Source organism: Lemur catta, chromosome 8 (genome assembly GCF_020740605.2).
Source record: "Lemur catta isolate mLemCat1 chromosome 8, mLemCat1.pri, whole genome shotgun sequence".
Lineage (NCBI taxonomy): Eukaryota > Metazoa > Chordata > Mammalia > Primates > Lemuridae > Lemur > Lemur catta.
The window spans coordinates 14122103-14266281 of NC_059135.1; the positions used below are offsets into that span (position 1 = coordinate 14122103).

Sequence of the window (144179 nt, forward strand, 5' to 3'; positions counted from 1 at the left end):
CGCCTGCGCGTTCAGGCAGCCGGCGGGCACCGCGGAGCGGAGGCGGCGGCGCGCACATGGCGGTGGATACTGCTGCCTGCAGCCGGGTGTCTGGAGCAGAGCCCAGAAGTCCCATCTCCTGGAAGCTGTGGTTGTTTTATTCACGGTGTTACTGCCAGGAAGTCATTTCATCTGTAACTGGACTCAGGGAGCTTAAAGAGCCTGTTCTCCCTTCTCTCAAAACTGACTTACTGTTGCCCCCACCTGGAAGATATTGAGAGCTAATTCGTGAAGAATGTAAACTGTAGATTTGTCCCTTTCCCTTCACCTTTTCGCTTAATTTTATTTAAAAAATAATTTATTTTCCAATATATAAATCTGGAATTTTTGTGCATTAAGATTTCCAGAAAAGTTGTTTGATAAGCAGTGACATTTCTCCCATACCTCCAGTCCAAATACATTTCAAAATTAAGAGCAGAAAATAAAGGCCTGTTGGTAATTGATTCAAGATTTTATACTGTGAAATAACTAATAACTTCCAATTATCTAGTAAAATATAATATAGTGCCCAAAGACGAAATCAACTGACAGGTCTTTTCTGCCTTTAACTACAAAGATATATATATATATATATATACACATATATATATATATCTCATGTACATTTATCAGAAAAATATTATTTTGAATTTAGCTGTTTGATATTGTTGGAATCACTGAAATGTTCACATATGGCCACATGAACTGAAAAAGGATACATATCTGATTTTGTAGCTAAAAAGATGAATTTTGAGCGTATGTTGCAAGTGGGTTAGATGCCTTTTTAAGAAAAAAAAACTGTTCCAAATGTATTTTATATGAAAACATTCTTTATTCCATCTTTTGAAATTTGGAATAAGACAAAGTTTTCATGCTTAAGAATGACAGAAGCTACTGAGGGTGTGCTGTTATTCCTTCTGTATTTATGCAAGCTGTCTGCATGATATCCTGACACTATTCTATTAACTGAACTTGAAAGGAACATTTGTATCTATCACATGAATGAAGTAATTTATTGGCCATTGACAAGTGGTGTGTCTACAATTTAGGAACTACAATATGATGTGTTTTATGTCTGCATTGTCTTAATAATAAAAACAAGAAGTATTTATAGAAAAAACTATTTTCATGACATTTATTTCATGGGGAAATTACTCCAACTTATGTGTGTGGCACTTCTCTTCCTTAGATACATGTCCCCATCCAAATCCAAATTTCACATTTGAATGGGACTGAAAGAGAAATAACTCACACTTGGGAATGTACATTGCTAAAATAGGCATTTTGTGGAATTATTTCTGTGGTTTAACAGGACTCCTGAAGGCCCACTGAAATCTGTTATATTCTGAAGGGAGAAGCAGCTTTACCTACTTACTACTACAACATCCACTAAAACTAAACTCTATCGTTGGACTTTGTTCTTGGTTTCTGCAATTTTTTTTAGTAATGTTCCTATTACTAAAAATCACTTTTCAGAGATTAGTTTTAGTATATTTGTACCCCTAAGGTCTTGTCTTACTTCCATATTCATTTTTGTCTTTTATTCACTCTTTCTTTACTGCCAATGCTGAGATTGTGTTTGCATTCACAACTGTTTAGTTGAACAAGTGCATCTACAGTTGTATTAATATATACATATGTATTATGCATATATCTCAAAAAATATATATCATATGATATATATGCATACTAGTAACAGCTTGGCTTTGTGGATATAACATGTGTACATGTGTACACACATGAGTTTATTTTACTCCCTTAAACTGGCACCTGAAAGTCTGTCTACAGTTACTTTGGGGACCAGCTTGCTTCTTACAGGTTTTGTTCACAAGAGTGCACCAAAGATGTAACCTAAATTATTCCTTGCAAATGAGAAATGCATCTTTGAATCACCTCAGTCACAACAAAAGCCACATTTTGCTTCTTTCATGAATTGTACATGTAAATTTCTTATAATAAAAATTTGAGTTAGAATACTTTCAAATCAGAGATACAATTCGTAGCTCAATTTCTCAACATGGAGAGATTTTTTTCTTGGCTGACCTTGCCTTATTGCTAATTTCTGATTTTGTTACCAGGAATTGAGTGGCAGGATATGGTAATGGAAAATATTTGTCTGGTTTCTATTGGTTTTCTGGCATTCAGATATCTCTTTCCTTTTCCCGTTCTGCAGATTTGATTTAATCATTTTTACTTTGTGTGAAAAGACCTGGCACACCAGCACCTTACACAAAGCAGGAGTTTAGAAAGTAATTGTTAGACCTAGCACACCAGCACTTTACACAAAGCAGGAGGTTAGAAAGTAATTGTTAGACCTAGCACACCAGCACTTTACACAAAGCAGGAGTTTAGAAAGTAATTGTTGAAATAATGAGTGAGTGGTCTGGAAGGCTCCCAATGAATGAAGTGTTTTTCTCCCTTCCCATGGCAACTCTCATCTTCTTGGAAGAGATTCAGTCCTGGACACAACTCCAGCTCGTGAGTGAGAACTATCAGTAGAGTCACTACAAAAAGCCAGACCTGCTTTGGTCTGCATACCTGCTCAGGAACTGGGGGTCCCCATGACACAGGTTCTGCTTAGAGTGTGGGGCTACACATTAGATTTATCATCATGTTTTCCATAGCATCAAAATTTCAGGTGAAAGAAACTCATGATACAGTTGATAGATTAAACTGAATGCAACATGATTTGGTGAACAACATCCACATCCAGAAAGCACATTGGGTTTGGAGTCTAAAGACCAGTATTTGCAGCCAGGAGGTGTAAATCTGAATATTAGTTCCCCCCCCCCCCCACACACTTAAAAAGTGTTGGTGTGAAGAATCTGTACACACAAGAGGGTATATTAGTGAAAATCCTGTGGAAACTAAACCCCTATGTGGACATATGGCCTTGCTTTCGTTCAGGTCGAAGGGTCTAATATTACCTCCCCAGAGAGGTCTGCTCTGACCACTCTGTCCCCAGTGGACATCTATTCCAATTTTACTTTCTTAAGTTTTACTTTCTATAGTAAGTGTTATTATGACTGTCTGCAGTGGTCTTATTTATTAGTTGCATGTTTCGTCAATCTCCTACAATCAGAATGTAAAGACTTGAACAGGAACTTTGTATTAAGTGGCTGATAAATATTCTGCCCAGTCTGGTGAAAAGATACTCTGGAATGAATGTTAGATGACTTGGTTTCCCAGACTAGCACTGACACTCAGTGACTCCTGAGATCCTGGGGGACTTAGATAAACAGTTTCTTTCAAAAATCCATTTTTGAAAGGTGAAAAAATATACCTATGGCAAACACTTTGAGTTTTGGGAAAAAAACAGCACAATAACCTTGGAACTCTCGCTGCATTATATTTAGTGACAGGAACCAAAGGACGTTTGGCATCCATTTCCAATCATTTCTGCATTATGACATTTTAAGATACATTTTAAAATGTCACTTTAAAATGACATTTTTATGACAATCTCTGCACCATCCTTCCAATGCTAGCAGCACCTGCATAATTGAGAAAAGCATACATTGCAGTGGAATTTCCCACAACTTTGAGAACAAGATCTATTAAATTTCTTATTATTTGTTACTCTCTCTTTTATTAACTATTCAATCTTTGCCATTTTAATAAATGATTCTTCATAGACTTGCTAATTTTACAATCTCAATAACTAAGTCCCCCAGTTATTATGTGATCTAATGCCTACCCTCTCTAATCATTTACTTCCCATTAGCTAATATTTGTATTTTATATTTCTGCTATTATACAACAATAATTAAATTCATGTTATGGGCAATGAACTGCATCGTTGCTAAATATGCATTTACATTTCTTCCTTTGAAATCATTTATTTTTATTGTATATGTTAGCATGTGAGTTTGTTTGAGAAATAGTATTTACTACAGTAAATAGTTCTCAAATGAGTGTTAGAAATGACTGCAGCCAGATCTTAGTTTGAAGTTATGTGAATGAAGAAATAGTAAGAGATTTTATCTATCCTTTGCTAGATCTTTTTTCATTGTCCATATAAGATAAGGTTTGTAATATAAACCATCAGCATTATTTCCTTAAGTCAGTTTTGATTTTAAGGCTTCTGTTCTCTTATACAGACTAAAATATACCAAAGAAAAGCAAGTTTGTTTCATGATAAATTCACAATCATTCCTGATTATAAAATCATTTGGGGAAGTAAGAATGTTCAATGTCCAATTTCCAAGAATATTCCTAGGAGCTGAGGAAGAATGTGCACATTTCCTTTAGAAAAAAAAAAGTTGTCTTTGCATGTAAATTGGATTATCTTTGGTTTAGAAATACCGCATCTCCATGGGGTTGAGTGGGGATGTTGAAGTAGGAAGAAAGAGGGTAGAGAAGATGGGGGAGGCAGTTCTCCTGGCTTCTAAAGTTACAAAACACACCACAAAATAAACAGAAGAGAAAGTGTTTCATCACTGCAAGAACACTTTTAATAATTTCTAGAACCATGGTAACATATGATGTGCTCAGTTATCTCATCGCAGAAAAATGAGTATTCTCCAACATATATAAAAAACACATTTGTAACTCTACTGTCTGTGCATTTAAAAATATTTTGTAGCCAAACTTGAGAAATAGAGAGCAAGTTGTAGCTGATGCATAGTTTTGGAGAAGGATTAACTTCCAGTGAGAATTAGGCAGTCATTGCTTGGGAAAGAATTCGAGGGCCAAGTTCTGCAAGGCAAGTGATTTGTCCCCAGAGGCCCATTTCTTATTAAATTCACACATAACAAATTTATTCCCTCATATGAGCCTTAGCAGAGGTTCTCAACTCTGGTTGCCTGTTAGAATTACCTGGAGAGCTTAAAAAAATACAGAAGTGCCAGTTCTGTCCCCACAGAAGTGTATGTAATTGGTCTGGGGCAGGGGAGAAGGATCCATATATTTTAAAGGTGCCCCAGGAGAGTCTACTATGCAGCTAGATTTGAGCTGTATCCCTAATCTCACTTTAATGAATTAAAGGCTGGGTAGCTTTTCTTAGAAACTGGGAGATCCTGGGAGCAATGCTTGGATTTTGAAAGTGGCCATAATTTGAATCGCCAAAGGAGGGTGTTTTAATCGTTGCTCTAGCCTCGGACTCTCTCTCTCTCTCTCTCTTTCTCTCTCTCTCTCTCTCTCTCTCTCTCTCTCTCTCTCTCTCTCTCTCTCTCTCTCTCTCACACACACACACACACACACACACACACTAGTTCCCTTTGCGTTCCCAGGAAAGTTAAGTAAATATTTGCATCCCCATTTGGCATGCTGTGATCTTTTCTAACGTGGAGGGTGACGGCTATTCCTCCCCCCATTACAAGGCTTTTCTGTGGACTTTCCCAGCCCTCCTATTTTGCAAAATAGGTGAGTGCTTTCCGAGTCCCGTGAGTCATCAAAATTCAGTGACAACGAGGGGATTTGAGGACGGATTATGTGGATAATCAGGAAAGTCTCGAGGTTAAATTAACAAAACACCACCAGTGACAGCTGTGGGTGTCATCGCCAGTGACAGCCGAAGGGAATCTGGGCTCATCTGCGGGTCGCGGACAGGTGCAGACTTGCAAGCAGATCTAACGCACAGAGTCGTGTTTAAATATACTTATTAGGAGAACTGTTAAAAGGAACCTTCTGAGGAGGATGCAGGTGTAAATGGATTTCTGCTGAGACCGAGCTCCCCGCGGTCGGTGGGAGGCGGGGATTACCTCCATTTCTCTCCGTTTGGGTGCGGAGGCCGGCGGTGGCTCCCAGGGGCGAGGGGGGAAGCGGGACGAAGGCGGATGCCCCTGCTTGCTCTGCGACCGCGGCCCAGGGACAGCCAGAGCGACTGGGACCCTGGGGGCGGGGCTCGGGATGGTGGCGGGCATGCCGAATTCTGGAGCTGGCGCGGTCTCCCTCACTCCTCATCCCATTGTGGCCTCCTGGGCTGGACAGAACCTAAGGCCGCCCCGATGACAGGCGCTGAACCCCACTCGGCTGGGCCAACCATGCTTTAGGTTGTCCCTTTTGCAGCCCTTCACCCCAATTCCCAGTCCCGTGGACTTGAGAGCCGGAAAGATAAGAAGGGGCTAAGGAAGAAGTTGAAGGCACAAGGACGTTGTCATGAGCCCACTTGTCGTGAGTGGGGGAAACCAGCTGTCGCAGTATCTTTTCAACCCAGTCACTCAACATCTCAGTTCGTTTTGTTTGATTTGTCTTTGGCCTTAGCTCTCCAAATTGGGTGCGGTCCCCTGATTTCAGGGTCTGAGTGCATGTTATTTATAACGGGATGGCGTATTTAACTGCCTAGATGCCAGCAGGCCGCCCCCAGAGCCAGTCCCGAAAGCTCCAAGTTCACATACATTCTTAAAAATAGGAGAGATGCCCCGATAGGTAGGTTGAGAAAAAGCGTCTTAGAGCGCCTTGGCTGCGGCTGCCTGCGCGCGGCGGGGAGTCTCATTAGTCCAGTATGCGGTTTCTCCTGCGTTTTTGGCCCCCAGCAGGGGTTCTGTAAAACCGGTTCCCCAAACAGTGTTCCCCATTTTCCCCCTCAGCTTCCACAAGCGCAGATTGTCCGACAGGTCAGCGTGATACGGACACCAAGAGGGGGGCCTGGGAACACCTTAGGAGTCTTCAGCTGTCCGTTTGTAAATTCCTCCCAGTTCCCCGGAAGGGGCCGCGCCTGCATCCTTACGCCCAAGGTCCCAAGACCAGTTCCTCCCAGTCTTGGCACCCACACAGTCCTCACCCTAGACCTTGCGCGGAGTCTCCGCAGTCTGAGACGTGGCGGTCAGGAAGAAGACGAGGTTCCCCGAGGGGACTGGCGCAGAAGACTTCACAACGCCCCAAAGACGACACGATCCAAATACAGAGCTGATCAGCTACAGCTGGAAGTCGAGATGGTTTGAATTCTTTCTGCAAATATTCATCTTCCACCGACGATGCGTCCCACCCGAGGTAGAGATGGATGATGCTGAAGTCTCAAGTTTTTTCTGGGTGGAAATATAGGCTAATAGATTCTCCCTGGAAGACAAAAAAGATTGTTTATCATAAGTGAAAATTTTAAAGTGGGATTATATCATTGGATGCATTTTAAAAGGGAAATGAGGTAGAGTAAATGTTCACATTCTTTTCGAATGAGAAAAACTAGATCGTTGTCTCCTGAAAAATTTCAACTTTTGTTGAAATTTATTTACTGTCGGAATAAAGCAAAAAATGAGAGTTGAAGTATTTAGATAGCTTTCAGATCTCACCCTTTCTGGGGCTGATCAAAGTGGTATGGTAGAAAACTAGGGCTTTCTAACAGAACAGTCCAGGCAAATGTGACCTTGTCCTGGATTGAAACCCTAGCAGAGCACCTTCCTAGCTGTCTGACCTCAGGCAAGTTAATTAACCTCTCTGTATCTCCTTTTACTAATTTTTACCTAGATAAAACCTAGTTGTTTTGAGCAGCAAGTAAGCGAATCTTTGTAATACACTGAGAACAATGCCCTTAGAGTACTAAGCATTCAATAAATATTACTACTACGACAACGACTATTATAATTCACCATTATCATTAAGTACAGTTGTCACCACATAAGGATTTCCCCAGTTCTCCCAAAATAACCTTATTCAACTTATTTTGGTGGGGAGCCCAAACAGCTGGACCAAGGAACAGCAACCCTCTGAGTTTTCATGCTGCCAATCCCAAAACACTGAACACATCCTCAGAAAATTCTCATGGAGAGTGTGGTGTGATTCCTGAGACAGAGACTGGGACAGATGAAAAGTGAGATAGCTTAGCAGCTTGTAGTGGTGAGCAGGGGATAGTAGCATTCCCTTTCCTGAGCCTCCCCACCCTGGGACTTCTATGAATTCTGTTTTAAAAGAGTTTGTTTCAAGTGTTCATTTGCTCACCACCACCCTTTCTCCTATAATTCTGCACTCCTGTAATGTTTGAGCTGGCAAAGTCCAATCTCTATTTGTTTTTTAAATAAAAAGATTTTAAAATCATGGTAGCAAACCAAATAGAATTATTCTCAAGTCACTACTAAGTAAGGGTGTATGTAGTATGTCTAGCACATAGTGGGAACATAACTTTTTTTTCCTTTCTAATGTCTTTTTCCTCACCTCAAACCCCTATAACCTGCTGCTCTCAAATATACAAGTATCTTCCCCATTCTGGAAGAGTGAAATGGGGTTCAGATCACTTCTCTGAGTGCAAATGTGTCCTTCAGATTGGAAATAGTCATAGGAACATTAGTTAAGAGTCATTTTATCAGAAATATCTTAGTAATAGTGTTATTTGATGCCTTTCTCACATACACACCCTTTTCATTTGAGGGCAATCCTTTCTTTTTCCAGGATTTTTCTTTTTTTCTGTCTCTAAAACTATCCATTCTGAGGATACTTTCCTGCTTTTTGAGCTTGGAAATCTTTGATTTCTCCATCCCAGGGTGACTGCCACTCTGCCCCTCAATGCCCCAGGGTCTGGCTCCTGCCCTCCTGGGTCACTCTCCCCCAGTAAAACCCTACTGTTTGCTCTTCTGAAGTTGAAGCTTCTTCACCAACTAGAAGTGTGGAGTGAACCCCCACCCCCACCCCACCAGGCTCAGTGGCTCATGCCTGTAATCCTAGCACTTTGGAATGCCAAGGTGGGTCCAGCTTGGAGTTCCAGACCAGCCTGAGCAAGAGTGAGACCCCAGCTCTACTAAAAATAGAAAAATTAGCTGGCAGTCATGTCCTGCACCTATAGTCCCAGCTTCTTGGGAGGTGGAGGCAGGAGGATTCCTTGAACCCAGGAGTTTGAGGTTGCAGTGAGCTAGAATGATGCCTCTACACTGTAACCAGGGTGACAGAGTGAGACTCTCTCTCACAAAAAAAAAAAAAAAGCACCCCCATGTGACCTAGTTCTGAAGGACCAGAGATTGTTGCTTATATTACAGCATTGGCTCTCGTGTCCCAGTTATGACAGGGCTGCCTGGAATTTCTGAGAACCTCTTTGGACTACTTTGGAGACACAAAAGAGAGCTCTGGAGATGCCATGGAAATTCCCTTTAAACGTTGGCCTTCTCACCTCTGCTATGTGTACATGCTTCCATTTTACTCCCCTGCTAAGCAGCTCCAAGGTATTGTGAAGTTTGCCTTATCAATAATTCTTTTGGTAAGAACTGCTTCCATTGGCTAGGGCAGCATTTCTGCATACTGCTCTGAGAAATTCATGGCCTCTTTTCAAGCTCCCATTGCATGGTCACATGCCCTTCAACCATTGCATTCCTTGGTCTTAAACTTCCAAGGCTTTCAAAGATGTGTTCAAAGACTTTGCATTAATAACCTGTGAAGCCTTGTGAAAATATTTCCTCCTGAATGGCCTTGCTGGTTTCTTTTCTATTTATCTCACAAAACCACCAGCCAGGAAACGATGACTGATCAGGGTCTTGGGTTCCTCTGGATTCTCTGGGAGGAGAGACTTTCACCACCAGCATCTTCTTATGTGGTGGCAGCTGCTCAGAACCACTCAAAAGGAACGCACACCTGCTCCCACAGTGTGAAGCAGGACACTTGTAGTTCTCTTAACATTTTTCCTGCCTTGGAGGGAGTTTCCTCTCGTTTCGGGAATGGGAGTGACAAGTCCAGTAGAGCGGGGAATCAGTACACCAAGAAGGTAAGTCTTAATTTTCTGACAAATAAAAATATAATTTTCAGCCAATGTGGGCTAGATATAGAGTCCTAAGCCCATCCTGCATTTTTAAAGCACAATCTCTGGAAGAAAGGAGACCTGGAGTCCCAAACCTCTGGCATGTCAACTGTGCCATCTATCTTACTCCTGGAGGCAGAGAGAAGGACAGAGGTTGAAGAAGCCTCATTCTGTTCTTCCTGGTTCAGTCCCCCTGTTCCCCCTCCCAAAGCCCATTGAAAATGTCTTGCCAAAGAAGATAGTGGGAAACATCTGGAGGGGGGGAGGAGGACCCCCAAGAGTTACCTCTTTGCCACAGAAGCACACCAGGACCTCAGGATGTCCGGTGCTCAATAGGAATTTACTGAAGTGTTGTGAAGGTATATGGTTTCTTCACTCTTTTCCCTCATCCTTGCCCTTCTTCAGCCAACTCTCCTTTCTACCCTTCCTTCTCTGCCAGAAGCTACCTCTGCAGAGATTGCCCAGACCTCCCTGATTGAAATGTCAACCCTACCCCAGCCTTCCATACCCGCCCACCCCCTACCTCCGTTCGCAGTCCTTCAAACTTTGCCTGATTCTTCTGAGCTGAGCCTCAACCTTGCAATCAATCTCCTAGCAGGTTGCGTTTATACACACACATGATTTTCTGGACCATCAGCTTTGCCAGGGAGAGGACTTTGGTGTGTTTCATTCATTTGTGTAGCTCCAGCACTTGAAACAGCATATAGTAGAAGCTCAGTAAGTATGTGTGGAATGAATGAAAGGCCAGGTGTGCCGGCGCTGTGATCGGGCTTGAGGGCTAACCACTCGGTGGGGGAAGAGGGTGATAGAATACAATGCCCAGGTGATCCACAAGGTTTGCTGCTGCCTCAGGTCCAGGTGTTGACCCTTGAGTAAAGGAGCCTAAGCCCTTAATGAGAACTTTCAGAGAAAGAACTTTCAATAAATGGGAGAATGCGGGACACCCGGAGTGTGCCCAGCTCCAGCAGGAAGGAAACAGTAGGAAGCAGAGAAGAGAGCGGTGCTCCAGCCTCTGCTAAAGCCAGGAGGATGGTGCTCCAGAGCCACTGCCGCACTCATCTCTCAGCTCCGCCAGTGCGGTCCAAGCAGTTCAGTGGGGTGAGTTTCTCCGCAGGCCAAACGGGTCCCCAAAACAGCGTGCCAGGGCTTGGCAGCTCCGGGTAGTGCGTTCAGGACAGAGGCTCAGAGTGTGACGGTACGACTTTTTGCCTCCCGGTGAGGCTCTGAAAGGCCCTCCAGCCAAGGGAGCCCAAGGTTGCAAGGACAGGCAGGCCAGTCCGTTAGGTCAGAGGTCCGCTGAGGGCCCAACCTCCGACGCCAAGGTTGAAAAGCCAGGACAGGCAACTAAGAGTGGACCCAGTGTACTTCGGGGTCCGGCCCTTGCTCTCTGAGAGCCCAGAGTCCACGAAGAGGGTTTGCGCAGCTCCCACCTAATCCAAGACAGGCCTCGGATATCATAATTGGGTTTGAGCACTGAATGGCCCTTTTCTTTATTCGGCAGAATCTCTTTAAGGGGTGCAAATGGAGGAATCTGGAGGTCCAGGCTCAAGGCGCAGAGAGGGCAGGACATGCTAGTAAGGTGTGGAACCGGTGGGGTGGGCATGGAGAGGAAGGTCAGGTCTAGAGACAGAACGCCCCCGGGTTGGGAGGGGTGGTCATACGGGTACCCCGCCCCAGGGCGTTCTCCCAAGAGAGCCCAAGGTCTCTGCCTTCTACGGACAAGAGTGCAGCGGGGCCTCGGGAAAAGAACCTGAATTTGCTCGCCCCTACCTCCAGCCAGCTTTCCCACTTGAGACCAAGACGTTGGAGCTTTCCCGGGTCTCTTTGCCAAGCACTGGAGGGCCCCCATAACCCCCAATACTCGCACCTGCGCAGTGCAGCTCGTGAGGAGTGAGTGGCCTGGACAGCCTCTAAGGTCTTCCCGCCCCACTCCTAGGGCCGTTTTTTCAGGGCGTCCTCGGGGCAAATGGAGCACTGGACAGGGTTTTCAATCTACCCCTGCCACATCGCCCCAGGAGTATAAGATCTTAGGATCGCTGCTTATCAGGGATTTGGGCCTCGCAGAATAGTGTGGGGTGTTTTTGTTTTGGGTCAGGCTCCTCGTCGGGCCGTCCGAGGGAAGAAGAGGACTGGGAACTGTGTGGGCCTGACCCGGCCCAGAGCGGGGAAGGGCGGAGGAAACGGGCCCGAGAGGTGTGTCCGCACCTGTCTGTGTGCGGGTTTCTGTGTAGGAGCGTTTGCGCAAAGAGAGGACGTACATGAGTACAGGACATTTTCCTGCCTGTTCGGGGCTCTGGGAGCCGTCGGGCTGGCGCGCAGCAAGCTCCAAGTTAGAGAAAGGGCCCCCCGACACGGCCGCGGGTGCAAGGAGGGCCCAGGAGGGTCAAAGTCACGGTGGACACGCCGGCACCTCCGCCTCGCGTCCAAACGCGCTCTGGGAAGGGGTTAGGCGCCCCCTGTACTTTCGCTTTGGGCTTGATTGATGCTAAGGGCGCTCCGAGGGCTGCGTAATTAATAAAGATTACACCCGTTTTATCGAAACATCCCTCTTAATTAGTGGAAAAGGGGGGGCGCGAAGGGTATTTTATTTACATCTGGAAAATTCTCTCGGCGGCGCAGGCTCTGCCTGAGAGTAATTGGCAACCCCCGGGCTGAGGCATTCTTGTTCCGGATCAAATATACCCCGTCCTGTCCCCCTAGTCCCGCAGTGTACCGGGCTCCACTCTCTGGGGCTCAGCCCCTGCCCCCAACTGCGTCTGCACCCGCCGCTCCTTGAGTGGGCCTCCCTCCGCTCAGCCGACACTCCCCCAGCTCCCGCTCGCCGCCGCTGCACGTCTTTGTCCTTTCCCTCCACCCCAACTAGAGGACACCCCAGGAGCCCAAATGACAGGGCTCAGCCAGGGCTTCCGTCCGAGCTCTCTGGGAAGGGGCCGCGAGAAGGAAAGAAGCGCTGATTCCTTGGCCAAGGGCGCTCCGGAAATGCTAGGAACCCGCCCCCTGAATGCTAACGTGTGTGCGAACGTGTATGGCTCTTTATGTCCCCGTGTGGTTCTTATGTATCTGTGTTTCTAAATATCTGGATGTGATGAGTTTTGCTAAATTTACTGCCTTTTCTCTGTCCTTACTGTCCACCTGCTACAGCCCAGGAAAAAAAGTGCCACCTCTCCCTGGAGCGTAGCCGCATTAAAACACACTTTCGCTTTAGCCGTAGACTCCTCCACTCTCTCGGGGGTGGTGGGGCGGGGGGCGGGTAGTGCTTCCCGCACAGCAGGGACTGGGGGCGGGGAAGTGGGGTAGACGGAGTGGCCGCGTGGAGGGGCCAAGAGCCGGGAAGTGGCTTCAAAGGTTTCGGTAACGACTCTTCGGCCTTTATTTATGCCCCTATTAATACAATATCCATCATGTAGATATCGATCTTTATCCTTTAAACTGATACGCCGAGAATCAATTAGCCACGCAGATTACGTTTCCTACATATCCAAATGTTAATCTTTCAGGCTCTGAGCTGGTGATATACATTTTTGCAGCCAGATAGTATTAGATTTCGTTTAGAAGAAGAAGAAAAAGAAGAAGAAGATTAGAAGAAGAAAGGTTCTCTGAAGCTCATTCCTCTTGGGGGTACTTGTCTTAGCTCTTGGCCGGGCTGGGTGTCTGGGGGTTGGGATGTCCCTCACGAGGCGTTCTGGGATGAAGTAACAAGACCGAAAGAATGACCTGTGCGCGGGGCCACCCGGGGGGACCCGGGGCAGTTTTCTGAAAGATGGCTCTGAGCGGGCTGCCGGTTAGCGAGGTGTCTGGACTTCTACCGGGTGCTCCCTCCGGTTAATCAGCGCGTTTCTCGGCCTCCTTTCGATCTGTTTCGGCGTCCGAGATAATCAGTTTTCGTCTTTTCTGAGTTTCTCCTCACGGTTCTCCCATCTCCAAACTTCTCAATCAAAATTATTCTCCTGCCCCTGGCCCCAAAGTCAACGACCAGTTTAAAGGTTCATCTCAAGAAAGAGAAACTTTATTTAAAAGAGGAAATGGAAATGGGTGTTTTCCTGCAGGACATGAGATGAAGAAAAAGTTTAAAATCTGGGAAGGAACTTAGTGCAAATCATGTCTAGAGATTCAAAATGTTGAGGCATCTGGTTTGGTTGTGGTAATGAGAGTTTCTTGCCTTCCTTCTTTCCTTTCTTCCTTCCTTCCTCCCTTTCTTTTTTCTCTATTTCCTTTTCTCTCTCTCTTTCTTTATCTTCCCCCCTCCTTCCCTCTCTTTCTTCTTCACCTCCTCTCTCCTCGCCTCCTTTGAAAGGGGGAGGGTGTCAGGAGAGGCTGTGTCCCAGAGCTGGCAGGTCCCTCTCCTGGTGTGTGAGCGGTGGGCTCTCAGTGGCCGCCATGGTGTGGATGGGGGTCTCCCGGAGACAGGTGCTGCGCAGCTTCCTGACTTTTCTACCTCCAGTCCTGGGACCGCACCGCCCAGGCCTCCGGCCAGATCGCCCCTGGAAACCCTGCCTCCTGCACCTTTCGCGTTTACTCGGCTTAGCTGGCTACACGGTCTCTGGCTCAAGATGAGCTTTTAAAACTCGAGTAGCGTGGGTGCTAAACTCACCCGCAGCCTGCCGCCTCCGGCCGGTGACCCCACTGTGGCGTGGGTCCAGACTCAGTGAGAGGACCCTAGGTTTGAACATTTGCCTCCCAGGTTTCTTTTTTGCTTGCTCCTTGCGCCCCCTCTTACCCCTCCCCCTAAAATCCATCTGGGGAAGATATTTCCTGTGGGGGATGAAGGGATCCGGAGTGAGAAGCGGTTCAGGCACTGGGGCAGAGTGGAGCTGGAGAGAGGCCTGTCCTGATTCAAAAGCAAGGCCTGTGAGCTCCCCACCCCCTTCTCCACCCTGCCCCCTGCCCGAAAGCAGGACCCACACCCTGGGCTGTTTGTGTCTAGACACCCTGAGGCAGGAGTTCCTGGAGTGGTCACTTGCCTATCTTTTTGCTCCAGGCGTCAAGGAAACCCAGACTCTACCGCTTGCCTGATTCACTTTCTGCAGCTCTGCTCCTGCCCCTACTTCACCCAACACCTCCTCGCCTCACCTCAGCACAGATCTGCCTTGGCCTCTTCTCCAAGGGCCAGGTTGCCCCCAACCACACCCTGGCTAAGTAAGGCCCCTCAACCCTTATCCTACCTCCACAAACAGAACAGGTTTCCTTCACACACACACACACACACACACACACACACACACAACAGCAAAGCAGTTACTGAATTTCTTTTCTAAACATCCATGGTAAACTTTTACCGAATTGGGTAGAACACTACTTGAAAATTAAGACAAAACGTATGTTAATTTTTTACAAGATGGTTTTTTTTCCCCTAGAGAGCTCTGGCATCTTGTCTTCCTTGTTTGCACAAAAATAATTTTCACAAACCCAAATGAATGTCTGTAGGGGACATAATGCCTTGAGATTCATTTTCTCCGTCCTTTATTGCCCTTCAAAATATATACATTTTTACATCTCTGTTCTTCTTCTCTCTTCTTTTTCCTGTCCTCTTTTCCTTCTTCCTTCCTTTCTTCCCACAAACCATATGTTCTTTATTGAGAACCCGCTTAAAGGTTCCGGGTGGCTCCCTCAGCTTGCAGGGCAAACCCACTTTGGCTGGCCTACACCGCATTTAAATGCGGCGCCCAGATTCTCGTGCAGTCCCTAAATCCGAACCCGTCCGGACTGATTTTCCGATGGGGAGAATAGCGGCGCCAATGCTTTTGACAAATAACTGCAGGGGGCCTAATGACGGTCGCAGAGGCAGAGGCTGCGATGGACCGAGGGTTGAACCCGCGCATTCACCAATCCGGTATCATCGCATCCAGCCCGGAAGCTCGTGATCAGGGACCTGGCGTTTTGATTTCCTACCGTGAGCATGGGGCAGCCTTTCTGTGTGATTGAGGGTTTCTCGGCTTTTTGCCGGACCTCTAACTGCTTCCTGAGAGTCACGCCTGAAGCCGGGCAGGCGGCCAGGAGCTGGCCCCCTGGACCAAGCCAGCCTGCCGGAGCCAGCCCTCCAGACGGGGCAAAAAAGTCCTGGGTGGCAGACGCCAATCGCCTCCTCCCTCTCAGGTCAGGGACATTATTTTGCAGAAATCATAATTTCCTCTTAAGACTTGTGGCCGGCTGGAAGTGAAGTCATCCTTCGGAGGCCCGAGAAGCCCAGGGGCCATGAAACTCTTGTGCTGGGCGGTGGAGTCCCCAAGTGCAGAGGCTGCGCGCTGATGGGAATTTTGCTGCCCAGGCAGAAGCCACCAAACTGAGACTGAGGTTGGGATGTACATCCACGCATCCAAACCAGGAGAGCCTTCCAGTGAACCGGCATGCTCTACCCAGGCTGCACGGCCAGCCTGCTGTTAATTTCACCTGCAGTGTGAAACTGGGATCAGAGGAGGCGAGGAGGCAACAGCAAGTTATTTTCCTTCTTTTTTTTTTATTTTTAGTAAAACAAATTATTTTATTATTGTCCTCAAGGCTACAGTTTCATTTTGCACGTGCACAAGTAGCGCGGGTGGACGCCAGGCTTGTGCACAAAAATTTCGAAGAGACTCCCCCCGACGCTTTCTGGTAATTTGTCAGCCTTGGGAATTGATGCTGCCTCCCAAACCTGGGTTCAGGGCTGTGCTGCAGGGCAAGGACCCTCGCCTTCCAAGGCCCACCGCTGTGTCGCTCCTTTCTCAATTAGCATCTGTACAGTGGCCAAATTCGGCACCGGGACTTCGTGGCCCACAGGCTCCGGACAGGGGAAGTGGCCTGGGAGGATGCTCCCAGCCAGCTGCGGGGATTGGGGCGGGGTGGCCGCGGCTTCCAGAGAGACTTCAGAAAGAAGTAAGGAAGAGGCCCAAGCCTTGGAGATGGAGAAAGACTGGCTGAAGTATTAAACTGGGGTGCGTTCTTGGAAACCAGTCTGGGAAACTGGGAATCACCCGGCATTCCTGCGACCTGTTGCTGCACAGTTCTGCAGAGTCCCGGCTCTGGGCGGCGTGTGGGCGCCATCGGCCGTGAGTCTCGGCCAATATCGATGTCCTGGCCCTCGTAGGTCGGACTTGGGGACACATACCACAAGGAATTTAGATTCCCTAGGTCTTTGTAAGTTGCCCAGCTGTCTGGAGCCCGAGGGTGCCCACCGCAAGCTCCCCTCAACCCTCCTCCCCGCCCCGGTCTCTGGGGACCTCTGGTTGCTGCCCGGGTGGAGAAGGGCCGAGCTAATCCTCTGTTCGCACTTAAACCTCAGAGCGCTCGGCAGGGGAGAGGCCCAGAAAGAGAGAAAGTGAGTCGCCTGCCGACTACGGCAGCCATGGGGTCCCCAACTCCCACACATCCTCATAGCCTCCATTTGTACATTTTTATAGCGAGTGAAGACTAGTTTATGGATGCGCCTGCTGGACCAGCCTCCATGGGCACTTGAGACCCAGTTCAACAGGCAATACCTCTGTTCGGTAGTCTAGCTGGCTCTCCAGCTTACGGGACCCGGGAGAACGACGTCTGCCGCAAGTGGGTCCCTTCGCGAATCTGCCGGCTCTCAGGAGAGAGAACACGCGGCAGGACAGCGACGGGTCAACGCCAGGAGGGCTTGGAGACCGAGTCCGCCTCTCAAAAGCAAATGAGACTAAGCCCTAGACGTTTTTTATGTGCCCACAAGGTTCTGAGGTTCCTGTTAGTTGAGAGTTAAGCCTACATTTGCTCTCTTAAAATACACTTCGGGTACCTCCCTGCCCCAACAATTACTACTGACCCTAGAAAGTGCTCCCTCGGCTCCGCTCAACCTTTTGGAAGAAGAAATCTTGAAAAAAGTCTAGCTTTCGAAACGCTTTCCCTGTGAAGTGGCTTGGGAAATAAGGACACAGACTTTGGTGCCCCCCTTTTCAAAACGAAATTGAGAAAATTTTCCCCTTGACAAATTGAATCATTTTATGTAAAACCAGGTTAAACAGGGCTTTATTCCAATTAGCTTCTCTGCTTTGTACCATGAATGCACATGCTGCCCCCTCCCATGGGTCCAGACATTTTCGAGAGCCTCCAGAGACCTGTCTAGGCTGCTCTGAGGGTCAACCAAACCTTTTGACAACAGGCGGCCTGAAAGCTTGTCTGTTTTCCCCACTTGCGAGTGGGTTTTTAAAGGGCCAACTCATGGACTGTTGAGTAGCTATAGCCCCCCTCCTCATCTTGCCTTCTGAGTTTGCCTTAATTAGGGGGTGGGGAAGTAGGATTGGAGGCCCGAGTCCAGGTCAAAACTGTCAAAGAAGGTGGGGGAAGGGGAGGTTGGGAGGGGGTGGAGAACTCCAGGCGCAGAAAAAAATTCAAAAATCGTAAAAGGAAAAGGGGGAACTTGAAGCCCAGAAGTCATTGTTTCCTTTATTTCAAAGGGAAAAACCTGCCCGATTCTCATCCTTTTGATTGATTAAGGCCCTGAATACCTCGCGGCCCCGGAGTGACAGTCCCTGAATAGACTCGAGCGAATAAAGCGCAGTGCGGAGCGCGGGGCTGGCACTCAGGGGTGTAAAGGAGGCGAGTTCGCTGGCACTTACCAAGTTATACATAAAAGGCTATGCACAATGGTACCTTCTCTAAGGACAGACAGTCTTTACAACACTCCTGGCGTCATATCCTGCTGGGGACACTTCAGCTCCTAGCCAAGACTTCGCTCCTTTTATTTTTCCAGCAGTTTAGTCTGAATGCCATAATAAATTCCTGAGAACAAACGCTGCAGCCAGGCAAAACTTTAACATATAGACGCATCTCTGTCGACGCATTGGGGATCTATATGTAGAGATTTAGAGCCCTGGCTTCCCAGAGGGGTTTTTAAATCAAGAAGAAGAGATGGTTTCTCTCCCCACCACCCTCCCCCTCTGCCCCAACCCCACTCTTCAACTAGCGAGTCCTGGGGCCTAGCGACGGCTTCCTATGCTTCACAGTACACCGGCTTGCAGACTCAGAAGACAAAAGAACGTTATCAGCACACCCTGGCCTCCTCCTGAGAGGAACCCCACAGGCGGGACCCTGTAACAAGCCTAGGCCAAGGGGCACTGACCAGAGGAAGGAAAGCCAAATATGTCTGGGGCTCCAGATGCCTTCTTATTGGAATTGTGCCCCCTCCAGTGGCAGTAAGCCAAGGGAAATGAGAGAGAGAGAGAGAGAGAGACCCACAGGTAGAAAAACTGAGACATATAGACAGAAGACACATGGAGAGACAGAATGAGAGGAACAGTGTCAGAGACAGAGAGAAAGCCAAGGGGAGAGAGAGATCAGAGATACACATAGAAAGTGGTAGACACAGACAGAGAGACAGAGACCCCCTCTCCACCCTCAGTAACTGCTATCTCCCTGGGGCCGTCTCAGTTTCCACGGGTCCACCCTTCTGTCCCGGGGTAAGGGCGCAGCAAGGGTCCCTCTCCGGGCAGCAGAGGCCTCAGCACTATCAGGGATGGGAAGAGAAAGTGGCCGCTGTCGCCCAATCAGCGCGTGTCTCCGCCACCCGGGATGGTCTCCCCGTCGGCCAATCGCAGCTCAGGGCTCCTGACCAAGCTTTGGGTGAAAGAACATAATAAATGCTCCCGAGCTCGGATCCCCGCAGTCGGTGTCACGACGGAGGAGACTCAGGCAGGCCGTGCTCCCGCCTCTCCCCCCTCCCCGGCTCGTCGTGGCTCTCTGAGCCCCCTTTCCAGCGCCCCCAGCCGCGGGGCCATCCGCCCAGACTTGCACCAAACTTTTCCGCCCTGGGCTCGGGATTCTGGACTCTGGGGCCTCCCTGCCCGCCCCTTTCCCGGGTTCCATCTCCAGCCTCTCGACTAGGAGCCAGCGGCCCCCCTCCCCGCGTCCCTCCCACTCTCTCCAGCCTTTTTGGGGAGGGGCTCTCTACGCTCCGGAGAGTTCCCGAGGGTCACCCCGGCTGCGCTAGCCTTTCCGTTTCGCCTTCACCTGGATATAATTTCCGAGCGAAGCTGCCCCCAGGATGACCACACTGGCCGGCGCTGTGCCCAGGATGATGCGGCCGGGCCCGGGGCAGAACTACCCGCGCAGCGGGTTCCCGCTGGAAGGTAAGGGAGGGCCGCAGCGCCGCCTGAATGCCGAGGTCTGGGACCGGTTGCCCTACTCCATCCCCAGGCTCCACAGGCCCATTCTCCAGGCACCAACCACCCCCTTCACCCACCCCAAGAAGCAACAGTCGGAGTCGGGGCCCCACTTTATTTCCTCTCTGCAAACGGAGCGCGGTGCTTTCTGCAAATCCCCGCGGAGCTGTGCGCCCGGCCTGCGCCGGGCCGGTCCACTTTCCCCTGTTGTTTTGAAAATGCCAGTAGTGGGGAATGGGGTGAACCGGCTTCTGAGCACCAGAAGCAACTTCTCTGCGTTTTGTTCAGCCAAAGTCATCTTGAAATTGTCCCGCTACACTTGTGAAATGTTACTTCGGGAAGAATTTTCCTGCCGTGCAAAGTGGCTTGCCCTGCAAAGTTGTGGTGGCTGACGCAGAGCGCCATTGTGATTGGAATTTTCAGTATAAATTAATTCATTATAATTGCATTAATCTCAAACAGCGTTTCTGAAGTTTCTATAAACTTGTTTGGGAACTGCCTTTCAGTCAGTCTGAAGATCCTGGGAATCCCAGGGAGTCAGGAAGCGTTGCCAGTCTGAGCCCTTCCAAAAGGTTTTCGAGGTTAGAGCCGGGATGCTGATCCGGCCGCTCTCTTGTCCCGGCTCAAGAGTAGAATGTAACACCCACAGCATGAATGGGGGTTAGGGGACCCAAGAGCAGACCGGCGCTGTTGTCTCTGTCCGGAGGTGTAACAGGTGACATGAGTTGCTGCCTGCGCTTCCTCTCGGGACCCTCTTTGACCCTTGGCTGCTACACTCTTAGCTAAAAACCCCAAGGCCTGTCAGCTCACCCAAGTCCCTTAGAAAGAAAGGGACAGGGTTTGATGGGAGCAGAGTTCACCAAAGCCAGCACCTGGGTGAACCTCTCTCTTCCTGCAGACTGTTGCTAGAGCAAGGTAGACTTTGTACCAGCCTCAGGGTCTCCTTCCAAGTTGCCACCCCTCCTGGGCCCGAAAGGATGACAGTTTCTGTAGGGCAAGTTATTTTGCTCCAGTTGCTCTCTTCACATAAGATTATATGTCCCTGAATTGCTTAATAATTTTTAACAAATGTGTTTGAAAGAGGATCTGGAGCTGGGTATCCCACGTTGAGCAGTTTCAGTGTTGGAGCTGTTAACATGCACATTGGCCAGAAGAGTGCAAAATTAGGTGCTGCTAATCTCTCCTGCTGCTTTCTATTCTCCCTAAGTGTATTTCCCCTTGCCTCTCTTTTTCACCTTCTCTCCACAGTGTCCACCCCCCTCGGCCAGGGCCGCGTCAACCAGCTTGGCGGCGTTTTCATCAACGGCCGGCCGCTGCCCAACCACATCCGCCACAAGATCGTGGAGATGGCCCACCACGGCATCCGGCCCTGCGTCATCTCGCGCCAGCTGCGCGTGTCCCACGGCTGCGTCTCTAAGATCCTGTGCAGGTATCAGGAGACGGGCTCCATACGTCCTGGTGCCATAGGCGGCAGCAAGCCCAAGGTGAGCGCGCGGGCCTGGCCCTGTCGCCTCCCCGCCTGTGGTCTCCCGGGTTGGGAAAGAGCCGGCAGGAGGCAAGGGCTGACACCTGAGGCTTCCCAAAGAGTTATTTTTCAAGTCTCTGAAGGGGCACGAGTGTGTGTGTGTGTGTGTGTGTGTGTGTGTGTGTGTGTGTGTGTGTGTGTCTCCATACTCCTTGATGAAAGCTAAGGGAAAACTTCAGCCTTTTTGCAAAGGAATAATAACATTTCTTAAAATACTCCCGAACCTTGGAATCCTCATCAAATTATTTTAAGAGACAAACACCTAAAGCATGCAAGCTGTATGTGCCCACCTGTTGCGGAATTCTTCCCCACTATCTCCCCAGCCTCCACCCCCGACACTGCCCTTTCCCAAACCTAAGAAACAGTTTTAGGTTGCATAATGGTTTATCTCCGAACCCACGCCCTCAATCTCCCCTAGTGCAAATTGTTTTCAAGGAGTCAAAAACTAGGGTGATTAGTTTTCTTTTGTAATGAGCCAATGACTCCATTTAGAAAAGCAGTTTGGTGCTATCCTCAAATTATTTTGGTTCCTGTTTTAAAAAAGAAAGAGACTCACACAGGCTATGGCTGAGAAGGAGGGGATTGCACAAGTTCTGCCTTTTCTGCTGGATGTGGATAAAAGCCAGTGTAATATTCTATTTGCCATCGGGCAAAAATTAAGAGGGTCATGATAAAAAAGACTTCCAAACACCTTCTACTTTCTCCCCACTTACCCAAACCCTTCCACAACTTTTCTAAGAACCTTTGTAAACTTTTTTTTCAATTGGGGGAGGCGGAGGAGGAAGAGCCAGTCTCCCAAATTATCCATATTTGTTATCCATTCTAATTTTTAAAAACCTAGATACCTCTTGCATTTCATTCTGCTCTTCACTTTACCTAAAATCTTGTGCCCCTTTGGAGAAGCACAAGTTGCAGATTTAACTTGATTTTTCAGTTCCTCTTTCAAGCATGCCCCTTTTAGTTTCGTATTCATGTTGATTCTGGGTTAGGAGTTGCCTTATTTCCAGGGATCAGAAAGTACACCCACCCACCACCAAGATTTTATAATTGTTCTTAATATACCCCTGTTATCAGAGCTAAAGCGGGGAGGTGTGGGGTCCCCAGGCTGCTCTGGGATGGGATGATTTTTTGTCTGCCCCTTTCTAAAGTAAACTGCTTTAGAGACGTGTGGTCCTTTGCTAACACGGGGTGTCTTCCCAGAGGGTGCAGGGAGGAGCATGCGGACAGGCCCCTAGGCTGTGGGGCCGCCAGGTCTGGCCCAGAGTACCGGGTACCAACGCCGGCCCGCCTGTTCTCTTAAAGCAGGTGACAACGCCTGATGTGGAGAAGAAAATTGAGGAATACAAAAGAGAGAACCCCGGCATGTTCAGCTGGGAAATCCGAGACAAATTACTCAAGGACGCGGTCTGTGATCGAAACACCGTGCCCTCAGGTACTGGGCCCATTAACGTCTCCCCAAGGCGCGGCCGCCAGTCGCTTTTACCCTGGCGGGTCGTCCGAGCCATAATCACCCAATTATCGATCCGGGCTTTTGGGAGGTGGCTTCTCCCAAGGCCCTGAAATATTTACGAACCAGACGCTTTTGGCGTTTTATGGAGAGAGAGGTGAGCCACTGTCCTGGGGGCTGAGGGTTGGTCGCCGAGGTCTCCCCAAAAAGGATTTCTGTCGGGGAGGGCGGGCAGGAAATGCGAGGCGGAGGCCAGGCGTTTATTAATATTGATGTTCCCTTTTAAAGAGAAACAAATGTTTTGGTAACCCCAACCGAAGAGAGATAGGGCAGCGCCAGGCGAGACTTTGCCTCGTGCTCAGAGGAGGGGAGGCTTCGGCAACGGCGGCCGAGGTTGTCCCCGAGAGTCCCAGGACCGTCCGGCGCCCCGGCAGCCCGGGGGAGGTGGAGCGAGAAGAGGGGCGAGCGAGGGGCCAGTGCGAGGGCGCGCGGGAGAGTTTGTTTTTAATTAAAAGGAAACTCCCTTTTTCCCTCTTCGAGAACGATGTATTTCAGAACATGGATTTGTTTACCAGACTGGAATCTGGAAAAAATAAATGGGAGAGAGTGCCTTTTCTTTTGATTTTTACAATAGGAAACGATTCTGCAGTTGAAATTTAAACTCTTTATAGCTTCAAAAAATAGAAAAAAAAGACAAAGAAAAGAAAAAGAAAGAAAACAAACAAAAAAAATCACTTGAGTTTCAGGGGACAAGTCTGCAGTGTTCTTTCTCCCTTAACGCAAACGGCGCGGCCCCTGCCTTCAGGTGGGGAGAAAGGAGGGTGCGGGGTGGGCTGGTGGGGGGATTCTCTTAGATTGGAGGAGCAGAGCACAGTCTATGGAGTCAAGAAGGGAACTGCTTCCTGCGGGAAAGAGAGGGACAGAAATGGCATTTCTCCGTCCTAACTTGGAGCCGTGGGCTTCTCAGGCTAGATCTGCCTGTCCCTAGATGTCCATAATGGGGCGGGAGGTTTGAGCGGGAGGGTGAGAGGGTGGTGGAAGGACGGGGGTGCCCTGAGATGCAGGAGGAGACAGGACGGAGCATCGCTGGGCAGGGGGTTGGGGGCGGCTTCCTGTACGCCCTGCGAGTCTCAATCCCGCGCGCTCCCTTGCTCCCTTCCTCCTCCCGCCCCCAGTGAGTTCCATCAGCCGCATTCTGAGGAGTAAATTTGGGAAAGGCGAAGAGGAAGAGGCCGACCTGGAGAGGAAGGAGGCAGAGGAAAGCGAGAAGAAGGCCAAACACAGCATCGATGGCATCCTGAGTGAGCGAGGTAAGTGGCGGCGCCTGGGGCCGCGTGCTCTGGGCCGTGGCGGGCATCGGCTCCCTCCCTGCCTTTGGGGTCCTGACGGCGGCCGGCCCAGGCTCAGATTGGGGTCTCTCCTCGCTCACAGCCTCTGCGCCTGCCCGGGTAAGGGCATTCACGTGAAAGACCAGAAAGACACAATTAAAACAAAAATATTCTCTATTGTGTTTAATTTTTCTATGTTGTAAGTCTTCTGCACCATTTCCAGCTTCTTGGAGTGTAGAACTGTGAATGGCGCTGGTGGGAGGGGGTACCTTCTTGCCTTTAGGTGTAGGGAACTGGGCATCTCTCAGCCGTTGAGGGGCTGGGGATAGAGGGTACTTGAGCCTTTAGAGGTTGAAGTAGCTTTTATGTCCTCAGGGAAGGCCCTGGTCTCCAGACTTTCCCACACCAAAGGAGAGAGAAGAGGGGAAACTCTTTGGGGCAGTGGATCCCAAAGTTGCTCCACGTTGGGTGCCCTATAAATGTGTGTGTATGTTGGCTGTTTTTGATTTGTTTTAAATTGGTTTTCAAATGTGTCTGGGTATCAAAAGGAGTTCAAGCTCTGAGTTACAAATCTGAGGGTTCTGGGTTCTTGGGCTCCTAGCGCTGGCACCTTCTGTCCCCTAGGGGCGTGGACCACCCACTCCTTGTTGGCAGTGGCCTGTGGGCTCCCAGGGGAGCCAGAAGTGTGGCTTGCTTTCCCCTTCACCTGCTGCTAGCCGTCTCCAACTTTAAAGGTATACACACAAAAAGGCGGAAAGAAAAGAAAGTCAGTGCAGTTGGATTTGAACCAGGAAGGGATCATTTCACTGGGAAAGGGGGAATTGTGCCTCAGTAGCTTTGGCCTTTGAGAAGGTTGCTCCTCTTCGAATTTAACAATTGTTATGAGTGGCCAGGGGCCACACCTGCACTTAGAGTTTCCCCCTCTGGGGCTTGGACTTTGTTGGGCAGAGTTGAGTTTTGGAGTTGCCCTTAGAGGGTCAGGCAGCTCTCCAGGTGGGCTTATATCGGTCAGGTCACTGTTGGTGACCCAGGGTGGGACTTCCTTTACCTTCATTGCCTAACTGTGGGGCAGCTGCTGGCTCTTTTGAGCAGCTGCTTTACAAACAAATGCAAAATCTGTACGCAACCTTGAAGGAATACTTAGAGTTAGTTGGATGTTACAAATCCAAATGCCTGATTTCAAGGATAAACAGAAATGTAGATGTTCTGGTGTGCACATGAAATCAAGAAGACACCCAAACCACAGCAGGTTGGACAGGGAGACAGAAAATGCTGTTGCTTTCTTTCCTTTTCAGCAGGGGCCCCATGTAGACTCAGTGTAAACCCCTCTTTTTGGAGGGGTGGGTTTCTGCCCTGGTCTCTGAGAAGGCACCTCAGCTTTTACCCCAGGCTTAGCTGCAGCATAGAGGTACTAGGAAGGGAGGAAGGAAGGCAAGGGTTCAGACAACCCTAAACCAAACATGTCCCTACGGTCAGTGGGGAGAAGAGCCCAGAGCGGGTCAGAGAGGCTTGGGGGCCCCACTGGCTTTGCTACTGGTTGCTGGAGGCACCCGCGCAGCAGACCGGCTGCTCCCTCACAGTACAGGCAATCGAGGCCCAGGAGACAAAACGTCCCAAATGAGCTGGTCAAACATTTGTACAACTTTTCCAGCTTTTACAAAGAAGGCCTTCTCTACACAATCTACACTTGGAGATGAACTTGGGAGACAAAGACTGGAGAGTCCATTGAAACTCACACTTTAGCTCAGCCCAGACAAAGCTCCAGCTCGGAGCAGCTTGATGTGAACAAAGGAAGGCAACCTTTTTATAATTCAAGGAGAAAAGAAGAGAAAACAGCACCACAAAAGGCCGAGAATAGACATTATGGGCTTGCAATGAGGGATGAATTATTCAATGAGCCCCAATAGCTGCTGCGCCAGGAAGTTTTATGGACTCTCCAGCGTGGAAAAAGTGGCCATTTCACCTACAAAATGTTTCTAGTCTTTTGGGCCGTCTAGCTGGGCCGGCTGCCATTCAAGGGCAATTGCTACCATTTTTAAAATCAGTATTCTCCCCAGTGGGGGCTGTGCTGTTGAAAACACACACACACACACACACACACACACACACACCTTGGGGGCTGAAGCCTAATTTAATTTAGGGTTGTCAAGGAAGATGCAGCATCAGTCCCTTCAGCGCCTCCAGCTCCCTTCCGAATGAGCTCTGGAGGGCAAGAGGGGCCCAGAGCAAGGATAGATTGAGGTGTAGTTTGAAGTCTGGAAACCTCAAAAACCCCCCTCTGTTGTTTGGGCATCAAAAGTTCCCGGCTGCTCCGCTTGTGAAATAGAATGAATGTTGTTAAAGGGCAGCTAGTGCTGTGCCCTGGCCCGGGGGGAGGGGAAAGCTGACAAAGGAGGGACTTTGGGTGCCTTGACCAGTGTGGTGTGCTGGTGCTGGAGGTTCCGGTTTAGTGAGCCTGGTGGGTCCTGCTGAGATTGACTTTTCAGGGGCCATCTTTGGCCTGGAGTCCTACTAGGACACAGGGAAAGAGACACCCGGAAAGGGGTCAGAACCACCCTCGTTTTTCTCTCCAGGGTATGGCCTTTTCTCCTAGATGGCCCCCTTTACCTTCCCAACTTTCCCTTTTCCCTCACCCAATCCAAGAGCAGCGTAGCATGCGGCCCTGGTGCGCTCAAGCTAGTGCGCCCTAGCGGGCGCGCACTAGGCGCTGTGCGCCCCTGCTGAGTCCAACCTTCTAGCCCCCTAGCCCGTGTGAAAGCAGAACGTTGGGCGGCCCACGAACACCCAAGCCCTTGGTTCCCCCACCCCGCGCTTGCCCTTGGCCCGCACTGAGATGGGAACAGGCGCAGCCGGGGAAGCCAAGCCCCGGCCGAGGCATCGGGGGCTGTGGGCACGGCCCGCGCTGCGGCTGCTCAATGGGCGCCTCTGTTCCTCCCCCGGCTTGGCGTAGCGGGCCCGCGGGCGCCGCCACAATGGGCTGGGCCCCCGCTCCTGCGCCCTGCGCCAAAGCGCCGCGCCGCGCCGCCCCTCCCCTATGCTCTGGCCGGCTCGAAGCTTAGCTCGCCGGGCTGCAGCCGACTCAATTGCCTCCTTTATGTCCTTCTCACTTTCATCTAGACACAGACCGCCTCCCCCTTCTTCTCTTTTTTTTTCTCCCTTGCCTGAGGCTCACATTAGTGAAATTTCTTCAGCCTCCCCCCATTTTTTCCCCTGATTTTAAAGAAAGCCCTTAACACAAAAGCGGTGACTAATCAATAGAAACTTCATCATCTCCTCCTCCTCCTCTTCTTCCTCCCCCCTCCTCTTCTTTCTCTTCCTCCTCCTCCTCCTCCTCCTCCTCCTCCTCCGCCTCCTTCAAGAGGGTGACGCTTTTCCTGTTTGTGAGTTTTGGGAAACATTTTTGCTTTGTGCCGTAATGGAATTAGAGGACAGATGAGGACTGTAAATGGACACGCGACTGCAAGACTCTCGCTTAAATATTTAGATGCAACGTTACAATTACTGACTTGTTGTAGCGGCTTTGAAGTGGCAGCTCGGGAGTGCAGGGGGAGAGAGGCCAGATTGCCAAATTGATGTTTTGATTGGGACTGGAGATACACTCTCATAAGGCTTTCCTCCCTTTTAAAATCACAAGTGAGCGTGGGAGGTTTGCAACAATTTAAAAGACTTCAAGCATAGGTCGTTGGGGACTTGTATTCCTTTCCTATCTCTGCCCTCCTATTTGACGTTTACGAAAAAGAGTGCCCCCCCTTTTTATCTGAGAAAGTAAAAGTGACACAATGTTTTGCTCGAGTTTCCGTTTTGTTTGTAAGCTTATGAACTTTTCTAAAATTGATGAGGAGGATTTCAGCTTTTCACGGGGGCCTGAGATACAGCAGTTAAAAAACGCAGAAAAGTTTTAAAGGTTTTTGGAGTATTTCATTTCCAGTGGAATCATGAAAAGGGCATTTTTATCATAAAGGGAGCGCTCATTTCTTTCCCGGGGAGTCAGCAACCAACGAAATTTTGGCGCAATGTTGAGGGAAGCGGGAGGCGGCGGAAAACTTTCCCATAGATTAAAACCATGGGGTATAGAATCATAGGTTTGTGGCATCGGAACCTTTATTAAAGTGGACAGCCCAGCCCACTCTCCAAGTCTATTTGTCAGGATCATGAATTTGACCTCAACGTCATTTTCTAGTCTTTAGAGTAAATTTCATGTTTTCTGAAGTCCTTGCAAAATTCAACATGGTAAATATCATCCGTATTTTAAAAAGCGCTACAGATATCAGAACGCGAGTTAAATTAGAACACTATGCTGTTCTTTTCCTTAACGTGGAAGTAACGATTTTCCCGCTGGAACAATCTGAAAGGAAACACCAGCGTTCGGCTCATAGCTTTTTCTTTTTCGCTTGTTTGGTTTGGTTGACTGCTGTACGCTTACTTTCTAGCCTTATTGAAAACACGCAGATTTCCCAATTAATGCTTGAAATTGTATGTTTATTTTGGGGTTTGATTTGATTGTTGATAGCACCGGAACGGGGACGTAGGGGCTTCAAGTGCGTAATAATTACTGAAGGGTCATTTAAAAGTCCCCAGGGCTGAGCATTAAAACCCGCCCGGCGGTGAGGCGGAACCAGCAAGTGCGCCGCGGTTCAGCCCAGTGGAATATACAGAAATCAATCACGTGAATAGGGAGCTACTAAATCCGGATGGTTTCAACATCCATGAATGCATATATTTTGAGGACATATACAAAAAATTCCTTCCTGACCATGAAATTAAATGTTTAAGTTGTTCATAAGCAAATGGCCAATGAAAATTAAAAACTGCAACAACAGCAACAAACAAATGGGGAGAGGTAGAATTTGGCTTGGGCTGGGACAGAGAAGGTTTAAGTTTGATGGGGTTCTATGACAGGTAACTTATTTATGCGGGTAAATAAAGATTAAAGAACCATTAAGAATGTACATATATAACTAACAAGACACTAAAAGGCAATTAAGAAGTCAGTTTAATGTCTTATCTCTCTGGCTGCTCTGGGGTTGTTTTACAACTAGGAATTAAAATCTGAAAAGGAAGTTTTCAGCAGCTCTGGCCAAATATTGATTAAGTAGCTGTTTGTTGATACCATTGTTACACATTAAAAGGCCGGGAGCACGGCCCCTCAGTGGTCATCTTCTATTGTGAGGGATTCTTAACCACAGAGATCAAAGCGGGATCATTTCAATTTATCTGTCTTGGAAAATCCTTCTTTTCCTCTGAAACCTCTGAGGAGAAATTGACTAAATTCTCTTTAAGAAATAGGAACTGAAACCAGTTACATGTTGTAGGTTTGTAGAGAGGACTCAAGGGTGTTTTTAATTATGCCGTGGTGATTTCTTGTTTAGAACTGAGGCTAAGATGGTAAATTTATCATCAAATCAATTCTCGTTATGGGGGGAGTATGGGAAGCTTGGAAGCTACTATGTCTGCTTGTTACTAAATTTCTAAATATGGAAGTTTCACTGAAGTTGCCTTCCAAGCTGGAATTATATAAAGAAAAGATGTTATCTTTTAATGTAAATCTAGGTGAGGAATAATTAAATACACGGGAAACTGGGAGTTATATTGACTACATCTCTCTACATGTGTTTCCATAATTTTTGTGTTTGTAGATGGTTAGGCGATTCTCATGTATATTTATAAATCCCCTGTAATATAGGAGTAGGTGTATGTACATCATTAGTATTTATAAGAATTGTGCTGGCACTAAACTATATCCAGTTGCACAAAATAAAAGCTTCTTTTTGTCCTATGGATTGTACTTTTCATCAGAATTTGAGGTAACAGCACAGCCTCTCAATTCATACTTAGATATTGAATGCAAGGAGAAATATTACCCTGAATCATTTTATGACCTTTTTGACTGTTAATATTTAGCTGAAGTATTAGACTTTTGTTTGTTTGTTTAAGCAGTCAATATATTTGCATAGGTTTTTCTTTTATTATGAAAACAAAAAATCCTGCAAGATCTTTTTTTGGAAATACCATCTCTGTGCTTAATTTGCAAATTCCAACAAATCACTGTAACTGAGGTTTTAAAATTTATGCCAGATTCAGGCTTTGGATATTTTGCTGTGCATCATAGATTTGCCTGTGTGTGTAGTTTTTGAATCCTCTTCTGTGTGCTCATTTCAGTACTAAACAGTTGTTCACAGAGTTTTATTTTTATTTCATTTTTTAATCTTTTGTGTTCACTCTTGAACAAGATAAATCCTAACATTACAGAGCAGACCATTAGTGGATATTTTCTACTATTTTCTATTATAACCCCCAATTAATTAATAATTCATCTGTGCTCCAATGCTCTCTGATATAAAATGTTTAGTACCAATCATTGCAGTGTAGAACAACTTAATAGATTACGTTGGAAGTTAGAGTGGGCTCAGATGTGTTATGGTTCCCTTGTCTTGAGTATAGATGCAGCATTAGAGAGTTCTTTGTTGCATATTTCACATGCACATGTATAATTTCATATACATGTGGAGTTAACGTGACTTTTTCCATTTGGGCATTAGGCTATGTGTTCATACACTGACAGAGGGACAGCAGATTCCAGCTCCAAGTTAGGCCTGATCTTAGAACCAAGGCAAAATTGCTGACCCAAGGATTGGCTGCCTTTAGTTGAGGAGCTGTCATCTTTGAAGGGTGCAGAGAAAGTGAAAGGAAATTTCAGACGTTGCCATTTTCTGGAAGATGAATGCCAAAGCAGGAACAGAGCTGCCCGATGTCCATCCCTGTACTGGGAAAGATATTTTTGCCCCATTCACTCCTGTCTTCAGCTTTTAGCTCTACCCTGAAGAGTTGGGTCAAACATTGAGCTCCAATAGCATTGTGAGTTTTTTGCTGGAATCAGAACATCTCTAAGAAAGCTTTCCTCAAATTATCTGTGCTGGAATTATGCTTCAAAATTAACAAAATGTGTCTAATTTTCAATTTTCAGTTGGGGTATGCACAGTTATTAAAATGCCCATTAATATTATAAAACATCTATTCAAGAGAGATGAGTTAGAAAGTTCACCATTGTCAAAGAGAGATATAAAAATCATGGAATGTAGTTGTTGAGGACAGTTGAGTAATAATAGGTTTTATGGATCCATACCTTCAATATCTATCTTGCTTCCTTCCATACTGATGAAGACTAAGAAAAAACTAACAGATAATTTCTGCTATGGAAGCAGCCACTTCTCTTTAAAAAAGAAATTGTATTTTAAAAAGGGCAACAATGTACAACTTAGAATTTGATTTGATGTACATCTCTCCTAGAAAGGAAAATCTGGAGAAAGGATTTTGTCTTGCACATTGCTTATAGCAAAGTTTGTAGCACTTTACATTTTTGCTGCAGGATTTTAAGTAAAACAAAACAAAGCAAACCACCTCCATTTTGGACTAAAACAACTTGAACAAAGTTATCTGAGTTTTTATGTACTCTTATTACTACATTTATTAAGAAATGACTTTCCCTAGTAAAACAGATTAGAACTCATGACAAGCAGTATTAAACTAGCTATATGTTTGTCTCCTCAAATCCATTCAGTAATTTCTTAACTTTTTAATGTACTTTTATTTGGTCATATTAACTGTATCTGTAATGGTATACTAATATTTATTCTCAGTTCTAGAAGTCAATTCCCCACTCATCCTGGACCTAATCCAATGGATTCCATTTAAAAATAGCTGATCAAAATGCTTTGTGACAAGGATGGGAGACCCTTTTTGGCTGACCAACATAGTCAGCCAAGAGGGAGAGAAAATATCACTGATTTTCAGCATTTACAAATTTACAGAAACATATTGAGAATTCAAATAATATAGTTTTATAGAGACTTCAATGTAGATTTTCAAAATTTTTATGATTGTATAGTAAGCATATTTCTGGAAATAAATATAGAGTTAAATGCATTTGGTCTTGTATCATTAGATGGAAACAATAAGTAAGTTAGGGTAGAATAGTTAAGAAAGGAATGTTAATTGCTGTGTAATTTGTATTGCAACATGGAATTGGTTTAGTGTATTGTGTACTTTCACAGTAAATGCTGATATGGTCACATACACATCTGCATTCTTAAGAGAAAGCCTACGTTTGTATTTTGTGATTTTTACAGGTAGATAGACATGATAAATGTACATGTATATTTCACATACACATGGCGTTAAAGTGATTTTTAACCATATCCTTCTTATTTACTTTTTTTTTAGTAAACCGTAGTATAGGCATATCTTACCCAGTTCACAGGCACTTGGGCTTTGCATGTGAGTACTAATACTGTACTAGTTTTCTTTATAGGATCAATCTTTTTTTAACATTTTATTTCAAAATAATTATAGATTCAGAGAGTATTTTCAACCATATAATTAAATTCTTCCAATATTCAAATGTACTATCATGATTAAGAAAATTTTGGCTGAAGAGTGTGTGCATATTTGTGTGTCTCAATTACCGTGGTTGAGCTTAACCTGAACTAAAGAAAATTAATTGGTCCAATTCATTTTATTATAAGAAAAGCAATAGGTTTCTTCTTTGTGAATCCCCACTTGGCCAGTTTCCCAATTGAAGTTCACTAAAGCAATTGAGTGTTTCTTGTCTGGTCTGATTTAAACACACTCCAAAGTACTTTTTTAGATCTTTTCTTGCCTTACAAAAGCATAGTACCCAAGGTGGCCTGTTCTTGCATCACCAATTTTGCTCTGAAGTTGAGACCAAGCACATTTTAGGTGTGACCTCTTGAACTTCAGTTTTGACATCTATAGGATGGGGCACATCATACCAACTTCCCAGGGTTCTGTGAGAATAAAATGAGAAGATGCATGTTACGTGCAAATTATGCCCACCACAGCAAAACTCAAAGTCTTGGGGGGAAAAACTCTGAACACACAGAAAGTGACCAGCCTGCAAACTAGCAGATGGACTCTGCCCAAGGGCAGATAAAAGCTTAATTCAGGGCTTAGGAGCAACAATGAAGACCAAACACACACACCACACCACTAAGTACACTTTCACCAAGTCGAAGTGAGTTTATGAGCAACTATTTAATGTTAAAAACTTCATTGATTTGATAGCCAAGAAAAATAATAAACTTCTAAAACCATTAAGATCTCAAAAGTTACTTATTAATTATTTTCCCTCCCAGCTTAAAAGATTACTTTTCTCTCTTAGATTAACTTGGCTTTTTCAAAACTCCTCCAAATGAAACTTTCCTTTGTTTTTGGCACAAGTTTCCGCCCCCCCCCCCACTGGATCAGGGATTGACAAATACGTTGCTTTTTGAAAAGGGCTCTCATACATATATTCTTACTCCTGAAGTGCTGTTACAATCTCATTTTATGGAATTGTTTTCACACAATTCCTTACTATTTCTCCTCTTTGGCCCGTTTCATTGTTCTTAAATGTCTTCGTAACTCTGCACGTGAGATTGTGTGCATTCTTTTTCCTTTGTGCATGATTCTTCTTAATTTCCTCTCCTTTAAAAGTGGAGCTCAGAAATTTTAAGGAAACTTTCCAAAGTAGCATTCTTTAAGCTGGAGGATAAATTTCAACGACCTTTGTATTGATTTCCCTCCATTCAGTCCCCAAAGGCTGGGGGCTCCTGTGTTATCGGGGTGCAATGTGAGAGTGAAAAGAAAGTAGCCCGGTTCCTAACGCTCTTAGGGGCTGGAGACCTCCTGCCCGGGCCTTTCTCCTGCCGGAGCAGCTCGACAGTGCAGCCACTGGCTGCAAGGAAGGTTGTTTTCTTATCCCCGCATGCACTGGTCTGACCTGTCTCTGAAATAGGTCAGGCGGGGGCACAGCCAGTTTATGCAGCTGTTGCGGCTTAGGCTTCGCAGCAGGCAGCCGGGGCTCCTTGGCCAGCCGGGCCCCCAGAGAACTGATAAAAATTCGCCGGCGGGCCATGGGGCCTTCCTTCTGGATAGTCCTGGCCCCCTGAAGGCTTTTAGATGCGAGGAGACTCCTAGATTATGTGTGCCAACTCTCAGCCTCCAAAGGGAAATGTTCTTTTATTCTGAGGATTGCACTCTTGTCGACCCAAACACTCAAGTGAAATAGATGCTTTGTCAGATTTTATTTTTAAATCATCATATTTGTTTTTGACAGGGTTAAACTAAATTCACTTTGTACAAAATTGAAAAGATATAAATGGAGGTACGGTGACAAGTTTTCCTCCTATTTCTGTCTGCTGGCTACCAGGATCTTGTCTAACTTTCTGAAGACTCTGGAAAGTCTCTCACTTTTTCCAGGGAAATATAATTGCATAACCAAACAATTACATTTCTCTCTCTGGAATAAAAAAAATTTCCTTCCTACCTTTTGCAGAAACGGTAGCCTATGGTATAAACCATTTTGCATCTTGCTTTTTTCTTCACTTTAGAATACATTGCAGCAATTATCCTACATCAGGGCCTGATGTTCTTCCTCAGGCTTGTTTGTGTAGCTGCATAGTATTCCATTGTATTGGCAAAGGATGATTTATTTAACAGCATTTAGGTAGTTTTCAACCTAACAGCACCATTTGGCACATGTGTGAGTTTATTTGTAAAATAATTCCTCCGAGCTAGGGACAAAGGGAAAGACATTTTTAATTCTGGTAACTTTGGTGGAATTTGAGTTCTGCATTGAGAACAAATGGTAAAGGAGTTCTTAGAAAGCATGGGGCCAGAGTGTGTTTGCCTTTGGGCATTTGCACAAGAAAAATGAGACACTTTCTGCTACCACTGTATGTAAGTAGGACCACAAGTTTTGAAATTACTGCTTAGAGTTGTTCCACTAACAATGTTCCCTCTGGAAAGTCCTCTAAAATTCTATTGTTTCTCCAAATGGAAAATTCTCTAAGTCCAAGGAAAACTTTTTTCTTTGACTTGTTGTTTCCCTTTTTATTCTTTTCTTTCCCTTGTTTATTGTTTATTTAATTTCACCATCAAAAATAATCTCTTTATGTTAAGTATTCTTGTGTTTCTTTCTGTGTCAGAAAAATCATGGATAGTTTTATAACAATTTAGAAGCAAGTTATTCTAATTGTTTAGTTACAAAAGAGAAATTGTCTTTCAAGGTCACCAAATTAGGTTTGAACTACTAAGAGAGTTCAATAATGAATGAATGTTAAAACATGATCTTATATTTCTAATTTTTTAGAAGTGCTAACTGACGCTCTAGGATTGTGGTCCCCAATCCCTGGGCTGCAGACTGGTACCAGTTCATGGCCGGTTAGGAACTGGGCCGCACAGCAGGAGGTGAGCGGTGGGAGAGCAAGTGAAGCTTCATCTGTATTTACAGCCGCTCCCATGCCCTCCCCCTCCTTTCCTCCCACCCCATCCATGGAAAAATTGTCTCCCATGAAACCAGTGCCTGATGCCAAAAAGGTTGGGGACCGCTGCTAGAGGTTTCTTGAGTTTGGTAATGGCTGATTTTTAATTTTATGAATTATTAGGGAGTATATATTCATTCCTTTCTATGCACAAAAGACTTTTTATATTTTTTCACAAACCTTGCCTCCCTCAAACCATTTCAGCCTATATCCCCTTAAATCTGATGCTCAGGAATCCAGTTGTTGCTGCTGCTGAATACCTGACTTACCTAAGCTCAAAGTTTCAGTCTGTGGAATGAGCCAGAAGGAACTGTGCTCCAACTATATGAGAAAAATAACCTTTTCAAAATCCTCCTGAGAAAACTGGGAATCTGAACACCAGCAAACATTATGAAGTCCATGTTTCAAGTCATTCCTTCTCAGGAATGGGCCTTTCAGAAACAGGAGAACAAACTAGGGCCGAGGGATTTATTTTTGAACATCAAAATCTTGATTCGGTGTCAAAGAATAACAGATAAACAAAAACAAGTCTTCTTTCTTGACGGTTTTTGCAGTCAGCCCCAGAAAGGACAGCACATGGTCTGCCAGTCTCCAGGCAGGAAGGTGCATTTTCTTAATGCTAGAACTTTTGTTTGTGCTTAGATAGAAGACCGCTAGCTTGGTGCCCTCAATTCCTTTTCTGCTTTCTCTCTGACTTGCTTATGGAAATCTAAAGGAGTCAGTTAGGGGATGTAAACAGGCCTGGCATTAGGAACATTTACAAAGAGCTGAGAAGAATCAAAAGCAGCTTTCCGCCCCGTTCTCCTAGCTCCGTGCGTAATTTGGATTGAATCAGGCTCATAATTTGTGGCATTTGATTACTACCTGTAAAAGTATGCAGCTCTCCACATAAGAAGAAAGGTCTAGGGATGATTAATATCAACAAGGAAAATTTTGATTCGTTGGTCGTGTTGCTGTGATGTTCTCAACAAAAATTTAGACCGCATAAAATAAATTGCTTCTAGGCCGGTGTCAGCAGAGTGACCAAACTTTAGATTCATAATAGATCATCACATCGCTATTACCCACACAGGTAAAGGGAAGCGGCAAGCAGAGCCTTTCTCCGGGGAACTGGCTTAATGTCGGCGAGCAGGTGTTTCTTGGGGAGAACAGCCCCTTGGCTTCCAATTTGTAAACTTGCAATTTTTTAATATAGGAAGTAAACCATGAATTCATCTGGGGGAAGTGCTTCAATTTTCCATTTCATGATTCCCAAGTAAATGAGACCTCAGTGTCTGGAATTGTTGGTTATAATTTGGAAAGTTTTGAGTCTTCTAACAGACTCTGAGACCACTTCTAAAGGGGGCTGCGAGTCCAGTTCTGGAAGTCAAGCAAATAAATGGTGGTCTCCTCACAGTGCATCCAGTGGACTCGCAGGATGCCGGAGCAGAATGTGCTTTGGGAACCTATCCAGTGTGGAAACTTTCCAGGTGGTGGATGTGCTTGGCTTTTATGCAGACAAGGCACATCCAGGGCATGTGTGTGCGCAGCACACATTTATCAGAGGGAAGCTGAAAGGCGACTTCTATAGTTTCTTACTAGAAACCAATGTCTGCTTGTGGTCACTGGCCCTGCCAAGCTCTAAATACTTGCTGAATTTTTGTCTGAAAGAAGAAGGCAAATGGAAGACTGGGGATTTAGCATCAGGTCAGAAACCGCACAGAGCCAGGCTTAAGAATGCAGGGGCTAGAGGAATGCCTGGGTATTGGGCACGTCCCTGTTGTACCGGGAATTGGCTCCGGGTAGGAGGCCAAGATGGAAACCTAAGGCCTGATCTATTTTGGATTCAGTTTCTGGGCTTCTCAGTGAACTTTTGGGGCCTTGGCTTCTCTCTGTTTTCTCCTTGCCTATAGAAAGTGTCAGCTGGTCTTCCTTGGAGGAATTCCTGAACATCAAGCCAGTAGGTAGATGGGACAGCTGTCTCATCTTGTTTTTATAAAAGGCTCAATCAGCAGTCAGTAGAGAGTAGGGGAATATAGCTCTTGTGGAGGTCAAAACAAGTACACATTACCTGGCACACCCTCTTCTCATGTTGCCTGTCCTTTTTGGGAAAATTGAAACCAAGCCATTGAATGAGCTTCAATTTCTAATGGGGTACCGGCATATACGTTGGCCAGATAAGAAGAGGAATAATTTCTTTATTACAAAATACAAATGACATAGGGAATCAAATTTGGTTTGAATCTTCGTTTGTTGGCTAACTTTCATCATCTTATTGAATTACTGTAATTTAATGTTACTAGTTTAAACTAACGATTTTTCCCCTGAAATGAATCCTTTCTATTTTTTTTTAAATGAAAACCCAAATTAAATTTATTAGGTAAGACAATGGCTATCTTTCATATTGAAATTTCTGGTACTTGGAAAATCCTTTTGGAAAAAGTTTAGGAAAAATGAAAAGAACTGTCACTCAAACTATAATTTTCCTATAATTTATAGGAAATGATGTTACCAGAACAAGTTTAGGCTTTTCATGGGCATGTCTGAAAATTCCTCTACCCCCTGACCCTCCTCCCCCAAACCCTTTAAAAATGTTTTTTTCCTGCTTTCCTTCCATTCAAAGCTCTGTGGGCTGACATTGGGGAAAAAGAGTGAAGTCTGTCTTGGGTGCTGTCACTTCTCCTTTCCTGCCTCCCTGCCCTACGTTGCTTCCATCTGCCTTGTGCACCCTGACTACACACACACACACACACACACACACACACACTCTCCCCATGTGCTTCCATCCAGCTCTACCTCATTCACACAGAAACTCGGCTGGTTATGCTTCCAACCAGTTAAGTGGAAAGTATTTGTACTTTCCTAAAAGACTCTGAGAGCTGACAACTTAGCATGGAGGAACGAATCCTTAAGGATAGAATTTCAGGTGTCCATGTAGGAAAGCTTTTGCTGGGGGCAAGGGATAGGTTTCTGATGCTCCTGAAGTCACACCCTAGCAGATCTATCTTCACTGTGAAAGGACAGGATTAGTTCAGCAGTGAGGGAGCCCCTTGCTGGGGAGCAAGATCTTTTGGGGGCATGGTGCCTCGTGGAGCCGTCCAGGAAGAAGCAGGGCCAGGTTGGGCCAAGTGCATCCTACACTGCAGGTGGATTTTTCCCACTTCCTCAGTTACAGGGAAGGGTCTTGGGTTGTGTCCTCTGGGTGCCTTCCTTGGCAAAGAGTAGAGGAAGGACACAAAAGGTTGTTGTGGCCCAGAGCCATAGACCCGAGGGCAGTGTGGGGCTCATCTTGCCTTATAGCTCAAAACCTTCGCCAAGGAGCAGAGGTCAGATCTGAGCTCTCATACTTCTAGTGGCTCCTGGATGGTTGTCAGAGGTCTGAAGAGATGAGACTCCGCTCGTCAAAAGGAGTAGTGCCCAAGGGATGTCCATCATGAATCCACTAGCTGGGAGAGCTTCTGGCCAGAGAAACCCAAAGGCTTAAATCCCAGAGACTCCTACCTGCTCAGTCCTGGGGCCCTTGAGAGCCTCAGAAATACATTGCTTTGGAGGATGTAAGCCACGGATGTCCCAGTGGAACAGCTGGAATTTAGTCCATCTATGATATCTGGGCTTCAGAAATAGCTTGTTGTGTTAGTGGACTACTGAAATGACTTTGGGTTTCCATTGGACCTCCACATTGGCACTTAGACTTGATTTCTGCTTTATAAATATTAGGTAAGGACAGTAGATGCAAGCATCTAAAAACAGCCCACATCTCCTGAGGAGGTGTCTTTGTCAAAGGTGGGTTCACCATAGAGCTAATGAACCTGTGGACCCTCACCTGTGTGCATCCCTTCCAGGCTCTGGGAGGTGCCCCAACAATATCTTCCTGTCACTGGATTTTTGTAAATGTTGCAAAATTAAGATACACTGGTATTTATTTCTCAAGAGGGGGACCCTGTATTGTAAAAGTTTCAGATCCCACAAAACTGCATCTACCCTTGTTCTTGTTCAGCAGAGGAGGGTAGTGATGGCACACTTCTGTGTGTGCAGTGTGAGAACAAAATAATATCAATGCAGTGACCCTCCATGTGTGTCTTGCACTTCATAGTCTGCAGCGCAAATCTTTGTTTCTTGTTTACTTCAAGGAGCCAAAGTCTGGGTCTGGCACGTTACCAATGATATCCTACTGTACACGACAGCCTCTGTCCTTGGAGGGAGCCCCTTAGGGGAATCCTGGACCGACTCCTCACACGAAGATGAGGAACATCCACTCAATGAATAAGGGGAAGTGGGCAAAACCCTTAATTTGGAGGAGGGGCTCAGTTTCCTTAGCTGTAAAGGTTGCATTAGGCAATTTTTAGATGTTTACTGTAGCTCTCTGAAACTATGACTATAACCAGGTTGCTTTCCCCCTCTGGGCTTCATTCTCCCCTCCTCTGAAAAATGGAAGCTCTGCTCCAGGGGAAGGCCACCGTCTCTCCCAGCTCTGGCCTGCCGTGGCAGCCGTGCTGTCCTGCCCTCTGGAAGCCCCAGGCAGCTGCTCGAGGAAACAGTGGGGCCTCCAGGCAGCCAGGGAATCAGGGCAAGGCTGGAGAGGGCTGTGGCCCCTCCATGTCTTAGAAGGTGAGCAGCTTCTCCCTTGTCTTGTCTTTGGGGGGAAGGATGCCTTTAGGTGCTGGAAGAAGGAGATGCAAACAGAAGAGTGCTGGAAGAAATGTCTCTGTGTGGTCACACAGGTGGCCACACTGACTCTGCCTCATCCACGTGGGGAAATCTATGTCTTCTTGCACCTCCTGTCAAAGCTGTGGCTTCCAGAAGAGGCTGGAAAGGCCTGTAGTAGGTATTGTTTAAAGAGCTTCCCCTTCACCTGGTTGCATGTGATTCTGCCAGGAAAAATTAGAGATGCTTACACAGGAGGGTAAAGCAGGAGGGTAACGTTCCCTCTTTTAAATTTTCTGTGTCTAGACAATTTCTCTGTGTCCAGAGAGGGATACACAGGATTTGTGGTCACTGACTACCCCAAAGCTAGAAACTGGGCTTGGGGAGAGAGAGAGAGAGAGAAAGAGGGGGAGAGAGAGAGAGAGAGAAAAAGAGAGAGAGAGAGAGAGAGAGAGAATTAGACAATGGTGCATTCACTCCAGCTGATTCTAAGTCATATCTTAAATTAACATCTTCATGTCTCACACTTAGTAGTTGTTAGAAACTGAATCTAGCAAACAAGATTTCATTTTCTTTTTTTTGCCTCTGAGTAAAACACACACATACACACACAAATTAAAAAAATCTTATTTGAATCAATTATAATTTTCCACACAAGACAGAGTTTGAGAGAAAACTCGTGACGATTAACTAGGAGATAATTTCTAATCTGAAAACTTACTGTTTTTGTAAAGACTATGCTGTGAAGCATTTTAGAAACTTGGAAAGAATGTGAGAAATATTTTTTGTTATATTGAAAACAATTCAAGGCAAAATGTCACAGCCTATCAAGTGGAGATTTTACTAAGTTTTTTCCCTCTACTTTTTTACTGTTTTATTTTTGTGGAGGAAAATTATTTCAAAAGTCAACATCTACAATGTATTGACTTTTTACTTGTATAGTCTAAAAATAGACGATGATTCATTCATATATTACAATTTTTAATTGCAAAGACTGAAAGATAAAATTAACAATGTAAAATACATCCTAAAAATCTGGGTCTTTTTGTTTGAGGAATTTTTTAGAGCATATAAAACATCCAAACTAATATTTGCATGCATATTTCTTCTTATGTACCTGGTATCTATGGCTCAAGATTTGTTGTAGTTTCTTTATCTTAAATACACTTACGGACATATGTATAAGCAAATATTGCTACAAAATATTTGCTAATCTTTTAAAATAGAGGCTGAACATTATAAAATGAGAACATTAGGGAAGAAAACCTATACCCCTTTCTACATTCAGAATAATAAGCACTACTGTTTACCATATGAAAGAGTTTGTTTCTGTTTTTCTTAGTGATTATCTTGTACTCAGATCAAATATATTGCAATTTTGAAACCTGAATTGAAATTAAAAGTTTTATTTGATAAGGGGAAAAGTCACTACTTGACCTTGAGATTAAAGAAGAAATCTGATCTGAGCCACTTTTAGCCAACATTAGAATTTTTGTTGAGTAACTCCATACAAATCAAAACAACTCAAATTTTTATTGACTCCTCTTTCTGTATCTACAGACAAAACTCTGAGTTATACTGCCACATTAATTGGGTTCTAATAGGTTCGAAGAAGTTGAATTTATGAGAGTTATGGCATAAATTTGTTTAATGTGGTTTGAATAGCACGATAACTGTATAACTTTTAAAACGGCAGGCATTTATAATGCTTTGCCAAGTTTGGGGTGGTGAGCAGCACTTGATCTGAGTATTTGATTTCCTCTACTTATTTTTTTCCATGTTTTCTTAGGGAAGTGCTAGTTGAGATTCGAAGAAGAGTTGTTATTCTGTTTAACTATATAAAAACATTAAAACATTTTAGGGAATGCAAAATACATATGCTTCAGGTTAAAATATTGAGACATCTTGGATATTTTAATAACATTTCCACTCTAAAGTAGCAAAAGCAGACTTTTTTTTTTAAAACTTCCTTTATGTAGGAGGTTACATTTGCTGATTAAAGTAATTTAAACACTTTGGAAGAACACTTTACAGTGGTGAGACATTTACTATTTTTTACTCTGCTATTAAAAGAGGTGTTTTTTATTTATAGGTAGAGTACCATTATGATTATTTTTGCAATTGTTCAGAGGGATTTTAATATAAATATGAATGTAAATTTATACTCATTGAAATTGAAATCAACAAATGCTAAAAGAAAACTGTAGAATGACATTCTATAAGTATATATTTCACCAAAATTATTGATATTAATAATGCTTAAAGACTTTGTTATACAATTCATTGTGGACACTTAAATTCAAAATATCCCTTCAGAATTTGGAGAAAATGAAACTGCTGCTATTTAAGAAGGGAGGGACCAGCAGAGCAGAATACAGTATACAGCACACACTATGGAATCTGTATGTTTTATTTCCCAAGTCCTTTGTGTGGTTGATTTCTCACATTAGGATTAAAAAGGTAATTTCCTAGGAATCAAATAAATACCAAACTCCAAATTCACTTCCAGGGCAGATTTCAAATTAGACCTGCTTTTATTGGAATGACGGAAATTTTCTAATGAAGGAAATGAATTAAGAAGCACATTTTTTAAAATGATAGCACCTACTTTGTAATATTGTAGTTGAGTTTTTATTCTATTATAGTTCCAAGGGCTGCCAAATTACCTAAAGGGAACAATGAGTTTCTCAACAGAAAAAATAAAAAAGAAGAAGAAAAAGAAATTATCCAAAGATGCTATAACCATAAAACAATCCTCCCTGCTAAGCTTTGTGTGGCTTTAAATGCAATTGAATATTAATTCTTTCAGATCTAGTTGTCTTAAAAGCTAGGATGGATCAGGAGCTGATTTTTGGCATTCCTTCATTTTTCCACCCTTTTGTTCACTTGACACACAGCTTTTATACACTGGCTTTGCAGGAACCACTGGCATGATCTCCAAACAATCTGTTTGAGGAGGAAAGGGCTCCTTCAACCAGCAGTCAGAGTTTTAATTAAATACTGTCCATCCTGTCTACCTTAAACAGCTGAAGAAATAGCTTTTGGCATAAAGGTACCAATGAACTTATGTTCTCTGCTGTTAATAGGGCAAAGAACTTTCTTGGTAGTTAAAAAACAAAACAAAACACATACACACCAAAATCATGTGGTTATTATTATTTTTTAAGTTAAGAAGAATCACAACGAAGCCACAGTCCTGTTCCGTGCTGCTAGACTCAGTATCATGTTGTAAGGGACATGCAGGTTGAAGAAATTATTTTGTTTATTAATTCAGGTTACATGTCCTGCCAGTCTGGCTGGAAGAGAAAGGAAAGAAAGGTGTAACTTTAAGCACACACTGATTTGTTCTTATTACATAACAAAAGTCTATTTCTTTATCATGTTATCATTCAGTTAATAAAAATTAGCTACAATAACAGCATCAACTTAAAAACCCCTCAAAGTCCAGGGGATTTTCTTTCACAATGAACATGAATACTGTTCAGAAATACAAACAGTCAAAGGATAACTTTAGGTCTGAAAGAGAAACCTGGCAAGGGTAATTGAATAAGCCTGGGTCCCCTGACTGTGTCATGGTGAGGGCAGTCAACATGTCATAATTAGGTTTATTGAGGGCCATTCCAACAATCTGCTTCTATTCTTCCTGCCTTATTGTCCACAGCTAGGCAAATAGCCAAGGGACAAAAGGAATCAAGTGCTGACAAAACATGAAAGAGGAAAAAGATTTAGCTGCTTTTATCAAAGAAACTGAGAAGGACTTTGTGTAAATAAAATAAGTGACTGGCCATCGTGCATTTAGGCAATGCCGTTTTCATTAGAATTAATTCTTGACATATTGGAAGAGTTCCAAGGGAAGGATTTCTACTTCTGACAAGTTTAATTTGTAAATTAAAAACAGTTGGTTAAACATGAGCCTCCATCAACAAAACTTAACCAAAGCCATACACGGTAAAGGCCTAAGCAGGTGAAAAAGAGAATTACTTTGAAAACAAAGTCTTCCCCAAAATTATGCAAATTCTTATTACTTCATAACAAATGTTACCCATTGAAGCCTACAGCAGGATGTCTGCTCCTAGAGATTTGTTTAGATCACATTTTCTTCCCCTTTAACCCTCTTTAGTTGACATAACACTTACTCCATGCTTGGGAAACATGCTGGTGTTTGGGAGAAGTGGCAGAAAGATTAGAAGAAGTATAATTACATTTTTAAAGAAGTGAAGCTAATACAACTTTTGTAACTTCACATTTTAGGATGGCTTCCTCCACTTTTTTTTTTTTTTTTTTGCATTGAAAAGGAGAGCTTCTTCCAAGTACAACTCTGATTCCTAAGTGGGGAAAAACAGTGGAAGCTACTATGAAGTGTTTCCTGAACTAAATATTCATCAGATCCCAGGTCAATGTTGTCTGGTAGGACGGTTGCATGCAACTTGAGCAGCCTTGTGGTTATGACTTGGTGACATGGAGAAGGTGAAAGCTTCAGGAGAGAGGTCCAGCAGGCATCTGGACAAGGCTTTCATTTAAGTCTAGGAAAGTCCTTCAATAAAACAGCTATTTGTGAAGTTGGAACACCTTTCCTGTTGCATTTTTGCAGCTTGCAGGTTAAGTCTTAGAAGTAGTCTTTCATATGGAACTGAATTTCAGAAGTACCTTTTACCTTTTTCAAGCTGCAAATGGGAGGGTGGCTAGAGAAGAGAATGCTGTCACAAATGATTTGTCCCTTGGTAATATAAATTTTACGTGGGTATCAAATGCCCATCAATTTTATTGAGAATTACATAGAAAATAAGAAACCTATTACTTGGGTAACTTCAATGACGAGGCTATTTAGATTCAAAAGCTTCAAATTGCTTTACTTCACCTGACATCAAGGCACATTGCCTTATTCCTTGGTGCTTAAAGTGAAAAAGAAAATTTTTTTTTTCTCAACTTGAAGAATCATATAATTACATGAGATAGTGGGTGTAAAAGCACTCTAAGTGTAAAACCGTGGACAAATGCAAGATATAATCATTATCAGTGACCGGCAGCATTATTGTCACTGTCACCATCAGCATCATTATTATTGCTATGTTTGGGATGAAGCTTACCAATGGTGATATTTGTAAGACCATAGCATCCTGGGGAAACATTGCAATATGTGGTCCAAACACTTTTCTTGTGTCTTGTTAAGCTGGATTTGTGGTATCTTGAAGTTTATTCCACTCACAGATTTTGGTAAGGAATCCCTGGAACATTGAGCTGTTCCAAACTAGTTCTGCACCAGATATAACTATGGCTTTATCCAAGATTTTAGGGTTAAGAGACCGGTTTGTGTTCCAGGTTACTCTCTGAATAGCTGCGTCATCATGGGAAAGTCACTAACTGTTGTGAACTGGATTCCTCTTAACTGGAGGTGAAAATACTTGCTCCTTTACCTCAAAAGATTGTGATGTATTAGTGACCTCAGACATATTAGAAATTCTGAACAAATATAAAATATTGTTTACTTTTAATCTGCTGATTGCTTTTGTACTCATTTAAACAAGATTTGCTAGCTAATTGATTTGCCTTCTTGCTTTCTCAGAGTACAGTTTAACAAGGATTAAGTGGGTCTTCCTGTGGTCAGTTCAAAATATACGAAACTAATTCTGTATTCAGTACATATGGGACCTAGTTGCTGGGATAATGTTGCTTTATTGCAAAACAGCACACTGGTGCACATCTAGGGAAAACTGGTATGGGAGAAGCTGCTTTTAAGGGTTTGGATTTGGGCAAAATAAGTCTTTTGATTTCCACATTGTTCCGATGCCTGTTGGCTCATGTCATAAGTTTGGAAGGCCCAGCAGGCCAGGAAAGGAGTTTCTCTGGAAGAAGTTGGAGATTTATGCAGATTGGCTGACTCTCTGACATTTATTCGCTGCCCTTTTCTCACTCTATTTTGGCAACTCTGAACTGGATGGATAAGCTCATGGAAAATGAGGCCAGTGAGGAGAAGATGCTTTTGATTTCCCCAAAGATAAGGGAATCCTCTCTCTTTCTCTGAGCATAGCAGTGGCAATTCTACTTGCACAAATTTAAGATTGGAAACTCAGTTCTGGAGACTGGTTGAAGGATCTGAGCAAGGACCTTCCTTGTACATCACTGAGAGTAACATAAACTCTGCTCACCAGGGCATCCAGAGAAGAGATAAAGGTCCAGGCGATCGTCCAAATGTTATGTCTACAAGAGGCCAACCAGCTAGCTTGTAGCTGGGCACTAAAGATGCTAGTCAGAGCTTTGGCTAAGATGATAATTCACCAGGACTGAAATTCTTCTTTAATCATCCATCTCTCTAAAAGGAGAATGACGAGGAGGGGAAACATGGCTTCCTATTTCACTCTGTAATCATTTATGATTTGAGCTGCATTTTACCTTAGGCTGACCTCTGGTGATGTTGGTTTGCTCAGTCTGTAGGTGCAGCTACACTTGAAGACAGTGGCCACTAAATAGCGATTTCTCTGGGGGAAATGGAAAACATGGTCTAAATGTATAGATAGACAAAGTTTTACCATTTTAGGCTCAAAGTAAATTCTTTGTACTGAAAGAATCAAGCATCAATAATTTAAGCACAAATGTTCATATCAAAAGTAATTACATCGAGCTCACTGGGACATTTTTGGCGAGAGGTTTTTCCCTACGTTTTAAAGTCATAACATTTCCCCCCTGTTACCCATCATACAGAGTTTCAGATGGAAAACACTTCATCTCAGGCATGTTTTTAAACTTCACCCTTGGAATTTTAATGTTGAAATATGGAATTAAAAAATGCTGAATGGATCTGCTTATTAAGCACAACCTTTTTTTTTCTTTTTAATGGAAGTGGGGGAGGGAAATATATAGCTCCAGAATGTAGCCTTATTTATTTTGTGTTGTCGCTGTTTGTAGACTTTTTTTTTATTTGTTTACTCTTGTTTGTTTGCAGTAATCACTACTTAAGGAAAAGTCCTTACTGGCCAGCCTCCTCTTCCCCAAGCCTTTAGCCTTGGTGACCATTCAGGCATAAAAACGTGCTTATCTGCAAATGAATGGCAGCTCTTTGCTTCATTAAAGCCCCTTTCTCTTTTGGCACTCGCATTGTGACCCTTTGATATTAATTCAAAGGGCAATTAAAGAATGCGGCCCATCTTTGAAGTAAGGCATTCAGGGCAAGGGTAGGGACGAACCTGGGCCTCTGATGGACTGTGCGCATTCAACAGGCCTTTTCAAGGCAGTTTGAAGTGAGTCAAAGAAAATGGGCAGGAGAAGGTCAAAGAGAAAAAAGGGGCTAAAGAAACAGTCTGTATTTGTTCCGAGTATTAGCCAAGCAAACTGCAAATAGCAACAAAATGAAACAGTTAATAGAGCAGCCAGACAGAGCCGTGTCAATCACTTAACTTGAACAGCATTAGGCTTACCAAGGCTCTCTCCACCGTGTTACCTAATTATCTTGGGAAAGGCAGTAACTGGAAGTAATGGTATTGTATTTCTTTCTGCTTACTGCCCAGAAAAGGTGATAAATACTCACTGCTCCATAATTATGCAACATATATACATAAAGGAGTAGGAGCGGGTGGGAGGGGGCCGGGGACTTGGAGGCTGCATTGAAGTTGAGTCCCTAGTAAAAGGTCCGAATATGGCACAAATATGGCATTTTCAAACATTAGCATGCTGGAGAATCCCTTAACTCATTTCATCTGGAGCTGGCTGAAATATGCACGATCTCTCCTAGAACAAACCTAAAGACAAACGTGTTTACCCATCTAGGAAACTTCTCTTTTAGGAAAAAAAAAAAAAAAGCCTGCAAGAGCTGTACTCAAATAATATGAAAAATTTGGTGAACACTCTCCTCTTCCTCCCTCCCCCCGCCCCCGCTCCCGTGGAAACAAGGAGATCTACAGTGAGGGCGGAAACTTAGCTCTCAGCTTTCTCCATTGTGCCTGATTATTGAAACGCCCTTGGAGGGAGGCGACCAGAGAGCCTCCGTGGCAACAGCGCAGCCGCAGCGACGCACGCATGTTACCTAGAGAGCGGGGCCCAGAGAACGCAGGGCTGGGGGGCTGATTGGAGGTTTGATCGGTTTCCATTAGTGTGGTTAGGATGGATATTTTTGGATTCCACTTTTATTGGTCATTACGAAAAACAAAAGAACAACATCAACCAAGCACTGCTTTTGAAAGTGTGAGCGAAGCGATTTAAAAAATATTTCCAGACTCCCCCGGGGGGGTGTCTGGATAAGAGGGGGAGAAAACCCAAGCACCCACATAAATGTCTGCAGATAGGTCGAATATGTTTCTGTCACTGCGAAATATGGTCAGCTTTTAAGGAGACCCCTGAGGACTCTGTTCAGATTATTTGCAACATGGGTTGTTACAGATTGTTTGTTGTTTGATGTTGCATTTGTGCATAATGGGTTTTGTTTGGAGGAACAGTAATAGATCTGAAGGATCTGTTATGCAGCTTTTTGCCATACTGTTCCAGAATGTAGCTATTAATATAAAAGTTGCTGCCTTTGTAAAAAGTCCATTATTGAACTACATACTCAGTTGCTCCACATTTTAACAAAATCATATTCTAGTACTGGAAAACTTTCCTTTTCTTAAAAAAAAAAGTCTTGATTTTAGGGCCACCCAGGGTGACTTGTATATACAACTATGAAAACAAATTATATGCTTTTTAAAATATATATATTAGTAACTACAACTATTTAGTAGGATCAATCCACAATTCTCTCTTCTGTCCTACTTAGTGCTACAACAGAACAAAGTTTGAAGCATTAGGAGCTGTTATCACAGAAACAGTTAACTGAATGGTAGTTGCTTAACTAAATGGGAATCAACTTTGTGGCATTGCAAATTTCCTTAGGTGTCTTGGGATAAAAGTACCACAAAATATTTCAAATACTAATGAAAATTTAATTTAAAAATACATTATAAAATAGGGGGAAACTCAGGTAATAAGAATAGAATAAGCTAGCACATTTTCATTAATAACAACCATGGAAATTTTTCCACTTATAGAAAGAATACATTCCCTTTTTCACAGTAATTTTGAAAAATTGTTTTATTTTAGTTTTAAAAATACACAGCTCATTTTGACATCTTTTTGAAAGGATGACTAAAAGTCATAATATCCGGAAAGATTAGGAAGTGTCATTGTCCTAGAATACTGAAAATATTGATGTACCTTGCAGCTTGCCACTTCACTGCACACAGCTTCTGAGTGATTCGCCAATTTCCACCAACTTTTATCCTTCCGGTCTCTTTTATCTTATTCTTTTTCCCATGCAAACCCAAAACGTTTGTTGCAAGGACTGAAGGCAAGGGAACAGTGGTGAAGAAGACTTCATTTGGATTCCTTTTTGTCTCTCATTTTAACTTTGCCCACCTTTTTGAACTATCAGTTAGAATTGTGTGCAATCTCTAGGCAAGACTGTGGGCCTGAAGTCAAGATAAATGTTATCCCTTGTTCTGTCTACGCTTTGGTGAATTTGGATTGAAGTGTCTTCATTTAACATACAGAGCAGACTCACAGTTATGGCACTTGTAGTTCCTGCTTCATACAGGTTCAATGCCATATGCTTCCATAGGTTTCAAATGCAACAAACCAATTATGTCATTCCCTAAGTTGCTTCCTAGAAGTACATAAGGAATTCCTGGAATCTGTATGATCTTTGGGATCTCATGGTTTTAGTGGTTCTTTCAAATCATAGAGGTAGAGAATTTTCTCTCCCATCTCCCTTGGAGATGAATTTGTTTTTGGGATCTGGCAGGCAGCCCTTCAAGGGCCAGGCAGATAACCACAAAGCAATAATAATAATGTGCTTACTTTATAGCTAATGAAGCAGAAATTTAGAGAGGTTGAGGAACAGCAAATAAGGGGCAGAGCTGGGCTCAGGGTCCAGATTTTCCTGACTCCAGGACTTACACTCTTAACTGCCACACTGTCTAACTGGCTTGTGGCTTCTGGGATGACAAGTGGCATTAAGAAAGTACTGAGGAGGGGACTATTTTTAGGGAGTGGGTCTAGTGCCTCTGCAGCTGGTAGGTCTATGAAATGGGGCCAATAATTGTATTTGCCCTAAAAAACCGTGATAAAGCTTTTATGAGATAATACACAAGGGTGCCAAATGCCCCTCAATAAGCATCAGATATTGTCTTTGTTAATCTTATTTGTAGGGTGTGGCAGAGGTGGCTTTCCCAGGTAGGTAATAAAGCTTAAATTTTGGGATCTTTACGCGCATGAATCCTTGAGAGTGCTGAGTGTTTGTGGAGTGCTGTCGAGTGTTCTAAGTGAGGAGGCAAAACCAGGATGCAATCAGGATGTGCTTCTGCGTAGGCATTCCTAGCAAATTGCCTGGAGAGATACATACAAAGGGAGCTCCCGTAATTTGTTGTGATTTTTTTCCCCAATCTAAACAAATATTCACTTTTCGTACCTGATTTTGCATTTGTAAATCTATATTCTTTTTTTAAGCGGGTCCACCAAGTTTTACAAGCTTCAAGCTCCATAAAACCTGGATCAACCAACTACTCCCTGTCTCCAGCTCTGGAGGGAGGTAGGAATTGGTTACTTTGCTGATTGGTTGATTAACAGTTTGATTCATACACAGGCATTAATGACAATTCTAGCTGTTCTGTCGGATTCTATGTGTGTTTGCATGAACTAAAGAAGTCCAAACCTAATCCTATTCTGGAGTTGTTAGAAGTCTGGTTTGCTAAATGTTCTGACTCCCAGTATCCTGAAAGAGTTAGTGGGAAAAATCTTGCTCCAAGTATAAAGCATCCACAGGAGGCCAACTTAGAACTATTGAGAAAGCACAGAACCTAGAGAATCAAAATTTATTTTAAATCGCGGGTAAATAAAAAACCTGTATAAATTAAGGAGAGATTAGGCCTTGTCCAGAAACCCATTCAGACTGTTTTATGGGAAATGTGCGACAAAATCTGGACAAACAAGCTACAGTTATTGAATGCTTACTGTTTGTTAGTTACTGGAGAGAACGATGATTAATAAGATATGTCCTCTCCTTTCCAGGAGCCTAGAACCTGGAGGGGAAGACAGTCACATGAGCACATCACGCAGTCTCATGTGTTTAAGTGTTTTTAAAGTCCAGAGTACTGTGGGAATGCAGGAGATGGTCGCTTGGCCAACCCAAGTTCAGGGAATGCTTTCTTGAAAAGATTGCAGAGCTGAGTATTAGAGGATGACTAGGAGTTAACCAGCCCAAGAAGGAAGAGTATCAGGCAGAAAGAGCAGCATGGGCAAAAGTGTGGAACCACGTATGCAGGGAATGGGAAGAAGCTGAAGATAGTAGGTGGTCCTGCCCATGAATTCCTCAGTCTTCAAAGGCAAAATACAACCCTCTTTTCTCGTTTCTATTCTGTTATGTTAAAAATGAATAAGTGATATATTCTAAAACACACATGTATTTTCAAAAGACTGTGTAGGTTACTTTAAACATTTGTTACCAAGTAAGTATTGCTTGAAAAGAAAATGAAATTTTGTATACTTTTCTTTTAATTGGGACAAAACCCTTTTCCACTATGGATGACCATTTTACAGGAACATTCTTGGAAGAACAGAGCCTGGTGCCCAGAAATGTGAAGTCCTTTGGAATTTAACAATGTAACTCTAACGCTTCCTTTGAGTTTTGTTCAGGGAGCTAATCTGAGCATGGAGTTATGAACTATTATTAATTTTTTCTGGTTTCCTTCTTTTTGTGGCTTTAAATTTATTTTTGAAATTGTGATAGTAAAGTCTTTTTGGGGGTTATTTTGTATTGAGATAAAGTTCATATAACATAAAATTAACAATTTTTCATTGGCATTTAGTACATTCACAACGCAGAGCCATCACCAGCTCTGTCTAGTTCTAAAACCTTGCCACCCCTAAAGAAAACCTGGTACCTGTCAGGCAATAGCTTCCCAATCCCCCATCCATCCCCTGGCAACCATCAATCTGCATTTTATCTCTATGGATTTAACTACTCTGGTTATTTCACAATCATATAAATAGAATCATAGTAAATGACCTTTTGTGTCTGGCTTCTTTCATTTAGCATTATGTTTTAGAGGTTCATTCATGGTATAGAATGTATTAGTATTTCATTACTTTTTATGGCTGAATAATATTCCATTGTATTTATATACTCTAATTTATCTGTTTATCCATTGGTAGACATTTGGTCTATTTCTACCTTTTGGCTATTATGAATAGTGCAGCTACAAACGTGTGTATAGGTATTTGTTCTTTTTTGGGATCTTAACACATCTTAAATTATGTAATCACCATCGCTATCAGGACAGAGCACACTTCCAATATCCCAGAAACTCCCTTTGAAATTACCTCCTTCTCCTATCCTTAGCCCTAGAGGCTGCTGATCTGTTCTCTGTCAACATAGTTTTATTCTTTGAAGAATATCATGTAAGTGGAATCATACAGTATTTAATTTTTTGAGACTGGCTTCTTTCACTCAGTGTAATTACTTTGAGATTCATCCAAGTTATTGTATATGTCAATATTTCATTCCTTTTCATTGCTGAGTAGTATTCTATTGAATGGATGTGCCATAGTTTGTTTATTCGTTCACCTGTTGAGAAATAACAACCTGTTGAGGATTTGGGTTATATCCAGTTTTGGGTCATTATGAATAGAATTGCCATAAATTTTTGTGTAGAGGTTTTATGCAAACACCAGCATTTTTCTAAAAACCTGAAAGTGTGATTTCTGGGTCATATGTTAATTGTATGTTTAATTTTACAAGAAACTGCCAAATGGTTTTAGAGAATGACTGTACCAGTAATACATGAAATTTCCTGGTGCTTGGCATCACGTCAACCCTTATTATTGTCAGCATTTTTAATTTTAGCCATTCTAATGTAGTTTAGTGATATTTAATCATGGCTTTAGTTTTAGTTTCTCTAATGGCTAATGATGTTGAACATCTTTTCATGTGCTTAATTTGTCATTACATATCCTCTTTAGTGAAGTGTCTTTTCAGCTCTCTTGCTCATTTTGTGTTTATTTTGTTTTCATATTGTTGAGTTGTGAGAGTTCTTGTATTCTTGATGCAAGTCCTTTGTCAGATATGTGATTTGCAAATATTTTCTCTCAGTCTCTACCTTGTCTTTTCATTCTTTTAACAGTATCTTTTGCAGAACAAAAGTTTTATTTTGGTGAAGTCCAATTTGTTAATTTTTTATTTTATGGATTGTCCTTGTTAGTATTCTGTCTAAAAGCGTTTTGATTAGCTCCTGGTCCTGAAGAGATTCTCCTGTAAAACATAGATTTTACATTTAGGTCTATGATCAATTTTCAGTTAATTTTTGTTTATGTTGTTAAGTTTAGGGCAAAGTTTATTTATTTATTTTTTTGCATGTGGACGTCCAGTCGTTCCAACACCATTTGTTGAAAAGATTATCTTTTCTCCATTGAATTGCACTTGCATGTTTGTAAAAAATCAACTGGTTATATTCATGTAGTTCTGTTTCTGAACTCTATTCTGTTCCATTGACATAGGAGTCTATCTGTTTGCCTGTACCACAATGTCTTGATCACTGTAGCATTGTAGTAATTCTTAAAATCCAAAAAGTTGATTCCTCTAGCTTTATTCTTCTTTTTCAAAAAATTTTAAAGCTATTCTAGCTTCTCTGCTTTTCCACATACATTTTCTAATTAGTTTGTTTATATCTACAAAACAAATCCTCTGGGAACAATTTATTTTTCAAAAGGTATTTTATTTTGGTTTTGAAGGGTTTTGGAAATCAGAGAGTCATGATAAAACTAATCTATTTCTATTACTTACAAAATTAAGAATATTGTCTACCAAACTGAGGATGTCATTCTCTTACAAATGTTTCCTCTGTATAAATGACCAGTTTTGGTAAAATGGTTGGCTATAAGTCAGAGAGGTTGAGCAAAATCATGATATCTACACCAGAGAAAAACTTTTGAATCGTCACGCATTTTTAGCCCACTTTACTCATTTGTCATGCAACACTCAAAATCATTCTCAGAGAACAAGAAGGCATACATGAAACATTTAATGTACATTCATAAGAAAGAGGTCAACTTGCTCATGGCTTTTATATCATTTATTTAATTTATACAGTTGTAAGCATTTGGGTCCTCTCAAAAGCATTTGCAAATGTGTAATATTATAAGGTTTGCAGGCCAATGTTCCGGCCCATGAATTAAAGACTAGAATACCAGGAACTCAGGAAGGGAGGTAGAAGGTAAGGAGTTTTGCTTTCTTTTCCTGATTGAGTGAAGAAAGAAATCTACCCTCTGTTCTGCCTCAGAAGAGGACAATTTAGAGAGATGTCAGAATCTTCTTGGTACCTTTTCCTCCTAATCTAGAATTTCATTGCAAAGTTCCAGTGGACTTTGAATGCCTTGTCCTAATGTCCTGTACAAATTGAGGTATGTGCTAGGTATTTGGTACATTCTTTTCTACTCATTTGCTAACATTTCAAATAAGATTAAAATTTAACACTTACAAAGTCAATGTGAGCATTATGAAAATGAGCTTAAAATATAATTAGGGCTTCAATAAGTGAGTCTGAAATTTGGCAAAGACTGCCTGTGAAACTCTTAGCTTTTTGAGGGAGGCTGTTGTAGTCAGTCGCTGTGGACACCTTGGCAGCCCACTATGTGCACACAGCCCTGGCAAAATAGTTGTTTGTTGATCTAACTTTGGAAGCTTTGGGGTAGATTAAGTTTGCATTTCAGATTAGTCCTTAAAAACTGTATATTGAGATGAATATCTAAGGCTAAAGTTGATCAATAAAGTAATTTTAAGAATTCTGCATTGAGGCTTCACTGCCTTGAAAATGATGTTGTACTGAATGTTTCTGGCTGCAACTTGAGTCTATTTTAAATGTTTGTAAAAAGTCTGAGTGCCTCTGGGTGATTGTTCAATGGTTCTAGGAAAAGCACTATTTTTAAATTTTGTTTTGCCTGAAATAATTTTTTATTCCTCAATCATGACCTTGTGGTATTGATATATAGACACATGTAAATGAAAGGTAGTTGTTTGATTTCTTAGTTAACAAACAAATAGAAAAATAGTTCAGTAAAACTATCACAATCCAGTAGTGATCATTATACTACTTTATTTTTCTATAGTTCTTTTACATGTAGTTTTTATATTTGCCACTTCAATCTTGTGATGTACTGTAGAAGGACATTATTTTCCCATCTTAAAGATGGAGAAAGTGAAGATCAGAGAAATTAAATGACTGGCCCAAGACCATAAAGCCAGTATTAATAAATAGCAGGATCAAGATGATAGCCTCATTTTCCTGTTGCCAATCTGAAAGGGCATTTTACTTTTAGGTAAAGCAAATTCCTACTTTATGTCTGTAAGAAAAGAGAAAGGATAACTTCGAAATACTGAACTTCTGATTCTAAGGCAAAAGTTATTGGATTAAAAAAATTTTCCCTTTAAAACAAAAAGAAAAAAGACAAAAATGCTACATTCTGTAGCACCAGCTTTGGTTTGAAATGTTCTAAAAGTATGAGCTTACATTTTTCTTTCTCTAAACGCAATGTTACTTCCCGATGTAATTTCTGTGTTTGGACTAGTGGTTATAAACTCCTTTTATTTTGATGTCCTTAATAGATGTTGATTGGTATAATGCTATGCCTGGTCTTTATATTTGATATATCATATATTACCTGCAAAGTGCTTATTTGCTTTGTACAATCTCTTGGCATTACCTTTTGATCTAGATATAAAACAGGCAGAAGCAATGTGATTCCTGCCTTTAATGTAATGTGATTCCAGGAATTAGGAATTTCCATCTCAGAATGTATCAGGAAGCAGGGAATGGGCTTATTCAAACAATGATGTTCTGTTGGATAAGTTGTGTTGGTTGCTTCCAACTGTGTGGATGTGCATGTGTGTGCGTGTGTGTGTGTTCATTTTGAAGTAGTAAAAGTGGGTTTTTCGTCTCACAAGAAACCACTCTTGAGAGGTAGATCTCAGCTGCTATAGATGAGGCAAAATATGAAAAAAATTTCGTTTAGGAAACTTGAAATTTTAAGATTAATTTTTTTGGAAAAAAAAGAAAAGAAGGCACAGAGGATCAAATCCTTAAAAGGAAGTTTCCTTATTCTAGTTCTCTTGTTGGGGCTGGTTTGGTGGCTCACTCCACAGTAAGCCTCAGGGTTTGGGATTTTTATAGTGTGTTTCAAATTGGTGCCACACAGTTAGTCCCAGATTTGGCCTTAGAGAATAAGACTCAGGGAAAAAAAAGATACCTCAGTCTTATCAGAAAGAGATTTTTTTTTTTTTAAAAAAAAGGAACTGAACTTCAGATCCATGCATTAGACCGATAGCACCCAATAAAACTCAGATTAAAAAAATCCTCCTTCTGCCCTAAATGTTCTCTAATTGCAAACAAGACACAAGGATGAAAAATCAAGTACAAAGGTTAAAGGTTCTTGCTGGTGAGCCACGGGAGTGTTGGCGGGGAGGTATATTGATGCATGTCATTTTCCAGATTCTGGGGTCAAGCTGTCATTCTTAAAAGGAGCAAGGCATCTTCAGAAAAAGTGTGATTATCAAACAACAGGTCAAAGTTTGTCTCCAGGTCAATGAAAAGTTGGGGGGCATGGGAGGAAATGTCGTGGTGGTGTCACTGCTCTGGCCCTGAATGTAAGTTGTGTATTGAAATAAATTTGTGGCAAGGTATTTAGATTTTTAAAAAACTATCCTATTAGATTTACTAAATATTATTTAATAATTAAATTAGAAAATCATTCTCACTTATAATAATTTGATAAGGGTTAATAATAATAATAAAGTTTCACATACATTATATATTTGAATCCTCACAAGAATGCTGTGAGGGAAGTATTTTTATTCCCACTTTGCAGATGAAATCATTGAGGCTTAAAAACATGGCTACCCCTTCTAAGGTCATAGTAAGAGGCAGACAAATATGCTGTTCTTTCCACCACTGTCGTTCCCTCTGAAAAAACTGGATGGTGTGATACGAATGAATCTTGATTTAACTTAAAATATAAATGCACTTGAGAGCACGCCAGAAAATCAAGTCAGTTTTAGGATGGAAGAATATCTTTTGTATATCTCTCCTTCTGGAAATAGTTCTTTCTTTCCTCCCTTGCCCAGAAGTTTGCCGTCCATTCCTGTTACAAAGCTCCTCTGTGCCCTCACCTGGGTATTCCCACAGCAGTGGTGTGGGAACTCTGCGCCGAGCTGGGACCAGGGATGTGGTCAGCGGTGTGTGGGGGGACAGCAGCGAGGTCCCATTGGGCACAAAATGGCCCATTTCCTGCCCACCTGACTGCCTTCTGGGCTGCTCTCAGATGTGAAGGGCCCCGGAATCTTTAGGATGCTTCATTGTTTTTTTTTTTTTTTTTTTGGATAATTCCGTACTTTTTTTCCCTTCCTTTGGTTTCCATGAATACATTCTGCACAGAATATTTTTTTTTAGGATAAATCTGTGGGAGAACGTATCATGCTGTGACCAGTGCATGCCTTCTTACTGGCATTTGAAAAGATGAATTGAGACAGGCAGTTACATTAGATCACTCTTTCTACACAAAATAGAGGATGTGTTTGAAATAATGCCTGGAAAATAGGCGCTATCTCAGTGACAGTCATTGAGAATAAGAGTCTCCATGATGAGCGTGATAAAACCCCAAATAATCATTTTTTAAACATTGGCAATCTATGGAGTTTTAAAATTTTGGGGTAGCTGTTGAGGCAGAAAAATAATAGTTCTAACATTGTACTAGGCTTAGAACAAAAAAGTGCACTATTAATTGACTGTTTATATTTGGCTCTATGAGCTTAAAGATAAGGAAAACAAAATACATCTTGGATTACTGTGGCATGAAAACCTCGATAGTAAATTTCAGTAGTAAGCCAGGGTGAGGGATCAGAAACTTATCTGAAGGTCCCAAAATGCTGAGCCATTTATTTTGCCAATGCTGACTGTGTCCCTGTTAAGAGCAAGGCACCTGGGGACATTTAAGCAAAGTGTAGACAGTTTGAAATGTATGTCTGTACGAAAGTTATCACCCTCCTTTACGACTCTTTCTCCTTACTATAAAAGAGCCTGTGGTATGGTGTGCCCGTGTGTGCCCATTCTGTGACTATTTTCCAGGTTTTGCCAGCACACTCACTGTATTTACTATCTCATATTAGCCTTATTAGACAAAACTCTCTCACAACGATAGGGTCCATTTCAATGATGCAGGTTGAGCCAAAGTTTAGAGTTTAGTGTTGGATGGCTGTATCTGTACTTTTTGGAGGAAGAATAGACCTGTGGACACTCTGTCGCATTTCAAAATGGAAAGCCAGGTCTTCAAATGCAACGACTGTTTTCTGAGATGAAGTCAGGTTACTTTCCCTAAAACAAGTTGTGTAGTGGAAACACAACATTAAAAATACCATATTAGTATTTACTTTATGATTTTTAGGAAAAAGAAATTAAAAAGATTACTAGTTTAAAAGTCATTACATGCAGTATTTACTTTTGTTGTTCATGAGAAAATGAGACTTCCAATCTACTAGTAATGAAAAGTTAATTCCTTGCAGTACAGAAATCAAAGAGCAGTTTCCGAGTCTCTTGGGCCAAAGGACTTGGAGGAGGTTAGGGGGTCTTTGTGCCTGAGGGATTGTCTCAGTGGGAGCGGAGCGGGGGAGAGCAGGATCAGGAAGTGCCTGCCTCAGTGTGAGCCCAAGGGATCAAGGAAAGACAGCAGGGGTCTCTGAGAGGGAGGGATGGCATTATTGGGATGAGACTCCTGCTCCTATCGGGGAATCCTCCAGAGGATGGTGAGCACCATCCGCGGGGCTAGCTGAAGGGAAGAATGGTTTTCTGTGAACAGAGAAAGTCCTTCATGCAAACCCTGAAAACCGTTAAAAAGATCTGCCTGCCAGCCCTCCCTGAAATGTGATTGATTCTGGCATATTCCAAATAGCAGAGCAAAAAAAGAATCGAAGTCCCCGAGGTTTCCAAGGACAGGGTTTGGGACAAGCCAAAGAGGATCACTCATCCTCGAGGTAGGTGCTAACAACTGTGAGTCAATAATGTGGTTGGGCATGTTATTACTATTATATCACAGAAGTTTTCTTAAATGTGTGTAAGTGCCCACTGTAAGACAGCATGTGCTAGAAAATGACAAGTCCAGGATTTGGCTTTATGTGCATCTTACTCCAACATAAGGTAGGTCGGTGGTTCCCTAATTTCAGGGAATCTAAGAGTCACATGCAAAGAGAACCCGAGTTAGTGTTTGCAACATGCTCAGAGCATGGATTTACATGGTAGATGCTGTATTAGTATTATTATAATTAATTTCTGAGGTCCTTGTTTAAAAAGAATATTTAATTAAATATTTCCATTTAAATGATTTTTATTTTGCAGGTCTGGGATAGGGCCCCGAAATCATCATTTTTAACAAACCCTTTAGGTGATTGTGAGGCAGGCGTTGGTAGACAATTTGCATAGTATCTCCTAATGGGAACTCTCTGGCCAGGAGGTCTCGATACTCCTCACTCATCTCCTTGAGCCCTTGACCATAACCTATAGGCAGGGAAGACATGTTCTTCTACATGTTTCAATAGTGGGATGACCTCGCTTAGTTATCAAGATCAGGTCCCATGACTCACCTTTTTGAAGGCTACACATTTCCTTTTTCCCCAGTGAAATTTGTAAATGAGTCTGGCTGTTGGACAAAACAAAATCTCAATTTCTATTAATGTTGCAACTTGCCCAGCTGATTTTCCGAGTTGAGCAGCTCAGGAGCAATTCTTAAATATATGAAAGTCAGCGATAAATGCTGTATTGATATTAACTGAGATTTTTGATGTGCTTAAGCTGTAGAGTGTCATCAGAAACATGACATGATACAAAAAGAAGTGCTCACCAGCTCTCTCTGAGAGATCTTCTGGTAGTTCTAGCCAGCCACAGTGTTGTTCTCTTGTGTCCTAAATACTTGTGACATTGAGGGAGACATCAGTTTAGGGGAAGGTCCAGAGATGGATCTGAGAGATGTCTTTTCAATCAAATAATACTTACTGACTGTGGGAAACCCAGATTTCCAAAGGTCTTTCTGATCATCTAAGAGACCATGAACTTCAGACCCTCAGGGTAACCCCATATGTCTGAAGCATTGGACAATGCTTATTGCAAGAGGAAGCATGTCAGAACAGACAAGCATATTTCAGTACAACAAAACTAATCTACATGTAAGGTGAGAAAAGACTGACAAAATTTAGGATGAAAAAAGACTGTGACAGCTCCCCCTGCTTCCCTCAGGCAAATAACGTATCCACTGAACACAAAATGGGATTAGAAGTCCAACTTTTGTCTGGCTAACCATCTAACATGTCTGACTGAAAACTTAAAGTGAAACTCTCCATTTAAAAAAATATTTGCAATTGACATTTCCTGGAGATTGTATGTCAGATTTCATTTTAATTTGATATTGGCTAGACTGTGAGCTCTGTTCTGCTCAGCTTTTTGTGTGCACTGCTTTGCAAAGAACTGGACGTACAGTGGGCACTGTATAAATATTTGGTGACTAAATAAATGTGAATTTAGAGAAACATTTTGTGATGAGGTTATTAAAAACTTTGGCCTCTTTCCGCTCCCCCCCCACCTCAGGAAAGAAAACATATGTCTAAACTTATGATGTAGGTTATGTCCTATTACCTGGACTCTGATTATATCTTTCACAACTTGTTTTTGGTGCGGCATCATCTAGGTTTATTCGGAGTCTTGGTTTGTATGAAGTTTTAGATGCTAAATCACTCTCTAAAATGTCTTCAGGGTTTGACAAAGTTAGCATATATATGAATGTCAAGCCAGGAGATACATTTTATACATCAACACTATAATTTACTTTTATTTCACATTCTACAGTTCCCTACATTTTTCCAAAGTCTATTCATACCCGTGTAAATTTGTCCCTCACAGCCACCTGTGGGTTGCTATTAGTCCTTTCCAGATGGGGAATCTGAGAGCCATACAGTTTAGGCAACTTGCCCAGCTGACCGTCTGGGTTGAGAAAAGATTCCTGGGAATAGAATAACAGTTCTTTCTTTTGTGCTGCTTCTAGCTTCCTTGTTTATCATGTAGGCGAACGTGCTGCCCTGGTGGTGGCTATTTAGATAGCAGTGATGGAAGTAGCCTATGGGGCACCAGGGCGTAGGATTGGGGAGTGAGGTAACAACTATGGTTTTAGCATTTCTGGGGATACAGTCAGTGGTTCACGTCAGAGGTCACTGAGTTTGTGGCATCGAAATCCAAGACAATCCACGAATAAAGTCAAAGCAAGGGTCAACATTAAGCTAAAGGAAGCACAGCACCAAGATGCCAGACCACCTAGAAAACTGTTGTCCAGTTTAAAAGAGTTGCCTGGTTCTTCCCCTCTTTGTGAACTGAGCAATAGCTCAGTTCTTGGGTGTAATTAATTCATGAATTAAGTTTGGCACCTGCCTTATAAAGTTGAGTAACATCATAGAGACCTGAGCCCTCATGGGAAAAGATCCCACATAATGCTAGCTTCATTCATATCTGGACATAGGAGAATAACAGGACACAGGGCAAGGCACCCTCCCCCACATTGCACAGGGATTGGGACTTGCATTGTGCCATGGCTAATGGGAGTGTTAAGTCTGTATTTTACCTGCTCTTGGATAATGGCAGTAGTGATGGGCTCTGGTGGTGAAAGAGAATGAGGTGATGAAGTTTGCTGTAAAATTCATATATACGAGCATCAACATGAGAGAGATTTAATGTCAATTCTCACTTTCTCTACATATTAGCTATATAATCTCTTTGAGCCTTTTAATCTGTAAAATGGGGGATAATAATGGCATTGATTTGAAGATTAGGTAAAGGAAAGCAAGTAAGGATGCTTGACATGGTACCTGGAGCACTGTAATAACTGATCAAATGTTGGCTGTCAGGTAGACTAGGCAACTTTTTTCTGTCAAGGCCCATAGAGTAAATACTTTTGGCATTTTCTGGGCCACTTGTCTCTGTCACAACTACTCAGCTCTTCTGTTGTAGCATGCAGCCATAGCAAATACATAAATGGGCATGGTTATATTCCAATTGACTTTATTTGTGGACATTAAGATTTCATGTAATTTTCATGTGTTAATGTTGTTCTTCTTTCCAACAGTTAAAAACTATAAAAACCATCCTTAACTCACAGGCAAAAACAGGCAGTGGGTCATGTTTGGATGACCCCTAGTACAGATTGTCACATCTTCAATTTGGAAATATTGTTTTGTTTTCTAGCACCACATCTATGTTGTGGTGATTCTTATTCGAGTTCTATTGGTAATGTCTGGTTATGTAGCAAAGTGATTGCTCATTCACTTGAGAGTGTTTACACCCACCCAGTGGTGCACCACTAGAGGACAATGGAAGTGCTGGGGTAGGTGGTCCTTTAAATGCAAATGTGCATTTATTTTTAATTCAGGAGTCTTGGCGGTCAGCTCAAAATTTTCATGTTAAATAAGTCTTCCTCAATGGTAATGTGTTAGAACTACTGAAATATGTGAAATTCTTATTTTACTTATTTAAAAGTGTGAAGAAATGTACAGAAATTTAGTTTCTAAATTGGGAACAAAACTGTATGAGGTCCCATATCACATTCAGAATTTAAGAAATCTTGGATGAAAATAAAGCCACATCTTCAGATGCCAAGTAAAGAAGAAATATAAGGTAATATTTATGTAAGTGAAATTCTAAAGCCTTTGGCCTAAAATAGCCAATCAATTTAACCAAAGGCACTGTTTTTCCTTATACTTTTCTTTTTGTATTTTTTATTTTGAGAGATAGAATCTCACTCTATTGCCCAGGCTGGCATGCAGTGACATGATTATAGCTCACCTTGAACTCCCACCTCAGCCTCCTGAGTAGCTAGGACTACAAATGTACGCTACCATCGCTAATTTAAAAAAAAAAATTTTTTTTTGTAGAGATAGGGCCTATGTTGCCCAGGCTGGTCTCTAACTCCTGGCCTCAAGTGATCCTCCTGCCACCACACCGGGCCTTTTCTTATAATTTTCTAATACCCCAACACATCCACTTCAATTTCTAGGGTATTAAGTCTGGCCTATGTCTGGTGCATGTTCCCCTTTTCCTGATAACTTTTTCTAAGTTCCTGTGGTGCAAATATTTCCTATGCAAGGTGTTACAAAGTTAATTGACATGCATAGAATTTTTAGTGGTATTTATTATTGTCACTGATTTTTTTTTCAAGTTTAGGAGGGTGCTAGCAGTATCATCTTTTAGGGTCAGAAAGATTACACATGCTGGCTAGAATGCTGAATTGACTCAAGGTTGTTTGCAAATTCTCATAAGAATACCCAAGCTTCTTTTAAGTTACTTCCCAATTAATGGAACTAGTTCCATTATTGCAAAGTCATTTCAACTGCATTGTTTTGAGGCCTGATGAGTATAAGGAGCATGTGCGTGAAGCATGGCATTATCAGGGAGTTGTTTCAGTAGGGTACAATCGTACCCTATGATCCTCTTACCTATGGTAGGTTTCAGGTGCTCACGACCGTTTGCTAAGTTTAGAATACAAACTTAAACAGCTTCCCAGATGTAATCATCAGGTTCTCTGAACAATCCATGACCTATATGTCTCCATTTACCCATAGACTGAGGTAGCAGCTACCTCTGAGGGTCGATTTCATTGGAATTGGGGAAAGAAACCCCATTCCCCCATCAAAGACTCTAGGTAGTTTATAATCACGAGTCTTGGTTGACTTGATTGTTCCTGCTCTTTGGGCAGGGGTGGGAGGAGGGCTGTCATTACTGCTGTTTAGGGATGTTTTACACTGTGTCATTGGCAGGAAGGGCAGACACAGGAGGACAGTGTCTTTCACTTAGGGACTGTCTAGCTTCATCAGAGGTTCATGAGCAAGAGTGAGTTTATAACGAAAAACAAGGGCTCCTTCTGAAACCCTGCAAAGAACCCTCTCCATGATGTGTCACAGGGCCGGCCATGTGATTTTGTAAAATATGCAAAAGGAAGCTTGTTTTGGGTTCTTAAAGAGGAGCCTCCTTCCCCCAATTATAAAAGCTTCAGGCCTCAACAAAACACGGATCTGTTTCTGACTTTGTATGTTTGGGCTGGAACTTAAACCTTTTTTGAAAGTGGAGAAGAAAAATATGTCTTTGTTGACAGATATGTAGGATTCTGGAAGTTGAAGAGTAAACCTTCCTTAAGGCCTATGACTGAAGAGCAAAATGGGAAAAGAAAAGATTTATTCAAGGAAAGGTCACTAAGCTGAGAGAGGAATGATACTGTTGTTGTCTGTCTATATTCAAAGAAAAGAATCAGGAAGTTTGACAAAAGAAGTGTCTTCAGTTGATCAGAGAATGATCTCATACCCTCCTGGTTTTATTTTCTATAGAAAATGAAAAGCTTAATATAATGCCTCTTTAATAATGGCTAATAAAGTTTGTTTAATTATTACTCCATTATTTACTATAATAATAACAATCTAGTGGTGGTGACGATGATGAAAAATATATGTTTTATGAACATTACAGTTTACTAAATACCTTCACATATTTTCTTTCATTGGTAACTGCTGGAACCAAGAAAGGGTCTCTTTATGCCTGTGAATGTCTCCAAAATTAACTGGAATCCTATGAGAAATATTGAGGTAGAATGGTCCACATGCTGCTTAATTACTTTCCTTATTTTATGATAATACCATATGATACTATCAGGAAGTTCCTCCCCCCCTTTTTTTGGTGAATTCTTTAACATTGTGGTAGTCAAAATAAACATTAAACTTTGACATGCAAGGACTTTTCTCTTAGAATAGCATCTAATTTTTTACTAGCAAAACTACTCAACTGGCAAGCAAAGAACTGAGCTCCCTAAAAACCCCCGTTAGTAAGGCAGTGTTTGCATGTGTTAGGTTTATCTGTTTGAACTTGCTAGTTGCTTTGCTGACCTCTGACTGTTTGACCTTTTAAAATGAAAAAGTACCACTGGGACACACAGCTAAATTTACACAAATTTAAGGAAGTGGTCAATCAGAGAAATAAGGGTTGTTGCAACAAGAGTTGACCTGCAAGTTTTATTCAATGGTTAGATTAGGAAGGAAAGGTGCTGAACGTAGGGAAAGTACAAAATGCTCTTGCAGTGTGGAGCACGGAGGGGCATTTATGGCTAGGAGGTTCAGTGAAGGCTTTGTGGACCTGGGTTTTGAGACCTATGTGTGACATTGTGAAAAGATGGACAGAAAGGCATTCTAGGTGGAGCAGATGGTGAGTGAGGGTGAGAAAGCCGAGATATGAGAAACTCTTAGTCCATTTTGTACACTCCAGCCTAAGCAACAGAGTAAGACTCTGTCTCTCTCTAAAGAGAAAGAAAGTATGTATACATATGTCAGAAACAAAGAAATATATATATATATATATATATATAAATATCAAAACCAAATAGCATTATGTAATGGTTAGATGTAAATAAAATGGTTGAGATGCTAAAAAAATTCTATTTTCTCTCTCTGGGCCCAGTCTTGAGTCCAAAAAGTTTCACCTCACTTCATTAATTTTCAGATTCAGTGGGTCTGTTGGTGGGAAGAGAGAGGACTCTAGCTACCATAACTGATTGGAAAATAGAAGTTGATTCATCCACAGATCCACAGAAAATAATGAGTTGATCATGTGACAAAGTGGAAAGAGGCAGAATTTACAATTCAAAGATCTAGGTTTGAGATTTAACTCTGCCACCAACAAGCTAGGTGTTGATGGAGGTATCATTTCACCCATCTGAAACTCAGTTTTTGTTTTTTGTTTTTTTGAATCCTTAAAGTAAAGGGCTGTCTGAGGATCTACAAAGTGATTTCCAGTTTTTAAAATTCTGTGTTAAGTAGCACATATAGCAGAAAACACGAACATCTCTAGCAAGTAGTGGAAAAATAAAATAAAAGGACATTTATTTTCCCTCCTTTATTTTTATTTTTATTTATTTATTTTTCTTTTGTTTTGTCCCAGACATTACTGCTGATCCTCTGCAATTCAATCACATTTTTGGTTACCTGGGATGTTGTCTTGCTATGCCTTGGTTGGTTTTCTTCCCCAGCTGCTCTCTCTATGCACAGGCTTACCCTCGGGCATTCACAATCTCATCCTGCTCTGGCTTCTTCCACCAGAAAGAAGAAAGCATTTTAAGAGCTCCCTCCTACTTAAATGCAACCTGAATAGAAATAAGGTTGAGGACTTGGGAGGGATAGACAGTCAGGACAGCCACTTCTGATGGCCCAGGCCCTTGGTGAGCTTTCTTAGAACTGTGGCTTACTTATTGTGAGAGGAGAAAAAGCGAATGGGTTCAATGCTTGTTTGAATGAATTATGTACCTGCATTATATAAATGTAATGAGAACATATGTGCATTTATCTTGGCCTTCATATAGAGAGATGGGCAAATGTTCCTATTTGCACATTCAAATGCATCTAGGCCGCACGTGGTGGCTCACACCTGTAATCCTAGCACTCCGGGAGGCTGAGGTGGGTGGATCATTTGAGCTCAGGAGTTCGAGATCAGCCTGTGCAAGAGCGAGACCCCGTCTCTACTAAAAATAAAAAGAAATTATATGGACAACTAAAAATATATATAGAAAAAATTAGCTGGGCATGGTGAGCGCATGCCTGTAGTCCCAGCTACTTGGGAGGCTGAGGCAGGAGGATTGCTTGAGCCCAGGAGTTTGAGGTTGCTGTGAGCTAGGCTGATGCCATGGCATTCTAGCCTAGGCAACAGAGTGAGATTCTGTCTCAAAAAAAAACAACAAAAAAACAAAAAAAAAACCCCAAATGCATCTACAGGTGCATAGGAGCAACTTGGAAGAAATAGTCCTACATAATTTCAGAACTCAAGTTGAAATTTCAAGTATAAACAGTATTATGAACCAAATAATTTTTTTGTTATTACTAAAACAACAAGGATAAATTCATTGGAACACTTGCTGGAGGAAAGAGTTTTATTTAATTTTTTAATGTATAACAAATCAAGAAAGCTTTTAAAAACTTATATTTTGTTAATAATATACACAGAAAAAAAGAATGAAAAGAAATACAGTAAAAGAGTTTGGTCAATCTATATCTATCTTTGATCTATTGTCCATCCATCCATCCACCTGTATAATCTAATTCTCTAATTTAAAATCAATAGTGATTGTTTGGGATTTTGGGACTATCATTGTTTCTTCTTTTCAGACATTGCCCAAATTTTATTTCATAATATAATGTATTTTTATAATATAAAAAGAAAAACTCACAATGCCATAAGAAATAATATATTTTGTCCTAGAAACTCTTCTTAGGAATAAACATATGAGAAGAATGGGCTTGAGTTTAAATCGAATTGGCAACAGTTTCTTTAAATGTTGGCATCTGTCTTGACATGTTGATGGGATGATTTCCAGGTAAAGTCACTGGCTGGAGTGGGCGGGCAGGATGGGTGGGACTGCTTTTGGTCTTTACCCAGGAGAGGCCTTAATTTATTTAAAGCTGTCAGGGATCAGGACACATGTTCAGACTCCTATTCCTAACTCTAGTCCCTCAGAACAGGCTTTCCTAACTCAAAAAGACTTGTCATCAGAGATTTTTGGAGAAAAGAGTGGTCAGTCAATCCACTGACTCCTGAACTGCCTATTGCCTTATTACTCTTCTTTGCTATTATAGAAAAGAAAGTTGACCCTCTTCTCTTCTCTTTTTTCTCCCCTCTCTTTTCTCTCCTCCCCTCCCTGAATCTAGCACTTCCTTATTCATTTCCTTCCAGTTCTGCAGGATTGTTCCTGAAAAGACAATGTGGCGAGGAAAGGCAGTCGCCCAATAATTCATGCAGAAGTCTGCTACGGAAGAAATTCTTGATATTTTTTTCTGATGTTGGATACCTGACCTATTCACATTGACTGTGGATACTAATCAAAATGGTCAGATAGTGCATTGCTCAAAACCATACTTCATTTTGCCTATACAGATCCGTATCAGTAGACGTAGAGAACACAAGAATTTGCCTTCAAGCAAACATATTAGAAGTTCTTCCTCATTAAAACCAACGTGAATGTTAGCATAAAGGAGAGGCCACACATTTAATTTCTTTTAGGCTTAGGCTAGTTGCCTGACTTTTGTTAAGCTCAGCCTTCTTGGTTAGGCCCTGAGTTGTTTGGGAACACAGAATTTCTTTACTTTCATAGCTACCATAATCTTTGATCCCACAGTACAGACACGTGTGCTGGGCCAGGTGGGGTTGAGTAACCCTGCCCTTCATTTTGGATTTTTAAGGGAATTAGGTATAGAGCAAGAGTGGAATATCTTGCTGGATACATACAGTGGTTGATTATGTGCAGGACCTTCAGAAGCGGAAGTAGATGGAGTATTGGAAGATGCTCTTATTTCACAAATTTGGGAACTTTTACAAATATCTTTATAGTTTTGGTGGTCAATGTCTCTCTGAGTCTTAGAGTATAGAGAACATTTGTCTCAGGCTATTCCTTTATGCCTGGTAGAGCTGGTTAACAGGAAGGGGAAGGGGGTGCAGAGAAAATTATATTTGCTGAGGATATATTGTGTGTCAGGAACTGTGTTGAGTTTTGCAAACTACCTCCTTTCCTTAAAACAAGCCTTTGAAGCAAATGTTTTAAACTCTATTTTTCTGATGAGAAAACTGGCTCAGAGAGTTAATAAGCTTGCCCCAAATCCGAGAAGTGGCCAAGTGGGTACTTGAAGTAGTTTGGCCTGTCTCCTAAGCTGTAGGACGTGACACTGTGACGTGAAGCTTCCTTTGCTCAAACCTTTGGTATCACCTCTCCTGAGTTCAATGGCAACTGTTGCTTAGACACAGAGAGAAGAAGACAAAATTTCAAAAAGCAGCTATCCCTAGGCTGGTGATAAATCATTCACATCCTCTATTTGGTCCTTTTGACTGGTTTGCCAATTCCTCCCAGGCTCCTTTGGTGAGCTGTGACACTAATCTGAAAGCCCACTGTCTAGATAGGAACCTCATACTTTTGCAGAAGGAAGGGGAGGAAACACACTCTCTTCTGATTCATTATCCCCTTCTCCTCAGCCTCTAGGGAAGTGTTTCTCGCGCAGTAGGTATCCCATGCATGATTTCTAATGATGACCTTGATGTTGCTACTAATTCTTTTGCCAGCGAGGATTAAGCTCAGCCTTGTCTGTTGCCTCCAGGAAAAGAGTTTCCTCTTTCATTTATGTTCAGTTATTACCTCTTTCTATCTTCCAACAAGCAATAATTGACCCAGATAAGATTTGGATTTTCAAAACAAGCTTCCTCTGCTGCTTTTCTTCCTTATAGAACCCAGGAGAAAATGGGAAGCAAAGAAACAATCTTGAAATACCATATGGGAAGTGCCAGTTAAAATCATGTATATATTATTTTGATCTCTATATTAAAGATCATAGGCTTGCAGAATTTATGGCTCTGTTATTTAGTAAATAATGTATCTAAGTTTTCCAGCCTTGAGAGGGTATTTAATCTTTCTGTTGCCGCAGGGCATGGCTAGATTAACTCCTGTGTATACTGACACTTTTTGCCTTGGTAGAAAGAGCATTGGAGTGGAAGTTTTACTTTTTGAGTTTAGCTTCCATATATTACTCATATTTGCATCCCTGGTTCCAAGGACAATATCAGCCACCTCTTAGGTATTCAATAAATGTTTGTTGAATGATGTGTGACCTGGGGTAACCCCACTTGTTCTCTCTGAGCTTCATCTGTAAAATGAGGGGATTGGCCTAGAGTTTCTTCCAGTGATCCTGCAATTTTATAAATGTTTTGCCCTGGCATTTCAGTTCTCTTAGTCATTTATGTTCTTATCTGTTTATGTAGGTTTCTGGCACTAAAAGGGTAGTATATAACTTTCTTCTTAAATTTGCCTTTCTTCTATTTTCCAAAAACTCGTGTCATGCTAATCCTGGAAAAATTCAGTTGTGGATAAAGTGGTTTAGGTTTTGTGTGTTTTTGGGTAGTCTTGACTTAATAAGGATGGCAAAAGAATCCTTTTGTTTTCTACCTCCTGAAAGGCTTTCTGTGTAACTTGTTACCTCTTTGACATACTGAGCCTTAGTTTATTTGTTGACTTTAAAACAACTCATGCATGCAATAGCAAAAATAGTTGATAGTGGAAAATCAAGATGAAGGCAAAGTAGTCCTTTGTTTTCATCAATTATGTCACAAACCTTATTGAACACATTTTGTCCTATTTAAAGCTCTGTAAATACAGCTAAGGTTTAGGTTTCATAGCCGGAGTTTGTTCTTAGTAACTGTACCTAACATAATTTTCACCTATACCAAGCACCACTGAAAATATTATGCACCTTTTATGCTCATGTTTTCACAACTGATTTACAGTGTTGACTGTGATATCTGAGTCTTGGCTCTATAGACCGAGAAGAAAAAAAAGTGAGGATATTGGCTACAATTTTTCTTTCAATTCTCATTAATCCTACTCCTTAAGTGCTGATAAGATTTTATATTAGGGTAGCTTCTCTGAGCTCTCATGAATCAGGCAAGTTGCATCACTGTAAACCTCATTTTTGCTCATCTGTAAGATGGGCATGACGATACCTTTCCAAAGAGGGTTTAGGTAAGGATGAAAGAAAACATACACAAAGAACCAACCAAGGAGTAGTGGTTGGATATAGCAAGCAGCTGTCATCAGGTTAATAAATAGCTGCTTTTCTTTTATCATTATTACTGTTATTAAGTTAATTTTGCCCATAATGGTGAAAAAACTGTCATAAGAAGGGCTTTGAGAAATCCATGTTCTGCTTCTAGTTAACCAGTTTTCCTAGGTATGATTTCAGAGATGGTCTACATGGCAATGGCTGAAACACACTTAAACAAAAAAGTGTGGCTTCAATTCAGATGCAGCAACAAAAAACATAAGCTAAATCCCCTCATAAAACTAGTCTTTTGCAACATATATATTTTTTCCTATTAAAGAAATATTTTTCCAAAGGAAGAAGGTGGGTATATTTGGAAAAATGAAGTGGCTAGAAACAATTAATCTGCTTAATTTTTGTTCTATCATTGATGAAATTAATAGTAATCAACTCAGAGCATTTCTACTATGCTTCAGTTTTGAATAAATAAAGATGTAAATGGAAGAAAGGTACATAATTACTACACGAAACATGATTTTATGTTCTAGTTCATAGAGTTTATTTTTCATTTATAGCATCTCTGAAATGCATATTTAATCGTGAGAGATTAAAAATGCTTATTGTTCTTTCAAGTTGTTTGCAGTGTTCTCTTTTTCCTAACCCAATTCCATGGGATATCTATGAGTTGTCACATTTTTCGTAAGTAATAACTGTGTCAAGCTGTGCTGACAAAATGTCCCAACATAACTGTTAATAAGCATTGTCATTTTAAGCATGAAACAGTTTAGCTAATGATTTATCTCTTATAATGCAGCACTCGGGGCAGCTGTATGATTTGTCTCTTTAGCAAGTCAAGTAATTTCTTTAACAAAATGTTAAGCACAGATGGGCCATAAGCTGTCAGTTAACTATTATTGTGTCTGCATCTGCTTGCTTTCAACGCACTGTTTTATGTATTCAGTCAGTTACTTAGCTGTAGCTCCGTGAAAAGCTGAACCTACTCTGATTGGCAAATAAAATGTTCATTTGTCTCTTCTTCCTATTGTTTTGTTTTGGTAACACATGTCAGCAGCTCAATTACCCAGTTCATTAACAGCTCCCAAAGGACATGATGGCCAGCCTGAGATAAGAGGGCAATTGTGGCACATATGGTCAATAATGGCCTCTCTCTTGGCAATTGTAAATAAAAGTCACTTGGCCCTTTTCCTTTCACCAGAACTACTGTTTTCCTGTTCCCCTTCAGTGTGCAGATTACCTTCCCTTGCTCCTTGCAATCCAGTCCCAGTAAACTAGAGCTCAGCTTGCTGCTGTTAGAGGCACAGAGCCTTAATATGAATAGCGCCCCGGCTCTTAATTTTAATTATGACTGACTTGTAAGCTCTTGGGGGAGAAAGTTCTTATCATGGGAGACTATTCTTAGAAAGCTGTTAGCTGATTAATTAGTTAACTAATCAGTTTTCCTAATTGAATACTAACACATTTTCTTGGGGCTTTAGTCTCTTTTTTTCTTTGAAATGCTTTGGCGGTGGTTACCACGGAGTTTTAAAAAGCCAAGTGAAAAAAAATATTTGCAAATAGTCATTTGCGAGGGTCGGTTAGGGAAGGGTGATATTCTTGTTTGATGGGAGAGATTCATGTTGTAAAAGGAATTCTTGTCACACATAACCTTCAAAATAAGGGGTTTAAGAAGCCACTGGGTTAATTTGGGTCAGTGTCAGGGTTATTAAGCCGGTAACAGATTCCTCCTTCGCTTTAAACCTTTGGAAGGAGGTGCTTAAACAGGTACAGCTCGGTTGGGATTTTGTGGCTCCCTTAAGCAAAACGTTGCTCGTATCAGGGGATGAGAAAAGCACAAGCATGTTTTTACTTAAACGTACCAGCCAATGCAGCTACTAAAAATAATCACTGGCAGAGCTGCTTGAAAAAAATGAAGAAGAAATACAGCTTTCTTTCTTGTTGTGTTGTTACAAAGGAGGCCTTTTAAATGACTAATAGTCAGGTGGTGGCTGTTGTGAGAGAGCTCCATCCAGAGAAAGGTTTCCCAAGGAAATGCGGACAGAAATCCCGCGGGCACCTGAAACTCCAAGTTCTCAGAACCGCAGGATGCAGGCATCTTTGGGTCGCGCAGTTCAGCACCTCGGAGGCAACTTGGTCGTTCTGCCAGCCTCTGCTTGTCAGCCCTTATCTTAAATAAACACCCAACTGTCCATGTTGCGCATTTATAATCCCTCCAGGGCGATGCAGCACAGGGCCGGCCCTCCTGCGCTGCCCAGGGCGGGCCATGTTCATAACCAATCTGTACTCGCCTCCCAGGGCAGCAGGCACTCGGGGAGTTGTTGAGTGTCAGGGTTTATTTGTGCTATTTTGATTAGCCCCAACCTGGCAGGAGCTTATTTTCCTTCTAATGACCTCGTGCTGTGAGACGGCAGCTTCCGAGGGAAGGGCTTGGGTCGGAAGGGAGGGGAGTAGCGTTACTTTTCTCTGGCCAAAAACTGGGGGACTGCGGAGCAGCAACAAGAGTAGGTAACTGGCTAGAGGATCTTAATTAGATTCAGTGCTTTTGAAAGAACCTTTCCTGAGAAAGTCCAGCATATCTTTGCCAAAAATCGTCTTTTTTTTTTTTTTTTTTTTTTGTGCATTCGCTAAAGAGTCTTGCTGGCACACTTAGGGGAGAAATTGCAGAGGGAATAAAAACAAAACAAGACCCCTCTACTCACCCTCCTTAGACCTCTGATTAGGTTATAAACCATCTCTCCTAGTTTATCAACTAACAAAATAACAATTACTCAAATCTTAGTTCTGGGTTAAGCATTCTGGAAAGTTCAATTTATTGCTTGATAATTTGTTTGGTTACACACAATTTTTAGCTGCACCTTGGGATTTTATTGTAAATCTCTGGTTTGTTCCTTTCGGTGCTGTATCTCTTTTTTTTCCCTCTTCATATATACAATTTCAAAACACTTAAAAAAAATGTCACTGATTACTTCTTAGCTTGTGAATTAATGTGGAAGAGAAGCTTCCAGGTGCTGAAGTCTCTCAACTGGCTTGGATTAACCCCTACTGGGCATCCATTTCAACCTCCCCCCTCCTCCCGTCTCTGAAAAAAAAAACCCACCCCAACCTCCCCTTTCTCATCCACTCTGGCTTCCTTTGTGTCTCCTGCGCCCTGCTAGGCAGGTGTCAGAACCCTGAATGAGGGCAAATGCCCCGTTGATGGATTCCACAGATGGAGCGTGGAAATCGCTAGAATAGGCCTCAGCCACAGGCCATTTCTTGGGATCCAACAAAAGCCTCCAAATAAGTCAACAAAAATCCCAAAGATCACAAAGGGAAAATGTCATTTGTCATTTACTCTGGGTCTGTGAGGGAATATCAGTCTTGCTCCACTCCTCCTGACTTTCACCCGAGCAAACACGAGAGAGGTCATTCACATCTTTCTCAGTGTAAAAGGGCTACTTCAGATCAGAAAACAGTTCGTCGGCCCATTGTAGCCTTCATGTTGAATGGCAAAACTCACAGGCTCTAGGAGACATTCTGCAATTAGCCAAGTAGGTGCATCAAACTCCTAGATGACCGGTTATAGACTTTATGGAATAGACTTATGAAATACTCTTAAATGGTCAGACTCGGTAAGAAACTACTACTTCATGAAGCGCTCAGGAAGGATTCTTATTTTTATCTTGTTCTTTTTATCAGCGAGACACAGCTCGGAGTAAAAATGCCAACAAGTCTGTCTAGCTGAGAAAGATTTGGATTTGGTGCGAGGCCATCTTATAGCAAATGAACGATGATTAGGAAGTTCAGCCTCCAGAGATTCCTCCCCCACCTCCTCCCGGGCCTGTAAATCGCATTGTATTATATCTAGGGCAAACATAGAGTTTAAATGGTTGTCATGTTTTGATTCTTTAATTATTCAAATGAAAGTTCTGGCTGAGAAGAAAGACAATGTGCCAAATTCATGCTTGTGAATTATTTTGTTTCTCCATTTTTTGCCTGTCTCCCATCTCTGAATTATATTTGTCTGGAAACCAATAATTACAGAATTCCACATGACTAAATCCCTATAAAATTGAGGCAAGATTTCATGTATAATGGTGTTAACTAGGATGAAATATTTCCTGAGGCTACAGAGGAGGTCACGAGAGGCTGACGGACAAAGACATACTCTCTAGTTCTGTAATTCCTGCTTTAATTAAACTTCATGGTTAGTCCACTGGTGGTAATACTTTTGCCTTTTCTTCCCAGTTTGATTTGTTTCCAAAGGAAGAGTTTGTAATCCTGTGGGGTATGACAGTTGTCCTATACTTGATCCTCCTATACTTGCCATTTTCCCAAGTTTAATCTTAGGAGTTAACATGAAATTATTGGGATGACTAAAAAGTTGGCTCCTAAAATCTAAAATTAGATTGAGATACGACAAAATGAAATGAACATTCTTATAAAGCACAGGATTGAAACACTCAGGTACCTGGTCAGAGGTGATGCTTTCCAATGATCGCTCTGGGATTTCTGCTGAATGACCTATCAATATCCCAATATGTTTCAAGTTATGTATTCCTGCACTTTTGTTTAAAAAGAACTTTTCAGCTTTTGATATCTTTTCACTATATGCATTATAATAAAAAATGCCATAAAGAGGACTTTAATAAAAATATAAAACGAGTGGTCAGTTCAATTGCTCACGGTGAGTTGTAGTTCCAGATTGACTAGTGGTTTGTGATGGTTCTTAGTAGAGACTGCCAATGGTTGGGCTGACTATTTTGCTTTCTTAAATTTAATATTTTGGCAAAATTGATTCACTTCTTAGTGCTTTATTATTGTTTGAAAACTATACTTTGAATATATAAAGAATTCAATAAATATTTGTTGAATTGAATTGAATTGAATTTTGCTGGAAAATTGGTGTATAATGTTGATGCAATTCTAGAATTTCTATAAATTTCATTTGATTCTGGGCAGTTTTTGAAAATTTGGGATAAATGGTAGCAGTCTTGCCAATCAGCTAACTAATTGCCGTTTGAATTTCTGTTTTGGTTAATTTCTGCTATTCGTTTCTCTTCAAAAGGACAGTGTATGTGTGTGGTAAAGGAACTGAACACTTATTTAGGATTTTCTAAGCTAGAAGAAAGTGAGCATGTCCTCTGAAGTCCTATAGACCTGGGTCAAATCCTAGATTTCTTAGCTGTGCAACCTGAACAACCCTTCAGTGTCTCGGTTTCTTTTTTCTGTCTGGTGGGGGACATATGTACTTACTAGGGTTGTTGTGTGGTTACACGGGAAAGCGAGAGAAATCCTCATCCTCTTGGAATGGTTTGCTTCAGAGTCACTGGTGACGCTGAGTTAATGTATAAGTCAGAGAATGAATTGTGAAGGGATTTCAATGATTGAGTCAAAATTTTCAACATCTGATAACAATGTGGATTGGGATAAAATCTGCAAATTGTTATGCAACTTAAAGTACAAAATTTCCATCTAGAAGGCTGTGCATTATGTATTGATACAAATTTTCTTTTGAGAGCTGCTCTGGGATTTCAAAATTGGGGGACATTATCTCTATTTAATTAATAATAAAGCAAATTTTGTTTGTCACGGCATCTGTAGAATATGATTGAGCAACTTAAATCTGATTAAAAATCTTCCCTTAATATTAAGGTTCTACAATAGTAATATTCCAAAGAGATTATATTTAATCTAGTTGCTGTATCCTGACAATTTGTTAACTCATTTAGATAACTGTCTTGCTAACACTGTTTGTAGTTTTCCAAGTCATAGCATCAGATATTCTACATGGAAAAAATATATAATTTCCTTTTATCAAGCTGCCTAAAAGAAGGCCTTGTTTTTACTTTTGTATCGTATGTAGGATTATATACTTTGTATCCAGTATCTAATTTGTTCTAGTAGCTTGAGTAAAGCTGAGTACGTAAAATAGATGAATTCCAACAAAATGGTTTCCTGTGTGCTATTAAACTGGGATTTAAGTTTTAGATTTTTTCCTGGTAAAAACTGAATAATTCAAATTCAGGCAATTGTTGGGAATCAAGTTCTGTGCAAATAATGAATTTTATTTCTACTGAACAATATAAGAAATAGTAGTATTTCCATCTTTAGAAATAGCTAGTTTTTCCTAGCTGGTAGATTAATCTTGGGTTGCTGATTTTACATAGTTTAAAGCCCACATCCTTTTGGGGTTTACAGATGGGGAAAAGTTAGAATTAACTTGTTAGATTGCGGCTTCATATTGCCTAAAATTATCAGTTGGTTCTAATAATTTTCCAGCAGAAGAGTCAGGGAAATCATTTCCTCAATGTCTTTTGAAATGATGCTGTGTGGTGGTTTTCCTAGTTAGATGCAACCTTTCCATTGCTTTTGAATAAACAGTCTATAAATGAAAGTAGTGATTTGTTAGCTTGTTAAAAAAATTTATTTTGGTGGTAAAGGCTGTCCTATGAAACTCATAAAAACTCTGAATATATATATTTTTAAAGACCATGAGACTCTGCTTTCATGGCTTGTATTCATACAAAAAGCCAAGATCCAGGGAGCTTTTGCTCCTCTGCTCTATGGCAGGTTTCTGTCCTCCCTAAGCTAACCTTTGGACACACCTGCGTTACCGTTTGACAGGTGTACCTTCCCAAATTCTGAGTCTTTTAAATTACTAGCTGTTGGTAGTTCTTCATCTTAAGAAAATCAGTCTGCTTTGAAAAAATTGATAATTAGTCCCCAGAAAAATGCAGTATGCAAATACTTGCAAAATTCCCGAAATGACTGTTGAGGGTTCACAGACCTCCGAAGCCCATCTACATAGATGTTGGGAGATGTCATAAGAACAGAATTCCCATTTTAAAAATAAAGATGTGAAATAGTGGCAAAGAAATCAGGGTTAGAGCAAACCTGATATTATATCCTGCACTTGCATTCATCCAAAATGCACTTACTGAGCAGCTACTGTGTTCTAAAGGTTCCAGCAGTGTACCGGGCAGAGAAGGGCCTTGAGCTCACAGAGTTATGTTCTGGGGGATGTTGATTGTTAGGGTGAAACAATGTGGTCTTGACCCTCCAGATTAATTCTTCCTGGTGCTTGTAAATCTAACCAGTCTTTTTCTTCAGAAACCAGAGATGATTTTGATTAATTGAACTGACAGTGCATGGCACATCATATTTACTTGGAAGAGTTTAATAACCCCTGAGACTCCCAAAGGAAACATGAAAATTTCCACATACTATTATCCTAATGGGATCATAGTAAGAGAATGTGCAAGCAAAGATTTAGGGTTCTCTCGGGCAGAGGAAGCTTTGGGTCAATTCTCAAATGCTATTGAGTTTTTCCACTTGAATTCACTTTGGAAAGAAAGGCCAGGGGAACAGAAATTGGAAGCATGGAAGGGAAACCTTTTATGGAAATTTATTGTCTTCTTAGGAGAATAAGTCATTTGTTTCTTAGGGAGCGCATTATTTATAATTTCAAAATATATACGTGGAAGTGCCTTTTTTGGTAAATTGTGGCAGGAAGTATTTTATACACTTCAAAATGTTGAGAGGGAAAAGAATTAATCTGGAATATTCTATAGGGGTGGTTCTCAAAGTGTCACACAGAGTCAGAAGAATCAGCATCAATCACCTGAGAACATGTTAGACATGCAAATTCTTGGGGCTCACCCCAAACCTACTGAATGGAAACCATGGAAGGGGAGCTGCCAACAATCTGTTTTACCAAGCCCCCCCGCTTCCCCTCCCCGGGGGATTCTGATGCTCTGAAAGTTTGAGAAATACTGTTCTAAAATTATGAACAAATTATTGATCATTTAGTTTAGCTCACATTTATCAAACATACATGCATATAAGTTGTACTGAGAGCTTTTGAAATTTATGATGCAATAGATGGCATATTTCTTAGCATGTTAATAGTCCTTTAAAAATATTCCCATAGCTAAAGAAAGTCTCTTTTCATTTTTTAAGTTTATACTAAAATACCCTAAAATAAGATTTATATTAAATGAAACCATTTTATATTACATTAGATAACAATTGAAAAACCAAGCATAGTATCTAACACACAGTAGATATATATCATACTTCTCTTTTACTTTTATGCACAAGTATTTGTTTTCAGGTATATTTTCTTTACTTTGTCATGTATATTATTAATTCATTCTATTGCCTCTTAATTTCACAGTGTTTAAATGTCAATAAAATGTAAAAGTATTAAAATATTAGAAAACTTAAAATCATATTTATATTAATAAATTCATTTTGGATGTGCACCCTTTTGGGAAGCTTATAATTTATACTGAAGTAGAATTAAATTTTAGATTTCTGTAGAGCAGAGTTAAGTTTGGGCCTAAGATCAAAGAGAATTAAAAGTATGGGACACATACATCTTTACATTGTTTCTAGTGCCACCTGCTTTTCCCCAGGTCCTACCAGCCCGAAGGTGCAAATGAGTTACCTTGACCTTGACGTTAATAATCTACACTTCTGGCTCACCTTCCCCACTTGCTGACAGCATATCTGAGCTCCTTCTCTGGAGGATCCCCCAGTTGTTTGTGAGAACTTTTCCAAGTACATTTGCATGTGCTCAAGGGCCAGGCTACTCTGCCTTCTCCCCTAGGCTCAGGGTCTTTGGCCTGCTAGGCTGGTGAGGGCCCTCTGCTCACTGCCTCGATATCTGGGTCCTCTGGAGAGGGATGCTGTCCTGCCCAGAACCCTGGTCTGATGCATCCTCAAACCAAAGAACCCTCCATAGGCCAACAGGTGCTCTATTACTGTTGCAATTCACTCTGCTGTGGGAGTACTAGCAGAAACAGGGAGAATGCTCACTCCACTCTGCCCCCATCAAACCCTGGCCTGGAAGTGGCACCACTAGTGCCCAAGCGTTGCTAGTCACAGCTTTTTATAAGGCTTCAGACCCTGTTCTTATAGTAGCAGACACTATATTGTACCATTAATGCAAGTTCTGTCTAATTTCTCAGCTCGCCCTTCTCTTTCTTAGGTACCTGCACACAAAAATTTGAAGGCCTCTTCCCCCTGAGGATATAGGCAAATGCAAGCTTTGTGGGGAGAGGGCCACAGAAGGGCTGGCTTCAGAGACATTGTTCTTGGGTTAAGGCTCTCTTGTTCCCATCTTGAAATTTATAATAATTCTTTTTTTTTTTTTTTTTTTTGAGACAGAGTCTCACTCTGTTGCCCGGGCTGGAGTGCCATGGTGTCAGCCTAGCTCACAGTAACCTCAAACTCCTGGGCTCAAGCAATACTTCTGCCTCAGCCTCCCAAGTAGCTGGGACTACAGGCATGTGCCACCATGCCCGGCTAATTTTTTCTATATATATTTTTAGTTGTCCATATAGTTTCTTTCTATTTTTAGCAGAGACAGCGTCTCGCTCTTGCACAGGCTGGTCTCGAACTCCTGAGCTCAGATGATCCACCCACCTTGCCCTCCCAGAGTGCTAGGATTACAGGTGTGAGCCACCACACCCGGCTGAAATTTACAATAATTCTCGAACAAGGAGCCCCATATTTTGTTTTTGCACTGTGCTCCTCAAACCAAGCAGCTGTCCTGGGAAGCTACCCAATCATTCAGCAGAGACCCAGACTTTAAACTTCAGTTTAGGAACAGTTAGCTGGACGATGCCTGCTTCTTCTTGGGCCAGTTCTTGAGATTTATATTAATAGTACATAGATTCTCCTTAAAGCATTTCCCAAGATCTGATAATGAGATACTAAATTTAAACATCATTTTCCTTATAGGAGCAGTAGAGTCTATAAATACATAGGAATCCTACAATAGTTTACTGTTATTGGCTATTTAGATACTAAGCTAATTTTGGAAATTTTTTTTTTTTTTAAATCACATTTGTTAACAGATTTACCAGTGTAAAGGCTGGTGAAAATTTATCAGGAATGAAATTAAATGTGATTCATCCATTAGACATGAATGGAGTACCCATTAAGTGGTTAAGTACAGGGCCATAAAAATGGAATAAGGCCTGTCCCTGTTTTTTAAGCGCTCATAATCGGCCTATACTGACAGATGCCAAAAGCAATTATTTCTGCCTGGGGGGCAGAGAGACAGGGAAGGGGAAGAGATTAAATATCATTTAACGATGTAGTACTGCATGAGGGGCTGGGTGCCCATGGGAAGACATTGGGAATGTACTGTAGGCTAAGATTTGAATTATCATGGCTTGGCCAGACTTTTTCTGATACACTTTTATTTTATTTTACTTTATTTTATTTTTTGATTCATATCTTATGACGTTTTTTTCTCCTATGCTTTTAGCCTCAGTACCACAGTCAGACGAAGGCTCTGACATCGACTCTGAACCAGATTTACCGCTAAAGAGAAAACAGCGCCGAAGCCGAACCACCTTCACTGCAGAACAGCTTGAAGAACTAGAACGTGCTTTTGAGAGAACCCACTACCCTGATATTTATACCAGAGAGGAGCTGGCCCAGAGGGCGAAGCTTACTGAGGCCCGAGTTCAGGTACTGATGCCCGGGCTCTCATGTCCTACTTAAAGCCAACCAGGAAACAAAAAGTATCTTCTCATCTAAAACATGCTTTAAACCAAGCAAATAAATATATTAGGAATGGGCCCTTTAATGTAGATGCACATTTTTAGACTTTGGTTGTTACTTCTAAGAGAATATGGTTATATTTATGACACACAGAGGTATGTCAATTCATTTGAGGAATATTTATTGTTCACCTTATTGTGTGCCTTTGGGGGTAACATACAGATAATAGCAAACAAGTTTTGAGTGTTTACTCTGTGCTAGGCACTGTTTTAAGTGCTTTACATGAAGTAATCCATTTAATTATCATTAAAACCCCAGGTTGGTGCTGTATTGCTATCCCCAATTTACAGATGAGGAAACTGAGACTCCGATTATTTAAGTAACTACTCAAGGTGGCATAGCTGCATAGCTATAGAGATAATTGGATCCCAAACACTTCATCTCTGTGGCCTTACAAGTATGAAAAGTGTGCAAAGGTAAACAAGGTAAAATTCCTTCCTTTAAGGATTTTGTAGTCTGGAAACATTTCAAGTAATTATATTGTTTTAAGAACATGTTGAATTATCTTTTGAACTCTTAGATGTGTTCAGAACCTTTTGAAAAAGGTTACTTAGATGTACTATGTTTCTATCGAGTGTAATGTTTTTGTCATTAATGATAAACTTTTCCCTTAAGTTAGTAAAGCACTGTTTGAAAGATTGCATATGTTTTAGGGTATACTGGAACTCCTTGCTGCCCCAGAAATTGTTACCTTATCTGAAAATATCATATGTTATTCCCAGAGACTTGACTTTCATAGTCAAAGTCAGGCTGGGGGCGTAGCAGTGAGCTAGTCAGTTGTCATGGTCCCTAGATTGATCAACACTTTCACAGACACAGCTAATTAACTCTCCTATTACAGAATTTTACAGAGATAGCCTCTTCTAGGCCACAGAGCCTAGTCAGAGAGATTGTTTTATTTAACTTTCCATATGATCATCATAGTGCTAGGAAAATCAAGTCATGCTAAAATGAATTAAGACAGTTCTTTCAAGGAGCTGCAGTTTAACATACAAAAATAAATAAAGTAAACATACAAATAATAATTTAGAAACAAAGCAGATAAAAGCACCAAAAGAGAGAGAAAACTGTAGTGGGAGTTGAGAAGAGGAATGGATGAGATCTGGAAGTCAATAACAGAGGTGCGTGAAGAGGGCAGATTTAAGACAGACTTTCTAGGCTAGATAGGTGTTCATTGGACAAGGTGGGTGAGGAGCGAATGTTAGTAATAGGGAATTATATGAGCACAGGCACAGAGAGGTGGGAGTGCGTGGGTCACGTGTAAGATGACCTTTCATTTTCACTCCAGTCATATCAAGAGAACAGTGAATAGTCAGTTTGGGGAGAGTGTAAGGAATGGTAAAGTGGCAGAAGTGAGGCTGAGGATGTCCTGTGGATGGCTTGGGTTTCAGGCTAGCGAGCTCCCACTGGATATGACAGGCAGTGGGGACTGTGGTATGAAATAGGTAGTGGCAGTGGGAATGGCAAGGAAGGGATGGTGGAGGAAGGTATCCGGAGGCAGAATGTAAGCAAATGGCTGTGTAAGCTGGAGCTGGGTAGGAGGGTGAATGAAGGGAAGAGTCACAGATATACTAAGGGTCATAGGGTTGATGTATTGGAGTTGGAGCTATTGAACCCATTTCATTGAGATACAGAGTGTTCCTCCCCCTGCACAGTATGGAAATGACTTCCATTAACCACAAATCATGATAATATGTAAATGTGTATATTAATATATCACAAATATATTATTGCATTCTTATTAACAACACTAATACCCATTATTGTATTAATATTTACAATGATGATAATATATTCACATGCATATTATATTCAATATATGCATTTTATATATTATGTGTATATGTAATACTAATTATATATTAAAATTAACATATTATCATTATATTATATTCAATATAAATTAAATATATATGTATATATGTATCAATATGTATATTATTAACATATCATGATAATATGTCAATAATATGATTTGTTAATATTATAAATATTAATAATGTACTAATATGTTTGTGATATATTAATATATTATCATGATTTGTGGTTAATGGAAGTCATTTCTGTACTATGCAGTGCAGAGGAACACCCTGTATCCCAATGAAATGGGTGGAGGAATTCATTAATATTATAATACTGTACTATAGTATTATATATAACAATGTTATAAATAATATGTACATCAAATCTATTTTACTTTTGCTATAGTTCTGAGATTACCTGCTTTAAATATGAAGTGAGGGCCAATCGCTCCTCCCTTGAGTGTCCACTGTATTGCAGTCTCTGTTCCCTGTACTCTGTAGCTGGCCAAGGCCACATACTAGATTGGTTCTTAAGACAGGTCAAATATCAGCTCTAAACTGAATGAGAATCAAAAAATAAACACTTATTTTAAGGAGACCAGAAAAAGAAGGTGATGAAACACTGAAAAGAGTGTTCAGTGTTGCTCCACTTACTCCTGCCTTTGTCAAAACCAAGGATGAGGACAGAGTAAATTCAACTCCGTGTAGCTTGTACAGTGCCCAGCACTGTTATCTGGCTCAGTGAATGCCGAAGGATGATAAGAATGGCCCATTAACTTTCAGAGGACATGGGATCAAACCAATAAAGAGAGGTTCATATTTTTCTATACAGTGACCTCCTCTCCAAAGCAGGGCCCTCATTAACGTAACAGCTGTCTTAATGTGGCTTTAACCCGGTGACTCTTTACATTCCTTATGGCTTCTTTAGTTCCCTTGAGACACATCATGTCCTGCACCACGGCTGTGATCTACAGCCTAACAAATTCTCTCGAACACCCAGCATATGGATCTTTTACTTAACTCAGCAGGAAAAAGAAGGGAGTAGTTAATCACTGATTAAAATGCCAGAAGAAAATCCTTTAGTTTTTAGAAGGATCTGTGAAAGCAGTAGCAAAGTCAACTCAGTTTGAGTGATAGCCAGACAGTGTGAGTTAGTTTAATTTGGGGCATCTGGAAAACCAAACACCAAACTCTAGAAAACCATGCCTCCATTCCATTTTTCTTTCCTGAGCAAAACTATTTCTAGACTCTTCTGGATAGTGATGAGACTAAAGCTATAATAACTTTTAGACCTTTGCCAGTGTTTCATAAAAATTCATTTGGGCAGTAGCTATGTTGAGTTATCATAGGCAAATCTGAGTACACGAACTAAGAATTGTTGTACACCAAAGACTATTTGCCTAATAACCACAACACTACAGGTGAAAAAAAAAGACTATTTGCCTAATTCATCTGGGTAGCTGTTACTATGCAAATAATGACAAGCATTAAAGTTTTGTGAGAAAGAATTACTTGCAAATATTTATGATGTAAAAATGTTTTAGTAAATATTCCACCTAAGAATCCCATGAATTAGGAAAGTATCATTCTCTTTCACCATCAAGATAATGGAAGACAGGAAAGGAAGCTACTTGTGGGAATGTGGGAATAGCATTTAATTAGGAGTCAGAAGACAGAGGTTTTGGTCCAAGCTTGCCTAAAGTGTTTTGTTGAGCAAGTCACCTAATCCTGTTGTAATCATTCTGGGCTTCAGGTGTTTTTGTTTTTTTTTTTCTCTTAATTTTTAAAATATGGGGTTGGTTAGATCAGATGATTTCAGTCTGGGTCCAAGACAAACTATAATAATCATGGATGGACTTTTTGGGAAACTTGAGATTTGTACACAAAATTTCATGCCTCTGTGTGTGTGTGTGTGTGTGTCTGTCTGTCTGTCTATATATAACTGTTAACCAGGACCCCTGGCTTTTTATCACATTATCAAATACAATCTTTCCCCAACTCCCAAATTAAAAACTACTAGGATGCATGATCTCTCAGGACCTTTATAGCAGCAGTAATTTGAGATTCTCAAAGAAGCATCATGGTGATTTAAAGCTACCTGACATATCTATGTAGTTCAGAAATTAAGACAGGTACAGAATATCCTGAACTCCACAACGAAGCAAGACTGTGGTCATCGTGCAGCTCTCTGCAGGAGCTCGCTCTTGAGTTGTATCAAGACGTGGCTGAATGTGCTCATGAGTGTCCATGAGTTCTAGACATGCTTGGGCGCATGGCATTCTTCCTTGTCAGCCTTGCCCATCCTCTTCCTAACCTGCTCTCCACGCAGTGGCCAAAGCTGGAGAGCAGCAATGATAGGAAGGCTGGGGAGAGCATGGTAGAGAAAGCAAAAGGAGATGATGTGAATGAGAAGGTCCAGGGAAATGAGCAGCTTGTACTGAATTTATTTACTTCAAAAGTACCATACTTGGCATTGCAGCATTAGACATCACCGAGTCTAGTGTTTAATCAAGCATTTTATACCTTTGTTGTGAATTCTCTTTCTAAGGATTAAGTATTACATGCTCTCCCCATTTTTCAAATGGCACTGGAAAGAATCCATCTCGAATGACGTAGTTTTAAATTGCCTTTAAGGACATCACCAAAAATGTGAAGCAGTAATTTATTGAAGGGCAAAATTAGGCTTACACCATGGGACAATTAGCACTAATCCATGAAACTTGGATGCAAATTTGACCTAAGCCTCCATTCAAGTCAAACTGGCTTTCAATTATTTGAGGTGTTCCTTGGGCACTTCCCTGTTTACACATTGGCACAAAAGGCTTTGGCTACAGACCACAGAGTGAAGGAAATAAAGCGAGGCTTTAATTCTTGGTTTTCTCAGACAGAAATCTCAATGTGAGACTTTTAACTTAACAACTAACATTTATTAAACACTTAATTTCTTCCAGGTATTCTTTTAAGTGCTTTGATTATATTATATATTTTTAATTGTCACGACAATCTTACGAAGTAGTTTTTTATGTTCCCTATTTAGCAGATGGGAAAACAAAGACCCACAAGTATTAAGCAAACTGTTCAAGGTCATAGAAATAGTAAATGAGGAAGCTGGGACTCAACTTTTGCCTGGTCTGCATGGCACCCATGTGAAAAAAAAGTATTACTATATCTTTACTGTAGAAAGTACTGAGTTTTCCCCCAGCTTGTATTGCTGAGAGTCTGAACAAATTGGTTTACTTGCTCATGAAGACAAAAACTTATGAAAATCTTATTTTTCTTTTGTGAATCATTATATTTTTTTACTAGTTATTGCAATGTTATGGGGCTCTTTCAATCAATTTAAATTTTACTTTGAAAAAAATCATTGGCTATTATATCACTCTGGAAATGTATCTAAAGATCTTTTTCCAAAAAGCATGAATATAGCTTTACAGAAGGGCTCAGTAGAGAGACAGACACACCAGTGGGGAAAAGTCCAGGGGGCAGTTGAAAATGAACCAGGCTGCAATTTATCAATGAAATATCAACTTGCTTTGAGGGAGAGATTTGACGCATTGTGAATTCTACATCCAATTATAGGCAATTAACTGTGCTAAGAGTAGGTTACCAATTAATTTGTGCCTACCGTCCCCACTTCCTTACCATGCTAAGTGTGATAGGGAGAGAGTGAAATTACATTGAATTATACATCATAGAGGTACACTTAACAGGCATGTAGCCAAATTTGTAAAACTTGTTCTTTCTGCCCTACTGACAAAGACACTGGTGGAAAATTCATATTCTCTCCTAGAGTATCAACAAAAGGCCAGTTTATCTTCCTTGCTGTTGCTACTCTTTTCAAAACAAGGGAAAATTTCTAGTAATTTAACCGCTGAGTTATAAATGCCCTCCATCTATTTTAGATGGACTTACTCAGTATTGTAAACTCACACATGCCATTCAGTAGGTTATGGGTTGACTGTCTGCTAAGAATTAGTGATTTAGTATTGAAAGATTTATTGAGGACTTCTGAGTATCATGGGAATTTTGGTTAAATGTGGGATGATAACAGCATCCCAGGATTATTGTGTTTGGTCCGTTTGGGTATTGAAAATGAAAGTTATTTCAAGGGCACCTTTTTTCCCCTACTAAAAATAGAAGATACATATTTTATTTAAAAACAGAAGCTATGTTTCAAAGAATAAAGAAGGCAAAAACTCCTTCCCAACTTGCAATTTCAGTATATTTTTCCTTTAATGTTTCTTTTGGCGGACTCAGCTGGTTCTAGGAAATGCAAAAAGATGGTAAGATGACAAAAAATCTGGTTAAATGGCCAGAGACAGGCAGGGTATTCCTCACTAAGCCCTGATCCTCTCAAGAATAACTCTCTGGATTTATTTAGCCTGAATTTAAACAACGTTTAAATTTTTTCCTTTGGGACTCTCTTGAACTTCCTGGTGAAGGTTTGTTTTTCAGTAAAAATTTGCTTCCCAACTATTTCTCTTCAATTTTTATTATAGATATAATAGATATTATATCATAAATATTAATATAAGAATTTTTTTATATCAACTCCTGGTGAGTTTACTCAATGTCTTTGATACTTATTTGTATCATTTTGGAGAAATATGTAAAACAAACTTCAAAACCCTTATACCCCTAGTCTGTTTGGATTCTATCTTTTGAAGGTATTTGTAGGAAGTCATGATGTTCCTCCTTTATTATTTGAGCAAAGACATTTTTGATTTCAAAAACTGGGGTACAGTGCAGTTAGAATGAACCTTGAGTCAACAGTAGATTGAGATTGATGGAGAGATCAGGTATAGCTACCCCCAGGGCAAATCAGACTTGGTTTACTTACCTAAAGGTTACAGAAGGAGGTTGCCACAGAGAGACTGGCTGTGTCCTCCGACAACAACCGAAGTGTAAGTTTCTGAGCTCTTCATAAAGGGTCTTACTGGTGGAATTGAGGATAGTGAATCTTCATGGGTGAAGTTACAAACAACTTTTAGAAGTCCAGTTCTCCTCCCAGCCTAGTTCATAAAGCTGACCCACTGCACATAGTTGGTCTAGATAGGTGTGGGGCCTTACCTCATCTGAGCCAGGAGTACCTCTTTAGTCTTGAAGTTTCATAATATAAAATATGACTACAGTGTGTGGGATGGTACGGTACACTCAGGCATGTACGTGGCCCTCAGTTCTCACTCTCAGCTTCCTCAGGCTAACACAGCTTGTTCCCAGCACTTCCTTGAAAGTGGTTCTCTTACCCTGATGCCTCTGGGAGTCATGGTAACGTGCGCTCAGACGTGCCATGAGAAAGCAAAAGTGATGCACACCAGAAATTGAGTGCTGTTCGTGGTTCTATTACCCCAGGTGGCAATTTATTAAGTTAAATAAAACTCTAATTCGATTGTGTATCAACATGGGGAGATATTGACTTACCTCTTTTTCCTGTTGGAAACTTAAGGAGTATTAAATGTTAATATTTTGAGGAAGTTCAAACAGCTCTCCTTACCAATACCTTGCAACAGTGGTGAGAGAAGACAAAAACCCTTTTCACACAGATGCCTGGGCCAGTAACAGAAGTTTGAGCAGATCCTTTGGCAAAGTATTTGCTAAATTGGGCTTTCCTTCTCTCTTAAATTGTATGGCTTTAAAAATTACAATCAAGTTGTATAATTGTTAACAGTGTTCTATCGGGAAATCAAGTCTCATCTTTTCTCTTAGACAAGCTGAAGTGATTGCTCATCAAAATCATATCCAGACTTTAAAATGAGCTGAAACTTTGCCTCCACTCTGAAGTTTTCCTAATTCTCTGCACTTCCAAACATGGTACTTCCACTTCTAGTGAGCAATTATCTTGGTCTCCGTGACTACTTCCACTTCTAGTGAGCAATTATCTTGGTCTCCGTGACTACTCTGTGAATTCCATGAGGACAAAGCAGGAAGCCACTTGAGTGCAGGGATCCTACTTCATTCCCTTTTAATCCCTCCAAGGCCATGCAAAGTGCTTTCCCCACATTGTTTCAATGAACTTTTGGTGTAGGAATTAGAATATTTCTGTTTTTTTTTTTTTTTTTTTTTTTTTTGAGGCAGGGTCTTGCTCTGTTGCTTGGGCCAGAGTGCAGTGGCATCATCATAGCTCACTGCAACCTCAAACTTCCAGGCTCAGGTGATCCTCCTGCCTCAGCCTCCCTTGTAGCTGGGACTACAGGCATGCACCACCATGCCCAACTAATCTTCCTATTTTTTTTGTAGAGATAGGGTCTTTCTCTTGCTTAGGCTGGTCTTGAACTCCTAACCTCAAGCAGTCTTCCCACTTCAGCCTCCCAAAGTGCTAGGATTACAGGCATGAGCCACTGTACCCAGCTGGAGAATATCTTTAAGTGGTAGAAATCCTCTCTCATTTGGGGGGAAACATCACGTATGAACTCTGGAAAAATCACTCCAAATTCTATATATAAACTCAGCAGATGTAAGAATTGGGCGAGATCATGGGTCCATTAAAGGCCTTTATCACAATTTCTTAACATTTTAGGTGTTCAGTTACAGTTCTTGCTGCTGTTATTGCCGTTTCTCTCCATAGACTCACACAAAAAACTTGGGCTTTGAATTCCTTGAAGGCATTTTATTATATTACGTCAGGTTTTCCTGAATGTACCTGGTTAGCATAGTGCCTGACACAGATATTATAGGTGCTTCCAGCTGTTGTTGAAAGAAATAATCAACAAACTATTAATAGTTATTTAAGATAAAAAAACACTTTCATGTCTGGAAACACCGCTTTGGCATTTATTTTCACTGAGATTAGTGCAATGTCTCATTCCTTGAAAGAGATGCTAAAATGGCTCCATTTATCCTCCTATTCAATTTTTATGACTATCCAGGAGCTATACAAATAATGACCATCGAAAGACAGAGACAGACGGATAAGAATATAAAATACAAGGCTTAGTGTAATAGGGAAGACCAAATTTTGGACATGTCATGTGGGAGGTCAAAGAGGCTAAGGCACCCTCCCAAGAGGCTGTACTACATGCAGGTGGGTGGGTGTTGTGACAGTGGTGGGGAGGGCCTGCTGTGCCTATTCCTGCTCTGTGACTCCTGCCCACGGTCGTCGCCAGGTTGCTGGGGGCTGCTGCATTACCACGGAGGGTCCTTGGGTCCTCTCTCCTGACCCCTGACATTTAACTCTCCTTTCACCCCTGACAATACTCCCAAACAACACAGGAGGCGGAGGGCTCTTGCATCTACGTGCCCTGTCAGTGAGGGGCCTTTAATCTGTTTTAGCATGAAAAATTCATTAAGAATGTGCTATTATTTCATCAGTGAAATCCTCAAATTTTAAATTAAATCCATAGGTCTGGTTTAGCAACCGCCGTGCAAGATGGAGGAAGCAAGCTGGGGCCAATCAACTGATGGCTTTCAACCATCTCATTCCGGGGGGCTTCCCTCCCACGGCCATGCCGACGCTGCCAACATACCAGCTGTCGGAGACCTCTTACCAGCCCACGTCGATTCCACAAGGTATAGAGGAAGAGAGTCGAGGAGATTAAAATGTAACTTCCAATCGCTTTCTCTGGTGGATATTTTATACAAGTGAAATCCTTCTGCGATGCCGACATCGATGTTGTTTGTATGTTAATTATATTACATTGGGTTGTCCTGAATGTACCTGTCACATTTCAGAAACATAGTTTGTTCTATGACATACCTGAATCTCTCAAATAAACTGTGTTGTAATACAACACCACTGCAGTATTTTGAAACAAAACAGCCTTCCTAAATAAACATGGGATTTGCTTTGCTTTCGGTAAAATTTTACCTCTACATTTGTACTCCGGTTTGCAACTAACTGAAGTTGTATGGTGGTTACTAACTGCAGTAGTACTAGAGAGAAGGTAAGCTTCGATAAGGTCATTATTTGTTAGCACACAGAGCTGAATAGGATAATGTTAAATTGTAAGACTCAATTATTTGGGACTATGAAAGATAGCATTCCAGGCATTTGAAACTATACTATGACACTAATATTTAGGTGCTTTAGAAGTATATTTGATAAGAAATTTGAGACTTGCCTTCCTTACCTTGGTTAATTCTCATATTGGTTGATTCTCATGTTGATTAATAACATTCACTAACAAAATACCCTTGTTAGCATCGTTAATGTGATTTCTGCATTGGTAGTCTGGGTGAGTGTGCCATGGACAGTGTATACATAAGTTGTGTACTTTCAGATATGTGCAAAGGTACATGTGACTGTATGTGTGGCGAGTGATTCTACACCTGCATGTTAAGAGATGCAGTTAGAAATGGACATTTGATCTGACCAATAGATACTATTGACGGCTTGGTTGGTGACTTGTGAACTTTTGCATTGGACTTTCTCTGCCGGCCTACACAGAAACTTTAGAGCTGACAATGTTTTTCATTTCAGCCGTGTCGGATCCCAGCAGCACCGTTCACAGACCTCAGCCGCTTCCTCCGAGCACCGTACACCAAAGCACTATTCCTCCGAACCCGGACAGCAGCTCGGCCTACTGCCTCCCCAGCACCAGGCACGGATTTTCCAGCTATACAGACAGCTTTGTGCCTCCAACGGGGCCCTCCAATCCCATGAACCCCGCCATTGGCAATGGCCTTTCACCTCAGGTCAGTCCCGTGTTTCTAGACAGACGATTCGCTGTATACCAGAACCAAATAGTCAATTCCCCGAGGCAGTGGTGTAATGAATTGCCAAATTTAAACCATAATGTATTCTTTATACAAGCCACATGATTTTAGTTTTGTGGTTTCCTTTCTCTTCACCCTTCCTTCTGGCTGCATCAAAAGTTGTAGCTGAGACTTAAAATTCAAGTGAATTTTGGCGTAATCATGCAGACTTTGTGTTTAGACTTAGTTGTGAAGGTGTTTGTCCTGTGTCGTCTTCTCCATCCTAGTTCTGGACTTTGGTTAAGAAACTCACAAACATGGGTAGGTTTTTTTTTTGGTTTTGTTTCTTGTTTTAAATGCTATTTGGTCAACGGATGGGGTTGTGAGCAAAAGCACTTCATAAAGAAGCACTAAAGCTTTGATGGAACACTCGGAGAGGAAGCAAACAAGTTGTGCGGAGAGAGACTGGGTTGATGACTTCAAACTCTGGAATAAATGAGTTATAAATGCACAAGTTAGGAGAATTGCTGCTCTTTGGGAATATATAAATAAATATTTGAATGTTATAATTGTTTCTCTAATTTGCATTGGACTATGAGCTTTTCTTGGGAGATCATATTAATAAATTGCCTTGATAATTGCGTGTCCCAGGGTTGGTTAAATTTTCTACATGTGGCATCTGTCTGAGGTTGATATTATTAGCAGTTGTTTAAATACAGATCACTTGATTTTATTAGAGAGTGTTTAGCCCAGGTGGTGAGGATAGCTGCCCACTAAATTTGGAGAAATGTCACAAAGGGGTTGCAATCTATAATTGCAATCAAGAATCTATTCAGGGCTGAGAGTGAGAGTTTTAACAGCTTTATCTTTTCTCAACCCCCTTTTTTCCTCTTGGTGGTTAGAAAAACAGAGAGAAACTCCGAATGACACAAATGAAAAGTGAAAAGACAATTATCCTCAATTACACACTAATCACTGCCTATCACCACTGCCTAAGCACCAAGAGGGCATTCTAATAGGCAGAAAATGAGATTTTAATGGCACAAAGGGTGGCCAAAATAACGACTCGTATATCTTTGCCTTCTTCGTTTTCTTCAACTTGTGGTGTCTGTCTTGAGAGTGGAGTTCCTGGGCTCTGCGCAACGGTGATAACTCTGAGCAGCTGAAAAGTTCAAAGCCGTTGAAGTTGAAAAGAATGGATAGCAAAGGCAATGGAATAAACATTTTTGCCTAAAGGCAAAAGTTCATAAATCCCTTTTTGTAACAGTAAATGTAATTAAGTTTCATAGATTCCTATAGCATATCCTGGGATAAAAAAAATAAGAGGTGGCTTTAAACCTCAGCTGAAAAATAACAACATGAAAACAATGAAAGTGCTTCCTACAGGACTTTAACACATTTCATTTCCAAGTGCTGGCATTTGTGAATGTGATTTTGCATGAAAATCATGGACTTACATTGACAGAGTCATCTTTAAAATGCCCATATTCATAGTGTATAAAATTCTTCTTCCACAATTTAGAAATAACATCAGAAGTAGTTATCTCTGCAATTTTTAACATTTAGTAGTTTTGGGCCATAGAAAAGCTTTTTAGGAACATGATTTGGTTGACAGTTTTAATGAAAGTAAACTCTCACCCTTGCCGCTTCTGTTAGGTGAGATCCAGGATTCTGTTGCAGTTTTTAGTACCTTATCTTATTCGGTCATAATAACAATAACACGAATCTGTGTTCTATAAGTGAAACTGCTAGTTTCTTGCATTTTAAATGTATTATCTTGTATGTTATGATGTGTACTATGGTGTATTATAGAAGAATTACATAGGTGGAATTGCTAGAACTTGATCTCCTGACCATTAATGCTTGACTTCAAGAAGCCTGGCTGATTCTAGAGTTGCTGGTAGGGTGGGAATCATTCCAACATCAAGCAATGGAAAATTCCACAGGCATTTTTTTTCTACATCTTGCTTATCATGTTAATTCCTTACTTATTATATTGCAAATATCCAGGATATTTTTCATTTCCACCATGTGTTTCCACCTCAAACCACCGCTACGAACCCGTGTTGTCTTAGTTCTTGTAACAACCCTAATGAGGAAGAAAAGAGACAAATAATATGAAGTTCTTCCTCATGTCCCAGGCCGAGCTGGGGAACAAAAGACAGTAAATGAATCAGCATCTTGCCAAAAATATTTATAAGACAATGGAGTAGAATTAGGATTAGAACTCAGATTTTTACAGCCTCTGGGATTTATTACTTCTCAAGAATGCCTCTATTTAAACTAGAGATGCCTACACTACTTTTGGTTGTCTCGCTTTATTAAAAATATTGTAAAGAAAAATTCGAAGTAAAAAGCCCACGTCTGGTAACCTAGTTTTCCTGTTCACTAATGAAGTGACTAAAAAAAGGCTGGTGACCCTTTAGTCACTGCTTATCATAAAGTGCTTATTAATATATTGGATCCTATAAAACTAACTAATGGAACTAATGGTATGATTACCATTTCTCCTCTTCCTCTCCACCTACTCTTCTACTTCCTCTTCTTCTGTTTGTTCATTTAACATGCAGATAAATCAGCTGAGGCCCAAAAATAGTGTCACCTACTGCTGGCCACAGGGCTGAGAGTGAGGAAATTGGGACTAGAATGTAGGATTCTTGGTTCCTAGTCTAGGCTCTTGTCCAGGATAGCACAGAGTTGAGTGAAGAAGAAACAGGTTTCCTGACAAAGCAGGGGCAGGGGGTTTTGGTTATATTTTAAAATAATTTAGTAGAGACTAGTTTTGTAAACTTTTAGGTTCATACTAATTTACACTGTTTTTGCTAAGCTTAATTTCTATTAATTTTTTAACTTCTCCCAATAATAAAAGCATTGGATGCTTATTATAGAAATATGGAAAAATTTTTTTAAAAGTGTCTTTAGAGTAGAAAAAAATTCCCCCAATACAATCACTATTAATATTTTTGCATATTGCCTTTCAGATTTTGGGGTCTTATGCCTCTTTTAGAAGCATAATTGAGATAGTAGTATATACAACTTTGCATCTTGCCTTTTCTCTGCCTTTAGATGCCATCATAGGTCTTTCCCCACCTATGAATTGAAACTGAATTGGATATAAAGTTTTTTTGGTTATTATCATCAATTCATTGTAGGTCTCCTCAGTAGAGGTTATTTGACATGTTAGAAATATTTGTGCATTTTATTTTTTTTCCTAGTGTCATTGAAATTGATGTGTTATTTACCATTCAGACTTGGAAACCATAAGCTGGAATGTACGTGAAGCATTGTTGAATGGACTTGCTAGTTTTTTGTCAAGGAATTAATAATAGACATCATAAGGAAACCCAAATCATTTCTGTGTGTGTGTGTGTATGTGTGTGTGTGTGTGGATGGTAGTTGGTTTTTGTATGGCATCTCTAATATCTCTCAAGCAAAGTTTCTTTTAAAGCTCAGAATCAGAGCCATTTGCCAAATGGGGCATCATACATACTCTCAACCTTTCCTCCGGGAAGGTCTCACCTTCATGACGGGTGACTAAGTAACAGTGCCTCAGGGAGGTCACACATGTCCAGATGGTCAGAGAGGGTGGCAATAGACTGATGTGTATTTGTGACAGTCTAAAGCTCAGAATACCCACAAAAACCTTTAGAAACTTTGGTGTTATTCTTGCTTGAGTTGCTGAAAGGGTCTATGCACTCAATTGTTGACAAGTTTTTCTTGTTCTGAGGGAATCAGCAACTGTATCTGGGGAACATTTCCATTTTCCTTGCAAGAAAACTGAGGCAACTCAATCATCTAAATGATAGAGTGAGTTACTGGCTGGGTTAAAAGCCAAACCTATTTCTCTCCCGGTTGTTACTAATTCTTCTATGAACACAAATAACAAGTTTCAGTGGCTGGTCTCCACCTGAGGAAGCATAATGTCCTACATAGTTTTCCATGGGCTTCCACACTGATACTTGACCTGATTTTCCTGCAGGTGTGGTTGAATGGCTTCACCAATGCAGGGCTTGGCTTCTCATGCCATGGAAGGCTGCATCTGTCAGGGAACGTGAGGCGAGATTCTTAGTGGTGTGTGGGGGTGGTGGGGGCGGGTGGTAGGCTAATGACACCAACAAAACACTCTCTGAGAAAAAACCATTTAGCTCACTCTAGCAAGGGCTTCCACTGCAGTAGCAATCTTCTGGATTTTTTTAACTTTTAATTTTTTTTTAGAGACAGGGTCTCCCTCTGTCACCCAGGCTGGACTGCAGTGGCACGATCTTAGCTCACTGCAGCCTCAAACTCTTGGGCTCAAGTGATCCTCCTGCTCAGCCTTCCAAGTAGCTGGGACTACAGGTGTGTGTCACCATGCTTGGCTAATTTTTTTTTTTTGCAGAGATGGGCTCTTGTTATGTTGCTCAGGTTGGTGTCAAGCTTCTGGCCTCAAGCAATTATCCTGCCTCTGTCTCCCAAAGTGCTGGGATAACAGGTGTGAGCAACTGCGCCCAGCCCCACAGCCTTCTCTTGAAAGAGTGTGTTCTCTTGGTGGGGGGATACAGAACGTGGGGAAATATGGACCATGTATTTCTCCTCCAGCCCCAGACAGTGCATTACCAACACCTTCCTACACGTGCAGAAGGGAAAAGGAATACTGACTTGGAATATGGAAGGCCAAGGAAATACTACCATATGCTCAAGATGTGAGACTAATTAACATTTGGCCCATGTTCTTCTAATTAACTTTTCTTTGCAAAGAAATACTACCCTCACTGCTCTCCCACCCTCAAGACACAGATAGCCAACCCCTCCAAACAAGACCAATTAAATTAACAAACTTTTATCATTTCATCCCCCACCCCCACCTTATTTTTCTACAAATTCCACAGTTCTTTGGTCACAGTTTCTAATAATTTCTTGAGTGAAATACAGTATCACTGGGTTACGTGGTTTCTAGGAAGCTTTCCTATTGTTTTGTTTTATATAAAAATGGGCCAACTTGGCTGCATTTAGGGTTCATCAACCATTGCAAATGATTCTTCAAATGTTTTGGGTTTGGTAAAACCTAAAACACATTTTTGCCAAGCACTTTTCCTCCTTAATTTTTCAAACTGTGTATTTTAGGGAAAATTTGATCCATATGGTTTTGATTCATTACTCTTATATCATTGACATTTTTTTCCCCCATGAAGCCATTTGATATCCAAGAAGCTTTCTGAGCCTTTCCTACATTCATTTGAAGAGTTTTCCTCTCTAAAAAGAGGAAGTTCTGTTTGCAACCTCAGAGGCCATAATTTTGAGTACCTCTCAATTCAGTAATACTTAAAAATACATTTGGTATAAATCTAGATTATTATGAACACATTTTTTGTCTAGAGCAGATGGGCAGATTTTAGTTTCTGGTTTATGAGTGAAACCAATGACAAAATAAGAAAATAGGCTTAAATTACAAAAAAAAAATGTCATCTTAGAGAACATTTAACTGTTATTAATAAATCCCCGTGGTAAGAACTATGCTCTGAGTCCTTGTTTCAAATTTTATCCCGGTCTTGGGTGAAATGTAATTGAATAACCAGTACACCTGTCCTATTTCATGGATAATCTACGAAGGAAGGAAAAAATTCTCATAAAGATTTGTGTACCAGCCTTGAAAATGCTTGAATGTTTATCCACCACTCAGCACCTCAGGAACAAAGAGTAGGTCTGCAGATCTCATCAAGTTTATCGGCCATTCATCTATTAAGTCTGGTTGAATCATCACAGCCTTGCAGTGACGAGATGTTGTCTCTGAAATAGACCCAGGAAGGGCAGAGAGATCTTTGCACTAACAAGACTGTGATTAATGGCATAAGACATCAGGATCAACTTTTGTTCTTATTCACATTTTACAAAAGAAAACCTCTAACTCAACCACCCATCCAGTTGCTTTTAAAGAATAATATTAAAATTGAGATTATTAGTGTGTAATGTATGTAAATTGCATATTTGGTGTCAGCTACGCTTATTAGGAAGCCTCTCCATTTCATGCATATATGTATTAGACTATCGTGGTTCCATTTCAAATTAGATTTCAATTGCTCAGCATAGTTTCTTTTGACAAACATTTGTTAATCCTGAAACTTATTAGGGAGAAGCATTTAAGTGTTAATATGTGTACACAAAACTCAAGACTGCTTTTGATTTTGCTTGTCATGTTTTGGACCACAGTGTTAACAATGATCTCAAATTCTTTAGCTGCAAGGCAAGATAGTGGTTGTTTGTCCATTGAAGTTGTAAGGGCTTACTACGTACAGATCAGCTTGTTACGTGGATGGGATGTAGTCATTAAAAATGGTTGCAGTGGGTCCTTTTCTCTTTCATTTGTTCCAGTGAAAATCTTTTTCACTGTGGCATGGTGATTCCTTGCCCTTCTCTTGTGCTGTTGATACAGGTAAAGGCAATGAGATTTACCCTGGTGGTAGAGTCACCTCTTATTTTAAGATAGCTGTAATCCTGGACATTTTCAGGTGCACATCCAGAAGCTCCTTGATGCTAGTCTTTCTGATAAGCCATTTGTTTTGTCCGTTTCACACAACAGGTTGCAAATTCTGTGCCCCCAGCTTCCCTTTGTCATTGCAAAGAACCAGACAAGCAGGTGGCCTGCCACCAGCCCACTTCCCAATGGAGGCACTTCCTTCCCTTTATACTTTCCAGAAATTCATCTATGGGAGAAAAAGGAGTGGTTTTGATTAAAGAGATTTGTTGGGTGTCAAACAAAGGTGGGACAGAGAGACATTTTTCACAAAAGTGGCAGCCTCTCAAAGGCTTGTGTGTCGTTCTGTTTCTTTTCTAAAGCAATTCATGAGCTCATTACCAGGGCTTCAGAAGCCTCCATGTTTACGAAGGCTCAAGGATGTTTATGATCATAAACGAGCCCATTTCAGCTACATCAGAATAACCAGTGGCCATTCGCATGTTTCCATTCTGCCATATCAGGTTTTTGAGATGCTCTGCTCCGTGGTGAAAACGTTGCTGTTAATCCATTTGTTGAATCAATGCAGGCTGTAATTGACCTGGTGCCTTTGGTTTTTCTCTGAAGGCTGTGGTTGCTGCACTTAAAGAACATGAGAAGAGCCCTGGTTTATGTCTGCGCTAGTCATAGCCTCTTGAGTTAGTTAGATTTGGAGAATTGTGAGAGAAACAACTACTTGGCCAAAATCTCCTTTTTAAAGAAAGGGAGGAAGTACCAGCCAGTGACTGAATCTTACATCATGTCACTGAAATGAGCCACAAGAAAACCCCTTCTTGCTGAATTAAATTTTTTTATGTCTGCTGAGTTGATTTAAATAGAAACTCTGTCAGCTATGTTCTCCCGTACGTTGGGCAAATCAAATGCAACGACTCTATGGTTTTTAGGCCCATTTGAATTCTTCTAGCCATTGAGGAGAATAAAAATGGAGTGTGATTGCCTATTCTCTAACTAAGCTACCAGCATAAAAAGTTTTTCTTTGTAGTCAATAATACACAGAAAAGCTATGCTAGATACTAGTGTGGGACCAATGGCCTGAATCAACCCTTTATATGTGGTTGGAATGCAACGTAAAGCTTTTAATTTATTACTGCATTTGCAAAATGGCAATATCTTCAGAAATCTGAATACTTGCATATTTATTCAATTAGGGGCTGAATGTGTGCTTTGTACTACAGACACAGAAGACTTGATTCAGTCATTAGTTGTGTACTATTTTTTGTTTTTTTTTCCCCTAAAGAATCTGTCTCTGCTAAACAGTCTGGGTTTCATCAGAGGTGTATATTTTTCAATGTATAGTATGATATTTAAAAATTACCCTTGACATGTAGCTTGAGTTCAGTAAACTGGAGTTTCTGAGATTAGAGATTGTATTGTCCCTGCTGATCAATGGAACAGACAGCAAATTGGGAGACCTCTGGAGACAAGGTACTTTGCACAATCATGGGGTAGTATTTCTACGTTGAAAGGAATATTTCTTAGCTGTGGGATGAATGCGCAGTAATCCTCAGCACTGAACTGATGGAGGAAGCATGCATTATTTAAAGAAATAGCTATCCTTTCTTTCTCACAAAACACCGATGTCTCATTTTGAGCACCTTGCATTAAGAAATTCTAGCTAAGCTATTCCATCTGTTTTGAGATCTAAAAATACCCCCTGCAGACGGGGTGCGGTGGCTCAGACCTGTAGTCCCAGCACTTTGGGAGGCCAAGTAGGGAGGATTGCTTGAGGCTGGGGAGTTTGAGGCTGCAGTGAGCTGTGATGACACCATTGCACTTTAGACCAGGTGACAGACCAGCGAGACCTTGTCTCAAAAAAAAAAAAAAAATACTCCCTGTAGAGTTGACCCTCTATTTGTATGACTTCTTGTTTCTAACTCAATGTCAATCTTTCTGTGATTCTTCCAGGCAGAATTTCTTGTTTTAGCCTCTGTTGGTGCTACATTACTATATACCTTATTAAAGCTGTATTGTATTATAATGTATCCACTTCTACCCACTATAAGCTTCTAGAGGAATGGTACTATTTGAACATCCCGAAACCAAGCCATGCCTCATAATAAAGTTTTGTTCCCCAAAACAGGCTCCTTGGAACAGTCGTTTAGGGGGAAAGTATTCTGAATAAAAATTTTGGTGAAAGTCACAAATTATATCACTTTGTCTTTCAGTGTTCCAGTGCACGTTAGCCTTCTAAAGGCTCTGGCAAGTCTTATAGTATGGAACACGTTTAACTCCATGTTCTCTAATTTGACCATAGAGGACTTTTGTTGAATACCAAACTATCACATTTTGAGGAACATTTCACAGGAAATACTGAATGATGGAAAACCAGGTAGAGACTGAACTCATGATCCATTCATTTCTAAAACGATTCCCTTGGTTTTTTTCCACAGGTGCATGTTTCTTTCTATTAATGTCTGATGTTATCTTTGACCTCAACACATTGTCAGCCCTCTGTGTAAGAACTGGAGAGGGGGGAGACTAATTTTAAACAAGAGGCTATAAACTGCTTAATAATGTTTAGATAAGGCGGAGGAAGGAGTAAAGAAAAGACAGATTTCCTGTTTAATGAATTGATTATAGTGTGAATGTAACTCATTGATCTAAAGAAATCCCCAGGGTCAAAAGCACTAGATTCCAAGACTTATCAGCCACTTACTAGCTGTGTGTCTTCAGAGAGGTTGTTTGAACTATCTTATATTATGTTGCATCTTCTTGTTAAACTTGGAAGATACTGAAAAAGAATTGTCCCATAGAGCTATATCGAGGAACATCGTACTTAGGAAATTTAAATGCTTTTTGATAAAGGAATAATATTACAACAGGGCTTCATTATGGTTTACTTAATATTATACAAACCTCTGATAAAAATATACTTTTGTTTGTCCAAGGCAAATAAAGCAAATGTGGAAACGGAGTCACATGATAGAAAAGGCAGTTTCTCTAAGGACTGGAGTATTTTCAAGTATTCCATTTAGACATTTGAAAGAATTAAGGACTCATATTGATGTCCATTCAGAATGCAGTAATTTTAATGTGCCTGGATAAGGTAGTACCCAAAAATACAATGTACTAAAATTGGTTTTGTTGGAGTAATTCAGATCATAATAACATGAAAACCCACTACAATGAAAACAAAAGCCAACCATCCTTCATTGCCTGGGGCTAGGGATGAAGAGGGAAGAGGTTTGGACTATTGTTTTCCTTTTTTTATTCTTATTAAAATAAGACTTACTAAAATATAATATTTACATGAACACATTTTTGAAAATATGCAGTCCATCTTCTATTATGCTAGACAGTGGATAAATTAGGAGCGTGATACTTACCTCAAAGGCAGGGGAATTTGTTGTACAATGATGCTTCTCTCTCATCAGCAAAGGAAAAAAACGTAGTTAAAATAATAGGTACAATAGAAAAGTTTTGGAATGTAAGGAACAACCTAAGTGATTTTGAGTTAACCAATTGAGGAGCATTCTTTTAATCATTAGATTACTAAGATTTTGTTTTGTTAAGATCGGCAGGAGCAGACTTAATTTCTGTAGATCAAAGAACGATGTAAGTGATTTCTCTGTGGGCCCTGGATGTTGCCAGCCTACACCAGGTTGTCTGTGGAGTGGGAGACATAGCCACTGCCCAATTTATGATCAGGAACACAAATACATTTTCGAGTGGAGAAAAGAACACAGTGTCTTTATTGGTTTAGCGTCCTTAGAGTTGGGTGTGGGAGTGAATTAAGGTAAATCGGATTTTAGCTTAGTGGTGTGGTAGCTTCTTGTTCCTGGAGGACTGCATTCTCAGATGTCTCACATGTGTGGAGTTGCTACAAGTACCATGCATAGTAAATGAATGCTTTTCCTGCCTTGCCACAGAGCCTCTGAAACAAACCAGAAAGCATTTTTCAAAGAGTATGTTCGTTCTCAGACTTCTGCAAGACTATTCTCCACTTTCCCATGGTTAATAGAAGTATTTTTCCTGACATCTGCTCATCAGTACCACATTTAAATCAGTATCACTAAGTCTTTTCAGTTTTTTTTCTTCTTTATCTTAAGGACACAGCATTCTTCACAAGGAAGAGAAGGGAAGGGAAATTTCTTTTCTATAGTCTTCAGACACTTGGTAGGTGGAGCCTTATATTACTGACTTTGAGCAGTCAGGAATATTTGCCTACATCACACATGGTCTGAAAGAAAGAAGAAGAAATTTCCTTGTTGAGCTGGATAACCACTTTCCACGCTTTAGGGGGTCAGAATGTCTGCTCTCCATGTTGTTAGAGTGTTAGATGGAGGAGAAATTTTCAGGGGAACGGGAATACAGTATAGTCAACCCTCCCAAGTAAAGGGAGGGGCAGAGTTGAAACCCTTATTTCTAGTTTATTATAAGTTATTTGTGAGTGAAGCCGTGCAGTTAAGGTTCAGCAAGGAATTCATTTATAAATTTATTAGGGCGAATCGGTCTTGCATGTCCATAAATGCAAGTTTAGTTTATGGGCAATGAAAGAGAAATATTTAAAAGTTATCTCCTTGAAGTATTGGGGGCTGCCCAAGCATAGAGCTTTTCCTTTTCTATATTTAAAATCCTAAGTCTCAAAGGGTCAATTAATATTTAGTAAATGTACCCTGAAGTAGTCATGAAATGAAACCAAGATATATGTTTGATTTTCCACAGTCATGTTCTCAGACTGGTTTTTGAAATGGTGATAGGTTTGAGTGCACCTTCTTTAGGGCTACTGTGGTTGTGAGAAATTTCCTGAAATGAGAAGAGCTAACAGCAGGTAATGTCATTCCTCTCAGAGAGAGTTGGAGACTCTCGGTGTTAAGTGATGAATGAGGGTATCTGACCCACATCTGTTTTACATTAGAATGGAACATTGCCCTGACATCGTTAGGAGCATTTGTCAAGATTCCCTGGACAGAGCTTCTGTAAATTACATGCTGCAAATGTGTCAGGGTCAGATAAGAGGATATCATTAACTCCTTCAAGTTTACTCAGGGCTCTGTCAGTCCATCTTAATATGCTAGCGGCCAACAGTTTTCCTTGAGCTGTTTTGTTATATTTTTCATTCATAGAAGAAGAAAATATATATGCTATACCCCCAATATTGCACATGCTCTTTTCTCATAAATCATATTAATTGTAGACATGGTCACAAAGCATATTAAATGCAGGCATGCGTAAATGAATTCAAACATATGAGAATTTTATTATGCCCATGGTGGGTCTAACATAGTCAAATGCTAACTGTATTAACTGGCCTACTTTTTCATTTAGGTGGAATAAGCTTTTCCTTAATGGGCTTTATTTTATTGATAATAGATGGATATGGTATGGTTGTTCATTGGCTTGAAGTAAACTCTGTGTGTGTGTGTGTGTGTGTGTGTGTATATACATAGGATATGTATATACCTTTTGAAAGCCATTTCTGTGCTAATTCTTTGCCTAGGCTTATATTTTAGTCATCAGTTCCTAAAGAATATTGCTGTCAATTTCACTGCTTAGCTCTATTGAGAAATAAGTATTCTAAAGAATTGATAAAATATAAGTTATTTCTGTAATTGGTCACAGGATTAGAGATAAAAGCATATATATATATATATATATATATATATGTCCTTTAGAGTTTAACTGAGACAAGACTTACTGTAGTCTTTACAAATAAAATTTGGAAATATGTGCCACATATGAACCCCACTTGTCTGGCACTCTTCATCTTTTTCATCATGCATTAAACATAATTACTAGGAAAATGTGAGCTAAGGATTACAAGAAAAAATAAGGACATATTTACCCGGGCATTTTATGTGCACAGGTTTTCTAGCTGGTTAGGTAAAGGTCAGCCATGCCTTTCCTATAACTCTCAGGATGGGTGAGAAGGTCACCATTCATACCTTAAGAGAAACTTCTGCCTTTAGGCAACTTCCCTCTTACAGCTTTCAAACAGACAGGACCAAAAATCTAATTATTTAGATGCTAATCAACTGCAGGATAATTCCTAAGGCATTTGAATCTGAAGACATTTCCAGAAAGTCTCTGCTGTTTGAATTTAGGCTTTTTTCAATCTCAAAGATACAATCACTGAAATGTAACCATCAGATGACTCCAGTAACACCCATGTTAGCCAAAAACATTTAGATAAACATCTAAATATTTTTGTTTGGTTCTGAATATACGTTATATCTAAATAAAAAAAAATATGTAGTTAGTAGACCTTTGGAGGGAAGGGTATGAGGCTAAAAAAAGCCCTTCATATTATACAAAGCCGTAATTCACAATGATTTTTTAAAAAGCAACTAAATGTGCATTATTAAATGTTAAATTAGAAGAACATCTGATTTTTTAAGAGCAAGAAAGACATGAACCAGGATTCCTACTAAGGAAAATAGAAGCACCTAGTTGTAAACCATAATTTGCTAAATCATTTTAGATTTCTGATAAGCTCTAAGCACTTTCAACTGGCGGGAAAACCATAACTCTTGTGCCAAGACAAATATTTTCCAGACACATCATTTTAAATGTAAATCTTAATTTGGTCCATAGTTTTTATCTTTTATGTTTAATCTTACAATAGGAAAATTAATTCAAGAGCAATACAGCATGAAGTAATTATAAAGAGTTACTTTTTCCTGTACCATAAAATCTTCCAATCAAGATATAAACAACCTATTTGGAATTCTAAAACTTGAGAATGAGTTAAAGAGATCTTCAGAAAGTGTCTCTGATAATGCAAAAGACAGAGGAACCGGCGGGAAAAGTGTGGGCACGAGATTCTGAGGATTAGAATTTGTTTTTAAAGGTTATCCATGAAATAATTTAGAAATGATGTCTGGGAAACATTTTGGAGGTATCGATTTAGAAATCTGCTAAAAAGACTTTTTTCAGATGCCTCCCAACTAGAAATAAAAAGAAAGAGCTCCACTCACTTCCTTTTCTGGTCATCTCGTCTCCTGGATTTACCTGGCATTTAATAAGAATGTGACCAGTGTTCAGGGGATAGAACTTGGGTAGCCTTGAATTTGTTTCTTTTTCTCTGAAGTTTGTGAAAACCAGGCAATTGAGATTCCTCCCACCCCAAATTATGAAAAAAATTAGGCAAAAAATGCCAGCCCCATGGCAGAAATAGCTTCCTAATGGTTTAAAAGGAGGAAAGAAAGGTCCACATTACGATAAAGGGAGATTTTTATTTTAGGCTTTGAATTACAAATTGCTGTAGGAAAAGCATTATGAAAGAAATTCTGAAAATATTCTTCAAGAGAAAATCTGACTAGAAGACATTCCATAACCATATTGGGGGAGTTCTAAGAAGTTCATTTACCAACTTCTTTATGCATAGAAAGAAATTTCCATAGCTTCCTGTCAACCACATGAAACACAAAATAGCTTTTAAAGAAACAGACATAAAAGTGTAATGGGACCCTTCCGCTGAGTTTTGAGGTTTTAAATTGTGTTAGAGGAACGTAATGCATTTTCTATTGATATATTCACTTTTTTCCCCTAAAACAGATATTCTTTTTAATTTTTAAATGACTGGTTATGAAAATGGGGTATATTTCCAAAATTTTCTCAATGTGAAATATTGAAATAAATCACATTATAGTTATTTATTAATCTCAGTTTCAAACCAAATATGGGAAGAAATGAGTGCCTCATTCCCCACCCTTATACAGTTCTTGAGATATGATTGTAACACTGTGACTCTCCTAGTGGATATAAGAACTTGTGAGAGAATGTCGGTCTCGTGGGCTCTGTCAGGGAAGTCACAGGGAACCATGGATAACTGCTCTCTGGTCCCCTTCATTCCCTCACATCAGCCGCCGCAGGTATTGGCTGCTGAGTTGAGAGCTAACACTAAAGCAGGTGCCCTTAACTGTTAGCCTCCTGTATGTGACAATGCTGACACAGGAAGACCCAACAGGCAGGCTTCCTATTAGGTCATGTTCTGGGATGTCTTGAAGGTCCTCTGCCCTGACCCTGGAGGAGCTATCTTTCTATCGCCCTCGAACATGGCCCTGCAGGCAGGGATCTTCTCCATCCTTCAATAGATATATTTCAAGGTCTTAAAGTTAAATCCTCTCCTAAAGAATTTTCTAATGCAGCAACTCCAAAAAGTTGCTCCACAAACAACATCATAAGCTGATTTTTGCTTATAGCAATGACTTGTTTCTTCTCTTTTAGGATCTTCGTGGTCCCACCAACCCCTCCCCACCCATAAACAAAGTTATTGCTGTCTTCAAAGTTATGCAAACAAGAAATGCATGGCAGGGGATTAAAAAAAAGTTTATCACAAAAATGTACATATAGCTCATGGGAGAGTGTGCATGTTTTGAATAAAATTCTGCTCTGAGCTTAAGTAGCACTGTACATAAAGTATTCCATTTCTCCCTTAAAGTGACATACCATTAACTGAGTTTCAAGTAAATATCTTCATGAAGGACACTGTTAGTTTGAAATATACGTCCTTCCTATGCAGTATCACTGGATATCTTTCCTCTCTGGACTGAAACAGTCACAAAATTGCTTTTTCTAAATTCTTGGTTTTTGCTTAACACAACTTATTTATGGTAAAAGATTTGCCTGTGTCATTATCCTTTTTTATTAAAAAAAACCACATTTTTCATATTTTTATTTTCCCTGTACATTCTTACCCATCAGCTTAGCACACAAAAATGTGCTCCTGATTTGAAAAAGAGTGTGTTTGGTACGGAACAATCTCTAATTTAAAGACTCTTCTTTTAATAGACATGTCTAATTTGGACTGAAATAAAATATTTAATAAATTAGTATATCAATTGAAGTTTGTGAATTTTCCAAGTATACACTATAAAATTATCTACATAAGCTCGAAGAAAGGCAAAAAGGAAAGAATCTAGGTAGATGGAAAAGCATCCAGGAGATAATTTAAATGCATTCTTGGTGATGATCAAGTTGTTAAAATGAGGAAATGAAGAGATTAACATGCTATAAACAGTGTTGGGCAGGGCCCTAGAGAACCCTTGTTCTAGTGACCGTAGGTGGTAAACAGATTCTCTTTCTCTCTCTCTCCGTGTCTTTTGGGGCTAATTGAAAATGGATCAGTTGAAAGCTTTAGTTCAAGAAGATTTTGCTTAGCTATTGGGATTATGCAAACCCTTCCCAAAGGGAATTATGGGATCCTTGTTTCTGGAATCTGAGTTGGAATGCTTTCTGGGATGCAAAACTAGAGCTCCCTGCCTGAGCCTGACGCCTGCCCTCCTGGAACTCCTAGATCTAAGATTCTGTTGCCTGAATTACCTTTGAGTAAGGTTGCTTTTGTGGTTAGCATGATGGCTTAGAGTCAGGGCTTGGTTTTCATTTTTGCCGTCTCTTCTAGTTCTTATTTCTGCACTTTAACCCCCATAAGGCTTCAGACTTTCTAAAATAAAACAGGACTATTATGGACATGTTGTATAATTGTGGGACCCTGTATTTCAATACTTTGTAAGTAGGTGTGTTTTTTTTTGGGTGCTCTTCACCCAGCAGTAGATTTCTTCTGCAGATGCTTTTGAGCCCTGCCACGGAATTAGACAACATTGAGAAAAATCACGTCCTCTCCCCTGTGGCAGTTTTCCAGCTGCAAAATTAATTATCCACTTACTTCTATCACAAGGTGTCGTAAAGGGTCAGTGAGCTTGAGTTTGTGAAACACTTCGCCATGCTGATCTTAAAGTTGTTCTGTTACCCCAGGTTTTTTTTTTTTTTTTTTTAACGTCTCACTCTCCAGGGTTATTTACAAAACTGAACTTTTTAGAACATGTTTGCATTTCAGGTTTCCTTTTAACACTTCTTGTCTGTGAAATGTTGGTTTAGAGAAGAAATAGAAGGATAAGTGATGGAGGTTGTTACTTGGAGAATCGTTTACTGTCATTCACTCGGCGCCTCATATGTGCCGGGTGCTGTTCTAGGGGCTGGGATGTGAAAATGAGCAGGTTTTTCCTCTCGAAGCTCTCACCGGTCAAAATAGGTGACCGAGCTAATGAACATATGGTGGGAGGGATGAGTAAAGCACAAGGGAACATCAGGGAGAGAGGAATTATTTCTAATTATCAAAGGGTGGCCAAGGTAAGGAGAGGAGCTTTCTTGAGAAGCATACTATGAAAAAAGAAACAGAGGTCTCAAAATACATTAAAAAAAAAACGTGATTTGGATTCATTTAAGTTTTGTTAAAAAAATAAGCGAACGCCTTTTTAAAATCACATGTGAAACTTCCAGATATAATAAAGGATGAGAAATTTTTTTCTATATGAACATATACAATGATTTCTTCCTCTTTCTGTCCCTTCTTTGAAATTCCAGCCTGATTTTATCACTGGGGACATGGCGTAATCTCAGTCTCTCCTTCCTCCTCTCTTCCCTTCCTTTCCTTTTCCCTCCCTTCTCCCTCCCCTTTTTCTTTTGCTGAACTGCAGTCAGATGTTATCATCGGGCATGATGTAATATCTCTGTCACTTTGAATTGAGGGTCTAGTCTTCCGGACAGCTTTTGAACAAATTTCCAAAGAAATAAAAAACTGGACCGGGGAGTGATTCTTTGAGCTATGGGCTGCGATCTGGTCCTCTCTGCATTTTAACTTCTTCCCGATCTGCCTGTTTGTTTTAGGTAATGGGACTCCTGACCAACCACGGAGGGGTACCTCATCAGCCCCAGACTGACTACGCGCTCTCCCCTCTCACCGGGGGCCTGGAACCTACCACCACGGTGTCGGCCAGCTGCAGTCAGAGGCTAGACCACATGAAGAGCTTGGACAGTCTGCCAACATCTCAGTCCTATTGTCCACCCACCTATAGTACCACGGGCTACAGTATGGACCCTGTCACAGGCTACCAATATGGGCAGTATGGACAAAGTAAGCCTTGGACTTTCTAGGGTGTAATCACTCCTGAAAGGGAGATAAACTCAACTCTTGCTTAAGAAAGGGAAGCTAGAGGCATGATCACGCCTTACATCCCAGTATCAATTTTGAGGCAAAGCCAGCTGATTGTTCCAGCAAGGGCTCCCTTGTATAATTATTTTCTTAACTGATGTCAACAACATCTTGTGGTTATTAATTGCTGAGACGTGAAACCTGATTGCCACTAGGTAAAACATAGGGGTTGGCCAAAATGAAATAATCCCTAACATTAGAAACACATGTTCTTAATGAGGTCAGCTCAAGGATCATATGGGATATAATCCCAGGGACACAGAGTTGTGTCAAACTTGTCTCAGGAATAAAAATATTAGTTTCAATCCTTTGATACCATGGTATTAAATATGACATTGTCAGCCTGTAGCTGATATTGCCCCTTACTGTGAATTGTCCCAGCACGACCTAAAAAGCTGCGTGTGTTTCCTTCCAGGTGCCTTTCATTATCTCAAGCCAGATATCGCATAAGAGAACTGTCCACTTGAAGCTAAAACTGGCCCTGTTTCTGGTGTTCGCAGCCTAGACATGAAGAATCTTCTCAGAAAAAAAATTACCCTTTTTTGGGAGGGAGGAGGGGTCCTGACAGGAGACAAAAGAGAGTGATAGATTTTTTTTCCTCCAGTAGTTGGTTTCAAATTCATTTGAACTTGGACAAAAGCAATGAAGAAGAGGAAGAACTGGAGCAATAAAAGACAAATGCAACATTTTAAGGCAATGGTTTAACATGGCTACATATCAAAATACCCCAGCTCTTCAGCGCTGATGATCAAGAAGCTAAAACATTCCATTCTTGTGTGTGTGCCTGTGTGTGTGTGTGTGTGTGTGTGTGTGTGTACATGCGTATCTGAGATTTTCCCGGACTGGTTTGGGCAAGCAGAATGTTCTAAAATACAGTAGGAGAATACTCTAAAGTATAAAATGTTTGATGTCCAATGCTGGCACTTCTACAACTTTAAAACTGCTCACTCCATGAAGCAGGAATGGAGGAATCCTTCACTTTTACACACTGGAAATTGATATAAAAATAAATGCCACCATTGTTAGGAAACTAGACTAGATGTAAAGGACCTCCCAAATAAATTATTTGTTATCGTATCCTCCTTTGTAATCTAGTTGTCCATAAATGTCCCAGACACATCTTGCTAACAGGATATGGGGCTAACAGGAAGAAAAACTTGTTTTGTTTTCGGTGTGGGAAGAGGTGTGAGACTTTTTCCCAATTCCTCTTCATTTGGAGGCCCCCATGGGCGAGGGGAAGAGCGTGGTGGAGAGGAGGTGACATGCGTTCACATATCTGCTTATCAGTGTGCAGTACCGTATACCTCACGATGCTTTGGCAATGCCCAAGGCGTGATATAAGCAAAATCAGAAATATATTTTTGCAGGTGCTTTTATTTTCGCAGCCCGTAATTCATTGCAGTGATATTCACCATTTGCTGGACAACCAACACCTGGCTCGCTCCTTTTGATTACAGACCATGTCAGAGGATAATGCTTTTAAAATGATTACGTTTACATTCTTCTCTTTTCTATGAAAGGCAGGGCAAGAACAGAAATGTTCATGTGGCTCTCATGTACTTTTAAATTATACATTGATATCCAACATTAAAAGGTAATAGGAACTGAGGTTTACAAACATTTGTGTGGTGACATTTTAGAATGTCAATAAATTTGTTTTTTTTTTTTTTTGCAATGTTAAGAGGAACAGGAAGGTGGAAGGCAGTGTTATTTATTTCTTTCTATTCTTGGAAACATGAATGAGGTAGGCACAAATACATTCCTTTTAGAGCTGAGAACTACGACGTAGAGAGTTAGTGCGACTAGCCATAGTACCAAGTTTAGTTCATACATTGGTCTTAGAGGGTGATGGAACAAGAGAAGTACTATCTTTGTGTTGCAGCCTCAACCAACAACGATGTGTTGTAAAAATGTCTTTCATGTAAAAAGTGCAGTAAATATTTACTATTTATAATGAATAAACAGTTATGAAAACTTGCCCAACACTGCTGTTTTTGGGGAACTGGTGACTGTAGTATAAATAAAAACTTGGCAGTGGGGAGCCCAACAAAACATATACTTCACTTCGAATGGAACCTTTTAGATTAGAATATGCCACGGACAAATAAGGTCACATGACCCACGATTGTATTCACTTGAAGAAACTTGGTTAAACACACTTCTAAGGATTGAAGTTGATATTTTTGTGGGTGTGGAATCTAGAAAACCCCTCCAGTCTACCTCCCTTCCTCTCCCCTTGGTGCTCTCAGAGCTACCAAATCCCTTCACTGTCACTTGGAAGTGTGCTTCCTCCAGGGTACCAGGCTCCACCTTCATCTCTAACAGTCATCGGCACTGACATTTTTTATTTAAAGCTCTCATTTCATTTTATGTTTGCAGCTTACTGTACTCTTCATGAAGTATTGCCTACTTCATTCATTCTTCCTTCCTCCCTCTCTGTTCCCCCCCTCTCTCCTCTTCCTCTCCTCTCCCTCCCTCCCTTCTTCCCACACTTATATAATGATCTAAATGCACCAGGCATGGTGGCTGGCACTGGTGTAACAGCAGGGCTTCTAACCGCTGGGGAAGGTAGAGAAGCAAGTGCATAGTTTTGATAAAGTGAGAGGACTGTTATTTTAGGGGAAATGACCATATTAATACCCTTTGAAACTCTTACTTGTAGTACCTTATTTATTCCTCCCAACTTCTCATATGATGCAGGTGATGTCATTAGCATTCTTCTTTTACAGAAATGCAAAACCGGGGCACAGTGGCTTGCATGAGATCATCCAGTGGCAGAGCTGGGATCTGAACCCAGGCAGTCCGATTCCAGAGCCTACGTGCTTAAACTCATGTCCTTCTGCATCCTCAATTCAGGAATGGTGTGAGAGACTCTTACAGTTGGGAAGATCTAAATGGGTGCTGTCCAATTCCGAAGCCACTACCCAAGTGTGCCTATTTAAATTTAAAGCAATTAAAAGTAAATAAAATTAGAAAGTTAGTTCCCCAGTGTCCCGAGCCACATCTCAAGTGTGCATTAGCCGCATGGGGCCAGAAGCATTGGGCAGCGTTGCTGTAGAACATTGCCATTGTCACAGAAAGTTCCTTTGGCCAGATGATCTAAAAGCAAATGAGTTCATCTTTGAATAATCCCAAGGACCTGAAGTGCAGTACATAAAATGTTCCAATTTTTTAAAAATGCCTTAGGGTTTTTTTTTTTTTTTTTTTTTTTTTTAGCTCACACAGGAGTCCTTCTGATCAAATATGTTGCTGTTTTTCTGATAATTGTCTATTCCAAAAATAATATAAGAAGAGAAAAGGAAGATAATCTTTACTGAACACTTACTTTTGTTCAATCCTCACAAAATCCTGTGAGGTGGGCCCCAATTTACAGATGAGTAGACTGAGACCCAGAGTTGTTAAGCAGTTGGGCAAAAGGTCATATACAGCCAGAAACAGTGGAAGCAGGCTTTGACTTCTACTTAGCCTGGTGGCAGAACCTGTTTTATTTTACTTCTCCAAATGTTGCTTGCAATACTCACTTTATTATGTCATCCTATCCTCATGCCAAATTCAAGTTGAAAATAGGCATTAAAAAAAACCCCCACTCACTCCCAGGGCACAAGAGAAATGCTACCAGGATTCGGGTTACACAAGAGCAACTGATCTTATAACATCACTTTGCTTTCTGTCTCCTGATCTCAGAACTTGCCATGCATGGCTCATATCTTTTTGGATATACTTCTCTATGTCCTTCTCTTATTTCTGCATGTCTCTGAAATCTATTGCTCTACCAGTATTTTTCATGCTGAAAGTCTTTGTAGATCTTTCTTTCTCCTAATTCTTTTTTTTTTTTAACGTCCAATTAAACTCTAGGAAAGTGGCGACCTGAGGCCTTCTAGTCGGGGTCTCCGCTCTCATCTGCTGGGACAAGGAGGTCTAGGGACTTCGAACCGTTCACATTCAACAGAGCTTGAACCTGATTATGTGTGGGCAGTTCCCCCTTGTCCATATAGTTATTTAATTTCATTTGGAAAATGTAAAAGTAAAAACTGAAACTCAGAACTCAAAATGATTAAATGGTAGATGTACTATTGTCAGCTGCTAAGCCATTCCTTGGCAGCAATTTTCCTGGGAATTGAAACCATATTTCACATCTGTGATGGAAAAAATCATATTGTTTTATGCCTTTAATTTAGCCCAACCTGGAAATGTATTTTCACATGTACTTGGATGTTTGGGGAACATCCTAGTTTAGAAGGGATGTTTATTAGTGCTGGCATATAGGATCAGAGTTACAGACAAGATCTCTGGCTCATGGTCCTGAGTTGAGGAAGTCTTAAACGGAGGAGGATATGGATTAATTAGTGCCCTTTGTCTGAACACGGCATGGAAGAATTTGTCCTCATACTATGTAATTAAAAATTAAATTAGCACATGGGACCAGAACCAAAGTATCTATAAGATGGAAATCTATTTTGGGGATAAAAAATTGAGACTCCACAACTCTGAGTGAATGAGTTTTGGTGTTTAATCATTCATGGATAAGGAGAGATGATGTCAAACACTGAGAAGAACAATAAATGATGGGTGGCAGTATTTATGCAAAAAGATACACATGGCCAGCCTCAGTCTTAGACAAGGGCTCATGGATCTGGAAGCCATTGTTAGATGATGCATGGGAGAAAAGGAAGAAAACAGAGCTGGGATAGGGCTTCTCACCAGATGCCAGTGATATAAGCTAGTTCTACCTTTTCCATAGATTTCAATATTTCTGATCATTGCCTCCCACATGCTTAGCACCATGTCTGATCCATAATGAGTACTCAGTACATGCCTGTTGAATAAATGAATAAATAAATAAATGAAGAGTGACATTCTTATACTGTCTTCACATGATCTACTGAACGAGGAGACATTTGATTCCAGGACCACAGGTGTACAGATCACCTCAAGATTGGATTGGTGTAAAGCCTCAGGAATGGAGCAGGAGGCAGGGGGCCTAACAAGTCACTGAAAAGCCATATTTCTGGTGTCTCTGACTGATGCAGAGGGCACAAGGTGGCCATTTGCTGGATGCACCAATATGAGGATTAGAACCGAAAAGGGAAAGAGCCAGTTAGTTTATTGCTTAGAAAGTGGCTCTCAGCCCTGGCTGTATAGTAATCTGCAGAATTAAAAAAAGAGAGAGAGAGACCAGTACTTGGGCCTACCCAGACCACTGGACTCAGACTCCACAGAGATAATCACCAGGAGGGTTGACAAAGCAAGAGCTCGGGGAGAAGCCTTTGGCTGCATTGACGTCTTGGCTGCACTTGACCAGGTGAGCTTTCTGGGGCTTGCAGCAGTGGTCAGAGCCATTCAGCACAGCACACATGAGAGAGGGAAGTCACTCTGGAATATGCGGACACCTCAGCCTTGTCTTCTCCCAAACCTGACCACCACCTCTTAAGCCAGGGAAGGAGACCTGGAAAGCAGTGGTTCCCATAATAGTGCATAAGATGAGTTGGGGAATTAGGAGGATGAGTCGTGCCCAACTGGTTTGCACTGTGTTACCTGTCGTTTTCCCAGCTGGAAGCCTACAGAGCCCCACCATGCAAAAATTAATATTTCCCCTCTTAGAGGTGTGATGACATCTTTTTCCCCTCCTCTTGTGATCCTGTGGCATTTGGGAGAGTTTAAAGCATGGAACTGAAACCTTAACTTGTTTCCCATCCCACTTGTCCAGCTCTCCGCACTCCATGATGGTGAGCATTCATACAGCTCCTGAGTCTCACAAGTAACCCCTACAAATGCTGGCTCTTTTCACTGCTTGTAGAGTGAGGGAGATAGGCAGTGATTTCTATTTCCTAATTAATTGATTGATGCGTTGCATACTTCCTGAGCTCCTACCTTATGCTGGGCGGTGGGGCTACAACGGTGAAGAAGACACATTTCCTGCTACCAAAGGATGGAAGGGCAGACGAATGAGCTGGATCAGTCAACAAAGGGTTGGAGCACAAATAATATGTAACCAAAAGTCAGTATGGAAACCCAAGGAGAGGACATAACTCCTCCCAGCAGTGGAACACATTTCAGAGGAAGAGGCCCTGGGGCTGAATCTCTAAGAATAAATAAAAATTTACTGGGTAGATGCAGTGAGAAAGGGCATGCCAGTTCCACTTTTATATGATGACAGCTGTTGGATTGTCAGACAAAAGAAGCCAGGGAGATCAGGTATGGCTGGGCTCCCCGATTCTCTGGTGAGAAGCGTTCAGCCAGAGCATTCTGGAAATCCCTAGTTGATAGGGTTCAGAAGATCTGGGATGAGGCAAAGTGGGGTGGTGCTTTCTTTCCTAAAAATAGATGGAGAGAGGCTTAATCTCAAGGGCCACTTAAGAAACTCATGGGTGAAGTTTCTTCCTAAGCTGCCCCCAAAAGCTTGGTAGGGGTGTAATGCTAATTCCTAGTGGCCCAGATGCATTTTTATCATGGAGGACTCTTTGTTGGAGGTCTAGAAGCTGCTCCATGCTTGTCCCTGGCATTTGTCTGGGAAGCAGTAATGCCCTTCATTTCCTCTACCCGTTGGTCCATCCTCACTAATCATCCAAGTGTCTTTGCTCAACTTTGATTAGTAAAATGTATGCTTGGTTATTAGGCAGCACATGAATAGTTCTTTAAACCTTAAATGTGATAGATTTACTTATTTTCAGTTGTAATCGATTTAAATACTATATTACACAATTGTATTCTTTACTATTTATGGTTTTCTGATAATGTAACATGGATGGTTTATTATAATTGGAGAAAAAATATAGAGGGCATTTAGGACTTCAGTGAATTCTGCTCTAGGTCTCAGGTGTTTGGGAGGTTAGAAAGACAGAACAACTCATGGTTCCTCCATTCAGGAAGCTCTAGTCTACAGGATGAATTTATAATATTGTTTAGATTACTTGATAAAAGCTAAATTTTAGTGTACTTTTGTACAAGAAAGGAAAAATGATTTTCCTAGAAAATTACAGTATAAATTTCATTATGCTGACAATGAGCCCACTAATTAAAAAAGTCAGGTCTTCAAGACCACAAAAAGAATCATTTATATGGTAATTACAATTTAGAAGAACATGATTTTTTTAGAAAGGGACTTATAGAAATTTATAGTTGGTGACATTTCTTAAGTTGATAGCTTAAGTTACTATATATATTTGATAATAATTAAACTTCTTTTCTTAAAAAAATTTTATCAATTCAATTTTGTTCAAATTAAAAAAGGTAACAGTCTAACTTTAGAGAAGCTTTAACAAATACTTTATTCTACCAACATGAGAGACATTTTTAGTTTTGCATATTCTCTTCCAGTCTTAGCTAAACCTTCCTGAATTTTCATGATCATTAAATCATAGTAAATTAAAAAAAATTTAGAAAAAATTTATTACTTATATCAATCCCCATATAATTGTCTAATTTCTCCACATATCCACTATAATTTTCAAGAATTCTGGTTACCCCGATGATGTAGTCTGAATTATAGGGCTTTTAATGTATTCTATTTCTTCTTTTTGCTCAGAGCTATGCTCTGCCTATAGTGTACAAGGGAATATTAATAAAAACTAAATTCCTTAATTCTGGTTTTCTTTTTTATAAAATCCAAGCACATCTTTTTTAAATTTTATTTTGTTTTAGCTTCTTATCTCACCTCACTTCCTCTCCTTCTTCTCTTTTTATCCTTATTCTCAAATTTAATATTGAAAAGAAAAAGTTACCTTGAACCTTGATTGCAAGAAAATGTCTCCATATGTGCTTCTATATTTGTAGACTTTTTATTTAATAGTAAACATCATATCAAAGAGTTTGAGGAGTAGTGTTATGTGTCTGTGAGGGTCGGTATAACACCTTACAATTTCAAGGAGTGTTCACATATGTTATGTTGATCTTCCCAATTATCTTCATTAGGAAGGCAGCTCAAGAATATGATTCTCATTTTATAGCAAGGATACTAAGCAATAGAAAAGTCAAACGATTGTTCAAAATGTCCCACTTGGCTAGTAATGGTGGAGTCAGAACTGCAATTCTGTCTTCTACTTTTCAGTTTAGTAATCTCTCCACAATAGTACGTTTCAGTTAGAATATGTACTCAGTGGGTTCTTAAATACATGCTGTTACTGTCTGTTAGATCCCTGCTCACATTAGCTAAGCTTGTAAGAGAAACTGGCTTTCTAAGTTTTATAAGGTATTATGGATCATTGCTTATTCCTCTAATATAATACAGAGCCAGTTTTTAAGTATTGCCTGCTGGCTGTAGTTAATAATCCTTATAGTGTTGGCTGCTCCAGGCCAACTGTGTCAGAGCAGGCGGGGGTGGAGGGAAGCAGTGATGACGGGAGGAAGGGATGTCTCAGCTGCATTTAAATCTTGTAGATAAATATAACAACAGTCGTCCATATGGCAGAGTGATGCTGGAGGTAGTCTGATGGGGAGATTTGGAGAACTAAACCACCTACTGCTTATATTAATAGCAAGGCATGTCTCAGCCCTGTCTACTGTCTTGCAGGTTGATGCACCAATTCCAACTCTGTAAAGTAAATAGCTTCTTCTTGGAGTTTCAATACCACTTGGTTTCTAATTAAATGTCATGGAGTCCCATGACAGGATCGTTCATGTATGGACCTTTCCTTTACTTCAAGGATTGCATAGCAGAATCAGGAAGACGTGAGTTAGTAAATATTTATATTACATCTGGTGAGGGTTGGACACAGAAGAGGGGTTCCTAAGCCAGACCTGGGTAGCAATGACCCAGGAAGGTCTGAGAGAGGGGACATTGGTTTGGGTCTGAAAGGTGAAAAGAAAAACCTCCGAGGATAGGGGCTTAAGCTGGTTTATTTGTCGGGAGGTGAGTTTGTCATGGTAAGACCTTAATGTGTTTTTGGAACTACCTCTGGGTGAGGTTGTGGAGAAACAGGAAAAAGTGAGCTTGGAAAAGTAGCCAGGGCCCCAGTCACACAGAACGCCTTGCGCTGTGTCATGTTGACACATTCGTACTTTATTCTAAGGTAAAGAGACTCTGAAGGACTCTCAGTAGAAGACTGACAACTTAGATTACTGAAAAAACTTAGGAAATAACTCTATAGTTATAATAGTTATATTTTATTGAGCTTTTATAAAGCATGGCTTCCCCAGCATTGTGAAAAGGACTTTACATATTCTCTAAAAATCCTCATAACAACTCAACAATGTAGTGATATCATCTGATACTCAGAGAGTTTACTTTTCCTAAAGCAACAGCCAACCTGAGTTGCCCCATGAAATGAAAGCTGACTAGCTCTCTCACTTCCCTGCTGCCCCAAAGGCACCTCCATACCCTCTTTGTATTTCTCTTTTTCTTAGTCCCTATAATTTATGTATGTAACCAAAATGTTTGTACCTCCATAATATCCTGAATTAAAAAAAATAAAAAACACAGAGTAAGTTTCAAAGCTCCTGAGTTAGGGTTGTGTTTGCCGGTCTACAGGACACGATTGTCTTAGATGTGGCGTCTGAGATCATTGCGGAGAATAGATTCAATGGGACTGACCGAAGGCAGGGACTCTCGTTAAGAAGCAATTGCAGTTTAAGGAAGGAGGAAGAGGGCACAGACCAGCACCGTGGAGCAGGGGAAGGGATTTGAGAGGTAATTGGAGGTAAACTCCTGATAGGCTTTGTTGACAAATTGGTGTGCAGGCTGAGGGCAGAGAAGAATTTAAGGTAATTTCCAGGATTTTCGCTCAGGTGATGGGCTTGGTGGTGGCTCCACTCCTTAAGGTAGGGAGTACAGGAGGAGAAGTAAGTGTGGAGAAGGTGATGTATTCCTCTTGGGCATGGCCTGCGGATGGTGAATGACTCTGGGATCCCAAGAGGCACTGTCATGTGGCTGGATACATAAAGCTGAAGTTAGGAAGTGATCTCTGCCCAGAGATATGTGTTTCAGAGTCATAGAAACAAGATACTTATTCATTTTAGTAAGATTGGAGAGGTTTAAGCATGTTCGTAGGCTGAGAGGAGTAGATTGATAACATGGGAAATTGTTGTGGTTTGAATTTTGTCCTCCCCAGAGAGATACATTCAAGTGTTAATCCTTGATACTTGGGAATGTGACCTTATTTGGGAAGAGGATCTTCGTGGATGTAGTGTAATTAAGATATAAGTTAAGATGAGGTCATACTGGAGTAGGATGGGCCCTTAATCCAATGTGACTCGTGTCCTTAAAAAAAAAGAGAAAAGACACAGACACAGGAGAGGAGAATCTCACATAAAGACAGGGGGAGATTGAAGTGCTGCAGCTGTAAGCTGATTGTTAGCAAACTACCAGAAGCTGGGAGAGAGGCATGGAAAGGTTCTCCCTCAGAGCGGTCAGAAGGAACCAACCCTGCTGACACCTTGATTTCAGACTTCAAGACTCCAGAACTTGTAAGTGAATCAATTTCTGTTGCTTTTAGCCACCCAGTTTGCGGTGCCATTGTCACAGCAGCCCTAGGGAACCAATGCAGAGATGTTGAAGAATGAAGGCCAGTTGGAAGCAAGTCCTTGCAAAGTAGGAAAGGAATGAGTAAGGTGCAGGACACATATTGGAGGACTGGCTTTATCTAGGAAGAAGTGGGTCTTTTTAAACATTTTCTACTTGAATAAGGGAAGTAAGGAAGAACACAGACATGTTTGCAGGTGGAAGAGGGATCCAGGAAGTTGAGGAAGTTCACCTCGGCTGCCTCTATCTTCTCTGCAGCTGAGAGTGAGTGTGGAGGCTCGCAGGGATGGAGTGAGGGGGAGTTCAAGCACTTACTTTTAACATGGTTGCTTGAAGCGTCCGTTCTGGGACACAGGGAAGGATGGTGGCCCAGTCTTAAGTACCCAGGTGAGGATGGAGTGACTTTCTAGTTAAGTTTCATGCCTCAGGCTGAAGGATTGAAAAGACTAAAGTTTAGACTGATTCTTCCTGGGCAGTTGTTTGCAGCACAGCAAGCTAGGAGTGAGTGGTCAAAATGCCATTGGAGAGGGTGGCAGGGACTGGGTCTTGGAGGGCCTTGGGGGCCATTATAAGGGTTTCCTTCTAGGTATGTATGAAGCTGCTAGACTAGACTTTTAAATCAGGGAGAAAAACAACCTAAAATATTTTGTTGGGAACATTATTTTGGAGAGTTGCATTATGGTGCTTCTGACAACAACCGAGATGAGAACTACCGCACGGGCATAGAAGAGGGGGCTTCATCTCTGCCTAGACGTTCTATAGGTATGTTGAAAATGGACCTAAGCTGATGGGCTAGATAGGGTGCCAAGTATGAAGGACTTTCCTCTGAGACAACTCCCCTACCCTTTCCTTGGTAGCCTCCAAATCTGTAAAAATGGTCTATTGCTCTGAGAGTGATATTCTCAAGGCCATGTAGCTTAGCGCTGGGGAGAAAAGACCTTAGGAAACTATGGACTTAGATTTCTAAATTCTAAATCAGCAATTTTAAAATCTTTTGTTAGCTGTTGCAGTTTTGCATGAGTTATCTAATTTCTCTAAACCAATGTCCAGTTCTGTAAAGAAAGAAAAATGGTGATGTTTCCTTTGTTAGACTCTAGTGAAGATTAAATGAGATCTTGCATTTGTCTGGCTTATGGTGAGCAATCAATACATGTTATCTGTTAATATTATGTGATCACATCAATCATAATATGCAGATTATAAAATATGTTTCTGGGACTTTAAATTTACTTGCTAATCTACCCAAGTTACTAAAATAATGGAGGGATTATTTTTAATGACCATGAGTGGAGATGTCACAAAATAGTTTTTTTATGTGAATATGATTTATTCAGAAGATGAATTCATAGGTTTTTGTTGCCATATATGGTCATAGTTTTTAAATGTCTCTCTCTTACCACTGAGAGTTATAAAAATAATGGGACCAATACTACAAACAAGAAAAAAATAAGTTTATCTCTACTCCAAAGAATCTCTACTGATGGTGGCTTATTCATCACCGGAACTTAAGTGATGAAACAGGTATATTTATAAGATTCAGAGGAAGTGCACTTAGAGTCAGTCCAAGGCAGTGGTCTCCAATTCCCCCACCCTTCTATGCTTATACGCTGAGGAATATCTCACTCGAGATTGATTCATTGTTATTTTTATTTAAGAAACTTTTTTTAGAAACAGGGTCTCCCTCTGTTGCCCAGGCTGCAGTGCAGTGATGTGATGTGATCATAGCTCACTGCAACTTTGAACTCCTGGGCTCAAGCAATACTCTTGCCTTCAGCCTCTTGAGCAGCTAGGACTATAGGCATGCACCACCATGCCCAGTTAATTAAAACAATTTTTTTTTTTTGTAGAGACAGGGTCTCGCTATGTTGCCCAGTCTCGTCTCAAACTCCTGGCCTTAAGCAATCCTCCTGCCTTGGCCTCCCAAAGTACTGGGATTATGGGTATGAGCCACTCTGCCTGGCCCAAGACTGATTCTCAACAATGGTGTGAGAGGACTGGAGGAGAAGTTATTGGGGATATCAGAGTCTCTTATAGAGAAGCTTTACTAGTTCTTTGTAGTTTGGATTTTATAGAAATCTATATTATTGTGGGGGGAATTGTGAGTAGATTTTTATAGACACAAGTATGTGGACTTGTAACCTTAAGATCCATGGCAAGAATGGTCTATTGTTTGACCACCCAAATGATCATTCCTATCTCCTTCTTCGCTAAAAGAATCCCAGTTTTGTTTAGGTGTATGATAGCCATGTGCTCAAGTCAGATGGACTCAGTAGAATGCATGGAAAGGGTGAGGAACGAAGGGAGAATTATGTTCAGATAATACAATTGACACACCCTTGAAGGTGAGAATGAGACAAATACTAATTTATGGCAGAGTTGGACCCAGGCAAGACAAATGACCTTTTGAATGAACACTAAGAGTTACATTAACAATTAGAATGTGAACTAGCAGTCATTGGACCTGAGATTCAATGCTTTTATACATTTATTTAGAAGTGCTGTCTGAGAGTCATCTGCCAGCCAGGAATTGTTTTAGTGTCTTTGATGTTTTGGTCAACAAACAAACTTGATTCCTACCTTCTGCAGCTCATGTGGGGGAGAAAGATATAAGTGAATAAAGAAGTGAGCATGTCATTGGGAAGCATAATGAGTGTTGGAAAGAAAAGAATAGGTGCAAGAGACAATAATGGGCTCTACTTGGCCTGAGTGGTCAGGGAGGGTCTCGCAGAAATGAGTCCTGGGAAATGAATAGAGAGATTTTCTAGAGAGAGCAAACAACATGTGATGATGTGGATTTGAGAAAACGTTTTGCCTGTTTGTGGCACTGAAATTAGGTGCTCGTGTCTGGTGTGTGGGGTGGGTGGTGGAGTGTGGCCTACAATGAGTACGGCCACAGTATGGAGCTTGGATCTGATTGTAGGCAGTAGGAAGTTGACTGAAGGCTTTCAGGCAGAGGAGGGACATGATCTAATTTCCATCCTGCATGGAGGATGCATTGAAGTGAGGCAGGATGGGAAATTCTGGGAAGGTAGCAGGATGGGGCTGGACCTGCACACGTAGCACTGGAGAGAGTATGGGCTTTAGCATCAGTCAGACGTGAGTCTGGATACTGATTTGATCTTCTGTTATTAGGTGAATTATTCCTTGAGTCAGCAGCTTCTCTGAGTTGCCATTTTCAAATCGATCAAGTGCAAATGAGTAATAAATACTTAGCTCATAGGATGGGGAGACTGACTGGGTTAATTTTATGTGTCTTAGAACAGTTCTGGCACATATAATGAGCTTCCAAAAATGTTAATTCTCTTTCCTTCCCCACTGGGTATAGATGAAGCATCATACTCTGCTTCTTAATGGGGAAGAGTGCTTGGCCCAGAGGATGACGGTGACAATAGGACAGGGAACAGACATTAATCCTTGCCTTAGGAAGTATGTGATGAGGGTAGTGATATCTGTTAGTATTTACTTCAAAATGTTAAAACTCTGTTTTCACGGTAAAAATGATAAAAGTTCATTAAAGAAAAATTGGAAAATACAGAAAAATAGAAAGATGAAAAAAGTCCATCTACAGAGCCACAACTTAAACACAAGCACTGGAAACATTTTGGTTTTCTTTGCCTCTTTGCACTGGGGATAATAACATCTGGCAGTGCCCACTGGTTAGGGATGCTGAAAGAAAAATGAAATAATATTTGTAAAAACTTTTATAACTTTTGGTTAAAAGATACTGCATAAATATAGTGCATTGTTCTATTGCCACTTTTGAAATGATCATAAGAGTGATGCAATAAAAACTTAAATATTGGGGTCCTCTTTTGGATCAGTCAACCATTTAGAATTTCCAACATTGCCTTGATATGAGGGGAAGGAAGGCATTTTGACTAAAAGAACTTTGATAGCCCAAAGGTTGTTACCCTAGCAGCTAAATGGATTTTATGCCTTTTGAATAAATTATGTCATTTAAGAAAAGTGTTGACTATGATATCCTGAGGGGATCATGCCCTATTGGTATCGAGATGAACCGGGACTGGTTTCTTATTTTAATGATAGATAGTTAAAGTGTATTTCTGACAGCTGGTAACTGGAAACTTTTCAGGCACTGAAGAAGAGGGAGTTGTCTGAAAGACTGCACATGCACAGCATCATATAAAACTCTATTGTCTAAGTGACTAATATCACACCACAGGAAATCAGCATTTTGGCATAAATGTCTTCCAGTCTTTGGAAATACAGTGCATATTATCCAGCTACTCAGTCTGTGTCATGAAATAGGAAAATAGTCCAAGAAAGGCACATCCCCCTTGACCTTTGGGGAATGATTTAATAAAGTTGATACAAAAATATGAAAGAGTGTTGCTAATAAAAGCAGAATTGTGCCTTCCTTCTTTCAGATCCTCCTTTCTTTGGAACGACTTCACAAGCATTATTAACTCTTTAATGTTTTTGTACTTGGTGGTGCTTGTCCCTGAGGCCATATTACCAGCCCTGGAGTTGGATTCCTTTAGAACAGAGATTCCACATCTTATAGTTTTTCATTCCCTTTCAGCACTCATCTTGATATCTTTGTCTGTATAATTAGGCGAATATGTTTTCAATTGTTTTTACGTGTGTACACATTTCACCCCTTTTACTGCTATCTTGATTGATGTTTTATGGGACAAATTTCCCATTGGTGGCCGCCTCCACTTAGAGAGGTGCCAACGTTTGCTTCTGTATCCACTTATGACTCTATCAGTTCCATCTGCAGGTGTAACTGAATATGGCCCTTCACTTTTCAGATGAAGGCTGGGCCTCCTGGGTTTTCTAGCTGAGGACTCTATTACCCAACCATTTTACCCGATGTTATTTATTTATTTTATGGTGTTTTTCTGATTCAGAATGAAATATGGACCTACTTGAGAAAATTTGGAGACTATGGAAAAGTTTAAAGAAACTTCTTTGTGAAGTTTGTGTAGAACTATAGTTGCCCCTTGGTATTACCCACCGTCCCCCCCACCTCCAAGTATACCAAAATCCATATGTACTCAAGCCCTGAAGTATACCCCATGGAACCCGAGCATAAGAAAAGTTGGCCCTCCTGATATGTGGGTTTTGCATCCTGTAGGTACTGTATTTCAATCCACATTTGGTTGAAAAAAATCTGCCTATAAACGGACCTGCATAGTTCAAATCCGTGTTGTTCAAGGGTTGACTGTATCATTATAATTGCAACATTGCAACCAGCAACTAAAGTGGTTTCTTCCCAGAGATCTCTCTGCCCAGCCAAACTAATAACTCTGTCCCTCCTAATTACATTATGAGACTTTGTTTTCATCAGAGCATGCATCATTACCTGATATCTTCTTACTTGTTAATTTGTTTATATTAGTCTTAAGAGTGGGGTTCTTGGATGTCTTAGTGAATAGTACTTCCCCTGTGCCTATAACTGCCTGGGACACATTTGGTGCTCACTAAACATTTGTTTAATGAATACATGAATTAATGCATCATTTAGAAACACATTTTCCCCTTAACATTTGAAAATATGAAAAAGTTCTAATGTGATTGCTGGGTTTATATTTCCTTTACATCTTGCATTTCTTTCCCGTGTTCCCATCCTGTTAGTCAGGATCAGCTGCACAATGCTGCCATAACAAACAACCCCAAATCTTAGTGGCTTCACTAAGGATTATTTACAACAAAGGATTATTTCTTGCTCTCTCTACATTTCTGATGTGAGTTGTCGGGAGAGCTTTGCTCGTCACAGTTACTCAGGGAGCCTAGCTGATGGTTTTATCTCTATACATGCTTTCAGTGTGGCTAGGACAGGAGAAGGGAGCATGGTGAGTTGGGCACTGGCTCTTAAAACTTGGACCCAGACATGACACATTTTACATTTGCTCACATTTTATTGACCAAAGCAAGCCACACAGATTAACCTCAAAAAGGGTCGGGGGAATGCATTCCCACTGTGTGCCTGCAAAAATGTCTGGAATTATTTGAACTATTAATATAGTACTCATGACTATCACTTAGGTTAAAAGCATACTTGGGAAGCAATGAAAACTAATTTTATTTCTTACCCCAGACCCCCTAGTCCTTCTATCCACAGGCAGCCACTGTTGACATGCTCTGTTGTATTGTGCTCAGAATTTTCTCTTCATATACAAACATATGTGGTGTGTATATGGATATATGTATGTATGTATCCTTTTTTGTTACTTACATAAGAATATTCGTTAAACACTACTCTGTCTTTTTTTTCATTGTTGGATTATTTTGTCGTTTAATTTCTACATAGTATGTGTTGGAGACCTTTCTGTATTATATCAAACAGTTCTCTTGCCTGCAATAGTGTTTAATTATTGCATGTACCATAATTCACTTAACCACTCCCTTTTTGATAGAGAAGTAGGGTACTTCCAATCTCTTCCTTTGACAAACAATGCCAACAGCACACTTAGACAAAGCTGTTGTGGTTTCGTATAACAAGAACCAGCTTGGCTTGACTTCAGAAAGATCTGGTTCACAATCCCAGATTCCACTGATTAGCTGAATGGGCAACTCATTAAACCTCATGAGTTTTGGTTTTCTCAACTCTAAAATGGAGATATTAATTTTTCCCTCCCAGAGTTGTTATGAGAAATAAATGAAATAATTTTCCTGGAACCTAATGGGTGTTCAATAAATATTTGTTGGTCAAGTGTTTCAAGTCATTTAACTTGACTATAAGGGCTAGTTTATATGAATCTTATAATACTAGCAGACACCAGTTAGTAAGCACTTAAATGTATGGAAACCAAGGAGACTCTTTCATTTTTTTTCCTATTCTTGTATATAAAATCTGAATTTTAAAGAAGAGAAAGATAGTTGGAATTTATTATTTTTATTATCTTAAATTACCGAGGCACACAAATATGACTGGAGGCTTGGATGTCAACACACAAAATGGCACCATCATCAAGATCCTTGAGTACATGCAAAAATAACCATGGAATAAGTGGTCATGGCTGGGCCCTTTGGTCCTTGTAGTATTATGTATCCCAGATGGGTTATAAACTGCTATAAAGAAAGAGAAAAAGGGTCAGTGGGGGAAGGTCTAGCATTGGGTTGTCACCTAGGGATTTTCTCTATCAGTTTACTTTCACTTCCTATGTCCTAACTGAAAACATGTACAATATTAACTTTCCTGTTATGGTAAATCATCACTTACTGGAAAGTCAAATGAGATGTAGGTATGAAAAAGATCAAATATTGTTTGTCAATACATGTATCCATCACATCTTCTTTACTGTCTCTCTCACATGCTCATCATAATTGGCTGCAGGTTTTGGCCAAGTAGTTCTTGCTAAGTGTACATGTGGTGTCCTTTGATGTTTTTCATTGCATTCTATTCTATTTTGCTCTGTTCTTTTATCCTATCCTATCCTATCCACTTCATTTCATTAAAATAATTCTAGCTATGACCCCTACATTAATTTCATGACTGATTAAATGTGTCAAGATTCAGAGTTTGAAAAATCCTGCCCTAAAAGCTTACTGTTTGTTCTTTGGCTTTACTAGCTAGCCACATGGAGAGTGATGACACCCAAATTTACATCTCCACCAGAGTGACACACTTTACTTCTGCTCATACTTCACTGAGCAAAGCAAGCCACATGACCATTCTAACTTCAAAAGTGGCCACTCAACTTCCCCAAGTGGATGTCTGAAAGGCAACTCAGTGTATCCTAGATAGATCTCTTTATTCCCTCTCTGTCACAATCTGCTCCTACTCTATTGCTCCTCATCTAAGTAAATGACATCATTATCAGCCCAGTCAATCATGCTCCCAAATTGGGAGTCATTCTTGACTATTCTTCTCTCACAGTGCACATCTAAATTATTAGCACATTCTAGTGGCTTTGGATTAAAAATATATCCTAAATCTAATCACCTTTCATTGCTTCTGCTGCTGACATTCCAATCTAGCCATATCCCCTCTTACCTAGACCACTGCCTCAATGTCCCCCAAGTGGAATCTTTGCCTTTTCTCTTGCCACCCCACAGTTAGTCTATTTTTCACACAGCAACCATAATGAATCTTTTAAATGTAGGCCAAATCTTGTAACTCCCTGCTTCCAATGACTTTTTCTCATACATAGAATAAAATTCAGTGTTTTTCAAACTGGTTTATGATCTGTGTGGGGGTGTGCATGTATATGTGTGTTTACATGTGTCCATATGGATGCATTGATTTGTTTGTACAAAAATGTTTTTGTTATTTTGAACTGCAATAAAAAAAAAAAGAAAACCCCTTGCTTAATCTGACCCCTGGGGCTTTTTATAACCTCTTTAGCTCTAGTTCTCTCTCTCACTCAGCTCTGACCTCACTGGCCTCCTTCCCCTGTACCTCAGGACCTTTGCATTCTGTGCTTATTCTTGTGAAACATTCCTCCTCTAGAGACTCTTCAACTTCATTTTCCTTTGCCTACTTGGAAACCCTTTCCCCATTCCCCTTGGTCATCTTCAAAATTGGTTCAAAGAATTAGATCCTAGAATAAAGGATTCCAAAACAATGGAGGAAGGTGCAAAACTTATGTATTATCTTCTTATGGTCCTTTATTAGTGAGGTCCCCAACCCCCGGGCCATGGACTGGTACTGGTCCATGGGGTATTAGGAACCAGGCTGCACAGCAGGAGGTGAGCGGCGTGTGAGCAAGCAAAGCTTCATCTGTATCTACAGGTGCTCCCCATTGCTCACATCACTGCATAAACTCTGCCTCCTGTCAGAGCAGCAGTAGCATTAGATTCTCATAGGAGCACGAACCCTACTGTAAACTACACATGCGAGGGATCTAGCTTGTGCCCTCCTTATGAGAATCTAATGCCCAGCAATCTGAGGTGGAGCTGAGGTGGTGATGCTAGTGCTGGGGAATGGCTGCAAATACAGATTATCATTAGCAGAGAGGTTTGACTGCACAATAAATGCAATGTGCTTTAATCATCCTGAAACCATCCTTCCTACCCTGGTTCATGGAAAAATTGTCTTCCATGAAACCAGTCCCTGGTGCCAAAAAGGTTGGGGTCTGCTGCTTTATTACACACACACACACACACACACATGTGTGTGTGTGTGTGTGTGTAATAAAGCAGGAGACCTACACATGTGTGTATGTGTGTGTGTGTGTATAAATAAAAATAAACCGATTCTATACTACTTGTGACCAAACCCAAGAAGCATATAAATAAATTTAAGAGTCTGCATATCTCCCCCTAGTCTCCCAAAGTTAATAGTATCCTTCCACTCATTCCTCATGCATATATAAGCATATTCAAACTTATATTTGCATATATGGAGGGTTTTTCTTAGCACATTACTCTGTGCTTTATTTTTACATTTAGCAGTAGATCATGGCATCATATTGCAGAGGGTGGATCTATCATAATTCATTACACCATTTCTGGGTAGATGGATGTAGACATACTGCAATAAACTTGTGTGTACATCCTTCTATGCTGGCGCTTGTATTTCCACAGGAGAGATTCCCACCAGTGGGGTTGCTGCCGTAAGCAACTCTCTTTTCAGCCGACGCCCCACCTGCTTCAGGAACCTGTCAGCCTTTTTCCTCAGCCTTGGGGCACATGGGCTCCCACCCTCGCCATTCCACCAAAGTGCATCTGAGGTGGGGACAGCAGGAGGAAAGTAGCTATTGTGGCTCCTGACCTAAGTTGTTTGTTCATAGTGACCCAACCTCAGAAGCCGACATGACAGCCTGCTCCTTTTGACTGCTGACAAAAGGGGCAATGAATATAAAATTCATGTGCTTTTCTGGAATCTGTTCTGTGCTATGTTCCTTTAAGAGGAATTTGAATAAAACTAAAAGCATCTGGATTTAGGAAACATTTTACATAGTTCATAAAAGATGAGGGAAAAAAATGAGGTGTTGTTAAGTGTTATTCAAAATTCCATGAAATTGCATTGTTGGTATATACACTCCTGAATGTTTGACAAAGAGTATATTAAATATATCACTAAAGTACCTAAGTGGCATAGACGATTTTTTAATATAATTCCACCGCATGATTTAGAATTTGAATCTATTATTTATTAGAATTCATTTGACATTAGTGTAATATAACAATTTTTAAATTTTTTCTCTTCATTCTAGTTTCTCTTCATGATTTACTGATTCTCCACTTTATCTTTTAGAGCTTCTAAGTTATTTGATTTTATTATTTTTCAAACAACAAATATTTGGCAATTAAAAAGATCTGTGGTTAAACAAAGTTTAGTTTTAGTTTAACTGGAATGAAGGCAAAAACAAAAACAATGAAAAACCAAACCCAAAAGATAGTATGTGGACCAGAAAAAACATAAAGGAAAAATTGCTATAAGTTGACCAAGTATAAAATAAATGAAACAGACTGATATACATGTCTATTTAGTGATAAAGTATACATTCCATTTTAAGACATGCAAATTAATTTTGTCAGATTGATTAATATATAGAACCTGAAACATGCTCTATATTTTAAAGTGAATTTAAAGGATTGTTTCTGGTATCAAAATGGTATAGTTAAAAAAGCTAAGAGCTGATAGTATACAAAAATGGTCATTAAATGACTCTTCAGGGCAGGGTTGGCTACCTGGTTTTACTATATCAGAGAAACTCAGCACCAAAGGCACTGATCAAATAAAAATGAAGAAATAAAAGGGAATTTCATGACTTTATTATTGTTGACTATGTCCTCTTAGACTGAGTTTTTTTCTTAATGAGAAAATGAAGAATTTGGTTCTAGAAAGCAGTGGGGGTATTGCACAAAACATGCAACCACAGTGCTATCGCTTCTATTCTGATCTTGCTCAAGTTCATCAGGGAAAATTAACCTTGGCAGCTTATTCAGTGACTAAATCTTGATATTTTTCTGGCTTAATTCATAACATAACTGTAAGCTATTGCTGTGTGTTTATATTTCCCATCCATTTCTCACATTTCCAAAGCATGCTGATATGTGATCCAGGCAGTTTAGCTACCATAATTGGCATTTTTCTTGGGCCAAAAGGAAACAAATTCCTTATCCACCATACTTTTTTAATTTCTGAAAAACAACAAGCAACATGGTTAATCCCCTTTTTGATCTTTTTTCCTTTTGAATTTTCCTTATATTCTTTCCCTCTTTTAATCTTTTACTCTTTTTAATCTTCTCATTTTGCCCCACCCCTTTTATTTGACTTATTATGTATTGCTTTAAAAGAATTGGTCCAGTCTATGGAAATGGGTCTTTAGAGTCTGTTCAAAGACTCATTATCCACATTTAGAGGCCTCACTATTTCTTTAAAGAATTTCATTGCAGCATTTGCCAAGATGTTCCAACGGACTATCTTTCACGGTATTAATAGGACATAAATTCTGTCAACAATGTTGCTTAGTAAAATTCTTTTAATGAGAAGTAAAAAAGAAACAGGTTTTTCATCTTCTGTATGTATGTTTAAGATAAAAGGTTACCTTACCAATTCAGAGAAATTGGCAATTGATTTCACAAGCCATTTAGCTTTTTCGATCAGAAACATCTACATACGTGCTTTTCTTTAATTTCTGTTAGACAACTTTGGGGATGGTAATGACACAGAAGGACAGGTTAGTTTCAGATGCAGGCACTATTTAAGAATTAATTTTTACATTCTTTTTATACAGTTCCGAAACTCACATAGTAATGATGTTGTTCATATATAAGGTAGACTTGTAACAGTAGCTAATAGTTTGGAAATAAATAAATAAAAGGGAAGTTACAAACAGAAATATGCATACAGGTCTTCAACATAACTTGAAAGACATTTTAAATGAGTTGGCTATTTCTCTTATAAGTCACATTTTCAAAACACACTCATAAGATGTTTGGCTGCTGGTCTAATATTACATCTTCCTCTTTCATCTTTCTTTTTACTACAAACCCTTAATGACAAACGCAGGCAGGTCAGTGATACTGATATACCTTGCTTTTAGCATGTGAATTAGTCATCAGACAATCAGTTCAGGGGTCAGGCTTAGAGAAACAGTGCAAAGTTAGCAAAATGCAGGTCGGCAGAGGTGCTCTCCACTTCAAAGGGGGCGTGCTCGGCCACTAGGACTCGGATCACAGGCAGAAACAGCTGGGATTGTCGTTTGCTCAGAGATGGCGAGTTTGTGTGCGTGTGAGCATGTTTGTAGCTGAGATAGGGTTTCACTACTTTGTAAAACAACAATTTACTTTAGAATGGCTTTGCTGGTAAAACACAATAGGAAGTTAGAGTCCGCAGGAACCCAAGTGCCTAATATCAGGCAAGAGGACCCAATTTAGGACAAACTACAACACTGCCCCCTGCCCCCATCTGATGTTTTCCATGCTGTCAACTTGCCTGGGACAGTTAAGGATTTCATTTTCTGAGATATTTATGAAAAGATTTCCTTTTCTTGGGAGTAGAATTAGAACATGGCCTTGTTTGGGAACTGAAATGAAAATGGTAAATTTTGAGTCTTTTCTGAAGATTTTAGAAAATGATTTTTCTACCTCTTATTTTTCCAAGAGCAAATATATGAAACGAGAGCTGTGATTCAGATTTTTGTGTGAAAATATTATGTACAAGACCAATCGGTCTTTTTAAACTTCATTTTATTTTTTCCTGGAAAAACAAGTCAAGCCTGCAGGGAACTCCAATACTAAAACTTGATTTAATTAAAGTTGCAACGAACATTCAGATTTGTATTTAGTCTGCAAGTGCATTTTAGTTTCAATTTTACAAATGAATTTTCTTCTTAGGGTACTTAGGACTTTAGGGCAACCCCTTGTTCACTGCCAAGTAGCTGGAATTCAGTGAGTAGGGAAGACTCTGCTTTTCAAAGGAAGATCTGAAGATGAAGTTACCCTTTTTTATTCTTGAGAGAAGCTACAGCATGAATCAAGAAAACTAGATTTAGCTCTCTATGTTTTTAAACTACTGGAAAGGAAACTGAAAGGCAAAGTAAAAAATGCTACAGAAGAGAAAAAAAATCCACAATCCAAACCATTTGACAATGCCTGTTTCTTCATTTTTTGGGTCATATTGTTTTGTTCTTTTCTGGCATTAACTATCTTTGTGAGTTATAGCTGCTCCAAGAAAGCTGATTCAAAAAAAGGTCTTTACCAGGAGTTCAATGAGAGTGAGCACTGAAACAAGAATGTGATTTGTCCATGGTGGAGAAGTATTGCTTTGAAGACAAAAGTATTCTTTGAACACTGAAACACGGATACTGTGCTAAATACTTGTAGAAGGCTCCTGACTCAGCGGGGATCATAGATACCTTATTCGACTAAGTCCAGCTTGAGAAGGCAAAATTATTGCCTAAATGTAGGTGATGTCAGAAGCAAAAGAAAAAAAGACCAACTTTCTCAAAAACTGATTTATTGGCAAAAGACCTTTCAAGAAGCAGCATGACTTGTTCTAACTTTTCCCCTTTATTTTACAAGTTGGAGAAGACTGAGTCAGTATTAACATGCCACTAATTTATCACGGATCATCAATAGCGGAAGTTTTTGGATGTGTTCTTTTAAATTATAGGCAGAAAAAGAAGAAAACAGTTTAAATCAAGAATGTAAATGGTTCAAAGGAATTTGTCACTTACAAAATTCTCTGGCTATAAGGGCCATCAATTTTTGGTTTCATTGGGAATTAACTCTGAGAGTATCTGCCATATGGCAGAACATGTTTTAACCTTCCTTATAAACTAATACCACTGAATATGAAAATATATCAATTCCCTACTTGTCCCCCTTCCTCCAGTTGAATTTATATGCGATGGGAAAATTATTAGCACAACATCTGCAGAACATAATTACAGTGTTGTTTTATATCATTTGGAAAGCTGTGAGTTGGAGGCTAATATTTTTTTCTTTCTGTGATTTGGAAACATTCATAAATCTTGTAACACAAGTGTTTCTCTGATTTTCATTGGTGATTATTAATGGTCATTTATTTCCATTGGTTATTTTCATGAATGTAAAAAAAGTATATTTTTCATACTGATTAAGCAAATGGGAAGGCATAATATATTTAATGTGTATTTATTTACAATGTATCAAATTATCTAACTTTTTTTGTCAGTGATCGTTATGGACTGGAGGTTTATATCACTTCAAAATTTATAGATTGAAGTCCTACTCACTAAGGTGATGCTATTATGAAATGGGGCCTTTAGGAGGTGTTTAGCCATAAGGGCAGAGCCCTCATGCATGGGAAAGGAGACCCCAGAGAGATCCTTGCTGTGAAGATGCAAGAATATGGCTGTCTATGAACCAGGAAGTGGGTCCTCACCAGACACTGAATCTTCTGGTGACTTGATCTTGGACTTCCCAGATTCTAGAGCTCTGGGAAATAAATGTTTGTTGTTTATAAGTCACCCAGTTTATGATATTTTTATATACCAGCTTGAACGGACTGATTTCAATTTCTTTGAGATTGTACATCAATGTAGAGACCTTTGTGCTTGTTTTGAATATTAGCATTTTCAGTGTCACTCTGGAAGGGGTTATAAGAATGATTACAAGACTTTCTCTATTAACAAACATTACATTACAGACATTGTTAATAATTAAGTATGGCTCTCGTTGTCTATGAACATATCCGACTTATTATTTTGTGACCAACTTTCACCACTGTCCTAAACGTTGATTAATTGAGTGTTTATTATGTGACAGACATGCTTCAAGGAACAGAAGATATAGAGATGTACAAAATAGAAGACATGCTTACCCTCATGAAACTTATGTTCTAGTGAAGGAGACAGACAAGAAATAAATGCCAGGTCAAGTTGTAATGGTGAGAAGAAGAGTAAAGTGGGACAAGAGGTTAGGTTGGGAGTGCTATTTTAGGTGGGATGGTTAGACCCTATGTGTCCAGGTAGGTGGTATTTGAGCAGACTCATATGACAGGAATGAGTTAGATATGTGATGATCTGGGAAAAGAAGATTCTAGGCAAAGGGACCAGAGAGTATGAAGGCAATGCAAAGGAAAAGAGCTCAGCATGGTGGAGGCTAAAAGCAGCTGGGAAGGAGAGAGGGGGGAGGTGGTCATGGGACGTGAGTCTAGGGGAGCTAGAAAGGCCTAGATCGTGCAAGGCCTTGTCAGCCAGTCAGAACAGAGGATTTTATTCTAAGCCTGAAGGGAAGGCACTGGAGAGTTTTGAGGTTTTTTGTTTGTTTGTTTCTATTGATACAGGGTCTCAGTATGGCACTGGGGCTAGAGTACAGTGGTATCATCATAGGTCACTGCAACCTCAAACTCCTGGGCTCAAGCAATCCTCCTGCCTCCCAAGTAGCTGGGACTATAGGTGTGCTCCACCATGCCAGGCTAATTTTTCTGTTTTTTGTAGAGATGGGGTCTCGCTCTTGCTCAGGCTGGTCTCGAACTCCTGGCCTCAAGCGATCCTCCTACCTTGGCCTCCCAAAGTGCTAGGATTGCAAGTGAGAGCCACTGTGCCCAGCCTTGAGTTTTGATTTTAAAGGATTGCTCTGTATATTGTGTGAAGAATAGACTCAGAATCAGGGAGGTCAGTTAGGAAGCTGCTGACAAGGTCCAGGTGAGAGACGATGGTGTCGTAGACCCTGGGCTCCTATATAGTCTAAGCTTGTGCACAGGCTTTGAGTGATCAAACAGTTCTGCTCAGTCATTACTCTGTGGATCCCCTATGCCCATGATCCAAAATTCAGTTTTGTTTAATTCTAGTGTGCACTTGAGCCATCCATAGTTAAGATGTGAAGTCATCCGCATTAATAAGATATACCATTTTAGATCACGAGATTGTTATTCATTCTTTTAGTGCTATCATGGGATGGATCTTTGGCATATCATAATTTAAACATTAATTTTTCAGATTTGAAAAACTCATTTAGGGAAGAAAGAAAATAAAATGGATGGATAAAAATAAGATAAGGCTTGATGGATAAATAGCCAAGTACCAATTTAGGACAAAAGTTCCCAATAAATGTATTAAATCATTGTTATTGCAGAAAAAAATTCCCTGAACTTTAGCTAGTGATGTGTGAAGGGGATAGTTACACTTTGAAATTGTGATATGATGATTTTATTAACACAGATCAAATTCATGGAAAAGAGTACTATAATAATGAAAGCTAACTGTTATAGAAGGCTTTCTTTGTGCCAGGCACTATGGTAAGCACTTCACTTGCATTATTTTATTTATTGTAAAGATTCTAGGAAGCAGATATTATTATCCTGTCCAATTTTACCAAGTCAGAGAGAGGTTAAGAACTTGCCAATGTCACACAGATGGTAAGTAAAGGTGACCCAGATCTTGAACTCACATCACATCTGTTTGACTCCAGAGCTCCTATTTTCCACCGTTTGTTATAGGGCCTTATGCCTTGCTCGTTAGGACTTACTGGAGTTGGGAAACTTAGTGCAGGCCCAGAGAATGCCTGATAGTTGCTGAGGTTGACTAAACTTGGGCTTCTGTGTTATGGTTTTTGAATTTTCCCCAACTTCCAGGGCTGAGATAGGAATGTACGTATGGAAGGAGATAGGAGTGATAAGGGTGAGGGACCAGCTGACCTGACTGTGCATGAAAGGAGACTATGTGGGAAGATACTTTGCAGGGAATTAGGAAGCCATTTAATTTTTTTTAATGTCTCCTCTGCCTGACCTTCCACCATATTAGTCGTGTACTAGCAATAAACCAACGAGAAAAGGGGAATACCAGCACATTTGCTGCACTATACTTTCCTATCTTCTTTTTTTTCTTAAACTTCTAATTTTTTGTATGTAAGAAAACCACAGAGTTCTGTAGTTGGGAATTGAAGCTTCTGAGGAGCAAAGTCCCCTGATGGACGATTATCTGTGTGGTACACGGTGCTGATTGCACTGTTAGTTTCATCATGGATCCATCCCCTCCCCAACATCCATTCCCTCCTTCTTCTTTCCTAATGGAATTTGATATTACCTAGATGTCTAGTCACCTTTGTGTAGCTGTGTGTCTCAGGGGAGATTGACCCCCAGCCCCTACTCCAGAGGTGAGTGTGATTTTTCTAAGAGGAACCACATTTCTCTAAATGGTGGTTTGTTTAAAAGAAGGCATATGACTCAATGAGGAGGAGTCTACAGACTCTTTCTAGGAGAAGTTTTGCCTTCCAAGAAAAGCTCAAAAGAAGACACAGATGCTTTATCTTCTTCCTTCTTGTTTCATGATGTGGTGTTTGGTGCTAATTCAGCCATTTGGATCCAACTTTGTCAGGCATCTGATGTGGGCAGACGAGAGGAGAGGAGAGAACTTGGTCCCCTTGGCACTATTGTTCTGCTGGATTAACTAACCCTGAAGTTTGATTCTGCTTTGGACTTCCTGTTATGTAATAAAGTTTCTTTTTTCCTTAAGCCAGTTTGAGTTTGGTTCTCTTGCTTATAGCCAAAAAACATGATCATTGATGTGATCTGCTATGATTTCCATGGTGCGAAAGAAGTTTTGACACACCTTCATCCCATAACTGCTGCTTGGGTAATAGGAAATATCTTTTATATTTAGCACTTCTTCGAGCTTCTTTCTTATTTTATCACTAGACTGTGCATCCCTAGACACTATGGTTTAGTCTCCTCCATTAAAAAAAAAAAAACAAAAACAAACTTAGACGTCTCTTAGACCTAGATGTTTCTTCTAGTCTACAAGTTGCTCTTTATAGTGGACATTGTGGGATGTCCCCCAGTTCCCCACTCATGACTGGGTGCTCATACACCATCTGTTAGGGGACTGTGGAGGACACTTTTAGGCAGCCCTCGACCCCTGCCTTCTTGTGTTCATGCCTGTGTATAATCCTTTCCCTTTGGGCACAGGCAGGACTTATGACTTGCTTCTAACCAATAGAATATGGCAAAGGTGATGGAAAGTCACTTCCGTGATGATGTTATGTTATGGAAGACCCTGTCTTGCCAGCAGACTTTCTCTAGAGACTCCTCTTGTTGGTTTGATGAAGTGAGTGGCCACGCTGGGGAATGACGGTGAGGAATTGTAGGGCCTCAGTCTAGGCCATTTATGCCCATTTCCTGGGAACAGCCTGTTTCAGCTGACTGGTCAATGCAAAGCCTGACTCAGCTTGGCCTTCTTCTGTTAATTCATTTTTTTCCCCCTTTTAAAAAATTTTAATAGATTTAGGAGTACAAGTTGAATTACATTACATGTATATATTATACAGTAGTGGAGTCTGGGCTTTTATTAAACAGTGTACCCATCACCTGGATAGTGTACATTGTACCCCATAAGTAATTTTTCAGCCCTCCTCCTCCCCCACCCTCCCCACTTTTGAGTCTCCAATGTTCATTACACACCACTCTGTGTGTCCTTGTGTAGCCATAGTTTAGCTCCCTCTTATAAATGAGAAGATGCAGCATTTATTTTTCTGTTCCTGAGTTACTGCACTTAGAAAATGGCCTCCCGTTCCATCCAAGTTCCTGCAAAAGATATTATTTCATTCTTTCTTATGACTGAGTAGCACTCCATGGTGTGTTGATGGGCGCTTAGGTTGATTCCACATCTTTGTGATTGTGAGTTGTGCTGTAATGAACATATGAGTGCATGTGTCTTTTTGATATAATGACTTCTTTTCCTTTGCTTAGATACCCACTGGCGGGACTGCAGAGTCGAATGGTAGATCTGCTTTCAGTTCTTTGAGAAATCTCCATACTGATCTCCTTAGAGGTTGTACTAATTTACATTTCCACCAACAGCACTTCCTCTTTACCACATCCGGGCCAGTATCTATTGTCTTTTAAGTTTTAGTAATAGCCATTCTAACTGGAGTAAGATGGTATCTCGTAGTTTCAATTTGCATTTCTCTGATGAGTAGTGATGTTGAACATTTTTTCATATTTTTTTGGCCATGTGTATATCTTCTTTTGAAAAATGTCTTTTCATGTAATTTGTCTTTTAATGTTGTTTGGGTTTCTTTTTTGCTGACTTTGAGTCTCTTGTGGATTCTGGATATTAGTCCTTCCTCGGATACGTAGTTTGCAAATATTTTCTCCCATTCTGTAGGTTGTCTATTTACTCCTTTGATTCTTTTGCTGTGCAGAAATCTTTTAGTTTAATTAAGTCTGATTTGTTTATTTTTGTTTTTGTTGCATTTGCTTTTGGGGCCTTGGTCATAAATTCTTTGCCTAGGCCAATGTCCAGAAGAGTTTTTCTTCCTGTCAATTTAAATTATTGTGAGGGGCCCCCCAGCTCCAGGGCCATGTCTTTGTTATAACTACATGGTAGTTCAGCTTCCCTCTACCCAACCCTGCTTCCTTCACTTTCTTATAGCTGTTATTCCATAGTTTATTCTTCAATAAACTCTCTGCACACAGATTGTCTCAGAGTCTGTTTCCAGGATACCCCTCAAACCCTTTCCTTTCCCTACAATCTATCTTTTGAAGAACCCAGTCTGATTGATCTGCAGTTTCCCTCCATATGGATTTTGGTGACTGTGAAAGCTTGGTGCAGTTCAGTAGACTTCTCCGTCCTCCATCTTTCCTGCAAATTAGCAACTGAATCCAGGGGGTGGATCGGATTCAAGTTTCATCTTTTGAAAAGACCATAGGTGGTGGTGTTTCATGTACAAGATGGACTATAATATTTATTTTGCTTTTTTGATGTTAGGAGCTATTGATACTCAATGCTTAGTTGCAGTAATTCATTGAGTGCTAAAAAGTAGTGTTATTCTAATTTTATTATTTTGTTTTCATTTATTAGCTGGGATAATTTTGTAAAGAGATGCCTGTCCTCATCTACCTAATGGTATAGTTTATATAGAAAACACAAGATAAATCTGTGATTCTTTCCTTTTATTTACTCAGTATTTTGAGACAATGAATTGGATTCCTGTCCTCCTTAGATGACCAGTTATTAATGTGATTTTTAAACATTATAACCTCATGATTTAGACATATTTGATAGATTTTAATTCATTGCAATTCTTATCTTTATTGGAGTTCAAGCTGGCCTGTCTTTGTGAGCGGGAGGTTCTTCACATGGGCTCCCGATTCCTTTTGCTGCGGCCCTGATAGTCTCTGACAGCGCCTCACTCTCTGACACATCAAGAGGTCCCAGGTTCATTTTATTTATTTCTTGCCTCGGGCAGGAATAAACCATTTTGTCCAAGGAGCTCTAGTTTCTTATAGTGTAAAATGGTATTTCAAGGCCATAATCTGGGTTTTAAAGACCCTCATTGATCTCGGATTGGGTCATCATTTCTAGGCCTTTTAAGTGACCAGAACTAAAGGAGAGAAAACATACATATAAATAAGTATATAAAATAAATATATGGGTACATGTTTTTCTAACACATAATATATATACACACATACATATACGTACATATATAAAAATAAATATTTGAAATATGTATGTACATGTATTTTAAAAAGATATATAGATGCATATACATACATGTATATAAATATATGAAGTAAATACATATGTGTATTTTTAAAATAATATATACATTTAAAAATAATATATACATACATACATATATAAGAATAGCCTTGTGAATTCATACTGAAATTTCCAATTCAAATATAGAAATGGAGATTTTTTTTTTTTACTTAGCTTCTCTTATATTAAATATTTATTTCTTTTCTTTTTCACCAAGAATCCTATTTCTCAAGGACACAGGAAAGGAGAGAATTAAAATCCCATAAATACTCATTTGCTTTCTTCCACATTACTCACACAATGAGCTCAGAATAACAATACTAATCACACCTTCACCAATTCTGGCTACTAGAAACAGTCCTTGCTGTTATTTAATACGTGCAGTGCTCAGTCTCCTACTTTTCTCTGGTTGCACTGTGTCTTCATTGTCAGAACACAGAGCCATTTACATATTATTGTAGATTTTCTCCCTTTGGGTGCTTGTTTATCCTGTGTTCTGTGAGTGACTACATGTTTAGTGCTCTCCAGCTGTCCTGATGTTGATGTCTCTCTCGTCATTTTGGTTGTCTCAAGCTCATTTTCAGCAGAGTCCTTAGGGACAGCTCATGCAACAGTACTTCCTCAGTTGTTGGTGACAGCTTCTGTGTGCTCCTTATACTTGAAAATAAGCTTTGGAGCATACACAATCCTTAGCTCACATTTTCTTTTCTGGGGAATATTAAATATATAAGTGCATTTTCTGTTTCCATAAATGTTGCTGTTAACTCTGAAGACAATCTAATTTTCATTCTATTAATAAGTCAGTCCTGTGCCGTTTTGTCTAGACATCCCTCAAATTTCTTCTTTTTCTTGAATGCCCAGTAATTTTCCTGAATATATTTTGGTGTTGGTTGTTCTGGTACAATATTCTCATGCTCCTGAGAATTATACAAATTTTTTATTTCAGGAAAGCTTTCTAGAATTATAGTTTTGGAGAGTATTTGTTCTATTCTCTTATTTTGGTTTTCTTCTTCAAAGAATTTTCTTATCTGTCAGTTGGATTTTCTTTGCCCATCTTTATTCAATATGTGCCATGTTCTCTCAAACCCTTTGTATTTCTTACTTCATTTCTCTGATTAAAAAAAAATTTTTTTAGCTTCTATTTCTCTTAAAGCATTATTTGTTGCATTTACTGTCTGTTGTGTTTGTGTAGTTCAGTCTTCATTTCTAAAATGATTCTTCCCCTTTGTTTTTAATTCTTTCTTAGATTCTGTCACATAACTTTTAGATTTTCCTAGTGCTGATTTATGTTGGCCTTTCATGTTTTGTCTGCTTTTTGAGCACAACTTTCCATCCCACTGGATGTTATTGTGTTCCTTTCCTCTTTTTTTCTTGTGGTACTTTAGTGTGGGATTTGACCTTGCTGCTTTTTAATTACTCAGTTTTGTGTAAATTTAGTCTTCTTAAAATTTTAGACAAAAAATGGTTTCAGAGAGCCTTTCAACTTTACAAAATTCCTTCTCCATTACTTTTGCACGTGGTAAATAAAATGGCAGCTTGTTGTCTGAGATTTCCTAGCTGCTTCTCTCTCTCCTCCCCACAACTTTGATCTGAAATTTTTATTTTCTTCATTTCTGTTGTCCCTGTTCTGTCTAATTTTGGTTGTCCTAGCAGTTTCTCTTCATTGTGGAGCTCTGTCCTCACACTAGCCTGTTGGACCAGTTCTGAGACTTCACAGGGGCCATCCTGCCCCAGCTTCTTCAGAGCTGCGTGGGCAGTCAGTCTCCTGCCGTGCCCACTGCTAGAGTAGGTGTGACCCTGTCCAGCTATTGATTTCAAATGGCCCCTTCACACTTTCCAGCCAGCAGTGTCTGTCCACTCGTTTGTGGTTTTCGTCTTCTCAGATTTGTCGGATGCCCTTTGCTTTCATCCATGCAGACACCAATAGCATTTAGGTCTAGAAGCTATTGGTGATTTGGACCCCATCTACTTATATTTTGGGGTGTGTAGGAATACCTACAAATTTAGTTTTTCTGTTAATTGGGGTGAAATGCACACAACATAAAATTAACCACTTTAAAGTATACGACACAGTGACATTTAGTACACTCACAATGTTGTGTAGCCACCACCTCTACTTGGCTCTAAGATAGTTCATCACTTCAAAAAGAAAACTCTATGCTCACTAAATAGCTACTTCCTATTCCCCTTTGACCTCAGCCTTTGGTAACCACCAGAATCGGCCTTCTGAAGCTATGGATTTACCTATTTTGGACATTTCATGTAAATGAAATGATGCAGGATGTGATCTTTTGTGTGTGTGGTTTCTTTCAGTTAGCATCATGTCTCCACTTTGTAGCACATGTTTGTACATCATTCCTTTTTATAGCTGAGTAATAGTCCATTTTATATATATACCACAATTTGTTTATCCATTCATTCTTGTCACTTAGTTTTATTGTAAATGTTGTCCGTGGGCTTTTGGTTTTGTTCACTAGTTGCCCTGTTAGTTTTTGTATAGGGATTCAGGACGACTCCCTGGTAGACCTGCTGCTACCACTTCAGCCGTTTCCCCAGAATTCTACCTGAGAAGTTTTGCTTGAGACTTCAAACACCTGAGTCCAGGTTTTATTTGAGGTGAAAGGAAGAGACTTTGGTGACATAAGAAAGGAAAGATCCACGACCTCCTGCTGAGGTCCTGGAGCTCTCCTCTTCTACATTCTTGAGGCTGGTTGTCCCGTTTTGCCATGAATTCCATAAGATGCGTGTTTTCACTACCACCAACCCCCTTTCCGTTAACCTGAGCCAGCTGTTCTTTGAAATCAAGCATACCATAAACCTCCCTTTCTCCAATCTGATGCTGTGTTCTCTCTACAATTCTAGCCTAGGTCCTATTCTCTCTTGGGAAAAATGACAGCAATACATTTCACTGTGGGATTCTTCTCCAGTTTGTTCTTTAATGAACTCCCAATGTTCACAGGTGACTTGGTATGTTTGAACTCTTAAATCCTTTTTACTGCTTTTGCATTTGGTTATTTCTTCTGTCACTGCCTGGCTTAGGCTGAGTTCCCTACATACCGGGTCTCAGACAGGAATTCTTGAGCAAGGGATTGAGGCCATGTTCTCAGCTGAAAACCATAAGGGAGAGAGAAGCAGAGTAGACAAAAGCCAGGCAAAATGTGGCTCTAGTTAAAGTCTAGGCTCTGTCTAGTCCCACATGAAACTCTGGCGCATGAAAGACACCAAGAGTTGTCCCACCTTGAGCCGAGGGGGCAGGCCTTTTCTACAAGACACTAACAACCAGGCATTTTCTTGGACAGTGTATCTCCTCTGGCCAAGGGTAACTCTCAAAAGAAGATTCCAGCTTTGAGCTATTAGCACCCACTTCAGCTAGTGGATGGGAGCACCCCTTCAGTTGCACAAATCTAGGTGGGGTACCAGCTGTGCCTGCCACACTCCTTATCTGGTTTTGTGTGACAAATATTTTCCTTCCCTATGCATATGTATATCCATATCTATAAATTCCATGTGCAAATAACACACATACAGGTATGCAGGTATACCTATGCATATGTGTATATATGTATATTTGCAATGTGTATGTGTTATTTATTTGTATATTTGTATGCTTATAAGTGCATGGCTTTTAATTTTAGTGCTTTCCCCATTGCACTTTTGGTTTATTTAGACAAATTTGGGGTATGGGTGGGTAGTCAGGCCCAGCCTCAGGGAAGGGGTGAGTCAGAAGTTCCACCACGGGGAATAGGATCTGTGGACTCCAGTGACTCCTACTAGGAAGATGCTCCTATGGTACACGCATGCGTGGGGGTGGGAGGTGCGATCTGAGTCTTCCCAGGAAGAGTGGGGTGGAGGGGGTGAGGGTGACGGAGGGCTTCCTCAAGAAGGTACAGCGAGACTAACCCTGGGACCTGTAAGTGCAAAATCAAAAGGGGCAGGAAGTGGCTATTTATAGGTGGAGATCATTTGAAAGTGAAATTTTCTTTAAGAGGTAATTGCTTGTTTTGGAAATTTGTGGTATCTCATATTTTGAGGCTTAAATTAAAGATATTCTTTGGGTTGTGGAGTGGGGTAAGTGTGGAGGCAGCAGGAGCAGCTGAGTAATGGGCTAATTATGTCTCAAGGTCAATTTCATCTTTAACATTGTGGTTCTGTGGCTTCTTTTTGACGTTTTTTCCTTTCTTTAGTAAAGCCTGTTATAAAAGTGATGGAATTCGATGGAACCTTTTTATCAGAAGTGCCAATTAATGA

At 40.6% G+C, this 144179-nt stretch overlaps 1 protein-coding gene across 5 annotated transcripts; it reads left to right on the forward strand.

Annotated features, from left to right (window-relative positions):
- The first annotated feature begins 19264 nt into the window (after window positions 1–19264).
- Window positions 19265–111063, forward strand: PAX3 (paired box 3). 5 transcript variants are annotated; one of them, XM_045560202.1, is made up of 10 exons: window positions 19647–19731; window positions 21013–21248; window positions 22592–22721; window positions 23912–24046; window positions 80931–81136; window positions 90372–90537; window positions 91448–91662; window positions 108761–109007; window positions 109501–109531; window positions 109693–109756. In XM_045560202.1, exons 1-10 carry the CDS (start codon window positions 19647–19649, stop codon window positions 109754–109756), a joined length of 1515 nt encoding a protein of 504 aa, XP_045416158.1. The 5 variants fall into 5 exon arrangements, with proteins under 5 accessions (XP_045416160.1, XP_045416161.1, XP_045416162.1 ...); XM_045560204.1 differs by having other exon boundaries at window positions 19265–19731; window positions 109501–111063; XM_045560205.1 differs by having other exon boundaries at window positions 19265–19731; window positions 22595–22721; window positions 109501–111063.
- The last annotated feature ends 33116 nt before the right edge of the window (window positions 111064–144179 follow it).

Excerpts from the sequence above, each read along its gene's own strand:
- PAX3 (XM_045560202.1), top strand. The coding sequence starts at position 19,647 with ATGACCACACTGGCCGGCGCTGTGCCCAGGATGATGCGGCCGGGCCCG. Across the intron at positions 21,249-22,591 it reads TAGGCGGCAGCAAGCCCAAG|CAGGTGACAACGCCTGATGT; the intron begins GTGAGCGCGCGG and ends GTTCTCTTAAAG. Across the intron at positions 22,722-23,911 it reads TCGAAACACCGTGCCCTCAG|TGAGTTCCATCAGCCGCATT; the intron begins GTACTGGGCCCA and ends TCCCGCCCCCAG.